Source organism: Calliphora vicina, chromosome 3, assembly GCF_958450345.1.
Source record: "Calliphora vicina chromosome 3, idCalVici1.1, whole genome shotgun sequence".
Taxonomy (NCBI): Eukaryota; Metazoa; Arthropoda; class Insecta; order Diptera; family Calliphoridae; genus Calliphora; species Calliphora vicina.
The window spans coordinates 128,544,353-128,688,531 of NC_088782.1; the positions used below are offsets into that span (position 1 = coordinate 128,544,353).

Consider the following 144,179-nt stretch of genomic DNA (forward strand, 5'->3'; position numbering starts at 1 on the left):
CACAATGTAATCCACTAAAACTCAAGACCTACAACATTAACTTTTAAAAAGCTTAATAATGGAAACTGAATTGTATAACACTAACCAAGTGGTCTAAAATATCTCACTTGAGGTTGACGTTAGATGGCGCCATGTTTATTTTAATTAGTTATGGAAACTAAATATTAAACCATAAAATAATTTGTAAATAATATTTAAAATATTTTACAAACAAATATTACAACTAAAACATAAGAAAATAAACAGTCTTACTGTTATACTCCCATTTCCAACACTACTTACTCTATTGTGAATGATTTTACTTTCCTACTGTATTTTGTTTCGTTTCCATACCATTCCGTTGCATACAACAAACGTCAACTCGTTTGACATGTTATTGAAGTGAAAAAAAAGAAAAACAATAGAAATCTAAAGAAAAGTATCATTTTCCCCCAGAAAAAATGTAAAATACTAATAAATAAAACAAATAAAGTGTTCAATACATGTGTTTTTGTGTCTAAATCAAAGAAAATCGTGTAATGCTAATTAGAAACTAAAGTTTCAACAATAATATTCAAGATTTAAAAGAAATTTAAGTCGTTTTTGGGTAGAAAACAAGTGCTGCTGTGCGTATGTTTATGAGATCATAGGACAAAAATAAATTATAACTTTATAAGTCTTGACGCGGTTAGCTGTTAAATAATTTCAAAGGAACATGATTGATGATACTGGATGATGGATTTCGATACAGAAGAATTTCGAGTGCTGGCAGCCTCAAGGCCACGCACATTTTCCAATGCATCGCAACAGTCACAGCAAAGTTCTAAGCAAAACTTTCCCCTGATGACCAGTGACTCGGGTCTGTACACCTGCAGCTCTAACACCAGTGATTGCAGTTTGCAATTGGAGTCTGATACGGATTGCTATCATCAAAGCAGTAAAATAAAAGGCCCAAAAGATGAACGTCTTCAATTGGCCTTGCAAGATGTGCGCAAATTGCGCAGTGAATTGCAAAGGTTAACAAAGTCCGAACAATGGTATAAACAAGAGCTAAGACAACAGAAAACTACCCGCCTAGAGGATTTGGAAAGAATTTATACCCAGGAAAGGAAATTTATGCAGGAAAATCAACGTCTGCAAAAGGAATGTGTAAGACTGTATGAAAAGTGCAATGAACTGGAAAGAGAATTGGAAAAGCAAAATCATGAGGCCAATATTCCGCAGGAACAACACGTGTTGGATGATGAGGAGCTGGATGAAAATATTCTTCAGTTTGAAAAGGAACAGCAAATGGCCTTGATTAAAGATCAACAACATTTGATAACGGTGTTGCGCAAACAAAAGCGTTCTCTTTTAGAGGATCTCAGGTCATTGACAGAGGAAAAGGATGAAAAAGTTATGGAGCTGCAAAGACTTTTGGCTGACTTAGAGTATGATAATAAACTCATCACCAAGAAATGCACACAGTTTGCCAAGGAGCGTGTCAATTTGGAAAATAATTTAAAACAAACAGATTGTAAACTTTCTGGTACTCTACAGGAAAAATTGAATTTGCAAAAGTCAATTGTGGATCTAAAAGAACAATTAGAGCTACAGAAAAAAATACTTAAACTCAAGGAAAGCGAAATTGAACATATACAACAGCACTATACGAATAAAATACAAGATGAACAAGATCTAGATCAAGTGCATAAATTAAGTATTAAATACCAGGAAGAAATTAATGCAAAAACCTTAGAAATCATTAATTTAAAAGAAAGATTTGAAGAAATGCACGATGAAATGGAAGACATGCAAAAACTCCAGCAACAAAATGAACTGCAGCAAAGACAAATTGATCAGTTAAATTTCAAACTTGAAGCTTATCGTTTAGAGCTGCTAGAACTAAAGGCTTCAGAGGATCAAAAGAACAAGCAATTGGATAATCTAAATGAGGCCATGGATCAACTAATTAAAGATAAAAATGAGGCGTTTAAAACCACTGTAAAACAACAAAATGATTTGCTGAGAGTTAAACAGGCTTTAAAATCTACCCAAGAGCAGTATGAACAAGTACAAGAATTATATAAAAAGACACAATTTCAACTCGAATTATTAGAAATAGAACATGGAAAAGTTAAATTTCAAAATGAAAGAGATTGTCAGGAAATTGAACATTTAAGAACGAAACTTAAAGAGTATTTACAGCAGACCACGGAACTAAGCAATAAAATACAACTTTTGGAACTGGAATTGTCAAGGGTATTAAAGGAAAACTCACAACTTAAACAAGACACACAGCAAATGAAAAAACACATACAGGACTTGGAAGAAAATGTTAAAAAAGCGAAGGAGCAAGAAATTTTACTTACTGAGCTACAGCAAGTTCAGCAAGAAGGTAAGAATGAATAATTTCAATTAATTGTAGGGAAATTTTAAAAATAAATAATTTTTTCTTTTCTTCTTTTTCTTCTAAGAAATAAGAAACCACCCTACTAGTTTTCCACAGCCCCAAGAAGCCGATAAAACTACCCAGGATCAAGATTTCTTAGAACTTCAACAACAATGTGAAATGCTACAAGCAAAACTTGATTTTATCCAAGGCACTCCAACTCATTCAGAAAATCATCAAATCTTACAAACTCTAAAGGATTTTATGAATAAAATGGAACAAGTTCAAAAAGAAGATAAGCAAATTTCCACAAATTCTTGCACAGCAAAAGAAAGTCTAGAAAAAGACACAGACTTCCAAAAATTATCTTTGCAAAGTAATAAACTTCAAGAAAATCTTGATAAATTAAATGATTTTCTGCAAGAGAAACATCAACTACTTAACCATCTCAATAAAATACAAGATTCCAATGAAGGCATGGAAAAACTAGTCACAGAGAATGAGATACTTAAGAAAAAATTATGCGAAACTGAAACAGAAGCCTGCACACTAAAAATTAAGCAAGATATTAATGAAAGAACGCAAAAATTTACACAAATGCAGGAAAATCTTGAGAACCACAAAGTAAAAGTGAAGACAATGCAAGAAAATCTATTGGAAAACGATGCAAAACTATATAAAATGGAAAGACAGCTTAGGGAACTAAATGAAAAAGATGAAAAACTAGAAGAATTACAACAAGAGAATGAAAACCTTAAGATACAATTAAGGCAGGAGCTAGCTAGCAAGACTGATTTAAATGGAAAATTAAAACAAGAAACAGAAAAATTATTAGAATTAAAAAATAAATTAGAAGAGTTAAAAATGAAACAGAGACTAACTAAAAATCAAGCCATACAATGTGATTTACAGGAAGATAGCTCAGCAGCAAACTGTGAAGTTAAGGAACTTAAGGCCCATGTATTACAACTGCAACAAGAGCAATGTTACTTCCTGCAACAAGAAGCTTGTAAAAAAGAACAACGTCTGGAACTTTTAAACAAAATGCTGGCTTTGCAAAATAACAAAATGCAAAATCTTCAAAAACATCAGCAGGATTGGCAGGAAATGTTAGCTTCCCTTAACAATGCCCAATCGTTGGAGGAGCAAACACGCAAAGAGTTAGAATTAAAACGCCTAGAATTGGAAGAACTTAATCAAGTATTTGCCGAACAAAATGAAGAGTTTAGAAAACTGGAAGAATTCACCGGTTTATTAGAATTAAAAAGAAGACAAGAAAAAGAACACCTGAAACTAACATTCCAACAGGAAATCAATGTGATGAAGCAACATCTGCAAGATTGTCAGCAGGAAATCGAACAGCAAAAACTTGAAAATCAAAAACTAGAGAAACGAAACGAAAGATTCCAACAAGACATTAACGAAGACTATGCTACAGATGTGGCAGACTACAAAAAAGAAATACGAGAATTAAAATCTAGATTAAGTAGAATAATGGAGGAAAAGCAGGAACTAAAGCAACACCTCAGGCAGATGGAACAACAAACAAAAGATCTCAAGGATAATAAAAGGGAAGCCGTCTGTATGCCAGACCTAAGTTTGGTCAAGGTATCAGATATGGCTTTGGAAAATTCTATAGAAACTGTGGAGGTATTAAGGCAAAACATAAGTGAAGATCATTTACGGATATTGACCAAAGTATTGGAAGCAGAATATCAACGTAAAATGCAAAGATATGATGAGCATATACATTCTTTGCTTAGCAATTTAAAAAGCCTTAAGAAGTCTTTGAAAGTGAATGAGGAGAAAACCGCTTTGTTAAGTGAAGAGCAGCTTAAAACAAAAGAAGAACTTAGGGAATTGCAAAAGACCAAAAGGAGTTTGGAGGACATGCGTTTGAAATATGAACAAAGTCAAGATATCATTAAAGTAAGTATACATAAGCAAATATTTAGTTTGTTCAGTTACAACAACGAATTATCCCAAATTGTCCAGTTTTTCAATATAAATTAAAAATTTTTCTAAGAAAATTTGTAATAATTCGTAATAAGTTTTTGTTATTGTACTATTACTAAGGTGTACTCTTTTTAAAGGAATTAAAACAGTCTTTGGACTTTGAACGCAAAAAATTTGAACTATCTGACATAGGAAAATCTTCACAAACCGAAGGCACCACCACGTATGAAGTCTCTAATCTGATAGATGATTACAAAAAGGTAGTAAATTAATTTTCTTTAACTAATCGGAATAAAGTATAAATTTTCAAATTTCTTTATAGTTGATACAACAATCTGCTTTGGTCACCAAACGACCTTCTACTTCAGCCATTCTGGATTTAATACAGCGTAGCAATCAGTGTGTGCCAAATTTCCAGAAACTTGAAACCAATGTTGATGGTTTGCGTTCTGAATTGCAGAACTTTTTAAGCTCTTACAACCCCAAAATGCCAGCCACTTCTCTAATAGCTGCTGCTTCCCTAACTGTGCCTCCCTCACTAATGGATGAGCTAAGAGCAGCCTCGGAAGGATTTTAGTGTTAATTTATATTATTAATTTAAAATGTTTGGACTTGCCTCCTCTATTCCTTTATCAAAAAAATGAAACTGTTTTAGTCAAAATATTTATTTTTTTAATTATTGTTTACTTTATTTAATTTGTAATTTTTGTTACTGTTTTCGATTATGATTTATTTTTGTTTGTTTTCTATCAATGTTTATTTTTGCACAAATTTTTAGGATTTAATTTTATATTTAAATTATATTTTTGCTATTATTTTATTGTATTTCGAAAAAAAAGAACAGTTACTGTCCCAATAAATAAGTTTAAATGAAGATTTAAAAATGTTTCTTAATTTAATAAACGGTAAGTAAAATACCATTTCAGTCGGACCACCGTTACCGCTAAGCTATCGTTATCCAAATAACTGCAATTTCCGTTAGCAATATAATGGTAAATACTGTTACCGCTACTGTATTGTCTTAATTTTTAGATAAAAAAATTGTTTTGGTGAGACAAAAATTGTTTGGTTGAATTTATTATTGTTTTGTTGTTAAAATCTTTTTTTGTGAAAAAATTAGATAACTGTATTTTAGTTATCGTTAAAATACAGTTATCTAAATAAGAGCCAATGCCGTTACCAATATAAACAAAAATATCGTTACCAAAATAATCCAATTTAGCGTTACAGTTGCCAATATTGCATATAAAAACATCAGAACTGTATTATAAATTTCTTTGCTTCTTCATTTTTAATGAATTTTCCTTAATTTGGAAAAAATTACTTTTATTTTTTGTTAAAATTTCGTTATTTTTCTGACATTTACAAGGTGTGGTAGCCCTAATTGTAAAATATTTTTTATGTCAGGCGAATGGTTGTGGCAAATTCAAGAGATTTGATACAGAGATGTAAATAACTGTCTTTTTTGTGATTAATAGTACCTGCGTAAGGGCACTGCTACACGTCCAATATATATTGACCGCGATCCAATATCGCGATATTTATTGAACGTGTAGCATGTAGTATTAATGGATCGCGATCCAAATCGCCGAATAACCTAATTTTGCGTGATCCATTACAATGGATCGCGACCCAAATATCACAATATATGTATATTGAACGTGTAGCAGTGCCCTAAGATATTAATGTGTAAATATGTATGTATGAGCTGAATTAATATTGAATTGATACTCTTAAGCCTCATTTAAAGGCTTTTATTTGAATAGAATTCATTCACTGTTGAATTAATTTATAAAAATATTCATTCAACCTTTGAATGGTTAAACTTTTGTTAATTTATATCCAATCCAAATTGAATTAAAACATTTTGTTCTTCATTCACTTTGTTTTTGTTTTAATAATTTATAAAATTATTTGAAAAAAATTGTCTAAAATCTATTGGAATTTACTCATTTCATTAAGCTATTTTATAATGGAATTGAAGAAAACTTGAAAGATTTAATAAGGAATTAATTCTATAAATTATAAATTTTATCAAACATCTTCGATAGAGAAATCCAATTGCTATCAAAGTGATAAGTTTTTATTACATAATCTTAACAAATCATAATATTTCAATATTTACTAATCGTTTTTATGTATACTAGCTGAACTTGGACCACGTTCCTGGTCATAAGTAATAAGTTTCAACTCTTGTATTGTATTTTATGGATTATTTAAGGTGTCACGTCAAACCTTCTATTTATTTATCTTTTTATATATGAAATTCATGGCCAATAGTAGTCTCCACATAAAGATCTAATAGTCCTTTAAATTTAAAAGCAGTTTGTTTAGCAGTTTAGTTCTGATTGACAAAAATCTAAAACTCTGTTTCCATCTATCTGACAACAATGTAACTTCACATAAACTCTCATCACGTCCATTAAAACCGAAATGTGAACTGTTTTCTAATTTGGTGCAGTAGTTCTTGAGTTTAACAATTACGAACAAAGACATACATATCTTTTAATAATATAGATAAATTTCATTAAAAAATATAAGACATAACATTTTCCAATAGCTGTCCAAAGGAATTTCTACTCTGGTTTATTTCAGACATTTTTGGCTCTAATTGTTAAAACAATTATTAAAATATTAGCTGTTTTGAGGATCTTGATTAATAACTACAAAATTTTTATTGTTTATTGGCTTTTAACAATAAAACTTCATAAATTTTTAGCATTTTTAAATAATTTATTAATTTTTCATTTAATTTCTTTGAAACAAAATTCATTTACCCAACACAAATGCATTATTACAACATTTAGTACCTTATCGAGCCAAAAAGTACCATTTCAACCTGACATTGTTTGTTCGATTTTGTACTGGAACGAAATGACGTTTTATCATCTCTGGTTTGGAACAAAAGTGAATAAAAATAAAAAAGTGCTTTTAATCAGAATTGTTGAACAAAAGAAAATTATTCTCGTAGAAGAAAAACTGCATTTGTGAAAAGTTATTTAAAAAATAATATAAAACATAAATAAATAAAAAAAAGAATAATTGTCACAAGTGAGAAAATTTGCTATCTTTTAAACAACCATAAATATAAAGTAAATGTACTTTAAAAATTCCTTTTGTTAACAATTAAACGAAATAATGTAAAATGGAAAAAACACTTTGAAGTTCAAATACAGTAGATGGAGAAAATCAATAAAGAATACGATACAAGGAAAAATTCAAAGTAGAAAAACACACAGCAACAAAAAGTTAATAATCTCATTTTGTTTGCTTTATTATAGACGAATAAAAAAACAAACAACAAATATAAATAATAAATAAAAAGTAAAAAAACAAACACGCGAATAAAAGAAGTTATTAGCAGTTAAATTAATAAGTTTTTTTTTGTTGTTTGCCTTAGTGTATGCACAAAGTCACACAAACAACAAAGTGTATTTTTTTTTGTATTGTAGTTTATTCTAGTACTTACAAAGTAATATAATTAACAACAAATTAATTAAAATATTGTAGAAAAAACGATCAAAATAAGTTCAAATTTAATTAAAAACATATGCCTGACTAGTTGTTGTTGTTTCCAGTGTCAAAATAAACATGTTTTTGTAGGATTTTCTTTTTTTGTATTTTGTTGTTGTTTTTGTTTTATTTACTGTTGTTTTTTGTGTTTTTGCTTTCATTAAGCCATTTTTAATTGTGTTTTTTTTTCGTACAAATAAATTTACGTGCGTATCAGGAACCATTTTTAACAAAATAATCAGAATTTATTTTTATTACTTTTCGGAAATATATCATATTTTATATATTATATTGAGTATTTTAATGTTTTACTTTTTGGCCCCAGAAATTAACAATTTATAAATTTATTTTAAAATGTAAGAGACATTTTTATTATTTTTTTGTGTCAAATTGAAATTTTAATCTTAAAATTGTATATTTTAAAATATTTTAAATTATACTATAAATTTGTTAAAATATTTAAAACTGATGACCTCATTAGTTATTGTTTTTTTTTGTATATCTTTGAGCTAAAAGGTGTATTCATGGTTTGTCCGCATTCCCCTCCTTGGCTTTGAAATGCTGTTTATGCAGGAAATAAATTTACATCCTGTATTTATGCCTGCATGATTATTGTTATTTAGTTTTGTTTTCCTTTTAAACCATGATTCATGCATATTTGTCTTTTTAATTATACTAGATTGTAGGTCCCTTGTGTGTTCTAGAAAAAGCAACACCCTTAATAATTGCAGTGTGTTTTGTTATTTTTTATCAATGTTGGCTACCGATTTGAAACGGTTAAAAGGTAACGGTAACGATAGTGGTGACTATTTCGGTAACGGCATTTTTGCGATTACGGTAATTGCTGTTTTATCCGTAACGGCAGCTTAACGGTAATTTCAGTCTTACCTAAAAAATTAAAAAATGTGATATTGGTGGTTCTCCCTCCATACTTCAATAAACTCAAAACGGAATTTCGAGGTAACGACATTTACGATTATATCGGCATTGTAGCGGTAACGGTAATTGCTGTTATTTTGGTAACTGTAGCTTAGCGGTAATGGTAGCCAACCTTGGTTTCTATGATCAAAAAAGCCCTCTTTTAAATTTGAAAATATAAAATAGATATAGTTATAGTTAACTTAGAGTGTGCAAACGTACTAAGTCCACTTTTTATGAAAAATTAGATTTTTGGAAGAAAACTTTAGTATAAGTAAAAATGCTGTTTGCGTATCGTTAGCACACTAAGTAATTTAAAATATAATTTCACAATATGTAACTATACGTGGGTAAATTTTAAAGTTTTATGCAAAAGATTTTATACAGAGATCCACAAAATAGAGTCGTTTAAATAAAAAAGTTTTAAAATGGCATTTGTAAATTAAAAAAAAAAATATTCAATCCCTAACAATCTAAATTTTCGGCAACAGCTTAAATTGAACGAACATTTTAGATATAAATAAATCATCTAATTATCACATTCGAGTGCAACAAAGAAAATTATCTAAACTACAAGAAATAAGCGGTAAAACAAGACCCTTAATAATTGAATCGTTTATTTCGAAAACCAGTCAAGCAACAAATGAAAGAATTTAAGGAAACAGAAACTTCCTAGCTAAAAAAAAAAAATACTATCAGCCCAATTATGAATAAAAAATTCTGTGGGAGTTTGTTCCCCGGCAGTTTTTTCTCATTGAAATTGAATAGGAAAAATGAGAAAAGGGAAAAAACTCCCGCGGAATTTTTATTCATAATTGGGCTGTATATATTTAAAAAATAATATATAAATTGCACTTGAGTGGTTTTTGGACCAACAAATTTTATTAGGAACTTCAAAAGTAAAATGACAAATAAACTTTTTCAAGTGTTTAATTAACATCATATTCATATTTACATCGTTCTACAGTGCATTTTGCTTCCGTTGTAGGCCATTGAAAAATAATACCATTCAACTCTTCATATTCAAGAGTTTTAGAGCTTGTAAATTTTTTATTTTTTTTCACATTTATTAAGACGTTTATGAAAAAAAAAAAATATATTAGGGCATAATTTTCGATTTTGCTTCACCATAATGGGGAGAAGTTTTTTTTTCATTACATTTTTTCATAAACGCCCAATAACTCAGTTTTGAATTTTTTTGTTGCTTGACTGGTTTTTGAAATAAATGATTTAATTGATGTTCTTACCGTTTGTAATTTCTACATTTTTCATTTGCGACCATATAAAGTAGTGGTAGTCGATATAACCATGTCAGTCTAACCATCTGTATGTTGAAATCAACGGTTCGAAGTCCCAAAATAACTTACATACTTGACTCATACATCAATATATCCGCTATAGCCCCGATTCGGTTGCTATTTAAATTCGGAAAAATCGGCACACAAATGGCTAGAATAAAAAAAATTCATTTTTCAAAATAAATATTTTTAAAGAAAATTTTTTTTCTGCTAAAAATATTTCTAATATTTATCATAAAGCTTTGGTAAAGGTTATATACAGTAGCTTATAATTGAGGAAATTCTTTAGAAAATGCAAGAAATCTTTTTTGAGATATCCTTTGTTCAAGGACGATTTTTTGTTTCAATATCATGAGTTCAAAAGAAAGGGATTTTTAGGAAAATGTGTTTATTGAAACTTGGCTTTAAAAGTAATATTATACAAATTGGGTAAGCTGTTAAAATGTTTTATACTATTGAAATTGAGCACCATTCATATATAAAATTTGAATTTTGTACCTCGATAAACGAAAAAACTAAGCGAATTTATTTTTTTTTTAAAAAAACTTTACATATTGTTGTAAATTTAGATGCCTTGTCGAAAATTTCTGTTTCCTTCCTATCTGTGATACTTTTACAATAAATTGTACATTTTTATATTTTTAATAATCTAAACTCTTCAGTTTAAATAAATTTAATATCCTGATTTATTAGCCCCACCTAAATAAAAAGTTTTATTGTATTTTTTATTATTATTATTATTTAAAATTTATAATTATTATTGCATTTATTCTTTATACAATCTGCAAAATATAAATCAATAATATGACTGTCATTAAATAAATATTACATGCTTTATACTAAATACACTACGTTATATTATACATATTGCTTTATTACAAAATAAAATATCTACATATTAAATAATTAAACTCATAACCCCTTTCTTTTTCTGTTTAATTGTAGGTAAAATAATAATAATAATAAAAAAAGAAACAACAAGCATTAGTAGAATAAATAGTATTTTGCATTTACCAATGGAAACATGGATAACGAACAACCACATCAGGAACTTGTTAAGTGTGTCCTTGTTGGCGATACAGCCGTAGGCAAAACGCGATTAATATGTGCTCGTGCATGCAACAAACACGTTTCCCTTTCACAATTATTATCCACTCATGTGCCCACTGTTTGGGCTATAGACCAATATCGTATATATAAAGATGTAAGATGATGTTCAATACATTATGATGACTTGTATGCTGGTGGTGTACTTGTCATAATATTGATTTAGTTTTGAACTTGTATATTTTATATTTTTCTAATTTTTTTTTTGCTACTTTAAAGGTACTTGAACGCTCGTGGGAGGTAGTGGATGGTGTCAATGTATCCTTGCGTCTCTGGGACACGTTTGGTGATCATGATAAAGATAGGCGTTTTGCTTATGGACGGTATGTGTAAACTCGTGACTGCAATTTGTATTTGTTTTTTTCATTTTACTTTTGAATTAGTTTGCAAAGAAAAAACCCTTTATGTTTCTCATATCTTGTGAAACAACAATCTTGTTTTAATCTTTATTTACTTGTCGTTATTATAATATTATAATATCTTTATTTGCCACACACGAGACAACAACATTATTGTTAAAAACAGATAAGACGAAGATATAAATAAAACAAGTTAAAAATAACAGCGTAATTGTTTATGAAATGCAAATATTTTGCTTAAAATGTAAAATTCAAATGTTTAAATATTTATAAATGCAGTTTACATATTAATAGTCATATTATTTACTTTAACTGTCAGCACATTTATTTTCTATACAAGGCGCCTAAAATTTAGCACTTTAAATTTATTTGTTTTGTGTATTCTAGCTCTGATGTCGTTTTGCTGTGTTTTTCCATTGCCAGCCCTATATCTTTGCGGAATTGCAAAGCCATGTGGTATCCAGAGATAAGAAGATTCTGTCCTGATGTGCCCGTTATATTGGTGGGATGTAAAAACGATTTGCGTTACATGTATCGCGATGAGACCTATCTCTCGTATTTTGGTGAGAGAAGTACATTTGTAAGGTGGGTTTTGGTAACAAAATTTTATTTTAAAGCTTGATTAATAATTGAAAATTATACATTGAAAAGAGCTGCTCTCAAAAGTGATTTGGTAATGCCGGACGAGGCTCGTGCCGTGGCCCGAGAACTAGGCGTATCCTATTACGAAGCCAGCGTTTTCACCTATTTTGGGGTGAATGAAGTTTTCGAAAATGCCATACGTTCGGCTTTAATAGCCCGACGACAACAACGCTTTTGGATGACAAATCTTAAGAAAGTGCAAAAACCTTTACTACAGGCACCCTTTCGTCCCCCCAAACCGCCACCACCCGAAATGACCGTAGTGGTGGGTAATTTTCGCCAGGACATGTACAACATGTTTTTGGCTCAAAATTATACCGACCTTATTTTGGTTGTTGGCACAATTAAATTTCCCGTACACAAATTTATGCTTGCTGCAGCTTCGAATGTTTTCAATCGTATTTTGAATACCGAAATAACGGATATGGGCGGACGCAGCAGCAGTGAGTCGAGTATGGTAGGAATATTTCAAATGAATAATTCAAAATTTATTTGTGCTTATAGTTTTGCAAACATTTACCTTTAGATAAGTTCAACATTTGGTGAGGCCACAACAGCAGATTTCAACGATGACACCGAGTGCCTGATACGCAATGAATCTCGTGCACAAAGGTATATTTATACATTTCTTAATAAATAAGTTTTTGATTGCATAAAAACCCTATTGTAATAAACTCCAACATATTTACAGAAAAACAAAATTGTATATTTGTGAAAATAAGGGCTAATTGTATAATTTAATTTTAAAATTTTATAGAATGTGGGAGCAAATTAAGCGCCGTTCCAGTTATCAAGCTTTGCCTTTAATTGAAGCAAAAAAACCAAGTGAACTTTACAAGGATCTTCATCATCCTGTATTCCAAAATATACGCATAGTTCAGGTGGACAATGGTCGGGGTAATCTGATAAATCAAACAATTATAACATTAACAAAGATTATAACCACACAAGCTTTGCATCAATGTCTCAAATTTATTTACACTGGCACTATTGAAAAAGAATTGAACAATATACAGGTAAGATGATGTTTAAAGACTTAAATAGATTTTAATTTATTTGCTCACTGTAAGATCATCAAAATACTGATAAAATTTGTCTATAATTGTTATGTTTTGTCTTATTACCATTTGTCCATCAAAAACTATACATCAAACAATTTATATATCGAAAATTTGTTCACCTAAAAAAAAACCTCTTTTTCATAAAATAATTATTTACAGAAAATTGTTTTTATGCCACGAAAATTTTAATTAAGTGAAATATTCGATTAAAATTTTTGGTGAAAAAAAATTTCACCCAAAACATTTACCGAATATTTTTACCCAAAAATGTTGTTGAAAAGTTTCCTCCAATAAAATGTTAGTGAAAAGTTTTCAAAAATGTTGATTAAATTTTTTAATTAAAAAATTCTACCGAAATTTTTCACAAAAAATTTTCAATAATAAATTTCACTGAAATTTTTTTCAAAAAAATTTCACTTTAATTTTTTCGGTACAAAATTTCAGCAGACATTTTACTCCAAAAATGTTCACTAAAAATGTTCAATAAAAAATTCACTACAAAATTTCACCAAAACGTTTTACTCCAAAAATTGTATCCAAAAACAAGTCATTTAAACTTTCCAAACATTTTCACCGAAAAAATTTCAACAGAACCAAAAAATTTCATCTAAAATGTTCACTAAAATTTTGATCAAAATATTTAAAAATGTTTCACCCCAAATTTTAATTTAAAATCTTCTCTATTCTCCAAATATTTTTAATTCTTTTATTATAATATTCTATTTTTTTAATATTTTTAGGATATTGAACAAGCTGCCGATTTGCTGGAACTGCCTCAATTAACACAATTGCTTACCAAGACACAAAATAACGCACCCAGCATTAATGATGATCCTAGTTCTCATATATGTCTTGTAAGTTGTGTTCTTTATTTTTTAAACTTTCATTGCTAATTAATAATAATTTAAAATCATTTATTTTAGAGTATTAAAGAAAATATGGAAAAACATAGCATGGGCGATGGTTGCTTTACCGATATAACATTTGAATTGGACGATGGTCAAATGAAAGCACATCGTGCCATATTGGTAGCTCGCTGTGATGTAATGCGTGCCATGTTGGCTGGTGATTTTCGTGAGGCACATTCTAGTGTGGTAAATATTTAATGATTCATGATTCAGTATTTGTCCTACATTAGTAACACAACACGTTTAATTATTTTAGATTGTATTTCCTGGCGTGACTATTTATACATTCCATAAATTACTTTGCTATTTATATACCGATGAAATACCACACATTTCGGCTGCTAAATGTCTTAATCTTTTGGAATTAGCCAATCGCTTATGTCTGCCACGTTTGTTAAATTTAGTTGAGTGTCGTGTTATAGAGGATCTCACCATGATTTCACAAAAGGAAACCAATGAAACAGTAGATCATTGTCTTAAGCTTTTAGAGCCTGTAAAGGTAAGGGAAATTATGAATGATAATATATTAATACATATATGTAAACATTTATTTTTTTATTTTTTCTATTAAAGCTGCACAATGCCGATCAATTGGCTGAATGGTGTATGTCTTATTTATGCGTTAACTATAATGTCATTTGCCGGCATTCAATTAAAGGCCTCAGAGCATTGCACCAAGATAATCAAGAGTACTTGCGTGAACACAGATGGCCACCCGTGTGGTATTTAAAAGATTATGACTACTATCAACGTTGCATTAACGAAATGAACAAAGAGTTAAAGAACTCACGTCGAGATTCACGCAGTGATGACGAAGGCTGTCTTTGTTTTACAGGCGGTGAGTAATATTTTTATCTTATATTTTGGTTTTTTTTTTGTTTGTGTTTAAGAGGGCACCTTTTTATTTGTTACGAGTGTTACGAGTACTTCTGTCCTCGTTAGACCTATAATTTTCATATTTTTTTGTTTTTGTTAACATTTTTCGTTTTATATTTACATATATTGTTTTTCTTTTTGGTTTTTTTATTATAAACAAATTATTTATTTCTCTTTTGGATATAAAAAAAATGTGTCGTAATCTAATGTTGTCGATTTGTTTCTAGTAACTTAAATATAATACATATTATATGGTGGTTTGTATAGAAATTGCACGCACATAAATTAATAAAATATCATCATTATCATGCAATTTGCGAATACCACTTATGTACATTTGGAGACATTCGTTTAAACACGTAGTTCATTTGTGTTTTAAGTTAAATTTATTGCTGCTGCTTTAAGAAAAAACAAAAAGTTATTCTTTGCACAAAAATATGTCATAATGGGGATTTATTTGTTTGGCACGTAAGAAGTTCGTTAACAGGAAATAATTGTTTTTTTTATTGTTAGAAGCGGAAGTTGTGAAGTGAAAGAAAATTTTATATTTTTAGAATTTTATTGATGGATTTATTGTTTTTTATTTAGGATATTGATCCTCTGTTTTGCCATCTTCTGTGGTTTATTGTATTGGAAAATAGTTTACAAAGGTGAAATATAAACTTTAATAAGCCTAACCCCCATTAACACGAAGTCTGGTTAAGCCTCAACTAATAGTTATACTGTCGGTTAAAATTATTTTTGTATGAAAACTGTCAGTATAACTATTAGTTAAAACATAACCAGACTTTGTGTTACTGGGGGTAAGTTTAATAACTTTTATAATTCGAAAAGGGAAATGTTTTAATATAACCAAATATACATTGTAGTTTGTTTAAATTCATATTCACCCCTATCGCGAATCAATATTTCACATGAAATATTTTCCCTTTTCCTTTTTTCGATCATCAACTTTGTTCACGTAAAAAAATTCCCCTTGTTGTGAAATTTTTAGATGGAATTTTGTAAACAATAAACAGCTGTTACGAACAAAATCAACTATTGTGAATGTAAAGTTCATCGTGATATTCCCGATAGCAATTTTCCCTTCGAGGGAAATGAATATTTCATGGGAACAAAATTTCACATGTTATTGCCGATAGGGGTGATTATGTCTGTTGTTTGATTGGAAATTTGCAATAACGCTTAGGAAATTGTCCGTTTAACGAAAAATTGTTTCAATAACTTTTTATTTTATAAATGTTTCGCCTAATATTGTAATTAAGAAGAAAACGTATAAAGAAATTACAGAAAATTTCGAAAAGAATATTTTAAAAAAATTTTTGGCTGAAATTTTTGTTGGAAACCTTTTTAGTAAATTTTTTTTGATTTTTTAGAAATTTTTAGTGTAATTTTTTTTTAAATGAAAAATTTTGGTCAAATTATTTTGAGAAAATTTTGGAAACATTTTTTTTTAAGTTTTTGATTTTTAGTGAAAATAATTTGTTTGGATTTAATTTTTTAAAGAAAATTTTAAGTTATTTTAGATCTTTAGTGAATATTTTTGGTGAAAACTATAGTGAAACAAATTTTGATGCAAATTTATAGTGAAATAATAATCTTTTAAACATTTTAAGTGAAAACAAGTATATCAAAAATAGTTCAAAAATGGAGGTTGTCCTGGTATTTTCCTTATATCTCAGCCATTTGTAGGAAGATTTTCTCGATTTTAAATAGCAACCGAACCGGTTCTATAGTGGATATATTGTTGTATGAATCATGTATGAAAGTTATTTGAGGGCTACGGAAAGATGATTTCAACATATAGACGGACATTGATATATCGATCTATAACAATCTGGAATATATACTTTCGCAAATGAAAAATGTAGAAATTACAAACTTAAATATACCCTTGTGAAATTTGGTAGTAAACGTTTTTGTTCAAAATTTTTGATAAAATTGAAAAAGTGAAAATTTTAATAAAACTATTTTTTAAATAAAATGAATAAAACGATATTTTATAATTTGTAGTAAAGAAACATTTTTTTAAATATTATTAATAAAAAAAATCTTGTAGAAATTGAAAACTGTTTAGTATTTAGTGAAAATTATTTGTTGAACATTTGAAAATTTATTGGTGAAAAATATTTGTGAAAAGAGATTTAAACATTTCTTATTTATTTAGTTTTATAAGGACTTAATAGTCAATCAGCTCTGCGTCTAAAAATTCTATGAGTTACAAATACAAATATAAAATATTACAAAATCTTCCATGGTCCTTCGAACGAAAGTCTACTTTTGTACATAAACATACATTTTAGCATTTACATACACAATTCACTGGCGTTTATTTCACCCCACATTACAAAAACTACATTTAAGCAATAATTTGGAAATGGTTAAGAAAAATTAAAACAATTAATTGGCTAAACAATACGTTTCCTTTAACCATTTTTTATTTGGTTATGGGAAACATTCAAAATAAATGTGAAATCAAAAAATTATTAATTAACAAAAAAAAAAAATTAAAGCATAACTTGTAGCATTTCCATAAACAAAACCAATTAGTTTTTATGCATACGCACTTTGATAATTAATAAATAGATTTTCGAAAAAGTATTTTCTTGGATGTTAGGTAAACCAAAACAAGAACGGATCGCAGCGGGCAATGTGAATGGAGAAAGCACAAATGATAATCAAATATTCAATAGTTCTGAGAATTCTATGAATCACATTGATCTGGAGGCCGATATTGATTTGAATCTCTGACATCCAGCTCTGGGGCATAGAAGGTACAAATTATATGGACAAATTGAGCAATACTATAATATTATTAAATATAATCTTATTTATTACTTTTTTACACATTTAGGTCATTTCGTTTTATTGTGATCTTGCCCGTTTTGATATGTTTCATTTGCACTATTTTGAGTATTTTAATACTTTTTCAAATCTACACATAGCGCTTGCGGAATTGTGGCCTAAAGTATGATGAAACCTAGGAGATATGGTGGATGAATAAACTACTACTATAAAACAACACTTTTGGAACGCTAGTGTGTGTTTTTTGTTTTGTTTAAACAATAACAACAAGTTTTATGAAATGAAAATACGCTACGCTGAACGTATATAATTATTATTTTACAAAAACAAAAAAAAAAAAAAAAAAAAGAAACATTTGACAAAGCTAATCTCAACCAACAACAAAAATTATTATGAGAAAAAGAAAACCAGCGCATAATTAATTCACTTTGTTTTTCCTTGATTAAATAAACCAGGCGTATTGTATGACAAAAAAACAAAAAGCAACAACAATAACAACAACAAACTAAAATAAAACAAACAATTTAATAACAAATTAACGCTTTACAACAACACCATACTTACAATACAAACTACAACAAGAACAACAAACAAACATACATATAATAATAATAAAAAATTATTAATTAAATTGCGAAATAGGGAACTATTGTCTAGCCATTAATTTTAAGCATAATTATGATGTATAATCGTTAGTTAGCCGTAAGTTCGTTCGTTCAATCGTTCGTTCATTCATTCATACATTCATCCATCAAAAATACAGTTCTTCATTTTAATTTTTAAACCTTGGTTTTTCTCCTCCTTGATTTAGTTCTTGATTTTGATTTTACACCATTTTAAAATTTAGTTGTCTTTTTATTTTTGTTTTGCCATTTTTCGTTTACACATGTTACCAATCAACCAACCAACCAACTACTATTGACTGAAGGAATAATGTACATAACTCACAAATGTCAAAATTGCATTTCTTCTTCAAAATAGATATTCAATATTTATAGTTGAATTGTATGTATTGTGATATTTGTGAAAAAATTTAATTTTTTTCATGTTAATACAATCTAATTAAAAACAAGTAGGTTAAAAATGCGTCATTTAAAAAACTAAACTGAAATAAAAAATAAACAAAAAACAAAATTAAGATTTAAATAAAATTTAAAAAAACAAATAAAACAAACATATTTTTTGGTAATTAAGACAAGACAATTGAATAAATTAGTAATTCAATTCATAAAAATAAATGCAAAAAAAAAGTAAAAGAAAACTGCATGTACATACGTATTTTTTATTAAATATTAAACAAATATTACTATTATTAATAATAATAAAAAAACTACACAGTAGTAAATTTGCCTGGATACAAATTATTTAATCAAATGTCACTAAATTTGTTTTCTTTTTATAGCCTTCACCATGAGTGACCATTCCGTTTGAAATTTCTACATTTTTCATTTGCGACCCCATAAAATATATATATATTCTGGATCGTTATATATACCAGAGTCGATATAGCCATGTCCGTCTGTATGTTGAAATCAATTTACCGTAGCTCCCAAATAACTTACATACATGATTTATACATCACTATATCTGCTACAGTTCCGGTTCGGTTGCTTTTTAAAATCGAGAAAATCGCTCCACAAATGGCTGAGATATAAGCAAAAAACTACGACTAATTAGTTTTTTGTTTATCTATATCTGGATTAAATTATTAACATAGACAATATGGGTATCTAATGATAGATATTTCAAAGATCTTTCCAACGCCATAGTAAGTTGGAACTACAAGGGGTCAAAATCGGGATAAATATTTTTTAACTTTTTTTTACAAACAATTTTTTTTACTAAAAAAAATTTAAATTTTACAAAATTTAAAAAAACACACATTTTCAATAATTTTTTTAAAGAATACTTTCGTGAAGGTTATTTAAGATTCGGCACAGCCGAATATAGCTATCTTACTTGTTTTTTTTTAAGATCTTCGATTTAAAAAAAAAATATTTTATAATAAAATATTGCACCTTGGACCTGGAGGTTGGTATATTTTATAATTGTGTTTGTAACTCATAGAATAATCAGTAAACGTCTAACCCCCATATTTTTGTAAAATATATATTTATTTTATGGGAATTTTGTATATAAAAAGTTTGTTTTCAATTTGCGTTTTATTTTGTTTTTATGTCTCTGTTCAGCAAACCTAATCCGAGTAATGTTTTTGTTTTTAAAACGATTTCACATATTTTGACGTTTTGAAAATCGAATCCTTACACGATTTACTTGTTTTACTTTCGAATAAATAAAACTATTTCAATGAACATCGATATCTCAATTATTTCTTTTTGAAATTAGTTCGTTTTTGAAATATCTAAACTTTTTTATGAAAAAAATTGTTTTAGTCCTTTTTCGTATAAATTTGTTTTATTGTTGTGTGAAATTAGTGTTTATTTGTTTGATTTTCTTTTTATACCCTTCACCTTCGTGAGAAGGGTGTATATAAGTTTGTCATTCCGTTTGTAATTTCTACATTTTTCATTTCCGACCTTATAAAGTATATATATTCTGGATCCTTATATATAGCGGCGTCGATTAAGCCATGTCTGTCTGTTTGTTGAAATCAATTTTCTGAAGACCTCAGATATCTTCGGGATCCAAATCTTCAATAATTCTGCCTGACATGCTTTCGAGAAGTTTGCTATTGAAAATCTGCAAAATCGGAACACAAATGGCTGAGATATGAAGAAAAATCCAGGACAACCTCGATTTTTGACCTATTATGGATAATGATAGATATTTCAAAGACCTTAGCAATGGCGTATATAAAACCATAGTAAGTTGGACCTACAATGGGTCAAAATCGGAAAAATATTTTTTATTTCACCGAAATTTTTTTCGCTAAATATTAAAAAAAATTTTAAAAACAAAAAATTTTTTTTTTTAAATTTAAAAAATTTAAAAAAAAAATTTAAAAAAACAATTTGAAAAAAAAATTTTTCCAAAAAATTAAAAAACTGCAAAAAAAATGTTTACCTAAAAATATTTAAAATTTTTATTTTGAAGTAAAATTTGGTGAAGGGTATATAAGATTCGGCACAGCCGAATTTAGCTCTATTACTTGTTTTTTCCTAAAATTTTCCATTTTTTCTGAAACATGATTTTTAGTGAAATTTTTTAAACTAATTGTTTTTGTGTACTTTGTCCTTTTTCGAATAAATTTATTTTATTGTTGTGTGAAATTAGTGTTTGTTTGATTTTATTTTTTTTTCCCTAAAATTTTCAAATTTTTTTTTTAAGTTGGGATTTTTTGTGAAACATGTTTTTTTTAGTGAAAATTAGAGTCGTATCTGAAATGATAACGAATTGTGCGCAATAGCTCTGAATTACTTTGTTGCTAATGGTTTTGATTATACAGTTTTTTCTTTTTCCATTATTTTCATTATTTTTGCGTATTTGGCAACTCCTGTTGAAAAAAGCTTTTCTACAAAACTGAAATTTTTAGCAGAGCAGATGAAATATATAACGGAAATATTATTTAGAAATCTATAAATATATATTAGAAATCTATTTAAAGTAAAGCAAAAATATAAACAAATATTTATATAAATTGAGCCTGCTTAATAAATATTAATTAGTAGTAATTACTAGTAAAAAAGCAAAACTTTGTTTAAAATTGTGCAAAATAATATTACAGCTTTCCAATGGGATGTTAACATGTTATATTCAAACGAAAGGGAAAGAAATGTTAACATTTGGACATTAACAGAAAGCTTTAAAAGTTGATGGGAATATGTAGCCAAATGTTATTAAAATAGAAAAATAATGCAACAAAAATGCATCAATCAAAAACAAATTCAAATGCTGTACTTTATCATATGAAAATATTATAGGGATAGTGGTCATTTACTTTGACGCAATGTGTAGCAAATGCTGATTTATTACCAACTATTGCAGAAAGATTTGGTTTTAGTTTGAATTTAAAGAAACAAGTTTGGGTAAATAATGTACTGGGTTTAACAAATAATTGAATGCTTCAAAACAGCTTCCTTAATAAAAAAAGGATGACACTTATAAATCTTTTAATTATTTAACAATATGTCCGTGACTTTTTGAATTTACCGCTTATTTGTTGACTGCTCCTGTCAACAGGCATATGTCAGTTGACTCATGTCAAAATTTGATTTAAGCTGCGTCATTTAGTTTGTGTTTGACATCAGACTACCTCATGACTTGAGGAGAAATTTGAAAAATCTTATTGGTCGTTACATGAATTAATGATCTCTGACTATTTCTTGTTTCCAAACCTGAAGAAACATCTATCATTGTATTCTAACAGGATGGCCAGACATTTAATTTTCATACAGTTTTTGTCCTCCTGTACGAATCGTTCGTACATTATTTTGCAATCGGACCAGTAGTTTGGAAGATGCAGGTTAATTACTTTTGCCAACTTTAGGAAAAATCAAATAAATATTTGCTGAAAATAAAGTTCGTCCAATATTTGAATATAATGAATACACCTTTTGTTACAACTTTTGTCTATTCCTTATAATCGTGTAATATTGAATCAAACTCAATTTATGCACATTCATAATCACTATAAAAGCTTTTAACATTAAATTCTTTAAATATTTAACAGTTTTTTTATATAAATCTCTTATTTTTAATTAAAATGTAGAGGTATAATCCGTTTTAATGCAAATCAAATAAAAAGTTTTATCACAAGTGCGCCCACTTGTCAGTTGGTTTTATTTTTAGTTTGTTTAATTCAAAAGTTAAAACTCAACTTTTTTCATAACAACTTGCATATTTTTTTACAGTTATTTATAACAAATTTTAAAAGCTATTGAAAATTTGTATGAATACATAGTTTTCAAATGCAAGTTTTAAGGTAAAAAAAAACAATACAAAACAAAAGAAATAATACAACTAGCAAAAGTTTCAAGTAGTTGTTAAATAGTAGGTCTGATATTGTTTTAAATTAACCCGGCAATTCCCAGTGTCACCTACAGGTGACAAACATTAACGGTAGTTTTAAACATAGAAACAAATATCACTGATAAATATTGATATTATTTATATACAGACAAGTTCCTGTTTTATATCTGATTTTATTTTGGCAACTCTAGAATTGATTAACTAGGGGATTTTTAAAAATCTTTAAGCAGTGTTTTTGATTTTAACATACTGGTGTGTGTCTTATGATAAATAAGTTGTTATAAAAATGCCTAACGGTTAAGTACCACAATATTTTTTTTAAATAAATACTGCTAGATATTCAGACTAACAATATCAGCAAGTATTTTTAGAAAATTATTTTTTCTCTGCCCAGTGTCACCTATTGGTGACCCCGCTATAAAATCGCAACTAGCTATATTTTTTTTATTTTAAACTTATTTATAGTGTAAACTAGACGTATTTTTACTATTTTTAATAAAAACAAATTGTTTCTCCCTTTGGCGAGGGTATGGGAATTGCCGGGTTAAAGTAGAATTCAATTGAAACTTTAGTACATTTTGCATTAATAGCAAACTTGTTAAATTATTGATAATATTTCCCCAGAGATTGCTTAAACTTTAAGGTGCCAAACAATGAAAAAGTTAATATCCCTTGGTAAGTTTATCAAGTTACTCGTATTAAGATAATGTGTGATAAGGGTATATATAAGTTTGCCATTCCGTTTGTAATTTCCATATTTTTATACCCTTCACCTTCGTGAGAAGGGTATATATAAGTTTGTCATTCCGTTTGTAATTTCTACATTTTTCATTTCCGACCCTATAAAGTATATATATTCTGGATCCTTATAGATAGCGGAGTCGATTAAGCCACGTCCGTCTGTCTGTATGTCCGTCTGTCTGTTGAAATCAATTTTCTGAAGACCCCAGACATCTTCGGGATCCAAATCTTCAATGATTCTGTCAGACATGCTTTCGAGTAGTTTGCTATTTAAAATCAGCAAAATCGGTCCATAAATAACGGAGATATGAGCAAAAAACCGGGACAACCTCGATTTTTGATCTATATCTGGATTACTAAGTCATTAATATAGACAATATTGATATCTAATGTTAGATATTTCAAAGTCCATTGCAACGATGTAGATAAGGCTATAGTAAGTTGGGTCAAAATCGGGAAAAATATTTTTTAAACCGAATTTTTTTTGTCATACATTTTTTTTCCAAAAAAAAAAAATTGGAAAAAAAATTTTTTAAAAAAAATTAAAAAACAATTTCAAAGAAAAAATTTTGAAAAACAATAAAAAAAAAATTAAATTTTGTTTACCTAAAAATATTTAAAAAAATTTATTTTAAAGTGTAATTTGGTGAAGGGTATATAAGATTCGGCACAGCCGAATATAGCTCTCTTACTTGTTTATTTGCAATATGTTCTGGATCGTTATAGATAGCGGTGTCGATATAACCATGTCCGTCTTTCCGTGTGTATGTTGAAATCAACTTTCCGAAGCCGCCAAATAACTTACAAACATGATTCATACATCAATATATCCGCTATATTCCCGGTTCGGTTGCTATTTAAATTCGGGAAGATCGGCCCACAAACACCACAACTCTTTCGATTTTTGAACAATTGTTGATCTAAGTATTATAGACAATATAGATATCTAATGATACACATTTCAAATACCTTTCCAATGACGTATATAACGCCATTGTACTTCGGACCTACAATGGGTCAAAATCGAGAAAAAAAATGTTAAGCCGAGTTTTTTTTCTCAATTTTTTTTTCAATATTTTCAATCTTTATCTTAAAGTATACTTTGGTGGAGTATATATAGGATTCGGCACAACCGAATATAGCTTTCTCACTTGTTGATATTTAAAATTTTAGCTATTACCAGCAACCCTTTCCTCATCATAACTATAATATTTTGTTTTAAAATAAAACTCCCGAAACTTTTTTAAATACGAAAACATATTCATTTACAATTTCTTGGCAAAACCCAATCCTCTGTAAAACCACAATTATTACAATACTTTTTGTGCTCTTTTGACCATAAAATTATTTGCACCATTCGTTAGGAGTGAGTGATAGTTGATAGATGTCCAGTTTTCTAAGAATAAAATAAAATGCCATGTATTTTATATGTACGTCCATACAAATATAAAGTTTATTATACACTAGAATAAATGTCTGTCTATAAAACATAGACAGTAGTATTTCTGACTGTTTTTATTTTCGGATTATTTTTTCTTATTTCATTTTCATGTTTTAAATGAAGCTTGAAATATATGCTCGTTAGTGGAACACCAAAAATAAAACAACAAAAAAAAAAGTTGTAAAATATAAGAAATATAAACCAAACTTAATTTATTTTCTTTTAACCACATTTCCTTTTAACTTGGTTATTATTCATTCTTTTTGATTTGACAAAAATTTATGAAGTAGAAACCAAAAAAATTAATGGGAAAGTTTTTATTTTATCTCTTTTATTTGATATTTTGATTACATACGCACTTTAATTTGTCATTGATAGCGACAATTTGGAGTATTTTACTAGAATTATTTGTTAAAAGTTATAATATTGAAACATTTGTACAATATAAATTTATTCATAGTATTGGCCATTCTTAGCTATGACATTTATCGGTAATAACATGTGAAATTTATTTCCCTCGAAGGGAAAATTGATATCGTGATATTCCCATGAACTTTTCATTCACAATAGTTGATTTTGTTCGCAACAGCTGTTTATTGTTTACAAAATTCCATCTAAAAATTTCACAAAATGTGGAATTTTTTCACCTAAAAAAAGTTGATGAACGAAAAATTGGAAAAGGGAACTTATTTCAGGTGAACTATTGATTCACGATAGGGGTGATGGGCGATTTTTGTCTTCCGTGTCAAAATCACATTCACCTTCAGCAATCGGTGTGCTTCAGCGTCACTTTTTACAAATTAAAGATATAAAGCAAAACTTCCCGCACATGACGCTTTGTTGGTGCAAAAGTCGACATTTTGGAAGCAAAAAAAAACTTTGTTGTTTACACTACAATGTTCAATAACTAAGTGAGAATAAATGACAGATGTGTATCCTTCAAAATAACATATAAATTATTAAAAACAAAAACCGCGTTCAAAAGATACCCCATCTATTGCAAATCCCGCATTTTTAAGCCAGTAACTAAATTGTAAACAAAAAGGATTTAATACGGGACTGTAGTTTCCATTCGTTGAAGACATATTCCAGCATTTTCATTTAATGTTTTCTAATGACAACTTTTTATTTTCTTAGTTTCCTTTTTTATCCTCTTAATTGTAAACAGTTTACTGATGTTTAAATTTTAATTTTGTCTACCTTTTGTGTATCCTTTAAAAAATATATAGTTTTGTTTTTGTCTACTTTACTTTCAAAACATATTGAATAAGCTTTCTACACATTGTTGTGTTTTATAAAAAAAAAAGAATTTAACTTTTATGTACTTAAATCCCTTTCAGTTTCCATTAAAATTGTGTGTAGTATTTATACGCACTAACCTACCAACATTATGCTAAAAGTAGTAAATAAAATTGTACTATGTACTTTATATTTGCAGCATTTTCTTGTTGCAGTTCTTTCATTTTTTTATATTCTTCTGGTGTAAAAGAGAAAATGCAACAAGAATTTTTAATTGAAAAAAGTTCAAGGTTAAAATGAAAGAGAAGCAAATGAAGATGAAAAATGAAGCAACAAATATTGTTTAAGGTTCAAAAGAAACAAGAAAATGATTGTCAAGTTGAATGTTAAGAAAAAAAAAAAAAACGTAAGAAATTGATATTTACAAATAGCAGCAACAACATAAAGAACTTAAGTGCAAAAAAATAAAAAACAAACAACACTTGCTTTCAGTTCATGTAAAAAGTTGTTTAAACTTACAGATTCACCTCACAGCAAATAAATATATGCACAAATTTATTGACATTAAAAACTCAATAAATGTCGTTTATTATTTAAAATAAAAAAATAAAATCTATCATCAGCTGGTAGCTCAAATACACTTATACACACTGATTATTGAGTATTGTATGCTTGCATTTATATTTATTTCATTTCCTGGATCTTTGATTGCACGTTTCTCATTTTATAGCGAACCTGTACTTATACAATGATTATTTCTTACTTACTTACTTGCTTACTTAATTAAAACGAATGATGTCTATTGTGAAATCCTTATTTAAATAGAAAATCATAGCAAAGAAATACAATTTTAATTTTAAGGGGAAACGGATATCAAATGGCTTATAACGGAAATGATTGTTTTTCAAAATAGAATAAATTTTAATTAAAACATCTGCATAAAAGAAATTCTTGAAAATTTTAAATGTAGGCAATAAAATAATCTATATTGTTTTGAAATATATCTTAAATTCTATAAACAAATACACTTTAGACTTTATGTTTTTATTTTAAAATATTTTTAAAAGTCAACTAGCATGTTTGCAAATATAGAAGAGATTTTAAAAGCTTTACTGAAATCTCCCACATACTTTTAGGGGCTCTTTAGAATTGAAAGCCATAAATCATTGTTATTTCTGTTTGTTAGCTAGATATTGTGTTGTATTTCGATTATTGTTTTAATCCTTGTGTAAATATTTTCAGATTTTTATTATCATTTCTATATTCCTATAACATACTATCTAACTACTCTCTCTCTCTCTGTCTGTTATGTTGTTGGCCTGTCTGTCTTTGTATTTATATTTGTTGTTTTAATTTTTGATATAATCCTTGACATATTTGTTTTTTTTAACTACCATACTATTGAAATAGTATCGTCATGTATTGTTTTCATCTCTAAACTGGGAAATAAATCTAAGCTGTAATTTTAGCAGGTTAATGCGAATTTGATATACTCTACATCAATGAAAATTTCTTTAGGAAAACACCTTACTGCATTTACGCACCCAATTTATTTTGTTGATTGTGAACGAACCATAAACAATTTTAAAGCGAAGCTCCTGAGGGGTCTGTTGTGAAAACTTAAACTGGAATACTCCTCTTCTACGCCCCCACTTCGCAATGCAGAATCTATTTTTTTTGAACTGTGGGTAGGAAAGACTCGGTTACAAGCGTGTAGGTAGAAATGAAGGGGGATCTTTTGCCACTGGGGTACATATGCAACTCACATTTAGTTTTAGATTATAATAAGTGTTATGAGATGTTGTCGATTTCTCTTAACATTCAGGGGGATAATGCGCCATATTGGTCACCTCCATTTATTTTAAAATTCATTTGCAATAATAAAGAGGATTTAGATATATCTTCCCATTTAAGGGGATCATTTACCAAATACGCCACATTTAGTTCTAGATTTAAATTGAATTCATATAGGGCGATCATTCATCAATAGGTCACATCACTAGTTTTTTTTCAGAAATTAAATTATAATCAAATATTGATCTCATTTTAATAAGTCTTTTCACCTGAGGCAAATTTTAACCCCCGTCCTTCTTAGCCGTTACAAACGTTGCGTCCTCTCTACATACTGCTTTATTTTGAATGTTCCAGTGTAGTGTAATTATTCCTGCCTTGAGGATTTTAATAAATGGATAAAATAAATTGTTTGTTTTGTATATTTTTTTCTTGCTCTCTAAAATAAATGATTTAGTATACAACTGATTGTAATGGTCATGAATGCTAAGCAACCATTTGGTTTAATATTTGTGGTTTTACATATGGAGTTTTATAGTTGTACTGTGGTAAAGAAATGTGGGCATACAAAACGTAAAAAATATAACAAAACTACATTCTTTTAAAATGTTCAGTCAAAATTTTGTAAAGTAAATTGTTAACTATATATGTATCAAACTAAAATGCTTATTTTACTATTTCTTAGCATTTTGTTGCTAAATTGTGTGTATTAAAACATTTTTTAAGATTATTATTTTATTTGGAGCGTATGAGTAATATTAATTATGATTTATTTTAAACAATTGTTTATAACTGCGGGCGCTCTTAAGTATTTTAAGAATTTAAAGTTTCATTAGATAGCCAATATTTATGGATTTTTAATAAATGTTATTTCATATCAAAAACTATACTTAAAATTAATATTATTATATATACCGAAAAACAAATATTTTTTTTAAAACAAAAATTTTATTATCAGAAATAAGTTTTACTCTCTCACTTCAAATCAATTACCTCAATTACTTATATTTCTGCCCTACATCAAATATAAATACCAGCACAACGTTATAATTTTTAGAATGCCTGAAGAAGTGATCATGAGAGGCCATATTCAATTTAAAGGTTAAATATCTTAATGAAAAATATTTCTTAGAAATATGTTGTTTACATCTATAGACGAAGTTTTCATTCTTTCTACAAAATTAGGTTATTTTAACTTGAAAAATATTTAAAAACATTAATTTTTCCAAACAATAAGTATTTGGCATGAATTTGTATTTCCTTTTTAGTTGATAATTATAAAATATTGCTAGAAAGTGCAATGGAATTGTAATTAAGTTGTTTGAATTACACTTGTTTTCAACTTAAATTCCAGCTAAAATGCGAGCTATTTTTGTTTTGGTAAAATAATTGTTACTCATTTCTTCGAACTAAAGTTTTAATTATAATAAGATTGTTGACATTGATCCTTAAATGATATACAAATTAAATGCTGGTTTAATTCTAGCAATTTGAAAGATATCTGCAGATTTTACAAAAACATATAGGCAGTTTTGTAAAACTACTAAGAAATTAATATTAATCATACGTCATGTAGGGCAAAAATAACAAAAATCTTCATAAATACTTTACGTTTGTTTGCTCTCCTGTCAAAGACCTCACTGAGTTGTCAGAAACCTAAGTGGTGAAAATAAAAAAGTCTTGAATAAGTTAATACATTAATATCACCAAAATAAGTTATTTTACACTCAGTGTCTGTAAAAGTTTGTCTTTAACTGTAGATATCGAACGTTTTAATTGTGTAAAATATTTTCTAATATTTTATACTCCATTAGGAGAAATTTAAAAATATCTATAATCCTTAAGCAAAAATAGAATTTGGAAGGATTTTAAATATGGGATTTTACAGCAAATACATTTTTTCTTACAAAAAATACATGAAATAAGAAAACATTTGAGAACAAAATCGTTGAAAAAAATACTAAAAATGGATTAAAATTCATTCAGCTTAATTGGGGAAATGCAGGAAATTGGAATTTATATGAGTTTAATCAATAAATTAAAGAGCAGAGTGAAACACTAGATTCTTTAGAGAGTGGTAAACCTCCACACTGCACCTTCACGCTTAACTCAAATTTCGAATTTCAAATTTTCGAACATGCTTAGAAAAAGTGGGTGAAAAAATTCCCCATGTTGTGAAATTTTTAGATGGAATTTTGTAAACAATAAACAGCTGTTACGAACAAAATCAACTATTGTGAATGAAAAGTTCATGGGAATATCACGATAGCAGTTTTCCCATCTAGGGCAATAGATATTTCATGGGAACAAAATTTCACATGTAAACAAGCCTTCATTATTCATTGTTACAAATACATTGACCAACCATAGCTACCTTTTTAAATAACCAAACAACTTCAAACTGTTATTTATCTTTAGCTGGGCAATTAGTGCCATTTTCGTTTATTGAACAGATTACCGAGATAAAATTCCAATTTGTTAGATTTTCATATATTTTTTTTTGTGTTTGAGTTTCTTCTAAATTGCTGCCAGCATTAATGTTCAAAATCATAGTGGTTTTGCGGTTAACAAACAGCTAAATAAACCTTCATGTAACTCGCATACTTTATTACGAAAATAATTTATTTGAGTGGCATTTGTTAATGATAGATGTTGGCTGTTGTTTTAACCATATGACCGTGACACCTTGAAAGAATTATTTGTTATAGACAAAAATTAATTAAATTTCGTTAAAAATCACAAGGTTTTTGAAGATAATTGATGAAAATGAGGGTAAATGTTGAAATTAAAAGAGCTATAGAGCAGTAAGATTGATTTCTAATTGTAATAATATTAATCATACGCCACCCATGTATTTATTTTATAATGAAGAGTAAAACACCAGAGCGTATGAATATTTTCATACAATAAATAACAAGTATACGCCATGTTGGGTTTTTGCATATGAAAGGGATTAATTTTTAGTTTTATTTTTAATTTTTTTAAGAAAATATAAACAAATTGTTATCAAATTTGTGTAAATAAAACTTAAATGTTGCATGAATTTTCATATGCATACATTTTTAAGAAAATTAATATTAATTTTTAGTTTTTTTTTCTTGCAAAAACTTAATAACAAGAACTTGTAAACTTTGTATAAGTACATACAAGTACATGCATTATACTCATACATACATATTCATATATTGTTATTTATTTCATTTTAATATTTCAGTTTTTGTTGTGACAATTTTTTTTTTCTTGCATAAACTTTACATTTTATGTAATAAAAGTTAAAACAAAGAAAAAACTTCAACAATGGGTAACAAACTGGGAAATTGACATTAGGCGATTTAAAAACATGCTACGCAAAATATTCTCGAAATTTAATAAAATTTTTCAAACTTTTCTATTTCTATTATATTTCTTGCAGGTTTTGCTTTATGGAAAAATCTCTTTTGACTATTTTCTTATACTCTGGTGTAACCAAGTTTCCGAAAATGTTATTAAACCTCAAGATTTGATGCAGTGTGCGCCACAAGTGAGAAAAACCTCATAAAACAAAGGAACTTTCAACAGCAAAAGTTAAACTTACACGCATTGTTAAGCTGGTAAGTAAATTTAAAATGAAAAATTCATAAACAACCGACTTTATGTTAAACTTGACACTTTGCTGCATTAAAAGCAGAGGAACAAACAAAACTATACAAGCATAAAATCCTCCTGCCTCAAACACTGCTTTCAGCAGGTTTTTCTTTTTTTAAAAAAAAACCTTCACTATACATATATGCAGTTTTCATATTTTGTTAAGTGTCATTGTTCTATAAAACAAAAAGTTTACAATGAAAGTGAAAAAAGTTGACTAGTAGAAAAAGTGAAGTGAATTATCTATTTTGAGGATAATTTTTTTTTTATTATAAAGAGAACATAATTAAAATATATTCTTTTTAATGTCAGTAACCGGGCGGTAGAATTTAATTAAAACGCAACAGGTATTAAACTGGTGAAAAAATAGCAGAAAATATGTTTAATGAAATTATGATAATAAGATTTTTTTAAATTTAGAAAAATAATTGAATAACTGAATGTTGAAGAAAAAACTAAACGAAAGTTAATTCTTTAAACTCTTAAGGCCTTATTCATAATCAATTTTTAAATTTATCACAGGTTTTTAAAACAATTTTATATGGAAATTTAGTTTTATAAAAATTTTATAAAGTTAAAAAATTATTATGAATAAGGGGGTTGGGATTTCTATTAAAAATCAATTTTTTCCTATGAAAAATTAAAATCTCTGATTTCAAATTTATGTTCAAATTTTCGAATATGCTATAAAATTTAAAAAAATAACCCAGTTCGGTAATCATTTATGTTTTGTAGCAAAAATCTATTTTTTGTTATAAAAATCTATATTTTTAGTTTCGAAGTTATGTTCGAATTTTCGAACATGCTTACAAAAAGTTATAAAAATAGTCTGCGTTTGTACCTTATTTTTTTGTTACTCTAACTTAATTTTTTCATATGAAAAAGTAAAATTTCGAATTTCAAATTTATGTTCGAATAATTTCGAACATAACGTAAAAAATGTAATAAGATCCTTCTCTGATAAATAAATTTTTCTATTAAAACTCTATTTTTAGTATGAAAAAGTAAAAATACTAATTTCGAATTTATGTTTGTTTATGTTCGAAAAATGTCGAACTTATTAAAATTTAAAAAAAACTAAAAAATTATCTTATTAATAAAATCATCTTTAATAACATATGTTTTGTAGCAAACATTTTTTCGAGCATGAAAAATTCAAATCTCGAACATCGAATTTTCGAACATGACTAGAAATAGTTTTAAAACTTTCAGTATTTGCGTCAAAATGGTTTTGTATCAAAACTCACTTTTTTCTGAAAAATTAAAATTTCAAATTTATATTAAAAAATTTTCGAAAACTAACAAAATAAAAAAATTAATATATGATTACTTATGTTTTGTACACAAAAAAAATCAATTTTTTGCCATAAAAAGTGAAATCTTTGATTTCGAATTTATGTTCGAATTTCAAAATTTTTCCAAAAAAAAATTTAAAAATTCATAAAAATTCTTTTAATTAAAAATTTAAATTTAAATTTAAAAATATTAAAAATCGAATCTTAAAAATATTGAAAATAAGTTCAAATATTTCGAACATGAAAAAATTATCGAACATAACTTTAACACTTTTGAGAACATGTTGGTTTTAAAATAATAAATAAATAGTTAGGCAATTGTTTTGTTTTCGAAATTATGTTCGAAACTTTTCCAAGATTCTGTAAGTTTCTTTTTTTAAGGATTTTCGAACATAACTAAAAAGTTAATGGTGTTATTGTTCTATGTCGGTGTCTACTCGTAGTAGAGTAATAACAATTAAAATTAATTGCTACTTTTCAATTATTAATTTTATTTGATTAAATATTGATTGTTGCAAAATACAAATAGATTTTTTAACACTTCATTAAATTTGTCTATTACAATCTATCCATCAGTCAGTCATTCATTCATTCTGTTCATTCTCTCTCTCTCACATTTATCTATTCATTTATTTATTTAGTAAAGTGTTTTTGCTCTTTACATTGAATCAATCATAAATATAATTGAAATACAGAAACGTACAAACGAGTAAAATAATAAAAAAAAGATGTTTTAACATTTCATCTCAAAACAAAAAAAAAAAAAAAAAAATGAAATATATAAAAGACCTTAAATATTTTTATGTCTAGTGAACATATTTTTTATGGCTATGGTTCTGGTTATTGTTGTTGTTGTATTTATAGCCGTTTGCTACAGCTTTAGAGTTTATTTGACCATAAAACAAAAGAGAAGATGTGATGTGGCAAGTGCCAACAACGAATGAGATGACAATTTTTGGACAACTGACAATGAAGTATGAGCAGTTTTGAAAGGGGTTTATGACCATTAAAGCACATAAACGTAAAATGAAAACAAAAAGAAAAATAAAAAAAGGAAACAAATATTTTAAGATGAAATAAAGTAGATCCTTTTTATGTCTGAGCAAGTACGAGTATATCGGTCTGTGTCTATAATCAAATAACTTAAGTAGTGTGTATGTTCTCAATGACTGAGTGAATGAATGAATGAATGGCTGAATAAAGCTGGCGATGATGACATCTGTAAGAAGTGCTGTTGTAGTCCATAAACAGCAGTTGTAAAATATATTTTTACGTATGTTCTTAAATACGTGTTGTGACTAATATATGTATATAAAATTTGGGCCATGTGTTTGGTTAGTTTGCAAAAAAAAAAAAAAAATTACCAAAAATTCATATGTAGTCTCGTTGTTGCTTGCTAACGTCAATGTTAATGGGAACAAATAAGTGTCGATTTTATAATTTTAGAGTTGTGTTTTAAATTTACATAAAAAAATTCAATGAATTTGCTTTATGGTTTAAATAATCAAATGTTTGAAAAATAACTTTATAATAGACAAATTTTCTGATTTAAAAATTATGTTCGAAAATTTTAGAATTCGATAAAAAAAAATTAATAAAAATTTGAAAAAAAATTTATCAAATATCATAACAAATTCTTCGATTTTGGAATAATGTTCGAAAATTTTCGAACTTAATAAATATTTAAAAAATTCAAAAAATATGCAAATATAATTCTTTTTATACTCTTAATTTCGAAACTCAATAACAATTAAAATTTAATTTTATACAAATAACAATTATTTGTTTTAAATTTATTGAAAATTATATTATAATGAAATGAAATGAAAAATTTTGAGAGTGAAATTTCAGATTTCGAATTTAAGTTCAAATGTTTTTGAATCTAATAAAATTTTGTTCAATTTTAAAAATTATTTAAAATTTTTCGATTTCGAAATTATGTTCGAAAATTTTCAAACTTCATAAATACCTAAAATTTTTTTAAAAAATATACAATAATGAAATTAAATTCTTGTTTTGTTATGGTTTTTAATACAATATTTAAATTTCGAAACTCAAATTTATACAAATTTATAAATTTTTTTATACAAATTCGAAAAATTATGTAAAATTTATTGACAGTGAAATTTCAGATTTCGAATTGAAGTTCATATGTTTTCGAATATAATAAAATTTTGTTAAATTTTAAAAATTATTTAAAATTTTTCGATTTCGAAATTATGTTCAAAAATTTTCGAATTTCATAAATACCTAAATTTTTTTTTAGAAAATATACAATAATGAAATTAAATTCTTGTTTTGTTAAGTTTTTTAATACAATATTTAAATTTCGAAACTCAAATTTATACAAATTTATAAATTTTTTTATACAAATTCGAAAAATTATGTAAAATTTATTGAAAGTTAAATTTCAGATTTCGAATTTAAGTTCAAATGTTTTTGAATCTAATAAAATTTTGTTCAATTTTAAAAATTATTAAATTATTTAAAATTTTTCAATTTCGAAATTATGTTCGAAAATTTTCGAATTTCATAAATACCTATTTTTTTTAAAAAAATATACAATTATGAAATTAAATTCTTGTTTTGTTAAGTTTTTTAATACAATATTTAAATTTCGAAACTCAAATTTATACATTTTTTTATACAAATCGAAAAATTATGTCAAATTTATTGACGGTGAAATTTCAGATTTCGAATTTAAGTTCAAATGTTTTTGAATCTAATAAAATTTTGTTCAATTTTAAAAATTATTTAAAATTTTTCGATTTCGAAATTATTTTCGTAAATTTTCGAACTTCATAAACCTAATTTTTTTTTAAAAAATATACAATAATGAAATTAAATTCTTGCTTTGTTAAGTTTGTTATTTTAATTTCGAAACTCGATAAGAACTTAAATTTTTTATACAAATTCGAAAAATCTGACAGTGAATTTATATTTAAAAATTATATAGAAAACTGTTAATTAAATTTTTCAATTTCGGGTTATATTTGAAAATGTTCAAACATTAAAAATACATTTTTTAATATTTTTAATTTTGAAATTCGATAACAACTAACATTTTATTTAATCCCTGTCTGTTAAATTTCAATTATCCCACTCTATTTTTCTGTATTCAAAACAAAATTTGTTTATCTTTACATTAGGTTGATATTAGACCTAGTGTAGCTTAAAAAATGAATGCCATTGCTCTGTCTAGTTTTATAGATTTGTTGTTGTTTTTTTAAAAAATTCCTAAGAAAAATTCATAAATATAAACATGTACTTCAAATATTTTATCATTCAAACAAACACTTCACATAAAACTGATAAAATATATTTTGTTTATAACTTTTACGATTTATCACTTGTTTATCGTTTTATCTAAAGGATTTAAAAGATGTTTGTTTGTTTGTCTAACATCATCAAAATCCTTAAAAGACGTCAAGTAAATTAATGTTTGTTTACCCAACATCATCATCAAACTGCCGCCCAAATGGCCAACAACTAACAAATAAAATAGAAATATGAAGATGAAAAATATTAAATTACATTTCTAGACTGTCATAAGTGGCAGATAAACCAGAGAGGTTTCTGTTAAATATTTATTTAGAATACATATTTACACAATAAATATTTTATTAAGCTTATGGTAGATTTAACTAAATACTATTTGAGACACAGAAAATCGTGTAAATAGGTAGTGTGGAGAATATTGACAGGTTATTAAACTGAATTGCTGGTTTAAATGCTAGTATCATAAATATGTCTTAAAAGATTTGGACATCATTTACCTAATCAAGTATAAGCTTCTTAAATATAATAATTTATTTTATTGTGTTTACATATTAAAATCAAATAAGATTTATAAAGCATTTTACAAAATTCTTTCTCAAAAGTAACTCTTAAATTCTCAACTTTATTGTGTCATAATTTAGAATTTAAACTAAACAAATCTTTTTAAAGCCATAAAATTCTAGCATGTCATATACATTAAGTTTGAAGTTAAATATATTTATGTATATTTGTATTTCCTTGTCCTTAGCAATACATTATTCAAATTGTGTGAGAGAGGAAAATATGCTCAGGAACTGGTGAAAATGTAGACATATGAAACCATTTTGTCTCTTCTTTTTTTGTTAAACATTAATAAAACTTTATTATGAAATACGGAAGAAATATGGAAAATTTTCAAAAGCATAAAGTGGAAAATTATATAAATGTTGTGGCTCGTACTCAATACTAGTGTTAATAGGAATAGGAGTGAGTTTACTGGTACATATTTATAAATTTAATATTATTTGCGGGTATTTATTTGGAAAAAGAATTAGCATATTATTAATATTTGCTTTCTATACAAATAGTTATTGAATTTGATGAAGGTTAGAAAATAAATTGTGCGATAAAAAAGGGTGGGAAATTAGATAACAGAAAGGAAGGCTTGGTATTTCATAAATTTATTTTGCATAATTTAAAAAAAATATAAATAATGTTTATGAAAATCATATAGTATTTAAATCTAAAGGCGACTAGTTATCATTTTTAAAATGCTAGCATCACCCTTGGAAAATGCATGATAACATAAATGAGGCCATCAGCGCAAAAGTGGTGTAAGTTGAATATACCACTAAGTAAATAGTTTGGGGTTACATCACTTTTGCGCTGATAGCCTCAAATATGGAATGCATCGTCAAATAATGTAACTTCATTTAGAACAAATATTTTTGGTTTTGCGTAAAAAAGCGTTCATAAGTTTTCAAAATTATTTTGTAAATCTTAAACAAATATTTTGATGTTAACATATATGTGGAACATTCCATTGCTGAATTTAACTTGATTCCCCTTGAAAATGGTGTTTTTATAAAATTGGTCCAAATTAATATCAATCATACGCACCCATAAACAATTTTATGAATTTTAAATTATCTTTAAAACTGTTAGAGATTTTTAAATTTTAAATGAAGTTTTTTAAGTGATTTAAAATAAACTAGGCATTTAACTGCTAATTGAGATAGAAGTGCAATAAAAAAGGACTAAATAACTGATTACTTGAATAGTTAAATAGCTTGTTATTTTAAAATGTTCTAGGCGGAAGCTAATTGACCTATAAATGACAGTTTCAACCTAATTAGATACCAGTTTTAAATTAAGTTCTTTTAAGTGATTTTCAATTTTAAAATAAACTAAGAATTTGGCAGCTTATAGCGCTTAAAGTACAATAAAAAGGCTATATAACTTGTTAATTTAACTTGTACAGTTCATTGTCCGGTTTCTTAAAAATAACTACATTCTAGTAATTTTAGTTTTAGGTTCAGAAGAAACCTGTTAAGATTAATTAATTTTGAAAAAATATTTTAGAAAATTTCATTCATAAGTTTTTAAAATGGTTCAGTAAATATTAAACAAATCTTTTAATGTAGTACCTTAATATGTTCTTAACATATATGTAGAACATTTCAGCGCTCTATTTAACTTGGATCCCGGTGAAAATGGAGTTTTTATAAATTTAGTCCTAACACAGTACAACATTTTTCAGTTCATTGCTTTGGGACTCAATTCTGACAATTGCACGTGAAAGTAGCCCCAAAAATAAGAACTTCTGCATCATTGGTTTTGTCAAGTTGGCTGCCGTAATAATTTAATGGCCATACGAATTTTTTTCCCTCAAGGTGGATTTTTATCACTTTTTCTATATATTAGCACGGTTATATCTCGTATACCGTACGGAATATCTCTTTTGTGGCTGAAGCAAAGTTGTAGATATTGAATAGTAGAAAAAAAGTACATACCTACCCGAAAAAGTTGCATCCAGTGCCTTAAAAATCGCAAAAATGCCCATTTTTTTTTAAATTTTTTACCAATTTTTCACCTTTTTTGCTCCATAACTGGATTACAAATCCAATTATGGACCGATCACCATGAAATTAGGTCGTGTGATTTGTGTCTATATGAAAGTTATTTATCATGAATTTTGTATGTATACCATAATTTTTAACAGATTTATTCACTTTAAAGTGATTTTCGGAAGCGGGTCTTATATGGGAGCTATGAATAATTATGGACCGATCACAATAAAATTTTTTGACAAGAATTTTGTATATATAAAACTTATTTGGAGCGAAATTTGTGTAGATACATATATAAATTAAACATTTATGACCGATAAAGCCCAATTTCGGGAGGACATTTGTATGGGGGCTAGGTGAAATAATGAACCGATTTCAGTCAATTTCAACAGGCTTCATCCTTGCGCCGAACAAATTATACGTGCCAAATTTTTATATGATCGGTCAATATTTAGTCATAGCTCCCATATAAGACCCGCTTCCGAAAATCACTTTAAAGTGAATAAATCTGTTAAAAATTATGGTATACATACAAAATTCATTATAAATAACTTTCATATAGACACAAATCACACGACCTAATTTCATGGTGATCGGTCCATAATTGGATTTGTAATCCAGTTATTGAGCAAAAAAGGTGAAAAATTGGTAAAAATTTAAAAAAAATGGGCATTTTTGCGATTTTTAAGGTACTGGATGCACCTTTTTCGGGTAGCTTTTTTTCTACTATTCAATATCTACAACTTTGCTTCAGCCACAAAAGAGATATTCCGTACGGTATACGAGATATAACCGTGCTAAAATGTAGAAAAAGTGATAAAAATCCACCATGAGGAAAAAAAATTCGTATGCCCATTAAATTATTACGGCAGCCAACTTGACAAAACTAATAATGCAGAACTTCTTATTTTTTGGGCTACTTTCACGTGCAATTGTCAGAACTGAGTCCCAAAATCATGTGTGGTACTGTGTAATTAATATCAATCATACGCACCCTTGAACAATTTTATAAATTTCAAATTATCTTTGAAACTGTTGGCGATTTTAAAATATTTAATAAAGTTCAAGAATGATTAAAGTCATTAAGTGATTTTCAATTTAAAATAAAATTGCAATTAAATACTATCATAGCTGGAAGTGCTACAAAAACGACTAAATATTTTTTTATTGAATTTTTTTTAAAAAATCAGAATCATTATTTTAATGGTTTGAGTGCATGTTTGTTCTTATTGTGAAAACCTTGCCTGGATTTCCTCGTAATGCAATTTTTTGTTTGCATTTAATATAAAATATTTTCCAAATTACTTAAAATATTCAAAGTCTTTATGTTTAATTTGTTTAATCAAATTTACATAATTAAAATAAAAATTTAAAATAAACAAAGGATTTTTTTGGTTTTATTAAATTTCATAAAGTTTTTATGCAAACAATTTGTACATTTATTTTTATTATTTTTTTTTGCGATGACACTCACTCGTTTAAATATTAAAGTGTCATAAAATTGTTTTATAGTTGTTGTTGTTCTTGTTATCCAGGCGGGTTAAATAACATCAAAACATGTTTTTATTAAAATCCCAAAAATATATTTAAATTTTTATCCTACACACGATATATTATTTTTTGTTAGACTGTGGTAAACAATACGTGCTGGGCGTTTTTATTTGAAAATAATATAACAAAATATTTACCAAAAATATTTACAGTTAGTGTATGTTTATTATGTTTATTTAACAAACATTTTATTGGTTTTTCCTTAAAATATGCATTAATTTTTTGTTCGATTTATTTTAAAATTTTTACTGTTTATTAAAGCATAAATATCGTATTGCAAATTGATTTTTTTTATCATTTAATTTGTTTTTTCTCTCAATTAAATTTAGTTTTATTTTTTTTTGTTAGATTTGATTGCAGTTTCTTGAACTGTTGTTTTATGGATTTCTTGGGTTTATTTAGTAAATGGCTATAGTGTTTGTGTTTTTTTTTCTGGTTGCAACTGACTGGAGGTTATTTGCTGAATAAACATAAAGCTGGGAAATGCTTTTAAATCAATATAACACGAATATTAAATAAACTTCAATATGCTGTACTAAATTATGACAATAATTATGATATATCAGAGTTCTAAGCCATGATATATTGAAGAAAATCAAATTTTTTTTTTTTGAAATTTTCATTCTGTGTTCTGCATCCAAAAATTGTAATTCGATTTTTGGCTAGAAAGTTGGCTTTAATTCTCTAAACATATTTTTCAGTAATTATGACCTATTTCAGCTCTTTCGTAGCATTTGAAATAGTCTAAGGTTCATTTACTGCTTCCGGGTAAGCGATCAAATAAACTAATCTTTAAATATGCTTACCAAACTCTTTCTTTACTTTTTATAAAATCTCATTGCACTTGTTATATTAAACTGAGTATGCATTTTTATTTTTGGTAGCAATCCAAACAAATGACTAGATTTATACACTTTAATGGCAAAGAAATTAATTGAATATGAAAGATTTCTGAAGAATCATTTCCAATCAATAAAAAACTGAGATAAATGGATGATCAACAACAAATTTTCAATTACAGACGGCACGTATTAAAAGTACAATTGCTTAAATTAAATAGAAAATTATTATTTTCTTGGAAAAATATTGCTATTTTTTTGTTATAAATGCAATATTTTGTTTGAATCTTGACGAGTGCGGGTTATAATATTATATCCTTAGGTCTCAAACTTAAGTATTGAATATTTTATTCAATTTAAAGATGGTCTTTCCGTTGGGGCCAAATAGTAGACTTCGCAGACGGACTTTCGGATGGAAATAGCTGAGTCAACTGAGTTCAGAAAGAAATATTTAATACGCCATCATCCTCATAGTGCAACTTGTTTCCGAGTACACTTTAAGGAAAATATTAAAAATAATTTATGGTGAAAAAAATTTTTGGTGAAAAAAATTTTATCGAAAAAAAAAATTGATTAAAAAAAATGTTGAAAGGTATATAATTTTCAGACCCTATAAAATATATATTCTGGATCCTTATAGATAGCGGAGTCGATTAAGCCATGTCCGTCTGTCTATTGAAATACACTTTCCGAAGCCCCCAAATAACTTACATACACGATTGATACGATTTATACATCAATATCTCCGGAATTCATCCGGCTCGGTTGCTATTTAAAATCGGTCCACAAATGGCTGAGATATAAGGAAAACACCAGGACAATTTCGATTTTTGATCTATATCTGGATTACTAAGTCATTAATATAGACAATGATAGATATTTCAAAGACCTTTGCAACAACGTATATAAGACCGTAGTAAGTTGGATGGGTCAAAATCGGAAAAAAATATTTTTTAACCCGAATTTTTTTTACCAAAAGTTTTTTTTGCTAAATATTAAAAAAAGTTGAGAAAACTGAAAAAAAAATTTTAAATTAAAAAAAATAAAAATTTTTTTTTCCAAAAATTTAAAAAAAACGACTGGAAAAAAATAAATTTTGTTTACCTAAAATATATAAATATATATAAGATTCGGCACAGCCGAATATAGCTCTCTTGTTATAAAAAATAATGTGTGTAAAGTTATAAAGCGATTTTTGCTTTAAATTCTAACTAAGCAATATAAATTTCTGTTTTTAAGTACAATTCTTTTTGAATTCAATTAAGATTGTGACTGTCTCTTACTCCACTGGGGTTTTCTAAACCATTTATTTGCAGTAGATATTTTTTTTTGAACATTTTCTAAGTTGAAAGTGGTTTCAATTATTCATAAAAAATATTTTATACTGAAACAAGTGCAACAGTTTTTTTTGTTGAATCAATTAGAAACAATAGGAAGGTCACCAATTTGTTTAAAATAAAAAAGTTGCCAGAATCGAATCGTTTTATAAAATTAATGATTTTCAAGAACGATTTACTCATACTAGGATCGCCTGGTGGCCGAAATTCGACCACTTTTAAAACGCTTTTTGCCACTTTTATTGAAACATTTTTTTAAATATTTTTTTTATATTGTGCACATCTAGAGAAAAAACCCTTTTAAACCATATATGCTTCATCATCTGTTTCTCTGTAAATTTTGATCAAAGCAACAAAATGCAGTTTTGTTATCACATGAAAGGTTCCACCCTATTATTTGTATAATTTATGCAAAATTCCTTTTTGGTGCATATTTAAGCTTTTAGTATTTATTTGGCTTGGCAATGCAAAACCTTGATGGTTTTTTTGTTGATGGCAAAAAAGTAACAACTGCTTTACTCAAGTTGCTATAGGTGATTGAGTATAAACTGACTGCGCTACGTTTATTTGTCATAAACTATTTTTTCAATATATACCAGTTTGTTTTCATATCGGTTTTTGTTAAAAATGGGGTTTTAAGCATACCTAGGAGGGTCATGAAGAAAGTCCCTTTACTGCTATTAATTTGTGTTTTTTTTTAAATTCCTTAAATGTTCTCCAATAGCATTGGTAGTAAAAATTACAACTTTTTCTTTATTTCTTAATAATGCTTACTAGTTTTAAATAATCAGGTCTATTCCTGTTCTTACTCTTTTTTGATTCTTATGTTTACAAATGTATGGCTTAAAAGTTTCCATACAATATGATTGAAAGTCCCTTTTATATATCTAAATAAATATTTTGGAGATTATATTGTTTTGTCATTTTCCCGAATAGAGCATAATCTCCAGCAACTCATCTCCTGTTGCATTATTCTGTAGAAGTACATATACCTATAGACTACATACTTAAAACATACTTGCACACGTAAAGAACATATTATGAAAGTATGTTGCATGCAGTTAATGCCCACTATACACTGTTTATGTCAAAATAAATGTTAGATTTTACACTTTTGGTTTAAAGTGCCTGCACTAGTGCTACTAAAAGTTGTAGTAGAGTGGGTGCTAGTTGTAGTACTTGCACTGTAACTTGTATGTTTTGAAGTGTATGTTACATTTTTAATTTTCCACAATTACGGTGACAACCATAAACAAGTAATTTTACCTTAAAACCTTTTCACATACATACTTATATATAAGTGTAAATGAGTGTATATAACATTTACTTAAAAACGAGGTTAATCTATAAAGTAGCCAGCAGTTTGAACAAGTTGCTAGTGTATTTATTTAAAACAAATCTTTTGATCATATTCCTTACTTTGTTCTTAACATATGTGTAGAACATTTCATAGCTGGATTTAACTTGGTTCTCGGTGAAAATTGCGTTTTTATAAAATTAGTCCAAATTAATATTAATCATACGCACCCATGAACAATTTTACAAATTTTCAATTTTCTTTAAGACTGGTGGGGAATTTAAAATTTTTAATAAATTTTATAGAAGGAAAATCTCCAACATTTTTTTTTAAAATTGGAAATTTTTAAAATGATTCATGTGTGCGTATGATTGATATTAATTTGGAATAATTTTATGAAAACAAAATTTTCATCGGGAACCAATTTAAATAGAGCAATGGAATATTCTACATAAATGTTAAGCACAAATTAAGGAATAACACCAAATGATTTGTTTAAAAGTTTCAAAACAATTTTAAAAACTTATGAACTTTTCCGTATTCCCTCGTTTTTTTTATAGAAATTTGCGTTTTGTTTAACATGCATTTCATATGTTGAGTTTAGTTTATCTGCATGTTTTAATAATGATTTTGTTGTTGTCGGTAGATATAGAGGTGTTGGTGTATGGTGACAATGTATGTACTACCAGTACATGTCGTTGCTAATCGCTATGTTTTTTTTCTATAGACCCAACCGCATGAGGTTTAAATATTTGCTTATGTCCCTGACAAAATGGTTACAAGTTTGCGGAGAGTTTTATCAACAAACGGTTGTTGTCACGTCATTTGAAACAAGAAAAATGATAAATATTCAGCTCCATGCATGAATTTAGGTATAAATTCTGGATCATTACAATTTTAAATCATAAATTATTTGTTTAAAATTTTCCTGGAAAATTCGTGTTGTTTGTTTTCAATTTTTATTTATGTTAAAAAAGAAACACTTTAAGTAGACTCTTTGTTAATGTTCGCTGAATTTGTTGTTTTTGTTGTGTATGTCTTTTGTGGAATGAGGCTGATTGTTGAGTTTACAATTGAGTTTAAACAATTCATATTAATTGCTGATAGATGAAAATAATGGTTGTTTGTAAACAGCACAATTATCGAATGTTTGCATTTGAATAGACATCAATTTATCGTTAACAGACATGTTCAGACATAAATGAGATATAATTTAATTTCTGTGGCCAGTAAACAGTTTGAGTTGTGAATAAAAAAAATATGTTTAAGTTTGAATGAAATTTAAAATTTGAGGATTTTGTTCACTAAAATGATCACCTTCGAGGAAAGAAGTCAACAAGCTGTGTTTGAACGTTTAGAATTATTTGTATAAATATATATGGTAACTATAGAGGTGAGGTTTTAGGCTTTCAGAAATCTGAACTTACCATCCATGTTCTAAAGCAGTGGTAGGCACTCAAAAACACCAGGGGCAGAACATGTCCGGTTATTTACCTTTTAATACCTATTTTCAATATTATAAAGTGTATGTTACATTTTTAATTTTCCCAAATTTCGATGACAAACATAAGCAATTAATTCACCTTTAAAATTAATTGATCTTAATCTTGAAAATGAAAACACCCACTTATATCAATTTAATTTAGGTTCAGAAGAAAATTGTTAAAATTAAATAATTTTAAATATATATTTTAGGTTTTATTAAAAATTTTCCAAAAAATCATTCATAAGTTTTTAAAATTATTTTATAACTGTTAATAAAATGGTTTGATGACATTCATTAATTTGTTCGCAACATATATGTATAATATTTTATTGCTCTATTTAACTTGGTTCCTAGTGAAAATTGCGTTTTTACAAAATTAGTCCAAATTAATATCAATCATACGCACCCATGAACAATTTTACAAATTTCCAATTTTCTTTAAAACTGAGGGAGATTTTAAAATTTTTTTAACTGATTTTCAATTGAAAATAAAATTGGAATCTAACTAATAATAGAGCTGGGAGTGTAAAAACAAAGGACTAAATTTTTTTTTAAACATCACAATTACTATGTTAAGTAATAGTTTATTGAATGTATTCATTGTGGTTGAATTTCACTAGAAAAACTATTCATTTTTACTTTTGCCAAAAAAAAAATAATAATTCATTTTTTTTGTTTTAATACATTTTTTCAATATTGTTAACTCCCCATATTTTGGTATGGAGCTTTTCATTATATTTATAAGCTCTTATTTATAATGACAAAAATTGTTTTCTGAAAGGTGTGTAAAGCAAAATTTCCATAAAAAAAATTTTTATAAACCGTTGGCAATAGGTACATTTTAATACTGTTATTTATGTAAATTCAAACAATCTTTATTTGTTTTTATAAGGAATGTCAAACATAAAATTAACTGTTTAATACTAAGTGCAGATTAAAATAAAACCTGGGAGTCTGCACATAAAAACACCTGTTGTGAGTCCTGCTGTCTGGCATTTAATGCTGCGTATACAATTATTTAAAGATAATTTAAAAGATGAAAACTTTATAAATAAGTTAAATTAAAACATGGTTGAGTCGAATGCTAAATATCCTTCACCAAACAACTAAGATGCCAATTCACACAAATATGGTTGAGTAAATCGAGTAAAAAATACAACAATAATTAAAACTACAACAACAACAACACGTTGGATTATACACATTGCAACAACATTCAAAGCAAAAGTTTCAACAATGAAAATTGTTTTCGTAAAAATCCATATTTGAAAGGTTGTTTCACGATTTGGTCTATAACTTTTTTTTGTACTCAAACGATTTCGATGATTTTCAATACCAAATAGATTAAAGCAATGATAAATATTCAAAATGAATATCATTAGTTTTGGTTATGTATTTTAAGCATGAGAGTGTTTTACACACACAGTTGGAAATAGAAAAATTTTACATTATTTTATTTTATAATTTTTTGTAATTTTATGGAATCCAAGATGAATATTTCTGCATTACATAAATAACTACAATCGTATCTATACTTTTCTTCATCATGAGTAAAGGGTGTACAAAAAATTTTTTAAACAATCATTAATATTTATTTAATATTGAGAGAAGTTTTTATTGGGGAAGGCTGTTCTACTTGGAAAATACTCAAACTATCTTATAAAATACCTCTACAAATTCTTAATTTGAAATACTAAAATATTTACCTAAAATTAATAAATCCCATTACAATTTATTCGAAAACATTCCATAATATATTAATGCAAAATTCCTCTAAATAAAATTGATGGTTTATTACTGACATTTTAGTATTTTATTTATTTTTTTTTTAAATATTTCTAAATAATTTGTATTCTTTACATAAATATTTAAAGATTATTTTTGTATGTATTACACATCATGAAATACTTGTGTTTTTTTTCGTTTTGTTTTAGTTATCTGTCTTAAATATTTCTTTTTCGTTGATTTATTTAAATGCCTAAACGAAACACTAACAACACCATCATCAGCATCAGAAAATGTGGCAAATTTTGAGTGACAGCAACATGATGACTTAAGACACTTTTGCGCTGTTTTGCAAAATGTTGAGAAATGTGTGGCTGGTGTTCCTTCGTTCCTTAGTATTTTGAATTTGTGTCTTGTGTTTTAGAATTCCACTTTTTAGTGCTGAAAATAAGTAAGAAATACACTGTTAAAATTGTGAAATAATATGTTAAAATTTAGTTAAATGATGATGTTTTCTAAATCTGAAATGTTTGCCTTTTTTATAGTTTCCGCATTTTTAGGAGGGAATATATCGATGCCTTAATATAAAAAGGACCTAACCGTGTTTTTTTAATTCGAAATTTTTTTTGGCTAATCATGATATATGATCGGACCATTTATCTAAATAAACGAAAATCTGGACTTACAAAAAATACACGAGTTAGTGCCTTTTTATATTAAGGCATCGATATGTATGCATGTTTTTAGAAATATTAATCTTAGAACTCTCAAACTTTATACATTTATGGCATGTTTTACTTAAAATATTAATTTTGTTTAAAATTTCAGGAAGACTATTTTATATTCTTTTTTCTTGCACTCCCAGCTTTGTTAGCAGTTAAATTCCAATTTTATTTTCAGTTAAAAATCTCGTTAATGACTTTAGTCAATCTCAAACTATATTAAAATTTTCAAAATCTCCAACAGTTTCAATGAAAATTGAATATTTGTAAATTAGTTCATGGGTGCGTATGATTGATATTAATTTTGACTGATTTTATAAAAACGCAATTTTCACCGACAACCAAGTTAAATGGAGCAATGGAATGTTCTACGTATATGTTAAGAACAAATTTAGGTACAACATCAAAAGATTTGCTTAACATTTGCAAAACAATTTTGAAAACTTATAAACGATTTTTTTGGGTACAACATCAAAAGATTTGCTTAACATTTGCAAAACAATTTTGAAAACTTATAAACGATTTTTTTGGGAAAATTTTAAATAAAACCTTTCAAAATTAATTAATTTTAACAAGTTTCTTCTGAACTTAAAACAACATCTCTAATACTGTGTGTATTATCATTTTAATGACCCTTGTCATGGAAGCTGTATTCATTTTCAGCAAACCGGGTATTAGAATGTCTCTATGTAATCAAGTAATCAGATGTTTAGTCCTTTTTCAGTGCACTTCCAAACAGTTAAATTTTAAGTCTATTTTAAATTCAAAATCACTTAAAAAACATCATTTAAAATTTTAAAATCTCCCACAGTTTTAAAGAAAATTGAAAATTTGTAGAATTGTTCATCGGTGCGTATGATTGATATTAATTAAGACTAATTTTATTAAACGTAATTTTCACCGGCAACCAAGTTAAATAGAGCAATGGAATGTACTACATATATGTTAACAACAAGTTAAAGAATATCATCAAAAGATTTGCTTAACATTTACAAAACAATTTTGAAAACTTATAAACGATTTCTTGCGAAAAATTTGAAATAAAATTTAAAATATATTTTCAAAATTTAGGAACTTTAACAAGTTTATTGTGTGAACTAAAAGGACACAGTAAAATTAAATTACTGTTTGTAGTCATGTTGAGGAAATTTGGTATTGTACGGTTCTGTTCATTTTTGGTGCTTATAAGAAACAATTTATTTTAGTGTATCTAAAGTAAAACAGTCTTAACATAAATACATATAATTACGTAGGCATTTAAGAAAAATAAATATCATGTCTAAAACAATTCTCACAATTTACATACATTTAAGTATGAGATAGCAGAAATTGTGATTTACAAAAAAAAAAAAAAAAACATTGAAATGACACAAAAACTTTATTTGCACCAAGATCTAAATTTAAAATTAAAGAAATTTTTAAAGCAAATAAATGTAAAAATTAAGTTTTTACTCTAACACCTTAACTAAGTAACATTTCTGTTAGTATTTTGAAAATAAATCTGGTTTAACTAAATTTAGTGTTTCCATACTCACATTTATTATCAAACCATTGTTAACGCTTTGATTTTTTCTTAATAAAGAAAGTGTAAAGCAATTTGTATACAAAATGTTTTTGTGAAATTTATTATCTTGATGAAATCTTTTTTCTGCAACTTCTTGTGCTCATAATAAATAATGTTTGTAAATAAAAGCGTAAGCAAAAGAAGGGGAAATGAACATATTTAAAAAATAATTATTGACAATAAAACAAAAAAAATTATAAAAAAAAGTTAAAGTTTCACATAATATTTATGTTTTGTACAACTCCCCCTGTTTAGGATTATGTTACGATTCTGTATCTGTATGACCCCATTTTCCGGCAAAGCAAAATGAAAATTCATGCACACATGTTAAGTGCAATTTGTATGTTGGCACATACATATATGCAATAGTATGTACGAATATCTTTATATATATATCTACATAAATAATAAATTAATAAACCATGTCAAACATTTTTCATCAAGTCATGTTTGCATTGAAAACATCAATGTCATGACGGTATTAAAAAAGCAAATGGAACAAAGGAACAGAAATATTCATTTATTTTCTCTTCATATAAAGCTGCACATGAGCAAAATTCCTCTAAAGTTATTAGTAAAGCAAATATGTTTGACTAACCCAAAAACTAAAAAGGTAAAACTTTTCATAAATCCATAATCATTGTAATGGTTCATTAAACTTTTTGGCAAAATATTTGTCCATATTTTAATGAAGTATTAAGAAATTTATGCACTCGGGGGATTATTAATATGTTAAATATTAAAAGCTAAGCAAAGCAAAGCACTTTAGCTAAATTTGGAAGAAATATTTTAAAATTTGAATAAATAAATTTATTTTTTAAGTAAAGTTTTATTATGATTTATTCTATAGCTCAATAATTATATGCTTTTGGGAATAAAATAGTTTTTTTTTAACAAATTTTCTTACTTTTGAATATACATATTAATTATCTTATTTCCACTCAATTTTCCCTTAATATTTATATCAAATTTAGATTCTTTTGTACGAAACTTTTAAATTGATTTTAATTTTTTATTTCTTCACTAGTTTTCACTCTCAATTATAACTTCTTTCACTTGGTTTATGCTTTGTAAATACAATGTAGTTGTAATATTTTTCTAGCTGCATGGATAACCAAATATGTACATATGTTTAAAAGATTTCTTGCTTTTTTGATTTAAGAACTTGCGAAAAGGGAAAAGTGGATTTTTCTTAAGCAACCACTACTCTTCAGAGCTTAAGGCATTTTTGCATTTCTATTATAAGTTGGCACTCATATGAATGTTTGTATTACTACAATGTTCTATAAACTTATAAGAAATTCTAAACCAAGGTCAACAATCTTTTGTATGGAAGAAACAAAATTATTAATTTTATTAAGTAAAACAGAAAATGTGCAGCTAGATATAGGATTTTATAAGAAATGTTTCAAAGGAGCTTCTCGTACTCAAGAGCATGTAATTGCACAAATTTATAATTGAGAAAGTTGTTAAAATAATTGAGTTTAAGGTGGAAATAAAAGGAATTTTTAAAGAATTGAAATATTTAAATTCTTCATTTCATTTCAAATTTATGCAAAGAACACAAAATTTGTTTGAAGGAAAAATACATAAAACTCTTGAAGTATTAAATTTATAAGACTTTTATAAATAAAGTTATTCCACGAAAATTGTATCTATATTAGTAAAAAATGTTCTCTAATTTGTTAAAAAAAAACTAATATCACAATTATGAAAATAAAGTTCTTATGAATACTATTTTAAACCTCATTAAATTTCATGACTTTTACAAGTACAAAAATACTTGCAAATGAAAACAAAAACTTGTAATAATTCCCTCAAAAGAAAAAAAAAACATACTGCTGCTTGCCACACTAAATAAACGGATTCATTTGTCTTTCAATTAACTTTAAGCAGCAGTTTGATGTCATTAAAACAATTATCAAGACACTGTAAAATAATTGCATTTGAAGTTGTGGCAAAAAATTTAAAAAAATATGAAAATTATCAGAGCAAAGCATTTCTTGCAGACAACATTTGGCATGAGTAGTAATAATAATTTACAAAAATAAAAGCAAAAACAAGTAATAAAAACATTTGCAAGTGATAATGATTCTTTACACTTTAAACCATCTCGTGATTGGGTGATTGGTGTAGGGGGTTGGGGAAAAAAATTAAATTTAAAAATTTATCCCTTAGAATAAAAAGAATATCATGCTTAAGTGAGTGTGAAATGATACAGAAAAAAAATGAAAATAAAGAAAATGAAAAAATATACTTTTCAAATATTGATTTGTGTTGATAAATTTCTGTAATACATGCCACAGCATTTAACATGTGGTTTGTGGTGGGAAATTACACTTAGAGAAAATGTAAAAAAAAAAATAGTTTGAGATGGAAAAATCTTGAATAAACATTCAGAGCATAAATTTAGAACGTTTTTTTTTAGCATTTGTTCAAATATTTGATAAATAAACCAAATACTCTATTTCATCAAACATTTAGTTGATCTTATATAATTTTGGTAAGGGCAAACAACCTTTAATGATTTAAAAAAGATAATATCTGACAAAATTTTAAAAGCTAACCTGATTAAAAAAATAATAATTTGTTGAACCAAGGCTAAGTTTTGGCTGGAATAGTGTGTATATATAGGATTTTTCTGACTCACTCTCTAGCCATTTATTTAAATACACAAAAAGTTATTTTTAGTGAATTACTGTGCGGGAATTACGATTATATTTTTTTTTTAGTTATAAATTTCCCCCAAAAAGTTTCTTTGGAAAATTCATTAAATTTTATATGTTTTTAAATAAAATTTCCAAGAATTTTATTTTTATAATTTTTATTATTATTAATATTTCATAGAAATTACAGGAAATTTTTAATGTGTAAACTAATAAACTTTTGATACAATTTTCTTAGAAAAATTCATAATAATTTAATTATAAAATTTCAAATAAGTTTTACAAAATTGTTATTAATATTATTATTATTTTTGTAGTTTTTTGTAAACAATTTTGTTTTTATTTTTTGCATAAATTTCAAATTAAATTAGCATTTATAATTGTTTTTTTTTTCTATATTACTTGCATTACTGCTGTAAATTTAGTTTTCTTTTAACTTTTGAACATTTCTAGTAAATTCAGTTTTGTTTAACCTTTTAAACATTTCTAATTAATAAATCTATTTTATTTGTAACTTATACACAATTATGTTTAAAACTTTCAAAGTTACGGAAAATTATTGAATTTAGTTTAGGTTATAATGGCAAATATGATTCTGTATCCATTTACCATTTTCCTCATCTTCTTCTCCATAATACTAAAATATTCAAAAAAAGTACCTTTTTAAAAAAGTACCTTTAAAGAAAAAAAGTAATTTTTTAAAAAAATTGTACTTTTTAAAAAAAAAATTTATAAAAGAATCTTTAAATATTATTTTTTTAAATAGAAATATTTGTTTTTTAAAAAACTTCTTTGAAGTACCTTTTTAAAACATATTTTAAAATAAAGTACCTTTTTAAATTAATGTTATTAAAAAAGTACTTTTTAATTTTAATTTAAAGCACCTTAAAAATACATTTAAAAAATGTACCTTTTAAAAATATATTTTTTAAAAGTGCTTTTCAAAGAATAGATTTTTTTTTAAAAGTATCTATTTGGAAACACTTTTATGAAAAAGCACTATTTTTAAACCTTTTTAAAATATATTTCTATAAAAAGTAAAATTTTAAATCGAATTTATAAAAAGTACATTTTTAAAAATTACTTCTTAGAACTGTACATTACGGTGGCCTTTATTTTGCGCTTTTCGGTTCAATCCTACCAAGTTCTAAAATTTGTTTCCATCATCTAAAAACCAAATTTGAAACAAATTCATGTATTTTATATCTTCTATGTATATATATGTATAAAAATTAAATGGTCCATGTATGTAATGGCATCACTTCAGACCGGCTGGAGCGATTTGGCTGATTTTTTTTATTCGATTCGAAATTTTCAGGAGATGGTTTGTAGAGAAAAAAAATTCGGAAATTTTAATTTGTAATATATTGCCTTCTTTTCACATCTCACTTTTCTTAATAAGAAAATTTTTTTTAGAAACTTGAAGAAGAACTAACTTTAGTAAATAGCTACCGGGCGAATCCGGTCATCTAGTTTTTAATAATTTGAATTGTAGTATAGGTTTCAGATTTTGCTGTATTGAACTGTTTTGACCCCAGATATAAAAGGGTTAACAATGTCGTAGAATATCGGAAAATAGGCTACGAAATGTACTTTAAGGAAATTCGTTTAACAGATTTATGAACAAAAACTAAATTTCCTCGAAATCACCGTTCACTTCTAAACATTATCCCATTTTGCTCAAATTTTAAGCATTTTTGGTTTTGATGACGAATATCTAGGAGCATCGGGCAAGTGCAAAATAAGGGCCATCGTAATGTACATGTTTGAAAAAGTGTTTTTTTTTTTTAAATAAAAGTACCTTTTAAAAAATAAATTCAAAAATGTAGATATTCTAGTTCAGTTCTAGTTCAGTTCGGACGTGTTTATTTTTACTCCGAGATAACTCGTTATTTTAATGTATCTATCGGAAAATAAATATAAATATCACCTGTTTATTATTTACGCGAAAGGACGCTTTTTTTTTTAATAATATTATTAAATAAAAAATCAAAACAACAACTAAAAGACAAATAAGTAAAAAAAAAAAATTCTTTATATTTTTTTTTCTTTTTTTGAACCTTTTTTGTGCATTGACTATTAAATAAAGATCAAGAGTGTTAACGAAAGTAATTACAAATACTCTTAAATGAGTCTCTTCAACGAAAACAGTGAGCGAAGGTTAAGTGTAAACGGCAGAAATGCATACGTTACAGTTAATGTAGACGAAAAAAATATAAACAAAACAAACAGAAGAATAGATGACAACTTGTTTTTAACAGCCAAACCTGTTAACCGCGCTCGTTCTTGTTCCCCCGCATTGACAACAACTAATGATTGTCAAACAAAAGAAAATTCAACTCAATCAGAAAATAAAAATATTTTATCTATGCCTGAAAGTATGCTAGCTATATCAGCTTCAGATACGAAATCCACCACACTAACTACAAATAAAATTAACCCATTAAGCGGCGCTGTACCCAAGATTAGTCAACCATTAAATAATGAAAATAAATCCCAAATACAGGTTGGAATGGACCGGTATATTACAGTTTTAAAACGGGCACGAAGTCCCAAGTCCTCGAAAGCGGCACCCTTGGCCAAATTATATAAGGATAGTGAACCTCATAGACTAAACAATGAAAATCGTTTTTCTATTCTGGAATGTGAAACTAATGAACCAGTAAATAAAATCCATTCTACAAAACCACCCCCCATTTACTTGAGAGAAAATAATTCGAATCCACTGGTTCAGAGCCTGATCTCATTAATAGGAGAGAACTCTTTTTACGTAATCCCAATCAAGAAAGGCACGATTCATGAAACTAAAATACAGGTCAATAGTGAAAACGATTATAGAAAGGTTGTAACATATTTTGAAACTCAAAAGAAAAGTTTTTACACTTATCAGCTGAAAGGAAGCAAGGGTCTACAAGTTGTAATAAAGGGTATTGACTGTAATGTTGAACCACTCGAAATAAAGCAAAGCTTAGAAGATAAAGGCTATAAGACAAAAAATGTGATAAATATTAGAAATCGCGAAAAAATACCCCAACCACTCTTCCGTGTTGAACTTGAACCCGGTGACATAAACCTGAAAAAAAATGAAACACATCCCATATATAACTTGAAGTACTTATTGCATCGTAAAATTACGGTAGAAGAACCACACAAACGATTTGGCCCCGTTCAATGTATGAATTGCCAAGAATATGGACACACCAAGGCATATTGCAAATTGCCACCAGTATGTGTCATTTGCGGGGAGTTGCATAACACATCCCAATGTAACAAATCTAAAGATGATCCTAAAATAAAAAAATGCAGCAATTGCGGAGGTAACCACACAGCAAACTACAGGGGTTGTCCTGTCTACTCAATTGTTAAAAAATCACAAAGCCAGAAACCAAAGATTTTCCCCGCTCAGCCATTAAATAACATCAATTTGAACTACCCCCCGTTGCAACAGACATATGACAACAAAGTAACATATGCAAATGTACTTAGAAACAACCAAACTCAGCCGCAAGTCCGTCAACCCCAAAACGAAAATATGAACCCAGAGGTAAGAGAGCAAACGCCAATTTTCAATTTTACCCGACTAGAATCTACAATAGAAACTCTTGTGCAATCGGTAAATAACTTTACAAACTCAATGAGTAACATGATGCAAGAAATGCTTAAGATGCAATCAATGTTATTGCAGGCTGTGCTTAACAGACCATGAACTGCCTAAGAATATGTTTTTGGAATGCAAACGGCATACGCCAACACAAAAACGAACTCGAATATTTTTTAAGAAACCAACAAATTGATGTAATGCTGGTTTCTGAAACTCATTTGACGTCCAGAAGTTCCTTTCGAATAAATGGATATGTAATATATGACACCAAAGATCCCAGAGGTAGAGCATGCGGAGGCTCGGCAATTTTAATAAAAGCTCGAATAAAACACTACTTAATGTGTGATTTTTGCGAAGATTATCTTCAAGCTACTACAATCTGTCTTGAAGATTTTCATCGAAACTTAGTGATTTCATCGATATACTCACCCCCAAGATTCTCAATTACAGAAAGTCAATATAATAGATTTTTTAAATCACTAGGCCCCCGTTTCCTGGCTGCTGGCGATTATAATGCTAAGCACACATTCTGGGGATCACGACTGATTACCCCTAAAGGTCGTGTTTTGTTCGACTCAATCTCTAAAATGGGTTTGCATGTGCTTTCGAGCGGCCAACCTACTTACTGGCCTACTGACCCACGAAAAATACCGGATGTTATTGATTTTAGCGTGATGAAAAATATCCCTAGAGAAATGATTCAAATTGAATCCTCGCTGGAACTATCTTCAGATCACTCACCCACTATTATTACTTTATTGAGCCCCCTAGAAATTGTATCCCCGACTGGTAATTTAGCGATGGCAGGCACAAGAATAAATTGGCTCAAATATAAAAAATACCTCAGTACACATTGCTCGGAAAACATACCGCTAAGAACACCAGAAAATATCGATCACTCTCTTATCAATTTCGATCAAAATCTCAGAATGGCTGCTCAACATGCTACCCAAACACCCCGAAAATTCAGATATAATAGAATTAATTCTGCAGATGTCGAACGGCTCTTAAATGAAAAAAGAAGATTTCGAAGAGAGTGGCAATTGCACAGATCCCCCCAACTAAAATCGAAGCTTAAAGATTGTATAAAAAGACTTAAAAAGCTCTTGGAATTTCGAAAAATGGAATCATTGAAAAAATATTTAGAAAGCCTGGACGCAACCCCACAATCGGATTACTCATTATGGCGAGCAACAAAAAATCTTAAAAGACCCGTTATATGTAAGTCCCCCTTGCGAAATTCAAGTGGTGGTTGGGCAAGAAATGATACTGAAAAAGGGAATCTGTTTGTTAATCATTTAAAAAAAGTATTTACACCGAACACATCAAACGAAGCAATTGAGTTGCCACCTGTTGCACCCTATTTTGCAGCAGCCGTACCCCTACGTTTTGAGATTCGAGAGATCGAAAATGCTATTGCTGATTTAAATCCCAAGAAAGCGCCTGGTATGGATAAGATCAGCAACAAGATGCTTATGGAGCTACCCCGGATAGCAATAAAAATAATTCTTTTTATTTTTAATGCTATATTACGACTTGAATATTATCCTCCAGAATGGAAGGTTTCACTGGTTACCATGATACCCAAGCCGGGAAAAGATCACACAAAAGTAGAATCATACAGACCCATCAGCCTATTGTCTAATATATCAAAGCTATTTGAGAAGATACTTATGAACAAGTTGTACCCGATGTTAACTGAAAACAATTGTATTCCGAATCATCAATTTGGATTTAGAAGAAAACACAGTACTATCGAACAAACCCATAGACTTGTAAATATGGTGAGAAAAGCGTTTGAAGAAAAGAAATACTGTTCTGCACTCTTCATCGACATCTCTCAAGCGTTTGATAAGGTATGGCATGCTGGATTAATATACAAATTGAGTCAAAATTTACCGGCAAACACACATAAGCTGTTGGAAAGCTATTTAACTGGTCGAACATTTAAGGTTAAAGAGGGAAACTTTTTAAGTACTGCACAACCCATTGAAGCTGGAGTCCCCCAAGGCAGTATCCTGGGACCTTTTTTATATTTGATGTATTCGTCTGATATGCCAACTAACAATCGCACTCATACATCAACATTTGCTGATGATACTGCTATTCTAAGCATTCATGAAAACCCTCAAGAAGCGTCTCGTCACTTACAAAACCACATATTTGAATTAGAAAAATGGTTAAAACAATGGAAAATTAAAGTCAACGAGCAAAAATGTACACACATTACATTTACATTGCGTAGAGAATCATGCCCCCCTATTCATATCAATAACCAAACAATAATTCAACAATCGGAAGTGAAATACCTCGGAATACATCTCGATCGTCGCCTTACATGGAAAAGTCATATAGATGCAAAGTTGACTCAAATGAAATTGAAATCAATTCAAATTAATTGGCTTATTGGCAGAAACTCCACGCTTAGTTTAGATTGTAAACTTCTACTTTATAACATGATCATAAAACCGATATGGTGTTATGGCATACAATTATGGGGCACGGCCTCAGCGTCAAATGTAGAAAAGATCCAAAGACGCCAAAACAAGTTTCTAAGAATGATCACAGTTGCCCCCTGGTATATCAAAAACGCGAATATACACAAAGATCTAAACGTGCCCATTGTAAAAACTGAAATCTCGAAAAACGTACAAAAATATTTAAAAAAACTTGAAGTTCACCCAAACCCGCTGGCCCGCAACATATTAGATAACCGTGGCCACACTCGATTAAGAAGGAGGGACACAGCAGACCTAATCTAGAAGGAAGAATGCCAATTTAACCAAAACAACCATGAACACAAAATTTTTTCGTCCGGCACTGGCTGGACTAATTAAATAATAATATTAGATATAAGATTTGAACCACTTATTGTTAGTTCATTAAATAATGAAGATACAATAAATAAATGATGAAAAAAAAAAAAAAAAAAAAAAAAAATGTATAATAAATTCTTGAAAAAACTCTCATTTTAAAAATAACATGTTTAAACCAGTACTTTTTTTAAAGTACCATTTATTAGAAAAGTACTTACAGTTTTAAAAATACATTTTTAAAAACACTTAAAAAACTCACCACTTCATTTAACAGTGCAACGTGTACACATTATCCGACTGTTTTGGAGTAACCTAAATCGGAATAAGGGCCACCATACTGTACATGTTTAAAAAACGTACTTTATTTATTTATTAATAGAAAAATAAATTAACTGACATTTTACCATGTTTTAAAAAGTATCACTAAAGAAAGCTCCCTTTTTAAAAATACATGTTTAGAACAGTACGAGTTTCAAAAAGTACGTTTATATAAAGTACCTTATTATAAATCAATTTTAAAAGAAACTGCAATTTAAAAAAAAACATATTTAAAATTTTAATAGTACTATTTTAAAAAGTACCTTTTTAAAAATAAATTTTTGAGAAAATTCCCTATTTAAAAATACAGTTTTAAAACAGTTTATGTTTAAAAACCCACTTTTGTAAAAAGTACCATTTAAAATAATATATTTTTAGAAAAGTACTTTTTAAAGATTTAATAGCATTTCATGATCAATATGTATTTACGCTTTATATAAATTTTGTGTACTAACCAAGTACCAAGACTTTTTTCCCACATTGTTTATTAACATTCTTCATTTAAATACATAAACACACACTTGTATTTATTACTATTTCATTTTTTAAATTGTTATTTATAGTTTAAACTTTTAGCAAACTTCACACTTGCACTTTACACCAACTTACATTTACACTTAAACTCTGTGTTTGAGTGTGATTGTACAAATTACCAAGAACGAACAAAGTTGTCACAGTAAATTCAAAACTTTATTTTGAAAAGGTGATAATGATAATACATACTTACTTGTTGTAGTCAACCCACTAACTGACAATAACTAATAAGAGAAAATCTACTGGTACTACTGAAAGTACTATAATAGTACTATGACTAAAGACAGCACGCTTGGGTATTTTAGTTAACTACAGTAAAAGCTCTTGTTAATGAATTGTAAAGCTGGTTCTGTGGTTTCCTATATTGAAGCATACTTTCAGGGGTTGTGGGTGTTAGTGTAAACCCCTACTTACTGGTTTTAAAGTTACACGCAACTTTGTTGAACTACTTGTCATCACAAGGGTGCTTGAAGTTTTGTGTTTTTTTCCCCTTTTTGCTCACTTTTTATTTATTTATTATTATTTTGTGTGTAGTAGAGTTTCAATAACAGTACAAATGCATTTAAACACATTGTCATGCTTCATGTGTTGAATCTAATAATGTTGCACTTTGTCGGTCCCTTTAACCTAAATAAACTGATACACTGCAACTCTGTCAGAAATTCCAAACGACCCCTTTTGGCCAAATGTCACATAACAAAGTTTAAAGAGGAAATACAACAAAAAATATATTAAATTTTATTTCATTTGTAAATAATTTATTGATTTTTAAAGCTTTTACTTAGTTTTTTACTTTTGTTAAAGTAAAAAATTTTCCTTTTTTTATGTTGGTTACACCTTAAACAAAATATGCCTATATAAAGAGGCAAAGTTTTTGCTCAGATTTCTTTTCTTTTATTTTTTGCAAAAATGTCACATGTAAAATTCACAAACAACATGAACATGAAAACTTTTTCATTTGAACGAGTGTGTGTCAGTTACAGAGGTTCTTACTCTCGACAACTCAAACAACACCCACATGCCTAGAAATATACATAAAAGAAAAATTCTATTTATTCGAAAATCATACATAGTATGTGCATATGTATGTTGCAGTAACTCTTCACGCATTGACTTCAAAAGAAATCCTTTCCAAAGCCTTGAAAGGAAACACTTAAAAAAACAAAATTGTTTCGTTTTTTAAAAAAAAAAAGTAGGCAAAAGTTTCTTAAAATTATTTTGTTCACCACATGAGTTTTATTTTATTTATACAAGGAGTAAATGGAATAGTAGTTTAACACAAATAGAATTTGAAAATTTGGGTTACGGATAAATAAATAGTTTAAAGAAAGTGTGGAAGTATAGTAGACGTATACGTAATATTTAATTAGTAAAAATAAATAATAAGCATACGCCTCATATAGATAAAGAATCACAAATTTTTTAAATAAAATCAGTAAGAAACTATATTCTGCTGTACCGAATCTTATATACCCTTCACCAAAGTATACTTTAAGAAAAAGATTGAAAATATTTTTTGATAAAAAAAATTATTTGGGAGCCCCCCAAGAAAAAGAAAAAAAAATTACACAAAATTTTTTTTTGATGAAATTTTGTGAAAAATAATATGGATGAAAAAAAATCGGGTTAAAATTTTCCCTAATTACTATGTTTTTGAAATTTCTTTCATTACATATCCATATTGTCTATATTATTGACATAGTAATCTATATATAGATAACAAGTAGGTAAAATCGAGGTAGTTGTGGTTCTTATATATCTCAGGCATTTGTGGGCCGATTTTCCCGAATTTAAATAGTAACCGTACCGAGACTAGCGGATATTTTGATGTATGAATCACGTATGTAAGTTATGCACAGGCAGATTGACGGACTTAACTATACCTGCTCCGCTAACTATAGCGATCCAGAATGTATATATGCATACTTTTTGGTGCCGTAAATGATAAATGTAGAAATTACAAACATAATGACAAACTTAAATATAACCCTGCATAAAGGGTATAAAAAATTGTTCTATTTTTTTTTTTGCAAAAATATGCTTCTGCCTCAAAATAAATTTCTCGTACGCATTTCTCATTTACCCGCAAAACAAAAAATGAAGAAAAATTATACAAATATTTTTGTTCCACCGAATCACCTTTAAGACATTTATGTATGTCTTTATAAACAGTTGGCCTTTTGTCAAAGTTTATTTATTTGAATACTTATTCATCCATTATGTTTCTGTTAAATTTATATTTTTTTGTTTTCTCGGGAATTAACATGATGGTACAGTATTTATAAATAACTTTTCAAAACATCATAATTCTTTGGAACATCAACAGTGTGCTTTAGTATTTATTGGCATTAAATGAGAGTGGGGGTTTTTTTCATACATTCTCGGTAATTTGTTAATGTTACTCGTGTTTGAATTATGATAATTTTTATTGGTTTGAGCAGTTACAGCATTTGGGTTTGTAGATTTGTATAAATCATAGAATTGAAGCAATATGTATGTATTTACAGTTTCAGATTAAAATCGAAATTTTAAATTTTCAACACAAATTTTCAGCTCATTTAGCTTAAAAAAAAATCGTAAAACTATTCTCGAAAATTTAACTCTACACATGTGATTCTAAAGATGGAACCATTTATTTTTTTTGAACATAATCCAAAACTAAACAAAATCTAATAGTCCAAACTTTGACAAGAACATTTCCATGGTCCCGAACGCGACATTTGTATGCCTTTGAAGTGAACAAATTAAGAAATCTGTAATGAAAATTGCATAAATAAAATACTCTTCATTGATTATAAGCAATAACCAGTAAAATTTAATATAGTACTGAAAACTACATAAATAAAATACTTTTCAATGATTTTTTTTCTTAAATATGTAAACATTTTCGAACTTTGAAAACTGTTTATGAACAAATTTTTCAAAAATTCTATAAGTTTTGCTTAAACAATCAAATGAAAATTATTTTCAAGCAATTAAAAAATTTTCGAAATTAAGTTCGAATTTTCGAACATAACCAAAAACAAGAAAAATTCAATATAGTATTGAAAATTACATAAGTAAAATATTTTTCATTGATTTTTTGTTCTTTAATAAAAATTTTCAAACTTTAACAACTGCGTAATATGAAAAAAAATGCTACAAATTCTATAAGTTTTGCTTAAAGAATCCAATGAAAATTATCTTGGGGAAATTAGAAAATGTTCGAACTTAAGTTCGAATTTTCAAACATAAGCTAAAGCTATGAAAAATACTGTATTAAAAATTACTTAAATAAAACATTTTTCATTGATTTTTTTCAAAGATTTATAACTTCGAACTTTGAATACTGCATAAATAAACAAATTTTTCAAAAATTCTATTAGTTTAGCTTAAAAAATTCATTGAAAATTATTTTGGAGCAATTAAAATTTTTTCGAAATTAAATTCGAATTTTCCAACATAAGCAAATGTTATGAAAATTGGATACTGTATTAAAAACTACATAAATAAAATACTTTTCATAGATTTTTTTCTTATATACAAATTTTCGAACTTTAACAACTGTGTAATATGAAGGATTTTTTGAGCAAATTCTATTAGTTTTGTTTAAAGAAACATGAAAATTATTTTGGAGCAATTAAAAAATGTTCTAACTTAAGTTAGATTTTTCGAACATAAGCAAAAGCAATGAAAATTTAATACTGTATTAAAAATTAAATTTTTAATTTATTTTTTTTTAAGGATTTTAATTTTCGAACTTTCAAAATAGCTTAATATGAAGGAATTTGTGAAAAATTCTATTGGTTTTGCTTAAAGAATCCGATAGAAATTATTTTGAAGCAATAAAATTTTTTTTCGAAATTAAGTTTGAATTTTCGAACATAACCCAAGGTAAATTTAATATAGTATTGAAAATTATAAAAATAAAATACTTTTCATTGAATTTTTTCTTAAATAAACATTTTCGAACTTTGAAAACTGCGTAATATGACCAAATTTTACAATAATTCTATCTTTATGTAGAATCCAATGAAAATTAATTTGGAGAAATTAAAAAATGTTCGAAGAAAAAGCTATGATAATTAAATACTGTATTAAAAATTAAATTTTTCATTGAATTTTTTTAAGGATTTTAATTTTCGAACTTTCAAAACAGCCTAATATGAAGGAATTTGTGAAAAAGTCTATTGGTTTTGCTTAAAGAATTCAATAGAAATTATTTTGGAGCAATTAAGAATTTTTCGAAATTAAGTTCGAATTTTCGAACATAAGCAAAATCTATGAAAATTTAATACTGCATTAAAAATTACTTAAATAAAACATTTTTCATTGATGTTTTTCAAAGATTTCAATTTTCGAACTTTCAAAACAGCTAATAATGAAGTAATTTATCAAAAATTTGCTTATAGAAAATTGAATACTGTATTGAAAATTTCTTAAATAAATCATTTTCCATGGATTTTTTCAAAAACTTAAGTTTTGGAACTTTCAAAACAACTCCATTTTTCAAAAGTTTCTTTAAGTTTTGCTAATGAATCTGATGAAAATAATTTTAGAGCAATTTCAAAATTTTCGAACATAAAGAAAAACAATCAAATTTTCACAAGTTTCTATAAGTTTTGCTTAATAATTGTTTTGAAAATAATTTTCGAATTTTCAAACATAAGCTAAACTTTTGAAAATTTAATACTGTATTGTAAATTGTTTAAATAAAACACTTTTATTTGAATTTTTCTTCTTCTTTAGCAGTTTTTCCAACTTTCAAATCACAAATTTTTCTCCAAAATGTGTTTCGAAATCTTTAACAATCTTCCTATAATTTTGAGAATAAAGATACAATTTTTTCAACATCTGTCTGCTTTGTATTACTTTATTTATTTTTACTATTAGCTATAAAGTTTGTTGTTATTTTTTTTTTGTTGCACTTCTGCCTTTTTGCTGCACTACATACTTGCGGCATCTTGAATGTATCAAAGTCCTTTTAATAAATCTGTCTGCTGAAGCATTAAATTAAGTTTAAAAGTCTTACTGCAAGCACACTTGGACAGACTACAATTTCACCTAAAGTCATGTTTAAGTGTATAAATATGTATGTATAGAATATATGTATGTGTTTAGTGACAGCCAAGCAGCAAGTGAGTGGGAAAATGTGCATGTTTTAGAGAGTATCTATGTTTAAAGCAGCTGCTGTATAGCTGTGTGTATGTTTAGTTTTCTTCTGTGGTTGTAGTTGATAGCCAGCAGGTAATTGCAGTACATATTTTCAATAACAAATTATTTAATAATGTCAAAACAAACTTGTGGTTATAGGGAATCTAAATGTATACAGACATAGATACATTAATGCATAAACCTAATTTTGTAATTATGTATGCATTTGCTAAGACTGTTTAAAATTAAATTATAGTCCAAGGGTGATTTATAAATTATTTGCAAAATTTTAACTTTCTTTTGCCAAGTTTAATTTAATAATTTTTTAAACATTTTCAAGATTTCATTATGAAATGCTTGTTAATACTTAGTTTTTATTTTTCCTTTTACACAAATATTCTTAAGCAAATAAAATTTTAATAACAACATGATTGTTGTTTAAATAAGAAAAATATTTCATGTCTAGAATCCCCTTTCAATTGACCAAAGCCATCTCATATTTTTTATTTATTTGTGCCATTCTTTACCTCCTTTTGCTTTGTGCTTGCTGTCTTCTAATTAACAATTACTTTCCTAAGAATTTCAGCCATAAACATAGGAATTTTTAATGTTACCTTAAGGAAAGAGAGGGAGAGGGCTAGAAGACAAAGAAGTATCAGAGCATTCTTTTTCAAATTAACCTCTTATTTCATTTACGTTTTGCGTACCCAAGACTATAAGGCCGGATATTTAAGCTTGGGTAAGAGTTTTTCCAACAAGGAACAATAAAAAATAAAAACAGCACAAGAATTTACAACTCAATTGCTTGGAAATTGTTCAACCATTACAAATGTTTTTTTTTTTTTTGTTTTCATTTTGAAATGAATGAATAAATATTTTACAAAAAATGGCAACCAATGAACAGTTCTAATGGAGTAGAAGTTTAAAGGTATTTGATTGCTAATGTTGTGGAATAGGGTAGACATTGGTTTGGTATTTATTTACATGTAGTGAATCTGGAAAGACCTTTAAAATATTTAACATTTCAGGCTAATTAGTTTAATGAAAATGTGGTAAATATTTTGAAAATAATTTAAGGAAACCATTTAAATATTAATTACTACAAAGATATTTATAAATTAAATTCTCTCATAGTAAATGTTGCAAAAGGATTGTAATAGAATATTAGTTTTAATCAGCTGGTCATAATATGGATATTTCCACCATCAAGAACGAGACACTTTGAAGTGAACAACTTTTTCTTGTTAGTGCAAAAGGTTCTTGTGCTCGTTTTGTTTTTCTTACATATATGAGCAGTAAATATGGCATCAGAAACGCGACATATTAAAATAGAACTCGTTTTCGACTACATCTAGAAAAGTAAGGCTCAACCTCACTATAGCTCAACTTCATCTGCCTTCAGAGCCCTTCACGGGCTCTTCTCAGGTACACTATAGAAATATTCTTTATTACTTTAGAAGTTATCTTTTAATTTTTCCGATGCATTGCATTTTTGCATCCATACTTCTTTCGGTACAAATTTTGCCCATCTACGATTGCGAACGCGACACACTTGAAAATGTAACAAAATGTTGGGTATGATTATTATATGCAGTAGCTTTTTTAGTTAAAACCACTAAAAATTCTAATGCTTAATTAAAACGATCACGGAGTATTGATAACAAAAGCTTATTTAGGTGCAAGAAGGCGACATTATAAGATGAATAAAATCAAATAAAAAAATTGGTGTTAATCGAAGTTTGTTTAATTTCTTTGAAAAAATATACGTTGCAATAGTGAACGCGACACACTTTGAAAATCTAATGCAATGATTTAGTTACCGGAACGCGACACTGGAACATGAACAAAATCAAATTAAAAATTTATCGCTAATCGAGCTTTGTTCAGGTTCTTTTAATTTTTTTTTAATAAATTGTTGTTGAAAGAATTATGCCATTAGGTAGGTTTTGTTGTTTCCATTGCAGTTTGCAATATGGGATCAATAACGTGACAAAAATACATAAATCTAATAATTGTGCAAATAATTTTCAAGATTTTCGTCAACTGATGTTTGAAGAAGAGTGTAGGGGGTCAGAAAATGCATTTCAGTCTGCCAAAATAATTTGTTTCTACAAATGAATATAATCCACAAATTGTTTTCATCCACAGCTTTTTCGTTTCACACAAAGATTTTTCAGTTAATTTTTCAAATCTAAAAATTTGGAAAAAAAAATAATTCAAACAAATTTGCATTTTAATACATTTTATTTTATTATTAAAAAAAATTGGAAATTTTTTTTAAAAGAAATATTTACTAAAAAATTGTAATTGAAAACTGTTACAAAATTTGCGTACCGCTATTTAAAACACATGTTTATTGGACTTTACAATAAAATAGTAACCTTCCACAGTGACATATTCCAAAGTAAATATGGTTTAATGAAATAAATAAATGATTTTAAAATCTCAACAAACATAACCAAATAAATCACTACAGCTTGTATCTATTTGCATTTAAACCTGGAAAAATAAAATTTTGTTAATTAATCTCCTGTATGTTTTAAAAAGTTTCGTTCAGCTAAATTTGTTTAAAACTAGTATTAAACAAAATTAGCAAAACGAAACTATTTATCAGTTTAATTAAATATTAAAAGCAACTTGTATTAAATATAAGTATAATTATTATACTAATCCAGTTTGTTATTAAAAGTTTTCCATTTAATTGCCAAAAAAAAGTTAGCTACTGTTACAACAAAACTGTAACATAAAGCTATTTATTACAAAGTTCAAAAAATAATAATAAAAAAAGTTTATTTAAAACAAAATTCAAGGTCAATTTAAATTGAGAAATCATGTGGCCAATAAACTAATTGAATATTACTTTAAAAAACAGGTTATTTTTTTTAAGAAACAGGTCTCATAAATATTTCATAGATTCAGAAAAACATTTCCCCAAGTCCTGTTATAATTTATTCAACATTTTCATTTTTTGATAAATCTATCGATATCACATCATCTGCATGTATCAAACTCTCTTCTAAACATTGGCATGTGTCTTGTGTTTAAGGCGATTGATGGCAGCAACAGACTTTGTAAAGATGAATTACAAAAAAAAAAACGAAACTGCAGAAAAGCTGCTGGCTGCTATTTCGACAACTTATTTATGACTGACGTATGCACAGTTTTGCACTCACACTCTCAGTTGCTCTTGAAATTGTTTTTGATTATCAGAAATGAATGATGAAGAACAACATCAAAAAAAAAACACGAACAAATGTAAGAAACAACAAATTTTCATAGCTTGCAGACATTTTTTATTACAAAACTATAAAAAACAAATATCGACAAAATACATGCAACCAATTTTACGTGTTTTCCACTACACTTCAACAATAAACAATAATAAACATACACACACCACACGCTTTTTAACATAGAAAACTCAAATACATTTTCATTCTCAAAAAAAAAAAAAAATAAAATAAAAGAGTTGTAAAATGCTCAGATACACTCACACAGAACTTAATAAACAATAGAAGTACACACGCGAAAAGTTAATTGAAACGAATTCGACAACAATTCCAGTTAAAGTGAATAGCAGCGGCTGCTGATATTCACTTCTGCTGCAGCTGCGAATAAATTAACAGATGAGATACAATTTCATGTGGGGTTTTTGTTACAACAATCACTATGGCTACATATACAAATCCATACATCGCTGTTGCCACGGACACAAATAAATCATCAAATGAACAATCACTTGTGTTTGTCGTCTTTCATGCAATTGTACGGTGGTTATGTGCAACAAAATGTGTGACAACCCGAGAGTGTGAATAACTATATATCGATGTATGTAGTTTAAAAGCATTTGTACATATGGGCATTTCCAGGGCAAAGAACGTGACATTCGTACAAAACAAAATAAAGAAATCTAAATGTAGTGCTACGTTTAGTGCAAAAGCTAGTTTTCGTTGTTTAGAATCATGAACGTGACACAAAATAGAACTCGCACGAAGCATTATTATACCCTTCACCTTCGTGAGAAGGGTATATATAAGTTTGTCATTTCTACATTTTTCATTTCCGACCCTATAAAGTATATATATTCTGGATCCTTATAGATAGCGGAGTCGATTAAGCCATGTCTGTCTGTCTGTCTGTCTGTCTGTCTGTCTGTCTGTCTGTCTGTCTGTCTGTCTGTCTGTCTGTCTGTCTGTCTGTCTGTCTGTCTGTCTGTCTGTCTGTCTGTCTGTCTGTCTGTCTGTCTGTCTGTCTGTCTGTCTGTCTGTCTGTCTGTCTGTCTGTCTGTCTGTCTGTCTGTCTGTCTGTCTGTCTGTCTGTCTGTCTGTCTGTCTGTCTGTCTGTCTGTCTGTCTGTCTGTCTGTCTGTCTGTCTGTCTGTCTGTCTGTCTGTCTGTCTGTCTGTCTGTCTGTCTGTCTGTCTGTCTGTCTGTCTGTCTGTCTGTCTGTCTGTCTGTCTGTCTGTCTGTCTGTCTGTCTGTCTGTCTGTCTGTCTGTCTGTCTGTCTGTCTGTCTGTCTGTCTGTCTGTCTGTCTGTCTGTCTGTCTGTCTGTCTGTCTGTCTGTCTGTCTGTCTGTCTGTCTGTCTGTCTGTCTGTCTGTCTGTCTGTCTGTCTGTCTGTCTGTCTGTCTGTCTGTCTGTCTGTCTGTCTGTCTGTCTGTCTGTCTGTCTGTCTGTCTGTCTGTCTGTCTGTCTGTCTGTCTGTCTGTCTGTCTGTCTGTCTGTCTGTCTGTCTGTCTGTCTGTCTGTCTGTCTGTCTGTCTGTCTGTCTGTCTGTCTGTCTGTCTGTCTGTCTGTCTGTCTGTCTGTCTGTCTGTCTGTCTGTCTGTCTGTCTGTCTGTCTGTCTGTCTGTCTGTCTGTCTGTCTGTCTGTCTGTCTGTCTGTCTGTCTGTCTGTCTGTCTGTCTGTCTGTCTGTCTGTCTGTCTGTCTGTCTGTCTGTCTGTCTGTCTGTCTGTCTGTCTGTCTGTCTGTCTGTCTGTCTGTCTGTCTGTCTGTCTGTCTGTCTGTCTGTCTGTCTGTCTGTCTGTCTGTCTGTCTGTCTGTCTGTCTGTCTGTCTGTCTGTCTGTCTGTCTGTCTGTCTGTCTGTCTGTCTGTCTGTCTGTCTGTCTGTCTGTCTGTCTGTCTGTCTGTCTGTCTGTCTGTCTGTCTGTCTGTCTGTCTGTCTGTCTGTCTGTCTGTCTGTCTGTCTGTCTGTCTGTCTGTCTGTCTGTCTGTCTGTCTGTCTGTCTGTCTGTCTGTCTGTCTGTCTGTCTGTCTGTCTGTCTGTCTGTCTGTCTGTCTGTCTGTCTGTCTGTCTGTCTGTCTGTCTGTCTGTCTGTCTGTCTGTCTGTCTGTCTGTCTGTCTGTCTGTCTGTCTGTCTGTCTGTCTGTCTGTCTGTCTGTCTGTCTGTCTGTCTGTCTGTCTGTCTGTCTGTCTGTCTGTCTGTCTGTCTGTCTGTCTGTCTGTCTGTCTGTCTGTCTGTCTGTCTGTCTGTCTGTCTGTCTGTCTGTCTGTCTGTCTGTCTGTCTGTCTGTCTGTCTGTCTGTCTGTCTGTCTGTCTGTCTGTCTGTCTGTCTGTCTGTATGTCTGTCTGTCTGTCTGTCTGTCTGTCTGTCTGTCTGTCTGTCTGTCTGTCTGTCTGTCTGTCTGTCTGTCTGTCTGTCTGTCTGTCTGTCTGTCTGTCTGTCTGTCTGTCTGTCTGTCTGTCTGTCTGTCTGTCTGTCTGTCTGTCTGTCTGTCTGTCTGTCTGTCTGTCTGTCTGTCTGTCTGTCTGTCTGTCTGTCTGTCTGTCTGTCTGTCTGTCTGTCTGTCTGTCTGTCTGTCTGTCTGTCTGTCTGTCTGTCTGTCTGTCTGTCTGTCTGTCTGTCTGTCTGTCTGTCTGTCTGTCTGTCTGTCTGTCTGTCTGTCTGTCTGTCTGTCTGTCTGTCTGTCTGTCTGTCTGTCTGTCTGTTGAAATCAGTTTTCTGAAGACCCCAGATATCTTCGGGATCCAAATCTTCAATAATTCTGTCAGACATGCTTTCGAGAATGTTGCTATTTAAAATCAGCAAAATCGGTCCACAAATGGCTGAGATATGAGGAAAAAACCAAGACAACCTCGATTTTTGACCTATTTTTTTACCTATATCTGGATTACTAAGACATTAATATAGACAATATGGATATCTAATGATAGATATTTCAAAGACATTTGCAACGACGTATATAAGACCATAGTAAGTTGGACCTACAATGGGTCAAAATCGGGAAAAAAATTTTGAACCCGAATTTTTTTTTTTTTTAAAAAAAATTTAAAAAACAAAAAAAAATTTTTTAAAATTTAAAAAAAAAAATTTTAAAATTTAAAAAAAAAATTTTTTTTAAATTTAAAAAATTTTAAAATTTAAAAAAAAAAAAAAATTTAAAATTTAAAAAAAAAAAAATTTTAAATTTAAAATTTAAAAAAAAAAAATTTAAAATAACAATCGAAAAATTTTTTTTCCAAAAAATTCAAAAAACAACTGGAAAAAAATTAAATTTTGTTTACCTAAAAATATTTAAAATTTTGAAGTATAATTTGGTGAAGGGTATATAAGATTCGGCACAGCCGAATATAGCACTCTTACTTGTTTTTAAAATCGTTTTTTTTATCTCAAATAGAAAAATATGGCTTTCTGTTAATAGTTGTCATATTTAAATATTTGCTTTGGTTTTTTCCAGCATTCATTATGATTTAGCACGCGACATATTTTCCCTCCCGACATGTTTAGAGCAAATTATAGGTTTTGTTGTTTCCAATGCATTTGCAATATGGTATCAAGAACGTGACAAAAATATATGAATTGGAAAATTATTTTCTAAAACTAAAATAGAATATGTGGCCTTCTGTTGATCATGGTTTAATATATGCATTCGTATCAAGAACGTGACACTTTCTGTTACTGTTACTTTCCTCCATCTTTCTGCGCACATCTCAATATGTATATTAAAACTAATAAAAATATTTGATTTTGAAAAAGTTTCACTCTCGATAATGAACGCGACATACTTTAAAAATCAAAATAACATGTTAACTATGATTATTATATGCAGTAACTATTTTCAGTTTTTGATTTTGAAAAAAGATAGTGAATGCGACAAATTTTGAATATCAAAAGAAAATGTTTAGTGTGATTGTTATGTGCAGTAATTGTTCTTTAGTTACAAGCAAAAGATTTTGATTTGAATTATCAGTTACATGATTAGCACAATCATGAAGATTTGTGTACCAGAACGCGACATTTAAAGATATTAGGGCATTGTCAATAAAATATCAACAAAATTATTATTAACAAAATATATTTTCAGTTTTCAGGCCACATTTTTCATTATATCCACTTAGATTAGCTCAAATTACTTAATATTATTCGAATTTATGTATTTTTTTTTTATTATATTGTTAGAAAAAAATGTATTTATTTATTAAATGTACGTTGACGCACGAACTTTCTAGGAAATGCCCATATATGAACACAAAAATGTATGCACTTATAGTAATACCTATGTATCACAGTAAACAGCAATACAGTACTATCTTTTATTTAAAAAAAAATATATGTTATCTGCTCTTTTTTAAATTACAAAAACATATTGACATTTATTTTTTGTACTGTTGGCATGTCAGTCAATATTTGACACTCGTCAATAAATGCATATGAGCATGCCCCTTTAAAGATTCAAATGTAATTAATTATTTTTATGGTAAATATCATAAAAAGTTGAATTGGGTTCTGTTTTATTGTTTCGGTTGTCAGAATTTATAAATTTTGTTTAATCAATATTGAAAAGGTAACAGAAAATTAAAATTTAAAATAGTTGGTTTTAGCATTACATAAATTTCATATAAATTTATTTGGGCTTTGGGAAATAGATGATAGTCTATGAAATATACTGTTTGTAGAAAAAATACACCTTAGTAACAAAACCACTTATAAATAAATTTCTTACATAACTAACAATTTTAGATATTTATTAACCTTGTGGTAATAAATTGACCCTTAGATTCCGTTCTTCGTTTCTAAGCTCTCTCATTCCGATTATTGTTTTTAAATCTATCCATAATTGTTTACATAGTTATATCATGATTACATCTTTCCAAAAAAATTAAAGCAAACAAATTTAAAAGACCCAAATAAAGCTTTATGAACAATTCACTTTTCATTTGATTTTGTTTGTGTCGCATTCTTGTACATACATAATTCATTGTACTACGTTCGAATCCAGTAGCTTTTAATTTTAATAAAATTGTAGTGATATTAACTAAAAAAATACTGCAAATCACACTAAATGTGTATATTATTTTGATATTCAAAGTGTGTCGCGTTCGCTATCGTAAGTATATTTATTTTAAATTGGAAGAGATCCAAGAAAATAATAAAGAATATTGCGATAAAGTAGCTGAGAAACGCTTTGAAGGTCTATCGAAGTTGAAAAAACAAATTCAAAGCTGCTGAAAGAAAAGAGGGAAAAATATCGTTAAGGCAGAAAAATTATGCTAGAAAAAGATAGTGGGAAAAGTAGTAAAGAAAGTAAAAAATGTATTAACATTGGGCTTAGTTAAAGAGTGCTAACATAATTTTTTATTTACAATCTTTACATTACAAAAGTAACATGAAAATATGTCGCGTGCTAAATCATACTAAATGTTGTAAAAAAAAACAACAACCGAAAGCCACATTATTATATTTTTAGTTAAAAAAATCGCCAGAATTCGCAGATTTTTTTCTTTTTTGTCACGTTCTTGATATCATATCATAAACAACAAATCTACCTTTTGCACTAAACATACTAAATTATAGTAAATATTGTAAGATAAAACCTAAAGCATGACAACTTTCAATAGAAAGCCACAGAAATAAATTTTATTTAAAAAAATATAGCTTTTAAATATATTCCAATTCGCAGATTTTTGCATTTTCCTAGATGCAGTTGAAAACGAATTTTATTTTTTGTCGCATTCTTGATACCATATTTATTGCTACTAAATTGGAAACGACAAAACTTGATTTTTGTTCTAAACAAAGTGCTACTAAAATTCTATCGAAAAATGGGGGAAGTAATTTATAAGATTTCTTTATTTTTTCAATTTAAAGGCGTCGCGTTCTTGATGGTTGAAATATTTCAGGAATTATATTCAACAAATATTTAGTCTTATGGTTTGACTGGGTCAACCTTTGAGATTTACTTGGAAAAAAATATTGTTTCTCTAAGCAGATCTATTTGATGCAGACTTTAGAAATTATCGCTACCAAAGAAATACAAAATCTCACATATCTTTAAAATGATATTAGTGTGACCATTTGTTAACTTAATTACCTCATTTCGTTCTTTTTTTTTTTTTTGCTAAAATTAATAAAAAAAACTTTTTTTGCGGTGTTAATCTACTAAAATATAAATTCTGTGTGCGTAAATCTACGCGTTTATATTTCGACACATAACGCTACAATTTGTTTGATTTTTTTTCTCTTGTTTTAACTCACACTACCAATGATTGCAATTGATTGACAGCTGTATGTCATAATTTTTATGGCCACAATTATTTTACTTGCCTTTTGGCTAACACGAATCATAAAGTACCCTGCATTTTGTAGAAATATGTGGGTGGAAATTTGTTTTATAAGACATTGTTATGCTTTTTTTGGCTAAACAAAGAAAACTGTTTCATTGTGTTCAGCGTGTTTGCAGTTAATCGATTGAGTGTAGTAAAAAAATAGTTAGCTATGAGCATCTGTGTGTCTTTGTAAAACTCACTCACATTTTAAATACAAAATCGAAGTTAGTGAGTTTCATGTGGAATGTTTGTAATTTGAATAAGTAGTTTGGTTTTTAAAATTAGCAAAATCGCTTGAGTAGCAAAAATGTTATGAAAAAAAATTTGAAAAAACTCGGATAACGTTTAGAGGTTGCATAGGTTGCATTGAAAATATTTACTGAAATAGGTCGCATTATTTTTGCTTCTTTTTTTTAAATTTATAAATTCTATTAAAAATCTTAATTTTTTTTTTAAATTTTGTAGAGTGCTTTTTTAAAAACATACAATTACTGCACAATTCTGACACTTGTCTTGCAATTTAAACACAAAAATAAAAATCAATCTTTTTCTGTCATAAAAATTTAATTTTCATAATGAGCTTTTTTGTCATTCATTATTTGTTTTTTTAATTTTTTATGACTTTGGCTTGTATAACAACTCATTCTACATTTCTTTTTGCCCCAAAGTGCCACAGTGTTTAACCCAAATTTCCGAAAGTTAAAAGCAGCGAAAGAATGTTAATTGGTTAAATACTCTTGAGTACTTGTGCTTAAGTTGCCGCCAGTAATTACGAGTTTAAATGTTTCAGCCTCTGTGACGACATATTGCATACCGCATCGCATGTAAGGCAAAAGGAAGTAAAAGTTAAAAAAGTAAAAGATTTCTGGCCTTTAAACATGTATTCCCCAAGTTATTTTTATGAAGCTAATTAAAGTTTACTTAAATAATATAACAACTATCTGGCCAATGAATTGTGGGGGTTTATTTTACAATTTACAGTTGTTTAAAGCTTTTACTCTGTTAGCGTTAACAGAGCTCTGTTATTGCATTAACAGCGTTGGAAAGATTTTCATTGTGTTGAATGCGTCTGTCTGCTTGTGTATGAGTGTTTTGCACAACTAATATTCAGTGGCAAAAGCAACATGTATTTTTTTTCATTCGATTTGTTTGTTTGAAATTGGAAATGAATGGAAAAGTTCATGCAACTTGAAAATGCAAAAGGAAGCCAGACGACACTCGTCGCATAGAACACAACAAAACGCAATTTCGCCGGCAAAACATTAAATAGTTGACAAAAAAACAGCGAAACGTGCACAGCGTATTTTAAAGGAAAGAAATATATAAAATATTTAAAAAATAAATAAATGAAATTTAATTAAAATACATGACAATTTATAAACAATTTCAAAAAATCCTAAAAAATTGTATAATAAAAATTAAATTAAATAAATCTGTTTGGATTTTAAGGTAATTTGAGTTTTACAATTTAATTATCATCAAAGTATTAAAGTGTTATAAGTGTAATTGTGTATAAAACCGTTTCTCTTGTTTGAATTGTTTTTCTATTTATTTTTCTTATCGCAATTTTCTGTGACACCATTTAAAAACAACACCAATCCAAATAAAATACAAAAAAAAAAATACAAGAAAAATGCAAAAAAAATATATATTTTTCCTTTAACTAACAAACACATCACGTACTGCAAAACAATGTCATGTGTTGCATGAAATTGAACACCAGCACAAAAATCTGTAGAAATTATTTTAGTACTTTTCACTGGTGAACTCACAAAACAGCAAAAAGAAAACTCCATTAATTTGAAAATGAAATGTAATTGTGTGTCTCTGTCTCTCTATAACTGTCACTTCTTAAGGATAATCTACTTTAACAGATTTTACATTTAAAAGTGTTAAGTAGTAGGGTAAGTTTGATCACACTTAAAATAAAGCTACAGTACTTGAAATGAAGAATTTTTGAAAACTAACACAAACATTTTTAGGGCCTTTAAATTATTACAAAATTTTTATAAGATTTCAAAAAAAAGATAAAAATGGATTCATAAATACACAGTTTTATCAATCTTTTTTAATTTTATTGGATATTTTTAAACACAGAACTAATTTTGTACATAAATTGTATGAATTACCTTTCATAGATTTGAATTCATAATAAGTATTAAAAATTCATACATATTATGAACTTGTTCAACTTAAAACAAATCTAAAAAAAGGAATTAGGAAATTATTTTTTATGATTTTCTATAAATTCATACTCAAAATTAAAAGGATTTTTAGAGCAAAAACTATAAAAAGCTCAAACAAAAAAATTACTTCAAATAATCACACATACTAATGTTGTTTTTTTAGTGAAGAATATCTTTATTAAAAATTTGAAGCATTAGACACTACTTTTGTCGAAAAATACAAATGTTTAAGACCAATCTTAAAATTTTGAATTCACCTTGGTCGATATATTAAGTATATAACATTGTAAATGTCGCCCTCTTTTGAACAATTATTGTTTCAGATACTTCAGATTCATTAATGGTCTTTTCTTTTCGGACACAAAATGTTGACAACATATTTAGTTATTAGCTATTTATGCAATTTTCTTTTCTATACTTTTAATCAAAAATATAAAAAAAAACTATTTCATTTACAAAAACGAAATTCAAAAACAATAACAAGAAGAGCAGTTTAAAAAGTAAAGGGTAAAGGGCGATTGAGTGTGAAACATGTAGCATATTTTCGGGTTTTAGAGCAACATTATTTGAAAAGAACACGTTATTCGTAACTTTACTACATTTATTTTAGAAAATACAGATTAAAGGCATCATTTATATCAGATAAGAAAACGCCATGAATTGCAAAAGTTTGAATTATTCTGCATTTTTAAATTGACAAAGTTTTGTATTTTTAATAAAGAAATTGTTTAAAAAATTATTACTTACATATATACAAATATTAATTCATTTTGGTAACTAATTCCGAAAATATTTTTCATATTCAGCCCAATTATGAATAAAAATTCCCCGGGAGTTTTTTCCCTTTTTCCTTTTTCCCATTTTTCCTATTCAAATTCAATGGGAAAAAACTCCCGGGGAATTTTTTATTCATAATTGGGCTGATTACCTTTTTTTGAATAAGCAGATTGATTACTGAATTGATTTCACTTGCGATCGGATTGAAATGTGATAGGGGAATGAAAAACTTAGCTTTTTTAACATAATCTTTGAGTCAGATATATTTGGAAAGAATTCTTTCACTGACATCCTAATTCGAAATTAAAAAATGTCATCCATTTATTCCACAAATATATTTTCAAAATCTAATTCTATAGTTTAGAATAGAATTCATTAATCGTTGAATTCATTCAAGCTTTGAATGATTTAATTTTTGTTTATTCAATTCTAATACAAATTAAATTAAACTATTTCTCTTCATTCAATTAGTTTTGTTTTTAATCATTTGCATAATAAATTGAAAAAAACATTCACCCTAACTATGAAAGAAATTTTAAAGTTAATTTTTGTTAAAGTCGACTTTATTTTGAAATAGAACTTTTGTTTTCCTTTGAAAAAAAGCTTCAAAATTTTCCAACATATACATTCAAATAATTGAAAATATTTTTCAATGAATGTAAATAAAAAAAAGAAATTGCAAAAAATTAAAAAAAAACAAGTGCCACATCTTATATACCCTTCACCAAATTATACTTCAAAATACAAATTTTAAATATTTTTAGGTAAACAAAATTTATTTTTTTTTCCAAAGTTGTTTTTTTCATTTTTAGGAAAAACATTTTTTTTCGAATTGTTATTTTAAAATTTTTTAAATTAAATTTTTTTTTTAAATTTTAAAATTTTTTTAAATTTAATTTTTTTTTTGGTGAAAAAAAAATCGGGTTAGAAAATATTTTTTCCGATTTTGACCCATTGTAGGTCCAACTTACTATGGTCTTATATATTTCGTTGCAAAGGTCTTTGAAATATCTATCATTAGATATCCACACAGAGAAAACAGATTCGTGATAGCAACCGAATTTTTCAGTTCTAACAACAGAAAGTCAGTTGATAAAGAAGAATTTCAGTAGTACCAACCAAATTTTAGTTGCCCCTTCCAAAATATTGTAGCCACAACTGTAAAATTCGGTCACTAAGACAGAATCATTCGATTGGCAACAAATTCGGTTGCTATTACGAATCTGTTTTCTCTGTGCATATTGATTAATGACTAGTAATCCAGATATAGGTCAAAAATCGAGGTTGTCCTGGTTTTTTCCTCATATCTCAGCCATTTGTGGACCGATTTTGCTGATTTTGGCATGTCTGATAGAATTATTGAAGATTTGGATCCCGAAGATATCTGGGGTCTTCAGAAAATTGATTTCAACAGACAGGCTTAATCGACTATTATATTGTGGAAATTACAAACGGAATGACAAACTTATATATACCCTTCTCACGAAGGTGAAGGGTATAAAATACAAATGTACATAAAAGTTCAAAACAAAAAGCTCTTTTTGGAAATATTAAAACAACATTTTAAGTTATATTTGAAATTTTGTTTTATGGTACGAAATTTAAAATAATAGTCAACTTTATGGACCTAAAATCGACTTTAAGGCTTTTGTAGTTAGGCTGATTGCTTAAGTATATTTGTAATGGTTTTGAATTAAAGAAAAATTGTATCATTCTATAAATTTTATTAAGCTATTTTTTAATAGATTTATATTCAAAAAACCTTGAATAAGGTAGTAATTTTATAAAGTCTGAATTCTTAAAGGAATGAAGTCAATACGTTTCGAGTACTAAGAAATTAATTTATGCTAAATACTTTAATGGAATATATTTAATTTGATTTTTAAAATTCAACAATTCTTTGAAAATTTCTCATTGCTATAAAATTTTTATTAATGTTGGTTTACAATAGGAATTTTGTATGTTTAGTAAATCATTTTCAATACATTTTAAATATGGGGGCTAATTGACCACAAGTAAGAAAAAATATTGTGCTAAGTATTATTTGAAACACTTCTAAAGAGCCATCTGAATGTTTAAATCACAAGCAAATGAAAATAAAATGGCTGCAGTTAATAGTAATTATTTATATGATTGTGCTAACTATAATATGGTAAATTTAAAATTCACTTGATTGTCACAATCATATATATGATTGTAGTATTTAAATATATGTTTATGGCAAACATGATCATGATCAAAGCCGAGAACAACATAATATGGTAAATACTTCATCATAAAAATGGTTGTAAGAAACATATACTTATTTACTGCAATCATATATTATGGTTACCCCAATAATATAAAAAGTAAATTGTTGTAAAAGCCTTTTCCTCACACTTTTCATTACGAACAAATCACTTCGTGTTCATACTTTAGAATGAAAGTTCCTTGGCTCTACTATTAGGTAATGCACCAGCATTTATGGCTTCTCATATTACGGATGCTTTTGGGAAACATTCATTAGTTTCGTAATCATAATCAAGAGCATTTGTGATATATGGATATGAGTAAAGAGAATAATTTCTAGAAAATAGTCGAATAATCTGATTGTGAATTTACAATTGTTAAATTCTGTGTACGATTTTCATTCTACTGGCAAAATTTCGTTAATGTTGTTTGTTTTTTGTTATCTCACCAGTTTTAAATTTAGTAAATGCTAGCTAGAAATATCTGAATATGGCAAATTATTGACATTGCTAATAATTTGCAAAGAAATATTCTTGAAAATATGTAAAAGAGAAATGCATTCTAATTGGATTTTTGTTTTTATTGTTAAAACATAGGACACTGTTAAAGGTAAAAATATCTTTTATTTTTGCTCGGAAGTAAAAAAGATAATTTTTATTTCAGCCCTTATAAATCAAAGTGAAAACATAAAACATTTCATATATGTAATACCAATTTATAACAATCACTTATTTTTGTTTAACAATTCAAAAAAATAACTACTATTTTCTAACTCCTTTGGCCATAAATGATTACTGAAGCTAACAATGGTTGGCCAAACAAATTTAGTTTGAAAAGTTTACTTAATAAACCTTTGTTAACTTAAACAATCGTTTATGAATACCGATGTAAAACTTCATTCAACATTTTTACATGTTCACTTTAAATGTATCAATTTTTGTTTAAACATTTTTCAAATTTCCCAAATTCAATTTATCTTTGTAGTTATAAAATATTCTCTTTTAAATGCACAAAAAAACTATACACTCACACATATATGCATATATAGAGACATAGATACAAATGTACATGTAGCCATGAAGTTCAAAACATAAGTAGTAGAAGATGAACAAAAAAATAGAAACAAATAAAACAAGATTTTCACATAAACTATTAAGCAGAACAAATTGAGGTGTATTGCGTTCTCTGTTGCAACAAGAAAAAATGTTTAAGCATACGTGCAACAGACTGTTGAAATGTAAATGTTACATCCGAAACAGATGAGGAGGACATTGCTACTAAATGCATTAGCAACTCAGTATGGTTGTTTCCATGAAAAAAATTCAAATCCACATAAATTACAAATGAAAAATGTTTCTTTTTTGTTTAATGTTTACAAAATATGCTCTATTTTTAGGCTTTAAATTTAATTTATGCTAAACAAAACTGTCAGTTTTCTTTGAGTTTTGTTTGAGTGTGCACCATCCCATATGAAGATGTTTTTACTCTACCGATTAAAATGTTGTTTTTCAGCATTTCTGTTTTTTTTTGGTTTGTTTTTTGTTGGGAGGGTGAATTATTAATGTGCAATTTGTATACAACTGCCATAAACTATAATTTCTTATAGTCTAGTACACTAAACAGATTTTTCGCTTTCATAAATTCATTCAACAGTATTAAGAACACACTAGATTTAATATTGATACTTAAAATATTTCACAATTTATTGCCAGCATACAATAAATTTAAAAGAAACTAAATTTGTTTTTTTTTTTTAAAGAAAATGAAAACTGTGTGGATTTGTTTGTATGTATGTTTTGGTATGTGTAATTTTATGTTGCATTTGTGGCAGTCAATTTCACATTAAATGGTAGTATCGTGTGCCATGAAAGTTACCCTTTTAGTAACGATATTTTGCTTGTTGTTTTCTTATTATATTTGCTGCTCTATAGGTGAGGAATGTTTACTATAAGTTTATAATATCGTTTGCAACATTACAACATTGGCAGGGCTAAATTTAGAAAGTGTTAAAGAGTGATTAATTTTGTATCGAAAATTTATGTTATCGATAACTTTACTAGAGAAGATTTAAATTATTGATAACTTTACTGAAGAAAATTCAAGTTATCGTTAAATTTTCGTATCGACAAATTTTGTATAGAATATTCAAATTATCGATAAATTTACTACAGAAAATTTAAGTTATCAATAACTTTACTAAAGAAAATGCAAGTTATCGATAAATTTTTAATAGAAAATTCATGTTATAGATAAATTTTCTAGAAAATCTTTAACAAAATTTTAAGTTATCCAAAAATTTTCCAAAAACTAATATGTAATTGATCAATTATCTAAAGAAAATTCAAGATATCTATAAGTTTTCTTGAGAAAATTCAAGTTATCGAAAAATATTCATAAAAATAAAGTAATCGGTAAACTAACTATTGAAAATTTCAATTATCGATACATTTTCTATAGAAAATTCATGTTATGGATAAATTTTTTAGAAAAATACTAGTTACCCATAAATTTCCTGGAAAAAGTTCAAGTTATCGATAAATTTTCTATTGAAAATTCAACTATCGATAAACTTTCTGAAAAATTCAAGTTTTCTATAGAAATTAAAGTTACCAATAACTTTTCTAGAAAAATTCATGTTATCGATAAATTTTCTATACAAATTCAAATTATCGATAAATTTTCTATAGAAAATTCAAGTTATCGAAAAATTTTATAAAGAAAATTGAAATTATCAATAAATTTTCTAAAAAATTAAAATAATTGATAAATTTTCTGGATAAAATTGTAGTTATGGATAATTTTTTAGAGAAAATTCAAGTTATCGATAATTTACTAGACACAATTTACAATTTTGTAGAGAAAATACAAGTTATCGATAACTTTACTAAAGACAATTCAAGTTTTCTAGAGAAAATTCAAGATATCGACAAATTTTGTATAGAAAATTTAAGTTATCGACAAATTTAAAAAAAATATTTTTTGATAATTTATTCAAAGAAAATTAAAATGTTCGAACATTTTTTTTTGGAGAAAATTCAAGTTACCGAACATTTTTAAAAAAAAATTAAGTTATCGATAAATTTTCTATAGACAATTCAGTTATCGAAAAATTGTCTTAAGTAAATTCAAGTTATCGTTAAATTTTCTATAGAAAATTCATGTTATCGATAAATAATTTTTAGAAAATTCAAGTCACTTTAAATTTATTTATTTCTTTTTAATTTGTAGCAACCCTTAGATTCAGTCCTTAACTAAATACTAGTTTAAATGTAAACTTATTTTTCGTTTTAAATGTTTGTAATTGTTGTTATTGCAGAAATAGTTAATATTATATTTCGATGTTTTTATAGTTTTCTATGAATGTGTCTGAGCATGAGTAATAGTTTGAAGCATTCTTACCACTGACACGTAGTGCAAGTCAATTTCCGCTTGAATCACTTTGTCATCATGTAAAAAAATTTAAAAAAAAATACATACAGTAAAACATCGAACAGTTACACAAAGAAATTCAAGCAAGCAAGCAAACATACATACAATTTTATTATTTCACATAAATATTCTATATACAAACGTAGTTTTCTAACAGAAACATTAAGTGCTTAGAATAACGTTCATCCACTGCAAGAAATAAAAAATAAGAAAAACAAAAAACGACGAATGAAAAGAAAATTTTGCACAAAAGAATTGTATTTTAGATTATGAGTAAGTGTGAAAAAGTATTTACATTTTATGGGGCAAACATCAAAAATATATAATTTGAAATAAGAAATCAAGCTTTGTATAGAATTAATCTTTAACCCAAATATTACAAACAGCAGGGGATCAAATTGCATGAAAAGTTATATGCTAAAGATTTAACCCTTGGTTATAAATTAGTAAAAGGCTTAAAGGCTTACATTAATAGAGTTTTAAATCATATTTTATTTCAACAATAAATTATTACTTACAATAGTTTTTAGCTGTTGGCCTTTCAAAGGTTAATATTTAAAAACCCTACCTGCAGTGCACAATTTATTACTTACACTTTATAACGATTGTAATCATTAATAAAATGGATAAAAAAACTTTTCATAAATACAAATTGCAAAAAAAAAATTCAAATGCTGATTATATCCGTTTTATTATTTGTAAGTATTTTTCCTTTTTTCTACGCTTTTTTTTCTAGTCCTTCATTAATGATGAGATTTAGTTTTACAATTTTTTTTATTCGATCATTAATCATAGTCACACAGCAATGTAATACAACAGTATAAAACTGAAAAAAAATGAAAACAATTTCTTATATTGAGTTTAGTGTTCATTGGCTATGAACTAAACTAAGGTATTATAAGTTAATTTAATTGTTTGCCACAATTTATCGTCTTTAAGAAAGTAAAGCATATTGCAAACGGATGATAGGTCGTATACTTAATATGAATTATTTTAAGATAAGAAATAACTCATACGTTTATTTACTGATTTTAAATTTGTATTTACTGATTAAATATTATATAGAACTGTTTAACAACGTATTTTAAAAATGAATCTTTATTGTGATTTGCTTCAAAAATTTTATTTTATGAACGTCTAATATTCCCTAATGATCGACTGTAGTTTTTCATTTTAATCCTACCTCGTTTTTTTGTAATACAATCCTTCATTGCTAAACATGACTAATTGATGTTCCTGTGTTTATAAAAAAAAACTAAAACTATAGAAGAAAAAGTATAAATACATGCGCCTGGAGACATGATAAAGGAATAAACTTTATACATAAAAACACTAATCAAAATGAGTAAGATGAACCGGGTTTTCTATATAAAATGAAATTTGATGATATTTTATGCACTTTATTTACCTTGATTTATTATGTTTTTTCATTAAAGTGTTTGCAGGTTATAATTTAAAGTTTTTCTAAATCAAAATTGTGTTAAGAAAAATAATGAAATAATAGTTATTGATAAGTATAGATAAGAAAAACGTCAATAATTTTTAAGTTAATTTTTGGTTTTCGAAAAAAAAAAAATTGAAGTATATGCATATTTTATTAATTTTTAGGTCATATTTTGATTTTTTGATGTATATTTTAGGCGCACATTTTTCAATAATAACTGCATCAAAATCAGCCTCCTAGTCATTAATATAGACAATATGTTTAACTAGTGATATATATTTCAAAGATCTTTTGCAACGACCTATATAACGCCATAGTAAGTCGGACATACAATAGGTCAAAATCGGGAAAAATATTTTTTAATACGATTTTTTTTTCTACAAAAAGAAATTAGTTTGTCACAAATATTTTTCACTAATAAACTAAAAAAAAAATTTTTAAATTTAAAATTTTAATTTTGAAATTAAAATTTTTTTCAAAAAAATAAAAGAATAAATTTTGAAAAAAATATTTCACTAATAAATTAAAAAAGTAATTTTTTAAAAATTTTGAAATGAAAATTAAAAAAAAAAAATTAAGATTTTGAAATGAAAATTAAATTAAATTAAAATTTTGTTTTCCCAAAAATATTTTTATTTTAAGGTATATAAGATTCGTCATAGCCGAATTTAGTTTAAGTTTTTTTTTGTTTACTTTAGTTCATTCTATATAGTAAATCTCAGCCCCAAACTGTTACCTTTAAAATTACATAACAAAAATATGTACCTTTCCTTGGCATAACATTCTTTTAAATGATTTTGTTTTAATTATTTTGAATATAAAACCTGCTACATACCACCCCACCACCCTTCCACTGTCAGTGACATCCATCACCTTGTACTTAATGTAGGGTATTTATATTCATCTAATTAAAGGATAATAAAAGAAAAAAAAACAGAAAAATAAAATAAATAAATCCAATTTTTCTATGACAAAATGCTGCATGTTTGAAAGTGAGTGGTGGTATGTTTTATTTTATTTATAGTCGTTGCTATTGAATGCCTTGTTGTTTAGGGGTTTTACGACACTGTATTGTGATAATTAAAACAAAAGCTTTTTATATAACAAGATTGCTTTTAGAGTTTCTGAAAAAAGAATAAATATTTTTTATTTCAAATTACTGAACATTAGGGGATTAATTAGTTTTGGAAAAAATGTTGAAAAAAATGTAATCTATGGTTGGTTGACAAAGATTTTAATGGTATCATATATTGACAGTTGCACGTAGCTTAAAGTAGTGCGAGGGTTGTGTGGTATGTCATCAAGTACATAATAAATAAGTACAAATAATATCAATTAAAATAATTTCAAGCAATGTCACCTTTTATAAGGTATTTCTCGGTTAAGGACATTTACTTGTAATGAGACCTTCGTAAACTATATTAATCTGAGTATGTATAAGCTGTTTGTGTGTTTAGTTTTCTGGGAAAACTCTAATATTTTTCAAATAGAGTGTTTATTATTTGTTGGGTTTCTAATTGTGTACAAGAATGTGTGTCCCGTATGAGATTTATGTGTGTGTTTGTACATTATGCTGGCCCTTATTTTGCACCTTTTAGATTTTCTATGTCCTAGCTCTAAAATTGTTCTGCGTCATCTTAAAACCAAATGCTGTTAAATAAGGACCAGCCTAATGAGTTGTTTTGTTTTTATTTTATTTACTCTACTGTTTAAGGTCAAAAGCCTTCTTTTGTTATTATTGTTTTGGTAATAGAGTTTTTGTTTCTCTGTTTGTTTTTGCTCATTTTTACCACATGTGGCTGGTAGAATGATGGTTGGTGGGGTTCGTTTGTGGTTGTTTTTAGCAGATAATAACAATTGTTTAGTATCAGCCATAAAGTATGCCACAATTATGCGTATATGCCGATACGATATAAACTTGTCTCACCCATAAAGTTCTCTCTTCCTTCCCTATATAAATGTATGTGTGTGTTCACTGGTAGTAAATTGTGCTGAAATGTATGTATTTTATAGTCATGATATTTTTGGTTAACATTTAAGGCTGATCAAAATGATGAAGTATTACACATTGACTATACATAGAGAAAAATAGTATAACGCTGATAATAAAAACCAAAATTTCCATTGTCATTTTGGGGTAGCGATAGTGTTGGTAGGTAGTGGATGAGTGAGTGTTGTTGTTTGCGGTGATGATGTTGCACTTGTTTTATTGCATACTTTCAAGGGCTTGATAATAATCCGCAGTACATATTATTATAGTTCATGCAGATACCACACAATGAAAACCCTTTGTCATACGCATTATTATTAATAATAATAATAATGTATTTAATTGCTCAGCCATAATTAAATAAACATCATTGATATCGATGGCCAATGTTGTTATGGTTCAATATCATTTTGGAAATGAGTAAATATGTATGTATATTTTCGATAGTTTTAGCTGGCTTTAAAGTCTATATTGTGTATAAATTTACCAATTGTTTTAAGTTTATGACCGATTTTCTGTTCAACGTTTTTATTGAAGTCTAAAATATGTTAACATTAAACAATACATACTACTTTAAAAAAAAAAATACTTTTTAAAAAAAGGAGTAGAAATACTACATTCTTTAAAATAAGGAGTAGAAATACTACTACTTTTTTTAAAAATGGAGTAGAAATAATACTTTTTTTGAAAATGGAGTAGAATTACTACTATTTTTTTTAAAAAAAAGGAGTAGAAATACTACTTTTTTCAAAAAACGGAGTAGAAATACTACTTTTTTCAAAAAAAGGAGTAGAAATACTACTTTTTTGAAAAAGGAGTAGAAATACTACTTTTTTTGAAAAAAGGTGTAGAAATACTACTTTTTTAAAAAAGGAGTAGAAATACTACTTTTTAAAAAAAAGGAGTACAAATACATACTACTAAGGAGTAGAAATACTACTTTTTAAAAAAAGGAGTAGAAATACTATTTTATTTAAAAAGGAGTATAAATACTAAATTTTTTTAAAAAATCAGTAGAAATACTACTTTTTTAAAAAAAAGGAGTAGTAGAAATACTACTTTTTTGAAAAAGGAGTAGAAATACTACTTTTTTAAAAAAGGAGTAGAAATACTACTTTTTAAAAAAAAGGAGTACAAATACATACTACTAAGGAGTAGAAATACTACTTTTTTAAAAAAAGGAGTAGAAATACTATTTTATTTAAAAAAGGAGTAGAAATACTACATTTTTTAAAAAAAGGAGTAGAAATACTACTTTTTTAAAAAAAGGAGTAGAAATACTATTTTATTTAAAAAAGGAGTAGAAATACTACATTTTTTTAAAAAATCAGTAGAAATACTACTTTTTTTAAAAGAAAGGAGTAGTAACAATACTACTTTTTTAAAAAAGGAGTAGAAATACTACTTTTTTAAAAAAGGAGTAGAAATACTACTTTTTTGAAAAAGGAGTAGAAATACTACTTTTTTAAAAAAGGAGTAGAAATACTACTTTTTTTTAAAAAAGGAGTAGAAATTTGTATGTTAGTTTTAAATAATTTTAAAAGGGAAATTTATGATTTGTTTTTTTTTTGCAGTCAGCTAAATAAAGATAATGATCGAAATTACGATCTTCATTTAAGTAATTTATAATTGTGTGAACGCTTTCAAACAATACAAACAAATTTTGAAAAACAAAAAGTCTAAATTTGTTCTTCGTCATTTAAAAACTAAATGCCGAAAATTTAAGCAAAATGGGTTATCGTTCAGGTTTCATATTTTATTTCAAGTTTCAAGTTTTGGTCAAAACATCAACATTTTCAAAAAAATTTAAAAAAATAAATGTTGAAAAAAATCCAATTAAAAATTGTTTTTGTATTAAATTTGCCTATAGATGATTTAAATTTAATTATATAAACATAATTTGATACTAAAAAAAATTATAAAATTTCATGACAAATTTAAAATTTGCAATTTTAAATTGTTGACCATTTTCTTCTCGAGTCTAATAAATGCTAAATGATGGTTTTTTAAACTAATAGGGGAAAATTGCATCCCTCTAGGACCTTCCCTCTAGACTCTATGGTGATTTCAGCACACAGTCATCGTACATATAATGAATTACTGGAATTTGTTTGAACTGTAACAAAGAAATATGCTTAACAAAAATCCCCAATGAAATTCAAACTCAATTTCTAAACATTTTTATTTTCATTATAAAGTTTTTTTGGAGGGGTTTTAGATTTAGCTGTGCTTAACAACTTGACATCTATTTACATCATGTACTTTCTAATATAATTATCGAAAATACATGCGAGTACAAAGTGTCATAACATGCCACTGTGGTCTAATTAAATTGTAAACATTTGGCAAATGTGTGAACAGACATTAAATATATACAACATCCATACAACACAAACAAAACTCACATACTGCAGTAAAATATTACTTTGGTTTATAATGATTGCATGTCTGGCTGCCCATTTGACCAAGTTTTTTTTAAATACTACAGCGATCGAACATTTGCCGAAGTTTCAAGATAAAACATTGAAGAACGATAGCATTTGTCAAATCGCAAAAATGCCAAAAGAGCTCATTTCTGTTTTTTGTTTGAGTATATTTTGCTTCAGTGAAAGTTTGGTCAGCTGGTTATTACTTACACACATCTCTCTAAATTGCTTTGCATACATTTTACAACATCTATTAAATTTACATCAGTTAAAACTGACCATTGACTCTATCCAATACCATTATTGCCATTATTATATTGTATGTGGTAACTATTATTAGATTTAGCCAACTCACACACACATTTGCCAATAATCGTTACGAAACGGGGTTTTATATAATCAAATTTAACTCAAATTTAACCTCAATTTATGGATACGTAATGACAACCAAAAACCAAAACAACGATAGACAAAATCATTTTGCCAATGTAATTTAAATGTAATTGTAAACTGGAATGATATTTTTTTTTTTTTGGAAAATCAGCTTAAATTTGTAATATATTATGTAGAAACATAAGTACTAAATAAAATGGTATTTAAATATAGTAATTTCCACGGTGAAGAAGCAATTAACATTGATTTAAAACGCGACATAAAATACGAGTAGAAAAATTAAAAATTCTGCGTATGTAAACATAATTTTGAAAGCCATTTTTTAGATTGAAAACTTTAGTAGAACTTATAAAGAAAAAGTTCGAACTGAAATATTCTAATGTAGGGCTTTTTCGGAAAGATAAATTTAAATTGAAGTTAGTGTAAAATTCTAACGATTTAAAATATCGTAAGTTGTTTTATAATTTTTGCCATTGTCTTTATTTAAATAACAAAATTCTTAAACGGGCAAAATATGTTCCATGAATTTAATTATTCTTTCAAACTTTTTATGTAATACAATGAAAAAATGTATAAAATTTCATTATCTGCTTCTAAAATTTCAAACATAAACCATTAATGGCAGAACTAATTACAGAACCATCCCTTAGAAGGGGTGTTAGTTATGTTGCGCTTCCGTAGAACTAGTTCCAAATCATTGATAAAAGAACTAGTTCCAAAACCAGTCTAAAGAAATGGTACTGTTTTCGTCACGCTTCCGTTGAACTTGTTCTAAAGGTGATAATTTGAAACAAAAATCTTTTATCTTATCATTGGGTTTTTATACCCTTCACCTTCGTGAAAAGGGTATATATAAGTTTGTCATTCCGCTTGTAATTTCTACATCTTTCATTTCCGACCCTATAAAGTATATATATTCTGGATCCTTATAGATAGTGGAGTCGATTAAGCCATGTCCGTCTGTCTGTCTGTCTGTCTGTCTGTCTGTCTGTCTGTCTGTCTGTCTGTCTGTCTGTCTGTCTGTCTGTCTGTCTGTCTGTCTGTCTGTCTGTCTGTCTGTCTGTCTGTCTGTCTGTCTGTCTGTCTGTCTGTCTGTCTGTCTGTCTGTCAGTCTGCTGAAATCAATTTTCTGAAGACCCTAGATATCTTCAGAATCCAAATCTTCAATAATTCTGTCAGACATGCTTTCGAGAAGTTTGCTATTTAAAATCAGCAAAATCGGTCCATAAATAACGGAATTTTTTTTAAAAAACAATTTACAAAAAAAAATTTTGAAAAACAATTAAAAAAAAAATTAATTTTGTTTACCTAAAAATATTTAAAAAAAATTATTTTAAAGTATAATTTGTTGAAGGGTATATAAGATTCGGCATAGCCGAATATAGCTCTCTTACTTATTATATTTCAGTTTGTTCTTTACTATTTAACGAATTTACAATACATGCCGTGTGACCCCCTTATAAGGTACAATAATGGCATGACCGATCATGATTTTCTTTTACTATAAAAAAATATGATGAAAAAAAGTTTATGAACAAAATGTTGATGATTTTGTTAATAAAAAAAATAAATAAAATAAAAAAGTTGCAAAAACTAATGCAAAACTAAGGGCAACATATGCTAATATCTTATATACCCTACACCAAATTAAACTTTAAAACAAAACTTTTAAATATTTTTAGGCAAACAAAATTAAATTTTATTTTTCAAAATTTTTTTTATTTTTATTGAAATTTTATGCGAAAATTTTTAATTAAAAAAAAAAAAATTTAAATTTATTTATAACAAAATTGTATTTAATTTATTAGTGAAAACAATTTTATAACAAAAAAACTTTCGGGGTAAAATTTTTTTCCCAATTTTGACACTTTGACCTAATATACGCAATTGTAAAGGTCTTTGAAATATCTGTTATTGGGTATTGTTTTTTATATTTATGATTTAGTAATACAGATATAGATAAAAAGTATTTTAAAAATTGAGGTTGTCCTGGTTTTTTTCTTTATATCTCAGCCATTTATGGACCGAATATGTCGATTTTAAATAAAAAGAATAAAGCAACCGAGCAGGGAGAATTCCCGATCTATTGATGTATGAATCATGTATGTAAGTTAGTTGGGGTCTACGGAAAGTTGATTTCAACATACAGACAGACATGGCTATATCGGCTCCGCTATCCAGAATATACATACATATATATTTTGTGGGGTCGTAAATAAAAAATTTATAAATTACAAAGGGAATAAGTAACTTATATATACCCTTGCCACTCATGGTGAAGGGTATAATAAATGGTCAACTGACTACACTCTAGATTACTAAGGTATTAAAAAGTGACATGTGCCTCCATTATATATTACTTGTGGGTACTTAGATTATTCAATCTTTAGGGATCTTTTGCTAGAAAAGGGAACAAGAAAATAAAAATATTTTTTTTTTAAAAACACCCTAATAAATGTTATAAATAAATACAATTTGACAGTATAATGTACTTTAGAATAAATATTGAGTGTATAATACATATTTGTACATACATATAGCTAAGCTACATATATTCACATCTAATTATATGAGATTATATTAAATTGAGAAATAATTCTATTAAAAATACAAATTACATGCAACTGAATCAACAGATGTAACAAAATGTTATATGATACAATTAAGGTTGGCAATTAAATTAAAATATGTATATGAAATTGTATTTATATCTATTAGTTATGTAAAAGTGTTTGCAATTATATTTAGACCAACTGGACAAAAACTTTATAATGTCCACAACAATAAAAGTACGTTTACATTGTTGAAATTTTTTACAACATAAAAACGTAACCAATATATTCAACAAATGTTTATTTGAGATTAGATAAGAGCAAACAAAGCACAGTGGAGGAAATGAAAAAAGTGTAATAAATTAATCTGTATCTTCTAAATTTAAACTCAGCTACACCTCCTCTATATCCATGGGCAATTTATTACCACTTTTTTTTGATCGACTTCACTGTGCAACGTCCAACAATATATAGAAGTGAGCGGTTTTTCATGCATTTATGCAAAAATTTATACGTCTAAAAATGCTTTATTAAAAAAACATTATTAAAGGACAGAAATCACTAAACAAAACGAATATTATTGAATTATTTTGTTTTTGTGGTTTTTAGTTTTACTAACTGTTTTGTTTAAGAAATCTGTTGCCTATTTTGAGGCTCATAATTTTATTTATAAATACATGCTTATCCGTCCACAAATAATCAGGTAATATTGTGATATTTTCTAAACTGATTTTTTTAGGTATTTAGATTTTTAGATGTTACGCTTTTTCGTCAAATATTTCAACAATGTGAACGTACCTTAACACTTTCAAATAATAGCAACCTCAGTAACCCTATTATTATTATTATTATTATTTTTCATATTACCATTTCATTTGATGATGATGTTTTCAAATCAACATGACAATAATCAACAGCCATCATGTACACAATAAATTTTATCAAATTATATGTATCACAGGCCATTTATATGTTAATCAGAAACTTGTGTTCTGCAGCAGCTGATGAAGACATTTGTCTTCAGCTCCCTGCCACTACTTCGATATATGTAGACATAAATTATTTGTTGGCAATTTAATTGTGAAATTAAATTTTCTTAATACAAAATTCATTTACACACTCTCCAATGCTATTGCTGTTGTTAAATTTATAACAAGTATTAATTGTAATACTTAATAGAAGTGTGTTCTGTTGTATTGTCTAACTTTAGGGCTAATTATGTGTTTTAAATACACAAAGTAATCTGATTATAACTAATTACCCACAGTAACATTGAAGCTATTTTATATTGAGGAGGTTCAATGCTTAAATACTACAGATAACGGCATCTAAATGGCTTCCTTTAGTGTTTTGTTTTAAAACTGTTTGAAGGTCCTTCGTAGATACGAGTTTTGTATTCCTGGTTTGTATTCTACACCCACAATGATGATTTTGTAGGCTTAAAGGCTGTTGTTATTAAAGAGGATTATTGCATAGTAATAAATTCTATTGCATGCAACGTTTTGTTGGTTGCTTATATCTAGTACTCTTGTACTTATTGTACATATATTGTTCTAATACTTATGCTATTTATTGTCTGTGTTAACTATAAAATAAAATTTATAGATTTCATTTGAAACTGTTGCTGACGTGACTTTCAGTGTAAGTGTATTTAGCTTAATTAGGTATTTATGTCATATTTGTTGTCTATAAGCATTTTAAACTTTTAGGGGGTTTCTTTGAAATCATAGTAACAAAAGGTTATTTAATGAATGTCTATAATTTCATTTTTATTTTTTCAATTTATAACACAAACATTGTGGTTATTGTGTGGTTAAATTAAATATACCTACATACATACATACATTATGTGTAAAATTTAATTAAATTTAAATTGTGTGCAAATATTTAAGCAAAATTACTGGGTTTTTTATAAAAAAAAATGTATATAATATTTGGTACTTCTTCAATCCTTGTTAATTCTTCCATACGACTAAAGAGACCGTAAAGTATGTTACTGCTAAAGAGTGAACTAAAAGGCTATAATGTGAACTAAAATAACAATAAGAAATTCTAAATAAATAATTAAGCATTATTAAAGACACGTTCAAACCTATATTATCAAAATTTTCAAATAAAATTCCATATTTCTTAAATGGATCACATTTTACTACACGCAGTTGGAACATTATCATATAGAAGTGTGTTTGTTTTACAGATTTAACAAAGCTAGAGAGCAATGTGTTATGTTTATATGAGATACGGTTTACTCTCTTCATTTTTTGAAAGATTTCAAAAAACCATTTTACAAGCGGATTTTATTTGTGTTACTGTCTAAAAAGTCGAACGTGATATCTGATCCAAGGCGAATTCATTTAAGGTGTTCTCGTCCCTACAACAAGTACAAAAATACAAAATAACATACATTTTTTTTTGCTTTTTACCCAAACTGTCAAAAATCACAAGTAAGGCGAATTCAATATTAAAGTGGAATTTAACAACAAACAAATATTTATTGCTTCATTTCATGTGGAGGATGTTAAAATGTTCGATGAAGATTCAAACGCGTGGAGAAACAGAAGAAATTGAATATAAAACAACAGAAAAAAGTGGACGCATTAAAAACACACATATATATGGCGCGTACCAACACAAACACAAATTTTGACAGTTTGGGTAAAACAGCTGATGATCAGCTGGGCTAACGAATACACCTTATATGAATTTGTCTTGGTCTGATCGTCTAAAGCTGATTTACTTACACCAAAATATGATACAATATGTATTAAAAACGGCTTTAGACGATCACATTTTACGACTCACTTTTGAGACAATAACAAAAATAATATCCAATTGAATCTGAATATTTTGAATCCACTAGACTTCTAATTACCAAGAGATATCCAAATTTCAATTAACTCCTTATTTAATTTTTCTAGTCAGAAAAGTGACTAGTATTTAAAGTTGAACTCAAATAGATCTATCTGTAAACATAAATACCCAAAATATTCAAATCAAATGTTTATGATTCAACGCTACAGTGATCTATAAAGCGAATTGTATTGGTCTTTTGTTAAACTACTTGTATTCAGTAATTAGAAATTAGTGCAAAGGGTAAAGAGTCTTCCAAGAAGGACTTCCGAACTTTGAAAGCTGATAGCAGCCATATTATTGAAGCTACATCTATTGAATTGGCTGTCATTTTTCAGTTTGTTTTGCCAAATCATCAAGGGCGTTCTGAGCAAATGATAAAATTGTTTTATCAAAAGAGAAAATTTTCATCAAAAAAATCATATTTTAAATAAGTTTGTAATTTATAAATTTTTCATTTATGACCCCACAAATTATATATATTCTGGATCGTTATAGATAGCGGAGTCGATATCTATATCAGAATGACTAAGTCATTAATATGTACAATATGTATATCCAATAATAGATATTTCAAAGACTTTTGCTATGGCTTATATAAGGCCAAAGTAAGTCGGACCTACAATGGGCCAAAATCGGGAAAAATATTTTTTGTCCCGAATTTTTTTTCACCAAAAATTTTTTTTTATAATATTTTCAGTTATAAAATTTTGTTCAATAATAAATTAAAAAACAAAAATTTTTAAAAAAAATTAAAAATTTCTTTTTTGTCCTAAAATTTTTTTCGCTAATAAAATAAAAAAAAGGTTGTCAATAGTATTTAATAAGTGTTGTATTGTATTTTGCTGTATTATTAATAACCTGCTGATTTTCAAAAAGTTTGCTGACAAACAGTTTGTAAAATTAAGTAGGTGTCAATTACTTTCTATATGGGCAGAAGTGCAAAAGTCAAGATATGAAATTTTCAGCTATGAATACCATATCTAGTCTTGTTCACTGTCAAAACATCTTTGATATGAGAAATTATGAATTATTACAATTTGTAGTTTTCTTTATTTGGAAAGCGAATGTGTCCCAGTGACTCTAAATTTTCCTTTTAAGCTGTTCACGATTCTCTAATATTTTTGTTTGTTATATTTATTTTGGTAACATTACACAACATCCAAAAAGGGGCTCCACTTGAAAATCATTACAGTACAGCGTCCCAAAATTATGTAAAATAAATATTTTGCTCGAAGAGCCCTTTTCAAAAAAAAAATGTTTTTGTATAGTAGTGTAATCAATTACTTTTCTATTAATACTAAGTACATATAACTTTAAAAAAATCATTAACTTTCTTTAATGAACTTACTTTTTCTCTTAGTAAAAACCATCCTTTTTATATGACAATAATCACTAGAAAACATCAAGCAATTTCTTTGAAACCAAAAGCAACATTGTTTATACCGACACTCGGTCAATATTTTATACAAAATAACAATAGTTTGTGAACTACAGAGAGACATAAAGGGATGAGTTAAAAAATACTAATAATAAAAAAATAAACACACACCCTGCAACAAGAACAACCTTTGTTACTTACGCAGTCTTGTCTTAATTGTAACCTTTTGTTCGTTTAAACTTCCGTTTCCTGTAAAACTAATTAACTTTTCTTTTGTATATATATTTCAGAAAATAATGTATGCCACTAGAAACTGCAACAAAGACTTGTTATTGTACATTACAACGTTGTTATACAACTTGTAAGATAGCAACGACTTCTGCATGCATAAATTGCCAAACAATATGTGTCAATCTTGGAGAAGTCTTGTCATATATAGAAGCACCAAGGAAAAGAACAACAACACGACAACGAACATTGCCACAGCCAAGCAAATGAACAAGAATATTATGATGACAACGGCTGCAGCAAAAACAATGCCAAGAAAACATGCTAACAGACAACAATTACCGCATTTATGGTGGTGGTGGCTTATCATTGGCACAAACTTATTAAGTTTGTGCAGTTTAGCGCAGGCAATCAACAGTAATGATAGCAGAGGCAGCAACAACAAGGAATCAACAATGAAACCAATATTAAAAACTGCAGCTACCACTACAACCCTGGCAACTACAATCAATACCACAAATGCAGTTGATACGGAAATACATTTTGTAAAAACAAAAATAACACAACAACTACACAATGCTGGTGTAGCTGGTGAAATAAAGGAAATTGAAAAACAGCCAGTTGCTGGCAACAAAAGCCTCAATACACTAAGCAACAAAAACACTACCAATACTACTACTACTGCTGGTGCTTCCACTACTACCATGCCCTGGAATGAGTTGAGCGAAAAGTTAATCTTATGGCCCAATGCAACCATAGAATGGTTAAATCTAACGGATGTCTTGAACAGCAACGAATACACACGTACAAAAGCACCGGCCGATCAAGCCGGCAGCGGAAGTGCAAGTGGTGGAAGTTCATTTTCTGCAACAACTTTATCGTTTAACCATTCAGATCGAAATTTATTCACATTTCATGAAGACTGTTTGGCCAACAGCAATACTCTGGCACACATCTGCACCATTGTGCTGTACTCGGTTGTCTGTGTTGTAGGACTTTTTGGCAACACACTTGTCATTTGGGTGGTATTGCGATTTTCCAAAATGCAAACTGTTACCAATATCTACATATTAAATCTGGCCATAGCCGACGAGTGTTTTCTCATTGGCATACCCTTCCTGCTGTACACCATGCGCATTTGTAGCTGGAAGTTTGGTGATTATATGTGCAAGGCCTACATGGTCAGCACTTCGATTACACAATTTACCTCTTCAATATTTTTGCTAATTATGGCGGCCGACAGATATTTAGCGGTTTGTCATCCCATCGAATCGCCCAAGTATCGGACGCTGCGTATAGCCAAATTGGTTTCTGTGTTGGCCTGGTTTACTTCGGCCATTTTAATGTTGCCGGTAATATTGTTTGCCAGCACCGTCATTCAAGAGGACGGCATAAATTATTCATGCAACATCGATTGGCCAGAGGTGTATAAGAAACATTCGGGCACCACCTTTATACTCTATACATTCCTATTGGGTTTTGCCACTCCTTTGTGTTTCATCTTGGTCTTCTATTATTTGGTCATACGCAAATTGCATTCGGTGCAGCAGAAACACACATCGAAAGAAAAGAAACGTTCTCACCGCAAAGTCACACGGCTGGTGTTGACTGTCATCACTGTTTATATTTTATGTTGGCTGCCTCATTGGATTTCTCAGGTTTCGCTGATTAGTGCCTTCGTGGGACAGCGTGAGCTATCCAGATTTGAAATACTACTCTTTCTGCTGTTTGGCTGTCTGGCCTACTCAAACTCAGCCATGAATCCCATATTGTATGCATTTCTCAGTGACAATTTCCGTAAATCATTCACCCGAGCCTTTACCTGCATGAAGCATCACGAAATCGAGGCCCAATTGATTAACGAACACAGCGTTTTCACCCACAAACGTACGGGCAGTGGCAGCAAACGTAAAAACTCCAAACATCTAACAGTGCCTGGTCGTGCTGCTATGCTTAGTGAAAATAACTGCTCCTTTTTGGCCCCAACCACGGTGCACAATAGTGGTGTGGGTGGTGGTTCTTCGTCGGCTACATCAACCTCTACGGCCACCACTGCTACGGACAAGTCTTCAAATATCACAAAAAAACCAAATGAACATTTGAATGGTGATGTGTTGGCGGTGTGTAGTAGTAGTAGTAGTACAACAAACAAAGATGAGGAACGCATACACATGGTGGTGAGCCATGACCAGCGGTCACAGGGTTTTAAAACGGAATTGTGTCATGTGGAAACACAAAATCAAACGGATGTTTAAATGGCTACGAAATATGTGCTGAGTTGTGAAGAGCATTTTTATCACAATTTTATTTGCTAATTGTGGTAATGGAAGTTTTTGGGTAAAATATTTTTAATGTTAAAGTTTTAGATTAAGGGGGAATTAATTTCCAGTTCCTGTGTGTCGAAAGTGAGTCTATGAAAACAATTAAGGGGTTATTTTCTAATTAGTGTCGAAGTTGGTTCCAATTTGTATGCTTTAAATATTGCATTTCGAATATGTTTTCTTTCCAATCGTAGTACACAATAACACTCCAATTTTATTATAGGGAGAAAACAAACTTTTTCGACAAGGCAAGAATTGTGTAAAATCACTCAATATTGAAATCACACATGTTATTGGCAAAATCGCCAATAACATGTGAAATCATGATATTCCCATAAACTTTTCATTCACAATATTTGATTTTGTTCGTAACAACTGTTTATAAAAAAGAAAAATGGTAAAATATTTCTTGTAAAATATTGATTCGCGATAGGTGTGATCATAAACTTATTCAATGTCTTGGTCATTGTTATATGAATTCCGAACAAAAGAACTGCTCATCTTTGAGGCCAAGATCGAAATAAGTCAATATCGTATACTCTGTTCCAAAGTGAAGCGTATCCCAGAGAGAGCATTCTGCATCGATCGAAACAATTGGTAGTTGGCCGTGTGAGGCAAAACTTCCCAACCACTTCATTCTAAATAATTTTAAACAGGTACTGCGTTGTTATGATGGAATATTATGTTTTCATGTCTGGCCACATATTCTAGGTGTTTTTCGACCAATCCTCGCTTTAAACGTATCAATTGCGTTCGGTACAGGTTCGCAGTGATGGTCTGGCTTTGGTATCACAGGTTCACATACGATCTTTACGATTCGGGTTAACGTAATGTGTCTATTTCTTTATAATGTTCAAACATCATTTCGGACATGCAAAATCGCCTTTCAAGGTAATCACGCATTTTTAAGTCGTACATCAATACATACGTTTTCAATCGCTTATCAAATGTTTACTATATTGATCTCAAAGTAATGCTTATGTACTCAAGTCTCGAAAAATATATTTTGTATTTTCTAAAGATTTTCCTCAATTATAAGCCATTGTATTGTTAACAACACAACAAATTGGAGTGGTACCATGGGGGGATCTCGAGATTTAGTAAACATTTCAGAATATTTCGAAGAATAATCAGAAATATAATTGATATAATATTATTTTTAATGTCTGTGGAGATTTTTACTTACATTTTCTATCGAGATGGAAACATCCTTCGGCTTAACATTAATTTCCCTGTGAAATGACATCCTTAGAATCCCATTTCAAAAAATTGGCACGTATTTCCCAGTAGTATGAACTAATTTTTATGAAAACCAATTTTGCACCCATCTATTAAAGATATATAGACTTTGAGCCTAAATAAAAACCAAACTGAAGCGAATTTCGAACTTTAAATTTCGTATGGCCCTGGAATACATGTACATACATATACCAAATGTTATCGATTTCAGAAGAAAAAAGATGCAAAAATTTATTATTTGTAACGAAATTTTTCGTTACGTCCCTTGTATTCGAATGTTTTGCATACAATTTTTTTCGACTCACTCTTCTTTTGAGGCAGTTATAAGGGACGGTGTGGTTTAAGTCCACACTCAGAATAGAACTACGGTAAAAACAAGTTGTTTATGAATATGAAATTAAATATTTTTATTTAAATATCTTTAAATTAAACTCCAAATGTGTAAATAAATTTAAGATTTTAAATTAAGACTAACAGAATGCAAATACATAAATTAATACTATTTATTAACATGTAATACAATTATAAATTAATGGCCATTATTGAAAATTATACTTATCGCATTTATAAATTTAATAATCTCTTAATTATTAATATAAATCATATTTTATATACTTTTGTAAACAGCTAAATTTGAAAATTATGTAAAACATTATGAAAATGTAAATAGTATTTATGATAAAAACCAAACATGTAGTTAAGCGATACATAAATTATTACTAAATAACTTTAAATTATTAATTTTTTAGTAAAAAATTAGGTTTAAAATCTAAAATATTTGTCTAACAAAGACTGTTTTTGTATTATTTATTACTATATTAATGAACAGTGAAAATTAAGTAAATATTTAATTAATCAAAAAAATTTTGCACATTTACAATTTAGTTTGCTTTTTTTGAAATAAATTCACAAAAAACATTGAACTTGCGTTGTTTGTAAACAAAATCTTAAAATATATTGCAAAAAGTTAGTAAAAAAGTTAAATAAAAAGTCAGGCGCAAATAAAAAATAAGCGGAGACTAAAACCCTGACACAGTAGTGCACTTTATTTAAAATAATTTTTTCAATTTTAAAAAATCAATCGTAGAAAAAAATGGTTGTCATTTTCGGATTCAGCGGGTGGCAAAACATATTAATAGGTGTTTTTGGCCCGATTTAAGCGATATTTAAGGAGAAAAATGCAAAAAAATGAATTTTGGGAAAAATGATAAAATATTCTTTTTATTTTTATAAACAAAACATGATACATAAACTGTGTCGCAGAATGTTAGGTGCTATTAAAACAGCAATGACTAAAACCACGTCACTGTGGTCCTTTTTTCCAAAAATATTTTTTTAAATTTTAAAAAATCGATCGGATCCAAAAATGGATTTCATTTAATATCTCCTCTACGTTCCGAGATATTGAACTTTGAAAATGATATTGACAAGGCCAACCGCTTCTAACAACGCTCCTTATAGCTATAAATAAAAGGCTTAATATCTAAATTTCCAGTAAAGCTAGAACCTTAAATTTTGGAGTACTAAAAACAATTAAGATGGGCTATCGATCTGTATTTTCAAAACATTTTAAGCAAAGTGCCACGCCCCTCTGGTATTATGATTTTAAGGCGTAAATAGCGTTTTATTCAAATTTTAATAGTGGACGTGGCAATTTACATTAAAAGTATAGGATTTATTGTTCTTCTCTTTTCGACCTCCACCGCAGTGAAACTTTCAACTTAATATCTCCTCCTCATTCCGAGATATTGAACTTTGAAAATGATATTGACAAGGCCAACAGTTTCTAACAACGCTCCTTATAGCTATATATAAAAGGCTTAATATCTTAATTTCCAGTAAAGCTAGAACCTTAAAATTTGGGGTACTAAAAGCAATTAAGATGGGCTTTCGATCTGTATTTTCAGAAAAGTTCCACGCCTATTAGTTTCCGAAAACGAAAGATGTTTATGATAAATTCCTCAAATAATTGAAGTGGGCGTGGCAGTGGGCGGTAAAAGTAAAGTCTCTGTTGAAGTCCTGATTTCAACCTACACTACGGTGCGACTTTCAGCCCATTATCTCTACTAGTTTCTGAGATATTAAGCGTTGAAAATAATAGTTAGCAGGAATCCACCTACTATTTAATTATGTTCTCCTGGTGTTTGACAAAAAATTGTAAATATTGTTTTTTTCAAAAATATTGGTTTTCTTATAGCTACATTCGGATCATTATGTCGTTGGATCTAGTTTAGCTAGGATAATGAAATTTTGTACGCTAGGAGCAATTAAGATGGACTATCGAACAGTATTTTTAGCAAAGTGCCACGCCCCTTAGGTGTTATGATTTTAAGGCGTAAATAGCGTGTTATTAAAATTTTAATAGTGGACATGGCAATGGACATTAAAAGTATAGGATTTATTGTTCTCCTCTTTTCGACCTCCTCCATAGTGAAACCTTCAACGTAATATCTCCTCTACGTTCCGAGATATTGAACTTTGAAAATGATATTGACAAGGCCAACCGCTTCTAACAACGCTCCTTATAGCTATATATAAAAGGCTTAATATCTTAATTTCCAGTAAAGCTAGAACCTTAAAATTTGGAGTACTAAAAGCAATTAAGATGGGCTATCGATCTGTATTTTCAAAACATGTTAAGCAAAGTGCCACGCCCCTCTGGTATTATGATTTTAAGGCGTAAATAGCGTTTTATTCAAATTTTAATAGTGGACGTGGCAATTTACATTAAAAGTATAGGATTTATTGTTGTTCTCTTTTCGACCTCCACCGCAGTGAAACTTTCAACTTAATATCTCCTCCTCATTCCGAGATATTGAACTTTGAAAATGATATTGACAAGGCCAACCGCTTCTAACAACGCTCCTTATAGCTATATATAAAGGGCTTAATATCTTAATTTCCAGTAAAGCTAGAACCTTAAAATTTGGGGTACTAAAAGCAATTAAGATGGGCTTTCGATCTGTATTTTCAGAAAAGTTCCACGCCTACTAGTTTCCGAAAACGAAAGATGTTTATGATAAATTCCTCAAATAATTGAAGTGGGCGTGGCAGTGGGCGGTAAAAGTAAAGTCTCTGTTGAAGTCCTGATTTCAGCCTACACTATGGTGCGACTTTCAGCCCATTATCTCTACTAGTTTCTGAGATATTAAGCGTTGAAAATAATAGTTAGCAGGAATCCACCTACTATTTAATTATGTTCTCCTGGTGTTTGACAAAAAATTGTAAATATTGTTTTTTCAAAAATATTGGTTTTCTTATAGCTACATTCGGATCATTATGTCGTTGGATCTAGTTTAGCTAGGATAATGAAATTTTGTACGCTAGGAGCAATTAAGATGGACTATCGAACAGTATTTTTAGCAAAGTGCCACGCCCCTTAGGTGTTATGATTTTAAGGCGTAAATAGCGTGTTATTAAAATTTTAATAGTGGACATGGCAATGGACATTAAAAGTATAGGATTTATTGTTCTCCTCTTTTCGACCTCCTCCATAGTGAAACCTTCAACGTAATATCTCCTCTACGTTCCGAGATATTGAACTTTGAAAATGATATTGACAAGGCCAACCGCTTCTAACAACGCTCCTTATAGCTATATATAAAAGGCTTAATATCTAAATTTCCAGTAAAGCCAGAACCTTAAAATTTGGAGTACTAAAAGCAATTAAGATGGGCTATCGATCTGTATTTTCAAAACATTTTAAGCAAAGTGCCACGCCCCTCTGGTATTATGATTTTAAGGCGTAAATAGCGTTTTATTCAAATTTTAATAGTGGACGTGGCAATTTACATTAAAAGTATAGGATTTATTGTTCTTCTCTTTTCGACCTCCACCGCAGTGAAACTTTCAACTTAATATCTCCTCCTCATTCCGAGATATTGAACTTTGAAAATGATATTGACAAGGCCAACCGCTTCTAACAACGCTCCTTATAGCTATATATAAAGGGCTTAATATCTTAATTTCCAGTAAAGCTAGAACCTTAAAATTTGGGGTACTAAAAGCAATTAAGATGGGCTTTCGATCTGTATTTTCAGAAAAGTTCCACGCCTATTAGTTTCCGAAAACGAAAGATGTTTATGATAAATTCCTCAAATAATTGAAGTGGGCGTGGCAGTGGGCGGTAAAAGTAAAGTCTCTGTTGAAGTCCTGATTTCAACCTACACTACGGTGCGACTTTCAGCCCATTATCTCTACTAGTTTCTGAGATATTAAGCGTTGAAAATAATAGTTAGCAGGAATCCACCTACTATTTAATTATGTTCTCCTGGTGTTTGACAAAAAATTGTAAATATTGTTTTTTCAAAAATATTGGTTTTCTTATAGCTACATTCGGATCATTATGTCGTTGGATCTAGTTTAGCTAGGATAATGAAATTTTGTACGCTAGGAGCAATTAAGATGGACTATCGAACAGTATTTTTAGCAAAGTGCCACGCCCCTTAGGTGTTATGATTTTAAGGCGTAAATAGCGTGTTATTAAAATTTTAATAGTGGACATGGCAATGGACATTAAAAGTATAGGATTTATTGTTCTCCTCTTTTCGACCTCCTCCATAGTGAAACCTTCAACGTAATATCTCCTCTACGTTCCGAGATATTGAACTTTGAAAATGATATTGACAAGGCCAACCGCTTCTAACAACGCTCCTTATAGCTATATATAAAAGGCTTAATATCTTAATTTCCAGTAAAGCTAGAACCTTAAAATTTGGAGAACTAAACGCAATTAAGATGGGCTATCGATCTGTATTTTCAAAACATGTTAAGCAAAGTGTCACGCCCCTCTGGTATTATGATTTTAAGGCGTAAATAGCGTTTTATTCAAATTTTAATAGTGGACGTGGCAATTTACATTAAAAGTATAGGATTTATTGTTCTTCTCTTTTCGACCTCCACCGCAGTGAAACTTTCAACTTAATATCTCCTCCTCATTCCGAGATATTGAACTTTGAAAATGATATTGACAAGGCCAACCGCTTCTAACAACGCTCCTTATAGCTATATATAAAGGGCTTAATATCTTAATTTCCAGTAAAGCTAGAACCTTAAAATTTGGGGTACTAAAAGCAATTAAGATGGGCTTTCGATCTGTATTTTCAGAAAAGTTCCACGCCTACTAGTTTCCGAAAACGAAAGATGTTTATGATAAATTCCTCAAATAATTGAAGTGGGTGTGGCAGTGGGCGGTAAAAGTAAAGTCTCTGTTGAAGTCCTGATTTCAACCTACACTATGGTGCGACTTTCAGCCCATTATCTCTACTAGTTTCTGAGATATTAAGCGTTGAAAATAATAGTTAGCAGGAATCCACCTACTATTTAATTATGTTCTACTGGTGTTTGACAAAAAATTGTAAATATTGTTTTTTCAAAAATATTGGTTTTCTTATAGCTACATTCGGATCATTATGTCGTTGGATCTAGTTTAGCTAGGATAATGAAATTTTGTACGCTAGGAGCAATTAAGATGGACTATCGAACAGTATTTTTAGCAAAGTGCCACGCCCCTTAGGTGTTATGATTTTAAGGCGTAAATAGCGTGTTATTAAAATTTTAATAGTGGACATGGCAATGGACATTAAAAGTATAGGATTTATTGTTCTCCTCTTTTCGACCTCCTCCATAGTGAAACCTTCAACGTAATATCTCCTCTACGTTCCGAGATATTGAACTTTGAAAATGATATTGACAAGGCCAACCGCTTCTAACAACGCTCCTTATAAGCTATATATAAAAGGCTTAATATCTTAATTTCCAGTAAAGCTAGAACCTTAAAATTTGGAGTACTAAACGCAATTAAGATGGGCTATCGATCTGTATTTTCAAAACATGTTAAGCAAAGTGTCACGCCCTTCTGGTATTATGATTTTAAGGCGTAAATAGCGTTTTATTCAAATTTTAATAGTGGACGTGGCAATTTACATTAAAAGTATAGGATTTATTGTTCTTCTCTTTTCGACCTCCACCGCAGTGAAACTTTCAACTTAATATCTCCTCCTCATTCCGAGATATTGAACTTTGAAAATGATATTGACAAGGCCAACCGCTTCTAACAACGCTCCTTATAGCTATATATAAAGGGCTTAATATCTTAATTTCCAGTAAAGCTAGAACCTTAAAATTTGGGGTACTAAAAGCAATTAAGATGGGCTTTCGATCTGTATTTTCAGAAAAGTTCCACGCCTACTAGTTTCCGAAAACGAAAGATGTTTATGATAAATTCCTCAAATAATTGAAGTGGGCGTGGCAGTGGGCGGTAAAAGTAAAGTCTCTGTTGAAGTCCTGATTTCAACCTACACTATGGTGCGACTTTCAGCCCATTATCTCTACTAGTTTCTGAGATATTAAGCGTTGAAAATAATAGTTAGCAGGAATCCACCTACTATTTAATTATGTTCTCCTGGTGTTTGACAAAAAATTGTAAATATTGTTTTTTCAAAAATATTGGTTTTCTTATAGCTACATTCGGATCATTATGTCGTTGGATCTAGTTTAGCTAGGATAATGAAATTTTGTACGCTAGGAGCAATTAAGATGGACTATCGAACAGTATTTTTAGCAAAGTGCCACGCCCCTTAGGTGTTATGATTTTAAGGCGTAAATAGCGTGTTATTAAAATTTTAATAGTGGACATGGCAATGGACATTAAAAGTATAGGATTTATTGTTCTCCTCTTTTCGACCTCCTCCATAGTGAAACCTTCAACGTAATATCTCCTCTACGTTCCGAGATATTGAACTTTGAAAATGATATTGACAAGGCCAACCGCTTCTAACAACGCTCCTTATAGCTATATATAAAAGGCTTAATATCTAAATTTCCAGTAAAGCCAGAACCTTAAAATTTGGAGTACTAAAAGCAATTAAGATGGGCTATCGATCTGTATTTTCAAAACATTTTAAGCAAAGTGCCACGCCCCTCTGGTATTATGATTTTAAGGCGTAAATAGCGTTTTATTCAAATTTTAATAGTGGACGTGGCAATTTACATTAAAAGTATAGGATTTATTGTTCTTCTCTTTTCGACCTCCACCGCAGTGAAACTTTCAACTTAATATCTCCTCCTCATTCCGAGATATTGAACTTTGAAAATGATATTGACAAGGCCAACCGCTTCTAACAACGCTCCTTATAGCTATATATAAAGGGCTTAATATCTTAATTTCCAGTAAAGCTAGAACCTTAAAATTTGGGGTACTAAAAGCAATTAAGATGGGCTTTCGATCTGTATTTTCAAAACATGTTAAGCAAAGTGTCACGCCCCTCTGGTATTATGATTTTAAGGCGTAAATAGCGTTTTATTCAAATTTTAATAGTGGACGTGGCAATTTACATTAAAAGTATAGGATTTATTGTTCTTCTCTTTTCGACCTCCACCGCAGTGAAACTTTCAACTTAATATCTCCTCCTCATTCCGAGATATTGAACTTTGAAAATGATATTGACAAGGCCAACCGCTTCTAACAACGCTCCTTATAGCTATATATAAAGGGCTTAATATCTTAATTTCCAGTAAAGCTAGAACCTTAAAATTTGGGGTACTAAAAGCAATTAAGATGGGCTTTCGATCTGTATTTTCAGAAAAGTTCCACGCATACTAGTTTCCGAAAACGAAAGATGTTTATGATAAATTCCTCAAATAATTGAAGTGGGTGTGGCAGTGGGCGGTAAAAGTAAAGTCTCTGTTGAAGTCCTGATTTCAACCTACACTATGGTGCGACTTTCAGCCCATTATCTCTACTAGTTTCTGAGATATTAAGCGTTGAAAATAATAGTTAGCAGGAATCCACCTACTATTTAATTATGTTCTCCTGGTGTTTGACAAAAAATTGTAAATATTGTTTTTTCAAAAATATTGGTTTTCTTATAGCTACATTCGGATCATTATGTCGTTGGATCTAGTTTAGCTAGGATAATGAAATTTTGTACGCTAGGAGCAATTAAGATGGACTATCGAACAGTATTTTTAGCAAAGTGCCACGCCCCTTAGGTGTTATGATTTTAAGGCGCAAATAGCGTGTTATTAAAATTTTAATAGTGGACATGGCAATGGACATTAAAAGTATAGGATTTATTGTTCTCCTCTTTTCGACCTCCTCCATAGTGAAACCTTCAACGTAATATCTCCTCTACGTTCCGAGATATTGAACTTTGAAAATGATATTGACAAGGCCAACCGCTTCTAACAACGCTCCTTATAGCTATATATAAAAGGCTTAATATCTAAATTTCAAGTAAAGCTAGAACCTTATTGCACGCCTATTAGTTTCCGAAAACGAAAGATGTTTATGATAAATTCCTCAAATAATTGAAGTGGGCGTGGCAGTGGGCGGTAAAAGTAAAGTCTCTGTTGAAGTCCTGATTTCAACCTACACTATGGTGCGACTTTCAGCCCATTATCTCTACTAGTTTCTGAGATATTAAGCGTTGAAAATAATAGTTAGCAGGAATCCACCTACTATTTAATTATGTTCTCCTGGTGTTTGACAAAAAATTGTAAATATTGTTTTTTCAAAAATATTGGTTTTCTTATAGCTACATTCGGATCATTATGTCGTTGGATCTAGTTTAGCTAGGATAATGAAATTTTGTACGCTAGGAGCAATTAAGATGGACTATCGAACAGTATTTTTAGCAAAGTGCCACGCCCCTTAGGTGTTATGATTTTAAGGCGTAAATAGCGTGTTATTAAAATTTTAATAGTGGACATGGTAATGGACATTAAAAGTATAGGATTTATTGTTCTCCTCTTTTCGACCTCCTCCATAGTGAAACCTTCAACGTAATATCTCCTCTACGTTCCGAGATATTGAACTTTGAAAATGATATTGACAAGGCCAACCGCTTCTAACAACGCTCCTTATAGCTATATATAAAAGGCTTAATATCTAAATTTCAAGTAAAGCTAGAACCTTAAAATTTGGGGTACTAAAAGCAATTAAGATGGGCTATCGATCTGTATTTTCAAAACATGTTAAGCAAAGTGTCACGCCCCTCTGGTATTATGATTTTAAGGCGTAAATAGCGTTTTATTCAAATTTTAATAGTGGACGTGGCAATTTACATTAAAAGTATAGGATTTATTGTTCTTCTCTTTTCGACCTCCACCGCAGTGAAACTTTCAACTTAATATCTCCTCCTCATTCCGAGATATTGAACTTTGAAAATGATATTGACAAGGCCAACCGCTTCTAACAACGCTCCTTATAGCTATATATAAAGGGCTTAATATCTTAATTTCCAGTAAAGCTAGAACCTTAAAATTTGGGGTACTAAAAGCAATTAAGATGGGCTTTCGATCTGTATTTTCAGAAAAGTTCCACGCCTACTAGTTTCCGAAAACGAAAGATGTTTATGATAAAATCCTCAAATAATTGAAGTGGGCGTGGCAGTGGGCGGTAAAAGTAAAGTCTCTGTTGAAGTCCTGATTTCAACCTACACTATGGTGCGACTTTCAGCCCATTATCTCTACTAGTTTCTGAGATATTAAGCGTTGAAAATAATAGTTAGCAGGAATCCACCTACTATTTAATTATGTTCTCCTGGTGTTTGACAAAAAATTGTAAATATTGTTTTTTCAAAAATATTGGTTTTCTTATAGCTACATTCGGATCATTATGTCGTTGGATCTAGTTTAGCTAGGATAATGAAATTTTGTACGCTAGGAGCAATTAAGATGGACTATCGAACAGTATTTTTAGCAAAGTGCCACGCCCCTTAGGTGTTATGATTTTAAGGCGTAAATAGCGTGTTATTAAAATTTTAATAGTGGACATGGCAATTTACATTAAAAGTATAGGATTTATTGTGAAACCTTCAACGTAATATCTCCTCTACGTTCCGAGATATTGAACTTTTTTTTAAATTTTAAAAAATCGATCGGATCCAAAAATGGATTTCATTTAGGGAGAAAAATGCAAAAACATAATGTTTGCAAAAATTGTCAAATTTTATTTTATAAGTAAAACATGAAACAGAAAATGTGTTACCGACAGTCAGGCGATATAAAAATAGCTGAGACCAAAATATTGTACAGTGGTTGTATTTACTTTTAATTCTTGTACCAATTAAATAATAAGTTAGATCGTTAAAAAAGGAGTACATTTTTAATTAAATACAATAATTTACGCTAAGTACTACATCATTAGAATCTTTTCAACTCATTTGTTAATTTGTCCTTATACTTGTACAGATTTTTTTCACTTCAAAATACTGCCAAGAAATTTATTGATATGCTAGAATAATAATAAAAAAATACAGAAACTGTTACAGAAAGATTATTATGAAAACATAAATTTATTGAAGTTTTATAAAACTATTTTTCTACGCTCATAATTTTAAAAAAGGATGCTTAAAAATATTCTATAAAATTATGCTTTTTACATAGAAATTTTGTTTTATAAAGCAGTGATAAAATTATGAATTATTTAAAATATGTTCTATTAACCTACCAAAACATATTTTGCACATTAATTATTAATAATTGTTAGCTATTTAAACGCTATTGCTTAAAAAATCAACAAATTGTATTAATTGTATGTATTAAAAATACCTTAATAATTTATTCCTAAAAACTATTTCAAATTTACTCTTAAGATTATATATATTGATTGTACTAGTTAGTCTTTTAAAATGCTATTAATAAAAACAATTTTTGGAATAATAAAAAGATCTACATTTCAGATGTTTTTTTATTATCTTTATTCTTTAATAATTCGCATGAATAATTTTGATTTACAAAAAACAGTTTTATGTTTGATTATTTAAATTTAATAGTGCTGTTCTTAGTCAGTGGTTTAGTACACAATTATCAGATTTGTATCTATAAGACGTTATCCTCAGTTTTGGAATAACTTGTGGAATTTTCAAAATGTTTGGGAAGTCTGTGTCATCTTTGCCTTCCAAAGTTTCTGAAAAGAAAGAAAAGTAATTAAATTAGTTATTGTAATAATGCTTTTTTAAGTTTTTATGGAAATGTTTATATTTTTATTTCAATATTTCTCTACTTCGTTGTTTAGTATATTTATTTTTATATCAATTAAATAAATAAAATAAAATGTTTTTCTTGAATATTTCGAATTTAGATTCGAAGTTTTGAACATATTGTAAAAACCTTATATTCTGATACTATATTCAAAATACTTTGAATTTTTTTTCAAACTTTTTAAGTTCGAAATTGAAAAATGTAAATAAAACAAAGTATTTTTTTAAGAATCCTTATGATTTAGAGATTATTTTAACAGATTTAAAAAATATTCGAACAAATGTCCGAATTTTCGAACTTCAATTCAATTCATCAGGGTAAGTATGATCTTGATATTAATTTAACAGTTTTAAAAATGCTTAGATTATAACTTGGAATTTTCATCAGGTATATGCATGATATTCTTGCTGCGAGAACTGGTTCAAAATTCAGTGCAAAATTTTACCTTAATTGACGTTTGTTTGTTAAATAAATGCTTTTAGAAATACCTTAAGCTTATGATGGCCACCCTAGCTCACAGTGGAAAACATTGATGACTTCCTTTACACAAAAACTAACTCTGGCACATTTATGATTTCTGATATAAATTTGGTCAATTGTATATGTATATGTTTTTCTTAAAATGCATCCTGTTAGCAATTAGCAAAAACTTCCAGAAATTATATACCCAGTGGTACGATATTATGAATATCCCGCTATGTTCGTCTGACAATGTTTTAATCCTAAGTAAGTTTTTCTTTTTTTTTTGCTATGTTTTTAATAACTTTTACCAATTATCTGGCAATTAATTTTATATGTACCTGTAAAAGTATTGAATATTTCCTTTCCCAACTGTCACAAAAATGATATATTGGAAAAAGTTGTGTTAAATTTTAACACATTTCCTCCAGTATTAATTACATTTTGACAATAATTAAGACGCTAAACTTGTTATTGAATAAAGTTATCAAAATATCAAAACATGCTTAAAATAAAAATAATGTAATACAGTTTTGCTAAAGTTTTTCTTCATTAACTCATTTGAAGAAAGTTATTCATTTCAAAGAATATCTCTAGGAAAATAGAAGAAAATAGACATATTAAAAGAATATAAAAATATGTAATAAAAAGCAGACACGTATGTAAATTCTTTGAGTGATACCTTTTTATATTTCGACTTAAATGCAACACGTGTTATGAGCGTTATTTAATTGTGCGTAAAACTACACGTTGTGACGTATGAGTGTTATTTAATTGTTTGCGACAAACACGACGTATAAGCGATATTTAATTATGATTTTACAAATATAACTCATACAACGTGAGGCATTTCAAACGTGTGTGTTGTCAAAAGTTAAAGCAGACAGAAGAAGACAGTTTAAAACTTGATGAATTATTTATGTTTAACGTCTTTAAATGAAAATATCTCACACAGAAGGTGTTGGATGTTTGTCATGCCTAAAGTGGTACATGATGTATGATAAATATTTAATTATTGTGAAATTAAATGTTGTGTAGTATTATGCGTACATTAGGGTGGTCATTGTACTTGATAAAAAAATGCATGCATTTCTCATATCCCAAATTTAAAATTTTCTTTAAACCAAATTTCAAAAAATTAAAAATTAGTCTAATAAATGCTAAATGAGAATTAAAAATTACAATTTTCACCGTTGAATCTATTATGGTAGCATTAATTTATTAAAATATATTTTTAAATGTCGAGATATTTAAAAAGTGGCGTTGCTTACCCTTTGTGTGGTTTTCCACACATATCTAATTTATATGTATTTTGCACTAGAAGCAATAATATAAAGATAATCACCCCTATCGCGAATCAATATTTCACATGAAATATGTTCCCTTTTCACATTTATCGTTCATCAACTTTGTTCACGTAAAAAATTCCCCAACATGAGAAATTTTCAGATGGAAATATAACGAAGAAAGAATACTATTTTGAATGTAAAGTTCATGGGAATATCAAGATAGCAATTTTACCTTTGAGGGAAATGGATATTGCATGGGAAAATATGTTATTAATGGTAAATCAAGAATTTTGACTACAAAAATAACTACATAGTATATTGCTAGTTTAAAATACAAATACATACCGTATGTGTGGAAAACCACACATGAAATACAACTGCATTCCGCATGTGTGGAAAACCACACACAATGTACATTTTTTTTTGAGGTTCAGATGAGGGTTATTAAAAAGGGAATGATTTTTACAGTTCTTCTTAACATTTTGTTCTAAAAGTGTCATAAATATCTTTGTTGTGCAAACAAAAAGTTTCATTTGTGATTTTTTGAATTTCTTTTATTTAACCATCTGAAAACTTGTCAAACTATTATCAAATATGTTCTATGGTTCCAAATATATTAGTCTGAATTTTTAAAAGATTTTCTTAAATTGTATTTTTGCTCTTCCTAAAAGTTGTTAAAAATACATAGGACTTCTGGTTGGCGTATCCACAATATTTCTTTAAATATGTAGCTCTATTTAAATTAATTTTAAAGCTAGATTTTATAACTTGTATTTTTATTGTTTCCTGCTGTTTTGTAGGAAACATAAAAACCGCTTCAGGCTTAACCACATATCTGGTGTGCTGCTTACAGTTTCCGAGATTTTGCTTTAATTTTGTTGCTGTTTTCGATATTACTTTTTTGTGTAGCTGCTCTTAGTTAATTTATCTTACACTTGAATTAACTTTAATTTTCCTACAAATGCTGTTTTTTTTGAAATGTTATATAAATCTTTGAGTTGTATAAGACACTTTTTTGCGAAGCAGTAAAAGCCTTGAATTTCTTGAGGGTAAAGAGACATAAACCTTAAACACTGTTATGCAAGCACAAACATGTTATCATAAACAAAATAAACACTAAACTAAATATCAAACTCAAGAGGGAATAACAAACAAAATACAGTAGGGAGTCAACAAAATAGCAAATAAAAACTGAAATTGTTACTGTTTTTAACCGCAATCTTTAACAATTATAATTGGTTTCACTATAAATGTTTTCCCATAAAATCCACCAAAAATACAGTGATTTCCTCTTACATGTGCTAAATGCCGGCAATTTTTAGCAGTAAAGGATGTAAATAACAATTATATTAAAATGTTTGCATGCAGATACCCAGCTATTAAAGTTGGCTGCAGGGTAAGTGTTGCGTGGAATGAAACAATGTTATTTTTTTCCCACCACTTTTATATTGTTTCCTATTAGTTTTTTCTTATAAATTTTTATATTTTACAATAAACTTTTATTTTTGTAGATTTTTGTGTTGGTTGTACGTTTAAGTGGTGCTGGCCATAGAAGTGGGAAAAAAAAGTTTTATATCAGCTGGTTGTTAAAACTTTATATGAAGTGTATGTATTTTGACAGTAGTTTTTTTTGTCAGAATATACAATTATTAAAAAAATCATATATACAAAAAAGAAATATTTGAAATTATTTACATATATTTTTTTTTGTATTTAAAGCCATAAATATTTTTAAACAATTAAAGTTATTTGGCACGTATTTAAAATATTTATATTACTTTTATTTTGTTCTGAATGTTGTAAAAAACACTGTAGTTGTGTGAACATTTATCATTATTATTTACATTTGTTATCATTGAATGTTACTTCAAAAAGGTATAAATGTTATAAATTGCCTTAAAAAAAATTGTAATAAAATATGACACCCCAAGGAATTGTGTAAAAAAACATAGGAAATTATGTATTTCCTTTTAAGTTGTATATACAATATTAAGAATAAAAATAAAAAAAGAGTTTTTCATGCCATTTCAAAGGCTTTTATGTTGGCACACAGTTCTTGTTAAGTTCAAATGTTCAATTGATAACTGGGTTTTAAAAGTATGTAGAAAATTCAACTTCTAAGTTCCTGTACATTTGATATATTATTGATTACACTGTGCATGAAATTGTTAAACTATGTAATTCGATTACGCTGAATCCAGTGCTCTTAATTTTTGCTTACGTTTCTGATTCAGCGGCGTCCGACATTATGCTTCCGGGGTGGATTTATTCGAATTCGGTTCCCATACACTGTGCGAAAGACCAAAAATTAAAGTACTAGGTACTTTGAAAAGTGAGTACTCACTTGAAAACAGGTCTGGGTGTTTTTTGTTGTTTTATTCGTAGCTTTTTTTCACGCTTACAACTGATCGGTAGTTCGATTTGTATCGACCTTAGAAAAACTTTCTGATGACAACTTTTTTAATGAAACATTCTCAGTAACAAATGTTCTATGTCTTTTCCGACGACAATTTTTTTTCAATAGAAAAACATAATAATCTTTTTCTTAAAAAAATTTTAATTTTTTCTTAAAAAAAAATTGTAAAATGAGAGTTTCTCTTTAGAAAACCTTCTGAAGCTTTTCTATAGAAAAATTTGTGACGCGTTACTTTTTCTATAGCTAAACTTTTGACTCTTGAAGTAGAAATTTTTTAGATGAAAACCTAGTTTTTTATTCTATTTGACGAGTGTGACCTTAACTTTAATCCACTTTAAATAACTTTTATAGCCAACATTTCTAGCATTTGTTTAAACTTATTTATGGTAAGGCTCAATATATTTTTCTTTTATAATTATTTTATACACAAAGAAACAAAACTACTACAAAAGGATGTTTTAAATTAACAAATGAAAACTTATGTTGCCACATAAAAGCCTTGATTTCTTTGGAGTCATTGTAAATAATTGATTTTAGTATGGCCCAAGGCTTTATTTCAACAGCAAAGCGAAAAATACAAATTAAATTAAAAAGTAAAAAAAAAACAAAAGATTTAGTTCATTTGATTAATTTACACAGCGAAATTTACAGTGAAATGTGGACTAAAGCAGTTGTCGGCAGTCATAGCCACCAGGGGCCGAACATATTAAGTAAACAACATAAATATCAATGAAGTTAATAAAAATTGGTCAGATTACAACAGATAATGAAAGTGAATAACACGTTATTGTAATCCATAATCCATACTATTTTATGTCGATCTCTTAGAAAATGTAAAACAAGAGCACTTGCTACTACTAATTGAAAATTATTTGTATCGTTTAACATAAACTCGTCAGACAGTAATATCCATCTTTCTACAGATTTGAAAAATTAGAATTTTTTAAACAAATTAGAAAGCATTCTGTTTGTTTTATGAATTTTCTGAAGTCCTTGAGTTTTTCTTTTCATATTTTTTTAAACTAAAATTCCTTAATCTTTAAAGTAAAACTGAATTTTTGACCTGACTTTTTTATACTAAGTAGTAAAATGTGTTGTTTTTCATGACTGTAAACCAAAATTCCTATAAATCAAACCCTACTGTATCCTCCTTTATACATATTTACTCATTCAATTGTGATAAGGCCAATTAATGTGTCGGTATTTGTTTATTGTTTTCTTTTTACTGTGTTTATCTCATCAGCATTTCTCTCTCGCTCACACTATCGCTCTCTCTTTGATTGTGGTTCTTCCTTTTGTTGTTCTTGCTGCTGCAACGGTTTTCACAACATAAATAACAAAACACAACATGCATGGCCTTTGTAACAGTGAAACAACAACAACAACAATAGGGCAGACATAATAAATGTGATTATAATGTTTTTTATTTAAACTGATACAAGATTATTTTTTCATTAAGCGAAATTTAAATGTGTTAAATTTTTGAGGAAAATAAATATTTTCATTATATTTTTGTTATTATGCTGATCACGTTTTAAATTCAAACATTCAATTCTGGTTGGTGGTTGGTGTTTTTAAATGATTTTCTTTCCAATTGATTTACTTGTTAAGATTTGTTTGGTGTTTTTTCTTTTAGAGATTTTTTTTTTGGAAATTATTTGTTATAATCAGAAAGGGCATAAATTGTTATTTTATCTCTAAAAAAAATACACATAAATCGTGTAAAATAATGTTATTTAAAACAGTTTAAATGTTATTTGAGCAGACAATTTAAAAAGCATTAAATTCTGCCACAATGATTACAATAAATGTTTAGATTTATGTATTGATTTTTTTAAAGAATTTTTTTTATATAAAAAATAGTAATAAATTATGGCTTAAATAAATTGTCTAGAAAAATTGTTTTAAAAATAGATTTTATGCACAATTTAAATAAATTATAAATGTTTATGCTTCAAGGGTTTTATAAATAAAAAATCTTTTATACTGATTATAAAAAGTTTATAATCTTTAGGCATGAGATATTTTTTTATAATAAAACAAAGAAAACTAAAGTTTTAAATGATAAAGTTTAAAAAAATAAAATAATTTCCTCAATATTATTTTATTTTTTTTTAAACTTTATTACATTTTTTGTTGGTTTAGTTATATACAAATCAATATTTAAAAATATCTTTATTTGCTTCATATAAAAATAATCTTTTGTGTGGCAAATTTTATGAGACATCTCCAACTGCGTCTGAAAGTTTGTTGATGCTGCTGTATTTTGTATTCCATTTCCTTTTTGGGAAATAATAAATGTCTATGAAATTTTCTAGTTATTATTGTGGTTTATTTTTAATAATTTCTGGGTAATATTTATTAAAAGTTTTCTTTAGATAGAATACAGTTTATGCAACATTGAAATAACATCATTGTTATACAAATATAGTATAATGACAAGTTCTTTTTATATAAGCATCATATCAATTTGATTATAAGGTTGGTAACACTTTAGATAATATTTTTTATCTAATATATAAAATAGAACAATTAGGTAAGAAAAGTTATTAAAAACTGTAATGAATGTTTGGCAAAGGAAACAAAGCATAGCATGTTCAAAGAAAGTGGACCAAAAAGTAATTAAAGATTTATCTAAAATAATACAAACTAAAAACAAGGAATGAGCAATTTTGGGCCAAAGTTTGTTTCAGGAGTCAAATATGATAAAACTAAATGAAAATATTTAAATTTTAATAGATTCCCGATTTAAATAAAGTGTATTTTTTATTCGTTGTCTACAACCTAAACCCCCTTGCAAGTTATAATTTTACCCCTAAAGGTGGTTTCTTTTTGTGTTGGCTTGAACTTCCATATCTGTGGAAGAAAAGATTTTATATTCTATTTTTGTTTTTTTTGATTATTATTTGTCTCTATGTTTGTTTATCCGTATCCTTAAGTTACACAAACTATGTATATCAATTCCATTAAAATACAATTTCAAATAGTTTTTCTAGCTAAAAGCATTTTATGTTTTTATTTACCCACTGCCATCATAAACTAAAGGAAAAAGGGGAAAGAACTGTGTTTCATTTTTTTTTTCAAAACATTTAAGAAACAGTTTTGAAATCCAAAAAAAAAGGGTTGTATAACAATTCAAAAAATAAAAGCCATCAGAAACAACAGTATTCGCCTTGAAGGCAAAACTGTTTGTTATCCATGTCTGGAAATCAAAACAAAAGTCAGTTTTCTCAACACAATAACCTTCGATTTTAGTTGTATTTGAATAGTGCTATATTTTTTTGTAGTAGTAGTTTTCTGTTTGTTTATATTAGAAAATTGTTTTATAATACTTGAGCAAAAAGTTTTATTTTCTTTGTCTGCAGTAAATGTGGAGATTTTTTTCTTCTTCATTGTTATAAAATACTTATGTTTATGTTAAACTTTATTAAAAGTCAACACACAAAAACTGAAGTAAACAATAATAAAAGTCAATTTTTTAAAAAAAGCCCAACATAGGAGGTTGGAAGGGAAGAAGAAAATTTATTTGTTTTGCCAAAAGTGAGTGAAAATATGAAAATTAGTTAAGCATACATAATTTTAAATAATAATAATAATAATAAAAACAATAATAATATATAAAAATTATGTGTATTAGAAAATAAAATTTGTTAATATACATATTTAGGTATATGTAATGAATGCTGTATATATAGCCGGCATAAATAAATATTTAATAGAAATATTTATCAAATTTATTATTTTATTTTAATTAAATATAGCTTAATAATTATTTATTTGTTTGCCATTTGATTTATACAAATACATATTCATAACATTAAAATCAAGTTAAAAAGTTAGAAAATAAGTAATAAAACATGTTTACAATTAAATGCCAAAATATTTAAATAATTTTTTTTAACTCATTAAAAAAAACACAAAAAAAATTGCAGAAAAATGTATATTTTTTGTAATACCACTTAAATAAATCTCGAATTACACAAATTATACTTGTGTCGACACTAATGTTCATTTAAACACATGCTCGTAGTTTAAAAAATACAACAATCAAAAAAATTATAACGTTTCAACAACCAGCTCAGCTGTAGTAACAATGGAGATGGTGTCACATTTAATTTTATAACTTTTTTTCTACTAAACCGATTTTAATTATTTTTAATAACAAATTACCTAGGACAATGGTTAATATTTTAGATAAATCTCTTAAATTTGTGTATTGAATGTTGGACGTGAGTATGATTTACACACACACAGGTATGGAGAAAATAGCTAGATTGAAATGGAATTTTATACAATTTATGAGAGTCTTATGGTGTTGCCTTTTCTGGCATAAATAAGACTTTATTCTGACTTTTACCCTTCTTTGTATTCTTTTCTGGAAAAAATGTAGTTTGGTATGCGTATAACGTCTTCTTTTCAAATAATGTTGCCTTAAAACCCCAAACATATGCTGCATGTTTCAACCTAAATTTTATCAAAGGGTTAGACAGCTTGTCTTGTTATTATTTTTGAAGTTCGTTTGTGTTAATGAAATAGTTTTTGTATTTTTTGATTCTCATTACCAAATAAACCAATTTTTTTTTTCCAAAAAAATTTTTTTTACCAAAAACTATTTTTAATATTTTTCTTAAAGTATCCTTTGGTGAAAGGTATATACGATTCGTCACTGCATTATATAGCACTTTTACTAGAGCTCTGTGTTAAATTCCAAATGGCTCTTAAGTTTAACAAGTTTATAACTTGAATATTTTAACTTTTTTTTAATTTTCTTGCTAAATATTTCTGCTTTCAGAAATTCTAATCTCAACTAAAAAGTCCTTCTTAAAAGACATGAAACACCTAAATAGTTTAAAAAATATTTAAGTTATTACAAAATAAAAAAACTATTTTAAAGTGCTAATTACTTTGAAGAGTTTCTCGGGATGATATTTAAGTATTAGGTGTATGACTTAAAAATGTGGGATTTACAATAGATGTAAATTGAGGTTTTTGGTTTTAATAACTTATAAGTCATTTTTAAAGATACATATCTGTCATTTATTTGCACGTTGTTATTGAACAATCTTGGGTGATTTTAGTTGATTTTGTATTATTTTGGAAGTATTTCGCAAAAATATGTGACATTTACATCCATATATATATGTTTACGCAAAAAAAAGCTGTGTCTCACCCGCAAATGCTACGTGATAAACACATTCTTCACTGAATTTAAAACAAAATGCTTTTTTATTCTTATACAACATTTCCCTCAAATCTATGCAAACGCACATGTCTGATCAAACATTAAGGCTTCAAACATGTTCTATAAGAGAATTCGAATAACAGCAGAAGAGTAATTTAACATTTTGGCTTTCATTTTCAACAATATTGCTTTTTTTGTGGCAACTTATAATGCGCCTTAATTGTTGGTATTAAAAAAAAATAAAAATAAATTACATTGTTATAAAGTCTTTGATGTTGTTGTTGATTGTTATTAATTTTTCGTTTTCATATAAAGTTTTATTTTATTTTTTTGTGGGTTTTTCGTATTTTTCTTATATTTCAATTCTGTTTGTGTTTGACTTGTTGTGGTTTTTCGTATATTCTGTTGTATTGTATTGAATTGAAATGTATGTAATAAATCTCCAAGATAATGATGTGCCAAACAAAAATACGCATATTTTATATATAGTTTTTCTTTTTTTTTTTTGAATACACATACGTTTTCATTTCAAATTCAATTTATATATGGGTGTTGTTTTTCTTTATTATTTTTTTTTTTAAGTAAAATTTTTACTTTGATTTTTGAACGATTATTTTTATTTATGGCTGATAATATTTATGGAAAATAAATTAATTTTTCAAAAGGTATAATGAACTTTGTGTATTTTTAACAAAGATAAAGAAATTTAATTTTTTTATATTTAAATAATAGAGTAAATTTAGTTTTTGTTAAATTTAGAAAAAAATTGTGTCTTTTTCACACACAAAACTTTTTTATATCCTGCTAGGTTTTTGGGTAAAAATAAAACTTTTGTAATTTTTGCTCTATTACGCACACAGTTGCTTATAAGGGTTTGAGATTAGAGACTGTGTATGTGTATGCCAGCCTTATATTGCAAAGTGATTAACTGCAGTTTTTGATTTTTTCAGGTTTCAAAGCCAAAGCAATTTGTCTAACTCCTTAAAATATCCATTGAATATTTTTTTTTAGAAACAAAATTGACACAGCTACATGACAAAACTTTGTAGTTAATTCAAAATTCCTCCTATTTGAATTCTGAATTTTTGTATTGCAAATAAATGCTCTTCAACAAAAAGGTACAATTAGCCCTAGATGTCATCATTTTTTGTTTATTAAATAATACTACACAGCAATTACTCTTCACTTCTTTCATTTTTCTTTATTTTATATTTTTGTGACTTAATCTGTTTGACAATCTAGGCTTCCATATAATTGTACAAGTAAATTACTTTTTTTTTGTTATTAATACTCCAGCCTGTTTTTATTGTCATAGTCATAGTCATTTTATAGAAAATTATTATTCCATAAACACCTCAAGTTAAACGTAATATAGTTACAATGTATAGACACAGAAACACATTGTAACAATTACACCATTTACAGAAAAAACTTAATGAAATAAAACAAACTTGTCTTTAAACAAAAATGGTGTAAAAAATAAATTTAATTAAACAATTGTGTGGAAATAAAAAAGTTTCTCTAAAAAAAATATATGTATTTATTGAAAAAAGTAAAAAAAAATAATATTTTTCTGATGAAAAATATTGTTTAAATATTTCTATGAAACAAATTTTTAATTTTATATTTGTAAATTTTGTCACATGATTAATTATTATATTATTAAATTATTCAGGCTTGTTCTTAGAAAAAAAAGCTTCATTAAATTTTCATTCATAATTTCCAAGAATACAGGAATGTGTTTGGTAAAAACAATTTAAAATATTTTTGGCAAAAAAAAATGTGAAACTTTTTTTTAGCAAGATATTAATAAAATTTTTTCTTATGTAAATAAATTTTAGAGAAAAAAATTTTAGTGAAAATAAATTTCGATGGAAATTGGGCAATTCCTGAGTTTGTAGACGAGAGAGGAGATTAAAAAGATTTTCATCCACTCTCTTCTATATACTCAAAATTTGGTCAAGTAAACTTGAAGTGTGTGAACCAGCACTTAGTATATTTTGTGAATTCACGTACTTTAGCCTTTGGGAATTTAAAGTAATCAAAATTATTATTGTCTGTTGATTCCCAACATTTTTTTTTAAAAATTCCAAAAATATCAATTTCTATTAAATTTCTTAAGTATTTTTAAAATTCCTAAAAAAATTTTGTAAATCCCCAAAATTTCCAATTCAAAAATGTTTGTTTTTAATAAGTCTTTATCATGTATACATGTTTACGAAAAACATTTTAATAATAAAAAGCATTTTTTCACAAAAATTTAAAATTTTCTACGTCTTAAAATTACTAAAAACTGAATATTTTAAAATATTAGTGAAATCGTAATGAGAAATACATTATAAACCATTCCTACTAATTATCCCAAAGTTTTAAAGTATTCCGCTATTTTTTTTAATCAATTCCCAAACAATTTTTGTAAAATCCCCAAAATTCCATTCTTTAAAATTGGTCTTTGTGTATATTAAAAACTAATACTTAAATGATTTTTAAATTATTTATAAGCTTTTTTAATAACTGCTAAGGAGATTTTGTAAAATCGCCAAAATTCAATTATAATATTCTTATTTTATATTTTAAAAACATTTTCTTAAATGCTAAATTTTGGGAATTGCTGAATTGTAAAAAAAATGTTTCAGAGATTCCGGCAATAATAGAATAATATTCTAGTTGAATTTCGAAAACCTTTCATATTTTAAAAAAAATTACAGGTCAATTCGCAATTAAGTAATGATGGGCTTATAATCTACTGCGAAATCTATCTACGAAAAATCATATGTCGCGTGCTAAATCTTACTAAAGGTTGTAACAAACGAATACACATATTTCTACATGACAGTTATCAACAGAAAGTCACATATTCTTCCAATTCGCAGAGTTTTTAATTTTTCTAGACTCTTTGAAAACGGGTTTATTTTTTTGTCGCGTTATTGGCCGCCTATTTAATCTAATATAATGAAAACTACAAAACTTTTACACTAAAATGCTATCGAAAAATGGAAACAAGATAACAATTGTAAAGATTTCTTTATAAGCCGTACGAATGTCGCGTTCTTGATCGTGCAAATGCCAATATGTAACAAGTTATTTCAGTGACATCAAAATGATTATCATTTGGAGTTCCTATTTTTAGTGTGTGTGGTAAGTAGTTGCCAACAATGACATCATTTGTTTATTTAAATATATAATAAAGTTAGTAAAGATTATTATATTAGCATTATAATTCATTACTTGGTACTGCAAGTTATTGGAGGGTCTTTAATTTGTAAACGACTGCGCCTTATATTTAACAGGAGAGCAAATATATTTGGAAATTATTTATCATTTTAGTTTATACACACAAAATTAAAAGTATTTAAAATCTTGACATTTAATTTGCATTTGTTTCGCAAACAGGCCTAACCTATTATTCACAAGATATTTTGGTATTTTACTTCAGAAACATATGTACATGTTTAATTGAAAGCATTTAAAATCTAGACATTTAACACAAACATTTTAAATAGATTTATGTTTAATATGCTTTTAAAATAAACTCTTTAATTTGTTAAAATAAGTAAGCAAAGGAAATTTTTGGAATTTATATACAGAAACATAAAAGTTTTGGACATTTTAAAATATGAAATGTTTATTTTGCAAAACATACATACTAATTGATAAGGAGAAGAAAAATTTGTTTAAAATTTTGTGTTAAGAACTGTTTCTATGCCAGAAAATATATATTTTTTTAATTTATTTGGAAAATATCCAGTAAATTTTATGTATGTATTTAAAAAAAATTGCGGCATGTTAATCGATGTCAAAAGAAAAGTGAGTCGAAAATGTTGCATTAAAAATAATTCATAATTTTCAAATGACTTTTCTTTTCACATCCACGCAGTTATTATGTGTATTAAAATATTTTAAGACCCCATAAGGTTTTCTCATATTATAAGTGACATTTTAACTTGATCTAGCCTAGTTTATTTGTCTGTGTGTGTAAAACATATTCACGTATAAAATACGAATCCTAAAGGAATGATCTTTACTTAAGTGTTTCTGTCATTGTTGTAGCATGATTGGTATTAAAGATCAGTATAGCTTGTTTAGTAGAAACATGGTTATGAAACAAAATGTGAGACAACCTTTTCCAAATCTGGTGACTTTAAAAAAAAAAAAATCAACATTATTGATGTTGTTTGTATTGATCTTGTAATGAGTATCTGACTTCAACATATTTATGTTGAAAAAGCTACAACAACATACACTGCATGTGTATCTGTCTAAATGTTGAAGCGAGTGTAATTATACTTGTTTCTTTTCCATTAGGGAAACAGTGTTCACCTTTTTTTTCTCTTTTTGCTTGTTTTTACACAACTGTAAATTCAGTAAATTTAATGGGTCTGTTTTAACAACATAAACTAGGTTTATTGTTTTATTTACATGACTGTAAAAGTAAATAAAGTTAGAAGTCCAAACGATTGCAAAAAAAGAATGAAGAATATTTATAAACTGCGCCCTAAATAAATGTCAAAAGAAGAGAAAAATTAGCTTTTAAAAAAAAGTGTTACAATAAAACAACTAAACGAATGTGCTGCAGTTGTTGTTAAACAAACAAAAGAAACCTAAAACTAAATAAATAAAACATTTTAAATCATTTAAGTCGTAATTACAAGTATGGGAAAATGTAAATAAATAGATAAATTAAAAAAGAATGAAAGCAAGTGAAAAAAAAACAGAAAAATAATAAATTGTATGAGGAAATTTACAATTTACATTTCGAAAGGTTAAATAAATAATGGTCAATGAAAATTAAGTTGAATAAGTTGGAAAAGCAAAGAAAAAAACATTAAAGGCAATCAAATAAAAACTCAGCAATAAAAATATTGAAAATTTCCACTCAAAATATTCACATTACTTTTGTGGTTTAATGGAATCATAACTATTATTTTGATTAAAATTTTAGCTGAAAATTTTCCATATTAATAAGATGAATAATGAATATATTAATTTTCATTAAATTTCTAATGTTTTTTTTTTCAATTCCTAAAAAAAATTTATAAAATTCCCAAAATTTCCCATTCAAAAATATGTAATTTTTTAAATTTTTAATAAATTATGATTATAAATCATGTTAACTAATTATACCAAATTTTTAAAGACTTGCCTAGCTTTTTTTAAACAATTCCTAAAAAGTTTTTATGAAATTCCCAAAATCCCAAACTTTAAAATTGTTTTTTTTAATATATTTATTTAGGCAAATACATTATAAATCATTGCTACTAACTACACTATGTTTTTAAAGCATTTCCTAGAAAGTTCTTGTTAAATCCCCAAAATCCCAAACTCAAAAAATATTTTTTTGTATGTTTACATCAGGAAAATACATTATAAATCATGTTCACTAATTATAATAAATTTCTAAAAAATTTTTATAAAATTTCCAAAATCCCAAACTTTAAAATTGTTTTTTTTTAATATATTTATTTAGGCAAATGCATTATAAATCATTGCAACTAACTACACTAAATTTTTAAAGCATGCCATAGACTTTTTATAAAATTCCTAAAAAGTTTTTGTGAAATCCCCAAAATCGCAAACTTAATAAATATTTTTTTTATATGTTAACATCAGGAAAATATATTAAAAATCATGTTAACTAATCATATTCAATTTCTATAAGTATTTTTAAAAAATTCCTAAAATGTTTTTGTGAAATTTCCAAAATTCCAAACTTTAAAATTCTTCTTTTTAACATATTTACATAAGCAAATAATGTATTACAAATCATTATTACTAAATGAACTAAATTTTAGTAATTTAATTCCCTTTTAAATTTATAAAATATTTTAAATTCCAAATTTTATATATTAAAACCTAACTATAGGTCTATGTTAACTTCAAGTTAAGTTTTTTTTTTTTTTAAATGGCGGCCAGTGTAAACATACAATCTCACAACTTATTTTAAACATAATGAGTTCTATTCATCAACTATAGTCAATAGACTTATTAAACAGAAATTTCTATACAAAATTCATATAATAAACCTTTGTTAACTTTCATAATCCCTTTAAAATACAGCTAAGTAATTATAAATAATAGAAATTTATTGAAAATCATAAATTCTTTTGAACAGCAATCAAAGCTCTCTTATTTTTCCTTTTAGTAATTTAATATGCCTCCCAACACAATGAAATACAAAGAGCGTTTTTAACACAAAACAATTCTTAGTTGAATGACTTATAATTATAAAATTAATTAGTTGTAAGTACTTATAGTGCTGATATTAAAAATCTATTAATATAAAAATTTTAAAATATCAAATAACAATTTGCACAACATACTGACCAGCGTATGAGTAATATTGATTATAGTGGGGTTTTACCTCCTGGGAGTATGATTAATTTAAAATTATGTTTTATTATTTATAAACAAATTGTTGTTTGTTTACCTAGTTGTTTATATTTTCATTTCAAAAAAAAAAATATATATAAAAATAATAGAAAACACTGGGACAATAGCTGTTGTTTATTTTTCATGTCTAGGAGGCCATATTAATGTTATATGTACATTTTAGCATTTCTGCATAATAAGAAACTAGGCAAAAAAAAATATAACAATAAAAATTTCATGTTTCTATCTCTGAAGGTTCAAACAATAAAGTCAACAGATAAATGGAAAAAGCCCCACAAAGGGAAAGTGTACCAGCAGCATCATTATTATCAACATAAACTCAGATTTGCTTATTTTTTAACTAGCATGAGATGCAAAATGTATTGTATGCTAAAAAAAAATTTAACAATTGTATAAAAACATGAAAGATTTTTATAAAAAACATAAAAGAGAGATTTCCAGAAAATACTTTTAAAATTTTGTTGTTTTTTTAAGATTTAATGAAGTTTTACAAGTTGGAAAATAACAATACCCTTTATTAGGATAATCATGATAAAGCACATTTATGCTTAAAGTACATATGTATGAAAAATATTTTTTTTTTAAATTTCGTGTCACGTTTTATAGGCTATGCGGTTTTTTACATGACTCGCGATTTCCAGGTATAATATCAATGGCTTGGGAGAGTTATTTAACAATTAAATGTACCTAAACCTGGCCAATGATAAAATTAAAGTAGCAAATATAATATAAATTTATGCAAAGTATTGGCCATTGTTAGCTTTTCCCGTCTTTCTGGCAACATATGAATTCCGAGTCAAAAGAACTGCTTGCTCATCTTTTGAGACCAAGAACGAATATAGCAAATTTCTGAAGTGAAGCGTATCCCAGAGAGAGCGTTCTGCATCGATCACAACAAATATTAGTCGGATGGGGCAAGGTCTGTACTATAAGGCTGGTAGACAAAACTTGACAACCACTTCATTCTAAATAGTTTATACCCAAACAAATAAACGAATTAAGTATCGTAATTTTACTTTTTTCCAAATTCATTTTTAACAGACAGACAAATTTAACATTTTGTTGGTTTTAAAGACAATCAGTTAAGGGTTCATTTCTGTTACAAAAAGTAAGACTTTTTTGGAATATATTTACATACATATTTACTTACATATCCATATGAATATGTATTCTTAAATATATTTATTCAGTTGCTGAGTTACCAGACACAATAATTAATAGATGTTTGATGTGCATTTATACACAAAATGTATTTATTTAAAAAACAAGAAAACAAATGCTATATTCGGCCATATCGAATTTTATATACCGTACTTTAATAAATATTGAAAAACATTTTGGTGAAAACCAATATTTTTAAAAAAAATTTTGGTGAAAATAAAATTTGGCTAAAAAGTATGATAAAAAACTTTTAGTGCAAAAATCGAAATAAAAAGAAAAAAAATTTTGGTGAAAATAAAATTTGGCTAAAAAGTATGATAAAAAACTTTTAGTGCAAAAATCGAAATAAAAAGAAAATTTCGTTAAAAAAAATTTGGGAAAACCGAGGTAGTCGCGGTTTTTTTCTTATATCTCAGCCATTTGTGGGCCGATTTTCTCGATTTTAAATAGCAATCTAAGTTGGACTACAGCGGATATATTGATGTATCAATCATGTTTGTAAGTTATTTATGGGCTACGGAATGTTGATTTCAACATACACACTGACATTGCTATATCGACTACGCTATCTATTGCAATACAGAATATATATACCTACTTTATGTAGTCGAAAATGTAAAATTAGAAAATTACAAACCGAATGACTAAGTCATATATACTCTCGTCACTCATGGTGAAGTCTATAATAAACCATGCAGTTCTTGGAATTAGTTTAGAGTTGACGAATTCATTTGCAACATAGAAAAGCACTATTTAGACACCGATCAAATTGAAAGATGAGAAGTTATATCAGATATTATCAAGTAAAATGACCATAATCAGAGAAAAAATGTAGTTGTACATGTTTACCATAACCATTTCAAAATTTCTTCAAGCTTTTTAACAATATTATGATCACTGTAATTATGTATATGATTGCGGTAACCATAATATGCTTAAGTTACTATTCACATCATTGTAACAATCATATATATGATTGTAGTAAATAAATATTTGTTTGTGGCAATCATGTTCATGATAAATCATTATATAATAATATGTTGTTCTCAGAGTATCATAACCATACCCAGAAAATAACACAAATGGTTGCCACAAACATATACATAATTATTACTATCATATATATGATTGATGCAATCATTTGAATGGTAAAATGAACATAGTATGGTTACTGCAATCAAAAACATAATTACAGTGACCATATTATTGTAAAAATTTTGAAATGGTTATGGTAGAGATGTTCAACATTATTTTATCGCTGCGTGCAATGGCGGTTTTATTAGTAAAAGGTAATGCACTTATTTATAAACAGACAAACTCATAAATCACTCAGTTTTTCTTAACATGTTTAATCTCACTGTAGCATATATGAACACGCTCACAAATATACTAAGTGATGTAAATAAATACTTATGTTTAATGTTTTCAATGAAAATATCCTTAAGGGTTCGTTATAATAATTTTTTTGTATTTTATAGAAATACTAGAACAAAATTCTACAGTTATGGTTCATTAATTTTGCCATAAAGTTCAATAATATATGTGAACTAAAGGTGTGAGTTGCACAAGACTGATGATGTTGTATCATGCGAGTTAAAGAAAACAAAAAAAACTCAGCCAACACTAAAAACAGAAGAACGTACGTTAATTACGTTTTTGCAAAAAGATATTTAACATATGTTGTTTTTGCTTGTACATTTATAAATGTATTTTACTTATTTTCTCTTATATGTGTACAAAATAAAAGCTAATAAAAATGTTAATTTACCACATCAGCAGCCATAAAAGCAAAACTGTGTGAAGAAAATATTATTTTCAGTTTGGTAAGATTATAAATACACTACCAAATAAGTTTTGAAAATAAAAACTAGTAAATAATACCAAAGTCTTAAAGTTTAGCTAAAATATTAAACAAAAATTATTTAAATATCTATTGTTGACTATCAGCAGTCTTCGTAAACTTTGCTGTCCTTTGAATATATTATATATTTCACATGCTTCCTTACGCGTTAAGTTAGCTGAAATTTATACAATCTTTTGCAATGTTTTCATACTCTGTTTATTATTACTGGAAGAATATTTTCTATTCATTATGAGTTCAAAATAATAAAGAAAATATCAGCCACACAGCACAAAAACCTTGTAATCACATTCAAATTGTTTTGGGATCCAATAGTCCTCAGTTGATCCCCACTGAATAGCTTGCCATCATGCACAATCATCACCTAATAATTTTGGTTATAAAATCGAAATTTACCAAAAACATACCCAGAATTTAAGACAAATATCTAAATTTCTCATTAAACTTGGCAGAGCAACTTATACAAGAACAACAACACTCATAAATATTTCCTTTGGGGTTAAATGTAAATTTTGTTTGCATTTTATATTTGACTGGTGAAAGATAACAAATGTAATGAATTATTAATTAATAATTTAAATGTAAATGTAAAATGTTCATTTTCACGATTTTGTGGTGTTTTTGTTAAATAACTGTCTTATTCATTTTGAACATGGTGAGAAGAATCGTGTCATAAATATATTAGATTCAATTAAAAAAATAAATAGGAAATACATATAATATTTGTTTAATACTTTAAAGGAGATGTTTTCAAAAAGGGATTTATCTTAAAAAAGTAGCTTTTTATAAACTACATGTTCAAAAAGTATCATTGTTAAAAATGTACTATTTTATAAAATGTATCCTTTCAAAAAAGTACTTTTTTAAAAATTATATTTTCAAAACATATCTTTTTATAAAGGTATTTCTTAAAAGGTACTTACTAATATTTTTAAAAAAAATACATTTTTAAAAATTATATTTTTAATAAGTAAGAGAACTATATTCGGCTGTGGCGAATCTTATATACCCTTCACCAAATTGTACTTCAAAATTAAAATTTTTTAAATGTTTTTAGCTAAACAAAATTATTTTTTTTCCAAAGTTGTTTTTTTAATTTTTTTTAAAAAAAAAAAATTTTCGTATTGTTTTTTTGATTTTTTTTTAAAAAAAAAATTTTTTCGAATTGTTTTTTTGATTTTTTTTTTAAATTTAAATTTTTTTTTCAATATTTAGCGAAAAAAACTTTTGGTGAAAAAAAAAATCGGGTTAAAAAATATTTTTTCCTATTTTGCCAACTTACTATGGTCTTATATACATCATTGCAAAGGACTTTGAAATATCTATCATTAGATATCCATATTGTCTACATTAGTAATCCAGATATAGGTCAAAAATCGAGGTTGTCCTGGTTTTTTCCTTATATCTCAGCCATTTGTTGACCTATTTTCTCGACCGTGTCGGAAAAATTCCGGAGATATTTATATATGTGAGTTATTTGGCGGCTTCGGAAAGTTGATTTCAACAGACAGACGGACATGGCTTAATCGATAAGGATCCAGAATATATATACTTTATAGGGTCGGAAATGAAAAATGTAGAAATTACAAACGGAATGACGAAGGTGAAGGGTATAAAAAATATAATTTTTAAAAAGGAACTTTTTCAAAAATATAATTTTTAAAAGGTACTTTTTAAAAAGGTAATTTTTAAAATGGTACTTATGTTTAAAAAATACCTTTATAAAAAGATACGTTTTAAAAAGGCACTTTTTCAAAAATATAATTTTTAAATATTATATTAAAATATTTACTTTTTGAAAATCTGAAAAACCATAATTGCCAGAGTCTTTAAGATACTTAACATGAAATGCAAATGGCAAAAATCGGATTAGATGGCATGGAGCCTCTCTCATATAAAGTAAAAAGGTATAATGGTTACACGCAGAGAAAAAATGTAGTTGTATATGTTTACTGTAACCATTTCAATATTTTTACAAGTTTTTTTTTAACAATGTTATGATCACTGTAATTATTTATATGATTCCGGTAACCATAATATGGTAAAGTTACGATTCACATGATTGTAGCAATCATATACATGATGAAGTTTGTGACAACTATTTTATGAGGAATATTCATCATAAACGTGATTGCCATAAACATATTTTTATTTAGTACACTCATATATATGATTGCGACCAAAGTATAACAAGTAACTCTGTCCTATAGTTTAAATTCTACAATAACAAAAAATTACATGTCAGAATTTTCAAAAATATTTTTTTCTTGATTTGTGCAAAATAGAAACTTTTTAACAATGAAAGTGTGCTAAAAGTGTTTAAAAAAAATGTAAAATTATATGTGTTAAAGTAATAATGTGTAATAGAACGTTATTTTATCAAAAATTAAAAGTTAAAATTTCAAGACATTTCTTTTGTTTACATTTCGCTGAGCTCACACGGTACCCGTATATGTGAGAGAGTAATTTGAAAAAATTGAGAATTGGACTACTTGGTATACTTTGATTGCGACAATCATGTAAATCTTAACTTTTCTCTGGGTGTAAAGAGAATCAAAATGAGTGGCATTAAAACAGTGGGCGTGGCACTTCCTATACAAATTAAATAAAGAAGAACTGTAATAGTGAGAACCTTAATTTAATACGAATCATTTTGTTACCATTATATATATAGTTGAAATGCAAAAACTAGCTAATTTTCCTCAAAACAACAAAACTGCTGAGGCTTAACCATTGCATGCTCTATTAAAAAGTCTAAAAGGTGCCTTTAAACTCCTACTACTTAAATACTCATAATACAGCAACCAACTATAAATGTTATAATTTGCATGACAAAGGATTAAAATTAATATTAATGAGATTCAGCATTTTGGGAATATGTTGAGCACACAAAACAAAAGACTTTATATTTTTATTCTAATTTCTCAAAAAGAGAACACAAAAGCTGTGGCTTATTAAAAAGCTTATTTATTACGAACTTTTTAGCACAAACCCCGTTTTTTATTTAATAAAACATTTTGACGAAAATTTAATTATGCAAACTATTTAACAATGTATTTCCCCTCAAAAAAAGTAAAAATAAATAATGATAAAAAGCCATCAACAAAAAAAATTTTAATTTGAAAATTAAACAAGCAGGATAGCAGTTACAATATGTTTGAAATCAAAGGAAAATTTGCTTAAAAAAATACATCAATTATAAAAAAGTATACATACATACACTAGAGGAAACTATATTAAGTTTGTTATAAAGCAAGGACGTTTTTTGGTTAGATACTTTAATACATTTGCTTTAAATTGTCCTTGTGGTGTATAAAAGCTTATGGTAAATATATTTTTTAATTCTCTTTTTTTTAAGAGAAAACTATGATTTAAAATAGAATATTTCACACCTATAGTTTCACAGCTGACCATAAGTTGCCATAACAGATAATCTTATTAAAATGAAATCTTCATTATATGGTTGACTAAACTATAGTATGTCGTACTAAATTGTATTTCCTTCATTATGATGATAAAGGGTGTGTAAAAATGTGCTGTTTTATTTGAAATTTCCACATCTACAGAAAAAATATGGTTGTGCTGAAAGTAATTCAACACTATTATGATCATTGTAATCAGTCATATGACTGCTGCAATCTTATTGTGTTACAATTACTTTAGTTCTTCTTTACATACTTTGTATGGGGAATCCCACGGTTACTGTTCTGATCCCACCCACATTTGTATTTCATCAACATACAATGGTACCAACATAACTCATGTCTAGCTTTGAGGCTCTAACTATTATAGTTATCCAGATATTAAGTAATAACTATTTACTTTATATGGTAGGGACCATGTCCAAGAGGTCGGAACATATTAGCTCTTGCTTTTGGCGTTGTACTAGTTAAAGCGAAATCTATTCCAGCTATTAGTTATATCATGCAGATTGAGCTTAGCGAACTGTTTTCCTGAGTTTAATGTAAGGGACTGGGAGCAAAACCGTGGAAGACAGAGTTAGAGCTTTTTATCAGGTGATACAAGGTGAGGAGGTTTAATATAACAAAAATGAGGAGTGGAGCTAAAATTAGCGGATAAGTCAAAGTTCTTGCGTATTTTTTAGATACGAAATTAAAATACTGAAGAGAATATCAAAAGAGTGTTCAATACGACTTTGTCTAGAGAAATATCATACTTGATTTCCATATTACACCCCCAATAGGGTTAACAGAAAGGGAAGAATGACTTGGATTTGATAGACTGTTGGAAGGGTCTTCAGTATTCACAGACGGTTCTAGTATGGACATATGCCTAGGGGCCGGTGTCATATAGATTTACCGATAAACGCAGCGTCTTACAGGCTAATATCTTGGCGGCCTTGAAAGAATCGATATTAATGATGGAAAAGCGGCGCTGAAGGCTTTGAATTGCCACGTGGTAAACTCCAAGATAGTTTCGGACTAGGCTAATTGGTCTGTACGTTGTTAGGAGTACGAACTTGGAAGACAAGATTCTGGCGTGGGATTGGAATTGAGGAAAATTAAGGAACATATCTGGGAGGTATTTGAATGTCACCCACTAATTCTGAGAGAGCAGAACGATCGAGGAGTACCATGGGTTCAGCCTAGGCATGGCAAGAATCCAATAGCGTTCCCATAAATTTAAAAATGACTTGAATGCGATAGACTGTTTAAAGGGTGTTCAATATTCACAGGCGGATCTAGGTTGAAGATAGGACCAGGGGCCGGTGTCTTTATTGAGGAGACTAATACCAGGATATCATATATGCCCAATTCACAATTGGTGTCATAGCGTTGTATCGTTGTATGTTGTAATTATTTTTATTAATGTTTTGTTTTTGTTTCGAAAAATTTGTTTGAAAAATATTTACGACATCAATTGGGCAATAGATTTTCCGATGAACGCAGCGCATTCTAGACTGTGATCTTGGCGGTCTAGAAAGTATCGAAAGTTATCGCCATGTTGTTAACTCCAAGATAGTTTAGGACTGTATGAGCTGTGTGGGCTAATGGGTCTGTACGTTTTTAGGATATGCTGGTCGAGTACGAACCTGGAAGACAAGTTCCTGGACTGGGATTGGAGATGAGGAAATTTAAGGAATTATATCGGGGTTGTACTTGAATGTCACTTGAACTAATTCTGCAAGAACAGAACGGTCAAGGAGTGAAAAGGATCCAGCCTAGACATCAGAATCAGAATTGCAAGAATCAGATTGCGGTTCTTGCACAGGGGTAGTTTAAGAACCTTTGTAGGGGTGATTACGGGCGACAGTTGGATAAGGACTAGAATTAGTGAATAGGATAACGGCACTCCGAATTTCGGTACTATGTCGAGGAGATAAAGACTGGGCAGGTGATTCTATGCGGATATAACTGACTGCATACAACCATCCTTTAAAAAAGTAGGGTGCTAAGACAGGATTATATTAAAAAAAATCTTGTTCATATCCTGTTTTTCTTTGAAAAACCCATATTGTATGTATTTCTTAAATATACAGTATACCATGTAACTATATTCTATATAAATGCACAAAACTTTCGTTTTTTCTAAAACGTCCCACCCAGCCAACATTTATAAGCATTTTTTGTGGCACAATTTCAACAAATTGAAATGTATCCTTTGTGAGTGTTTGTTAATTATTCTATAAAAAGTTGGCAAAATTGTTTCCAAAAAAAAAAATCTATAAAAACTTAAAAGCATATTGCCACTTTTGTTCCATCAAAAATAATTACTGGGGTTGCTGTTTCTTTAATTCTGTGCTATTTTTTTCCTTTTTCTAAAAAAATGTTCTGGCAACTGTTAAATTTTTCGTTTTTAGTTTATCACATGGCAAATAATAAAAAAGAAAATGAAAAGTGTGTGTGAACACATTGAAACTTAAATTTAGCTTAGTTTAGTTTCTCTTTACTTTTATTATAGTTTTTTTTCTTCTTCTAAGTTTAGAACTTTATTTTCTTCATTTTGCTTTTATTTTTTTATGGAGGTTTTCTGGGTGATAACATGAGTATGAGTTGGTTAGAAAATTGTTTACAAAAGACTTGATAAGTGCACGTTAGTTGGAAAAGTTTTCATGTACAATATATTTTCTAGACATTTTGTTTGGGTGTGTGTGGGTTGCCAAAATAAAAAAAAAATAAACTAAAAAACATTTGTAAGCATTTTAACAAATTTTCCAAACAATTTTCCTTGTTGCTGTTTTTTCGAGGAATAAACACAAGGTGTGAGTGGTTGGCTACATGGACGTTATAAAAAGTGACAGCATATTTTGAGGTCATGCGAAGAAATAATAGAAATATTAACAGGAATTTTAATAAATATTGTGAACAAAAATTGTTAATATAATTAGCAGGAGATTTTTTTTTTAGCAAATAGAAATTTAATATTTAAAAAATATGTAAATGTCAAAATAATAAAAAGTAGCTAAAGGTCAATTTAATAATTTTTATGCTTGAAAAAAGTTTTAAATTTAATTTTTTCTATGGAATTTTGCTTTATATTTCCATGGCAATAAATTTAGGACCTTTTTGTTTTGGAAATATTTAGTGTCTTGCATATTTATTATGTAAATGAATTGTTTAATTAAGGAAGGTTAATACTCAAATGTTTTATGCAAATATACATAAGAAAAAGTATGATGAGTGTTTCTGAAGTAAGCATAGAATCCAAATCATTTGAAAGATGATTTTAAAATGATGAAAGATGGGGTTTCAACGTGGGAGACATGGTTTGTGCGGTTCAGAAGTGGTGATTTTAACACGGAAGACAAAGATCAAATCACCATCAAAAAAAGTTTAAAGACCAAGAATTGGGAGCACTACTCCATAAAGATTGTTGTCACACTCAATAAGAGCTTGCAAAAGCATTGGGATCTACTCTAGCAGAAATTTCAAAACGTTTGCGAGCATCAGGAATAAGCAAAAGCAGGGAAACTGAGTATCATACGAATGAAGCCGAGTGACATTGAATGATGATTTTGCATGTCCGAAATGAACGTCATAATAGAAAATAATTTTTGCACTGAATGCGATGAAAAATGGATCATTTACAATAACCCGAAGCGCAAGGATAGTATGTGAAGACCGGTCAACCAGACGAATCGATATTATTAAAGCAAATTATTTTTAAACAGTTTGGTAAAAGAAAAAAATTGTTTCAACAATTTTTTTTTTCACCAAAATTTTTATTCACCAAAAATGCTTTTCTCACCAAATTTTTTTTTACAAAAAAATTTTTTTACCAAAAATTGTTTTTAATATTTATAAAGAATACTTTGGTGAAGGGTATATAAGATTCGACACAGCCGAATATAGCTTTCTTACTTGTTTTTTTTAGTTTTAACTTTCCGCCGTCTATTTAGTTTAAATATTTTGCAGCATTCTCTTTTTTGTTTCTAACAAATTCCGAGAAAAACATTAAAATAAAGTTACTACATAAATACATTTCCTTTGTCGAATACAAAAGAATTAGAAAACATTTTATGAAACGTGTCGTGACGCTTTTACCACAATTGTATTTCAATGGATTTTTTTGATTTCTTGTTGTATGAGTAAAAACAATATATCAACAACAGAACAGACAAAAAGGATATTTAACAATAACAAAGCAACAAATAAAAAAAAAGAAATTTTATTTACCCTTTTTTTCAAAATTCTTCCTTCACACCAATAATTTCAATTACTTTTTAGATGAGGGCATAAAAAAGTGATTAATATTTCGTAGAATTGTTGGTGTTTTTGTTTTGTTGCTGTTTTAAAATATGAATTGTAAAACAACATTTTACTGTTTGTTCATTTCCGTTGACACAAAGACGTGCTTTTTTCCAAAAAAGCATTAAAACAAAAGTTCATTCACTTTAAGGTCCTTCGAGTGGGATTGAGTCTGTGCAATAACCAGCAATAGTTAAGTGGGAGTACAACAAGTATTGTAGTGTATTTTTTTTTGTATTCGAAATAAAATGACAAAATTAATATGGCCATGACCAGGTCCCTAGACTTAACTCTATATATCGCTCTCTTTCTACCCATTTCTTTATGGTTATAGTCATTTAGTGAGAGGGTGTTGGGCTTTAAAAAATGAACTTATATTTGGCTCCTTATTATTAGTTAGTAGGGGCAGCTTATTAAAAGGTTCTAGGATCTGATACACACACACAAACTGAAATACAATGGAAAAATAATAACAATAATTTTAACATTTTTATGATTTGTTTACGTTTCATTTTCATTTTTTTTTTGTAATTTTTTCCTAAGCAGCACTAAAAACTTGTTGTGTAACAGGGTGGCTGCTGAAATTGCACAACCATAAAAAAACATACTTTGTTTTTTTTTTTTTTGGCAATAACCCAAACAAGAAAAAGGTAAAATAAAGTTATAGCAATATAACCAGCAAGGATATGAAGAGAAAAAACCAAAGCGGTCAAGTTGAGCGCTACACTGTAGGATGCTGCAACCATATGAATGAACAAATTCATCAAATAATTTAATGCAGCCAGTATAAAGTAAGAAACATGTACCCAACACACACCAAGAATCTATAAAATCTTTAGATTTTTCCATGATTTCCAAAAAATAGTCTCCTAATTCCTGAGTTTTTTAAACAACTTCCTGTTTGCCCAGAGTAGAGTGTTTTTGTCCATAAAATTGAAAGTCATTATTATCAGCAACATGGCATGTAATTTGCTGCTGTCTGTTTTAGAATATTAAGTGGAACCATTGTGCCGTTAATGACATCAAATTTTTTAAACGTTGATGTCCTTTTACTCAATGCTGGCTGTTGTGTTTTTAATGTTCAATAATTTTATGGGGAAACAAATAAACTGTTCACATTAATTTCAACTTCGCTATTAATAAATTCACGTAAAAAATATTAAATATTTTTATAATGTTCCCAAAAAAAAATTACGTATAAATTTAATGATTAAAACCACACGTGTTTTTAAAATAAACGTAAATTACATCGCAGCAATATGCTGTAAGTAAAGTGTTGTCTTTTACCACCATATAGATAAGGATGGAAAAAAAACTTCAATATTTTAATTATTTTTAGCTTACACGCTCAGACACCGATAACCATACACATTAGGATGATCCTGATATTCGGTGCTGAAATTCTTCTCCATCACCTATAAACTAAATGCTGAAAATTTTAGCAAAATCGAATAGGGTTTTTTTTTAAATTTCGAGTTTTGGGTCATAGAAACAATATTTTCCAAAAAAGTAAAAAAAAAATTTAAAAAAAAAATGTTATGTTAAAAACAAGTAAAGACTATATTCGGCTGTGACGAATCTTATATACCCTTCACCAAATTATACTTCAAAATAAAAATTTTTAATATTTTTAGGTAAACAAAATTTGTTTTTTTTCATTTTTTTTTTATTTTTTTTTTAAAAAAAAATTTTTTCGATTGTTTTTTAAAATTATTTTTTTTAAATTTTAAAATAAATTTTTTTTGGTGAAAAAAAAAAATTCGGATTAAAAAATATTTTTTCCGATTTTGACCCATTGTAAGTCCAACTTACTATTGTATTATATACGTCGTTGCAAAGGTCTTTGAAATATCTATCATTAGATATCCATATTGTCTATATTAATGACTTAGTAATCCAGATACAGGTCAAAAATAGGTAAAAAATCGAGGTTGTCCTGGTTTTTTTCTTATATCACAACCATTTGGACCGATTTTGCTGATTTTAAATAGCAAACTTCTCGGAAGCATGTCTGACAAAATTATTGAAGATTTGGATCCCGAAGATATCAGGGCTCTTCAGAAAATTGATTGCAACATACAGACAGACGGACATGGCTTAATCGACTCCGCTATCTATAAGGATCCAGAATATATATACTTTATAGGGTCGGAAATGAAAAATGTAGAAATTACAATCGGAATGACAAACTTACATATACCCTTCTCACGAAGGTGAAGGGTATAATAAAATATAAATATTTTATGACATCGTTAACCCACTGTAAGTTGACGGCACCTTTAAAATATTTTGCAAAACTTTGAACTAAACAAAAAATTTAATATATAATGTACATCACTAAACGTTATCAGATTTTGCTCAATTTTAGACGGTGGCAGTAACGAAAATCGAAAAAGTCAAATATAAGGGCCGCCCTAATGCACGACATACACGTAAACACACCTGTGAAGCTGTAACCATAAAAATGACATAATGACGCCTTTGTTTTAATCCTTGTAACATACATGGATGCAAACTCATACAAAGTTGCCTTTAGCCGGTTGCCTGTTGAGTTTGTTTTGCCTTTGGGCAACCTTGAAAGAGTTTTATTATTCATACAGAAAACTGATCAAAATATATTGTAATTTAAAGTTTTTTACAATTTCTCAAAGATTTAATGGATCTATTATATTAAGGAAAGGGTTTTATATTATGTTACTACAGCATGAGCAATGTTTTTTAAACCAAAGTTTTTTTTTTACACTTTATTGCTTTATCTTAGAATTTTTCATTAAGAAAATCAAAAATTTTGTTGCAAAAGAGATTATTAATCATTAAGCAAATAGTTCAACAACTAAAAAGGAAAGGTTTAAAAAAATACTTTAAATGAAGAGGAATATTTATTTAAAAATATTTCGATAGAATTAGATTTAAATGGGCTAAATTATATAATATTTATTTGTTGAAACTATCACATGCAGCAAATATGTTATAAAGAAAACTATGAAACCAGAGAATAATCAGTGTTAATCATACGCTTAGTATGACTTTCAATGAAAAATCTTTATAAAAAGAAAATTGAGCTCAAATAAATTAATGAAATTAAACAATATGACTGTTATAAAATTGCAAACAAACTCTTAATGATTTGTTAACAATTTTAGTTTGTATATGAAAATATTTTTTAAAAATATTTCAACTGCTATTTCAACAACAAACATTTTATTACAATTTAGCTTTAAGTGTTCTAAATTTTATAAAATTTATACGCTTGAGTTGACGTTTCCACAAAAAAAGTTTTACAGACATATCGAAACAAGTAAATAATCAATATTAATCATACGCTCAGTATGACTCAATAAATAGTCGTTATTTTAGGCAAATGTAATAAAAATGTAGAAACCTTTGAATGATCAGAAGGAAGTTAAAGATTTATAATATCTGTGGGTTTTTTAATGAAAAACCATTTATATTTAATTTTAATTATTAAAATGTTTTAATTCTTTATTGGAATTGTGCTTAAATTATTTACATTTATTTTAAAGGTTTAACGTGCTTAAATTATTTAGCTTTAAGTATTTAATGTGTGCTTATCGAGCCTCTAATCTCAACTGATCTGTCCTGTCATTAGTTCGTCCCTGTCAAGTCTTGACTCGTTCGAGCCACACCCTAAATCTCGTCAGTAATCTCTTCTCGTTCGTAACATCTTCTCGTTAGTCACTTGTAGAGTTGCATTTGCTAAAATGTGCAACCACTTCTGGTGGTTCGGGCGTTGCCACGTAATCCCACATTCGGCCCTCCTGCACGGTCTTTCGACTCGAATGACGGATTCCATTTCTTCATATATTCTGCCACTGTATTGGATCTTCTTGGACCTTCACATTCTCCAATCTTCTCAACTTCATATCTGTCGTGTTTCAATGCTTTCACTACCTTATATGGACCAAAATATTTGGGTTTAAGTTTGAGCCCTGCACCAAATTGGGTTCGCTTAATGGCTACCAAATCATTTTCGCGATATACAGGGGCTTTTACTCGCTTCTTGTTAAAAGTTTCCCTGTTCTCTGCTTGTATTTTGGCAATATTATCCCTGGCATCATTGCGAATTTCATTCCTTTCCGCATCTAGTTCCATTATCGAAAATTCCTCAATAAGTTTTCTTATATCCTCATGTTTCTCCGTTCTCATTTCCAAACCTGTGAGTATCTTAAATGGCGATACCTTGGTACTTCGCGGTGGTGTATTGTTGATACATTGTTGAACCCTCTCTACATACCGATACCACTGCTGAGGATTTTCCGCACACAATTTGGACAGCAATGAAACAACTATTTTATTTATACGCTCTACTTGACCATTACCCCTTGGAACACCTGTTGCAATTAGTAGATGTTGTATATTCTGTCCCTCACAATATTCCTCAAATGCATTCGATGTGAAGGCAGTTCCCCTGTCTGAGATTATTCTCTCTGGATTCCCAAAAATAGCTGCTTGGCGCTTCAATCTGTCTATTACCTCTTCGGTACCCGTACTTCTGGTAGGGTATAGCCAAACAAACTTAGAAAATGAATCGACCACTACCAGTATATGGTTATAGCGTTTTGGCGTTTGATCCATTGGACCAACATGATCAATGTGGTACGTCCTTAATGGTCTATCAGATTTGTCTATGGGATTTAATAGACCCTCACTCTTTCCTGCTTTCGCCTCGTTAACTATGCATTCGATGCAGCTGCGGACAACCTTTTCAATCTTCTTCGTAATGTTAGGTATATAAAACTCCCTCTCAATCAATTCTCTAGTCTTCTTACTACCAAAGTGTCCTTCACGATGTGCAATTTGAATAATTTCCTCTTCCATATTCGTTGGGATCACTATTTGTTCCCGGTTTGGATCCTTGTAGAGTAGATCATGCTTCAAATAAAAATCTTCATAAGTATCCTTCTCCATAACTTTCCTTATGGCCTTAATCCAGTCATCCTTTAATTGAGCTTCCTTAAGGCGATGTCTTATAGAATCTTTTACCAAAAGACAAGATACTCGGCTTAGTGCATCCACGTGCCGCATTTTAGTTCCAGATCTGTGCTCTATTGTATAATCGAATTCCTGAAGGAACATTGCCCACCTGGATACCCTCAATGGCACATCCTTCTTCTTAATTGTCATCGCAAAAGCATTGCAGTCTGTAACTATCGTTATTCGGTTACCCATTAAATAAACCCTCCACTTCTTCAATGCCTCAATTATGGCCAAAACCTCGAGCTCATACGAATGATATTTCCTCTGGGCGTCTGTTGTCTTACGACTCATGTATTCTACTGGGTGTAGTTGTTGGTCCTCTGCATTCTTCTGAAGTAAAACACCTCCGTATCCATACATACTCGCATCTGTGTGTACCTCTGTTATTGCCCTGGGATTGTACAAATTTAGAACTGGCGCATCCATTAGATTTGACCTTAGTTGATTAATGGCTATCATCTGCATATCTCCCATTTCAAAAACAGCTTCTTTTCTCAATAAGTCAGTCAAAGGCCTTGCTATCATGGCATAATTGGATACAAATCTTCTAAAATAGGATGTAAGACCCAAAAATCTTTGAAGTGACTTTTTGTCTCTTGGAATTGGAAAATTTGCGACTGCAGCTGTCTTCTCCGTCGATGGTCTAATCGTAGAATCTTCCACTATATATCCTAAAAAATTAACCCTCTTCTGTAAAAATTGGCATTTCTCCCATTTAATTTTCAATCCATGTTTCTCAGCAACGCTTAGCACCTTTCTCAATTTTACGACACCTTCTTCCTCGTTTAGTGACGGGATTATAATATCGTCGATATATACTATAATAGTACCATCCTGTATTAATTCTCTATAAATCGAAAAAATAAATCGGGAAAACACTGCCGGCGAATTCGAAATACCAAACGGCACATATAAAAACTCGTACTGCCCATTATGCGTCACAAATGACGTATACTTTCTCGACAGCTCCTCTACTGGTACATGAAAGAATCCATTTCTTAAGTCCAATGTCGTAAAAATCATTGCGGACTGCAATTTGTGCATGACGTCATCTATCAGCACCATTGGAAAATTATCCCTCATTATCTTTTCGTTCAGCTTACGATAATCGCAACACAATCTCTTGCTTCCATCCTTTTTATTTACTAATACAACTGGTGAGGCATACTCTGAGCTGCTTAATTGTATGATACCGTCACGCAACCAGTCTTTCACCTGTTCTTCTACAATATGTTGATCTTCGTATGATAGTCGTCGAGGTCTCTGATATATAGGAATATCATCCGATAAAATAATTTTCATTTGGATTGGCGATGGTTCCTGTCTATTTGGAGTATAATTTTCAATTAAAGCCCTAATTTCCTCAGCTCTCTCTTCATTCATATGGGATAATTCCAATCTCTCATCGTAGTTATCAATCATGACCGTATAACAAAATTGTTCAAACTCATTTTCAATTCCACAAGAAATCGAGTTATTACTTCCTGCATGTCCATCCAATTCTGTCTTCCTAACAAATGTTGTACCACTAGAAGTCATCATGATATCAGCCTGCTGTAAAATATCGTTACCGATTGCTGCCGGATAAACAAAATTTTCTGCTACGAAAAACTTCAAATTAAAATCAGCCCCATCAATGTTGACTGTCCTCTCAAAGCTACCAATACAAATTAATCTATAGTCCCCAGCCGTAATAAAACATTGCTCCTCTCTAACAAAATCCACGTCCCCTAAAGTATCAAAAATGTCAAGTCTTACTATAGAAATGTCACTGCCTGAGTCAACTATCGCCGAAAACTTTACGCCATTAATCTCTATATCCTTGAAATTACGATTTGCCGACGACTTATATCCATCACCATTGTAAAAATTGCTCACCATGCACGAATTGTCCCCTTCAGTCTTCACGTTAGAACTTGTCTGGTCCTTGCACTCAAAAGATTTGTGACCTTGCTTTCCACATTTAAAACATTTAATACCGGTAGACTTACAGTCCTTGGCGATGTGATTCTCCTTACCACACTTGTAACATTTTCTTTTCACCTTTGAATCCTGCTTTGACTGCTCTTCCTTAACCGGTTCTGGTGGCGACTTTGATGTTGGGTTTGTCCTTGAGGTTGTTGCCTGTTGGACAGATCCGCGAATTTTCTCGTACGTTTTCAATTTCTCCTTTAAGTCATTCACATCCTTTGCCTGGTACAAAATACTCTTACCGAATTTAGAATCAGGAATTCCATCGACAAAATATTGAATTAAACTTTCCTCATCAATTCGTATAGGTTTTCCCATCTCCATTAGCGTGTAGAGGTATTCCCTATAAGTTTCATTGCTCTTCTTTTTGCGATTTCCTAACATTCTATGGATCTCAATGGCTGGTAGCTTAGTGCCGAATTCTTCCATTAGGGATTCCTTAAGTGAGCTCCAGCTTTTCATGCCGCTCTGGCTGCGAATAAACATTCGAGC

General features: G+C 28.2%; 3 protein-coding genes across 5 annotated transcripts; all 3 read left to right on the plus strand.

Annotated features, from left to right (window-relative positions):
• Positions 1 to 356: 356 nt before the first annotated feature.
• On the plus strand, positions 357 to 5,180 carry LOC135953808 (interaptin). Its single transcript, XM_065503814.1, has 4 exons — positions 357 to 2,356; positions 2,436 to 4,279; positions 4,444 to 4,566; positions 4,629 to 5,180. Exons 1-4 carry the CDS (start codon positions 712 to 714, stop codon positions 4,881 to 4,883), a joined length of 3,867 nt encoding a protein of 1,288 aa, XP_065359886.1. The 5' UTR covers positions 357 to 711; the 3' UTR covers positions 4,884 to 5,180.
• Positions 5,181 to 7,245: 2,065 nt separating this feature from the next.
• On the plus strand, positions 7,246 to 19,167 carry RhoBTB (Rho-related BTB domain containing). 3 transcript variants are annotated; one of them, XM_065506441.1, is made up of 13 exons: positions 7,246 to 7,357; positions 10,981 to 11,239; positions 11,362 to 11,465; positions 11,889 to 12,086; positions 12,153 to 12,600; positions 12,670 to 12,755; positions 12,901 to 13,159; positions 13,945 to 14,058; positions 14,128 to 14,298; positions 14,369 to 14,611; positions 14,686 to 14,950; positions 17,606 to 17,762; positions 17,843 to 19,167. In XM_065506441.1, exons 2-12 carry the CDS (start codon positions 11,060 to 11,062, stop codon positions 17,737 to 17,739), a joined length of 2,202 nt encoding a protein of 733 aa, XP_065362513.1. In that variant the 5' UTR covers positions 7,246 to 7,357; positions 10,981 to 11,059; the 3' UTR covers positions 17,740 to 17,762; positions 17,843 to 19,167. The 3 variants fall into 3 exon arrangements, with proteins under 3 accessions (XP_065362513.1, XP_065362514.1, XP_065362511.1); XM_065506439.1 differs by having other exon boundaries at positions 7,256 to 7,357; positions 17,588 to 17,762; XM_065506442.1 differs by lacking the exon at positions 17,843 to 19,167 and having other exon boundaries at positions 7,251 to 7,357; positions 17,575 to 17,749.
• Positions 19,168 to 31,351: 12,184 nt separating this feature from the next.
• LOC135953227 (substance-P receptor-like) lies at positions 31,352 to 98,099 on the plus strand. Its single transcript, XM_065503009.1, has 2 exons — positions 31,352 to 31,524; positions 95,768 to 98,099. Exon 2 carries the CDS (start codon positions 95,861 to 95,863, stop codon positions 97,958 to 97,960), a length of 2,100 nt encoding a protein of 699 aa, XP_065359081.1. The 5' UTR covers positions 31,352 to 31,524; positions 95,768 to 95,860; the 3' UTR covers positions 97,961 to 98,099.
• Positions 98,100 to 144,179: the final 46,080 nt, after the last annotated feature.

Excerpts from the sequence above, each read along its gene's own strand:
- LOC135953808 (XM_065503814.1), top strand. The coding sequence starts at position 712 with ATGATGGATTTCGATACAGAAGAATTTCGAGTGCTGGCAGCCTCAAGG. Across the intron at positions 4,280-4,443 it reads AAAGTCAAGATATCATTAAA|GAATTAAAACAGTCTTTGGA; the intron begins GTAAGTATACAT and ends CTCTTTTTAAAG. Across the intron at positions 4,567-4,628 it reads TGATAGATGATTACAAAAAG|TTGATACAACAATCTGCTTT; the intron begins GTAGTAAATTAA and ends ATTTCTTTATAG.
- RhoBTB (XM_065506439.1), top strand. The coding sequence starts at position 11,060 with ATGGATAACGAACAACCACATCAGGAACTTGTTAAGTGTGTCCTTGTT. Across the intron at positions 12,087-12,152 it reads GAGAGAAGTACATTTGTAAG|AGCTGCTCTCAAAAGTGATT; the intron begins GTGGGTTTTGGT and ends TACATTGAAAAG. Across the intron at positions 14,299-14,368 it reads GTGAGGCACATTCTAGTGTG|ATTGTATTTCCTGGCGTGAC; the intron begins GTAAATATTTAA and ends TAATTATTTTAG.
- LOC135953227 (XM_065503009.1), top strand. The coding sequence starts at position 95,861 with ATGCATAAATTGCCAAACAATATGTGTCAATCTTGGAGAAGTCTTGTC.